A 144,179-nucleotide genomic window follows, 5' to 3' on the forward strand; every position below is an offset into this window, starting at 1 on the left:
GGAGTTGGGTTTCAATCATTAAGGATTGCTAGCATTGCTGCACAAAACAGCAACATGCATAAAATTTTGTAATTGCCCATTTCAATGTAGAGTAAAGCCGAATTTGGCAATTTAACTCCATGATTTTTAAGTCTCTCACGTGACTCTTCTGTATTTGCTGAACAACAGAAAAATTCCAGAGAAGCCCATCTTGAAAAAAAGTACTGAAGAGCAGTAAGGAATGCATTGCCTACATTAAATAGTCAGCCACAAGGGTAGAGGACATATCATAGCAGAACTGCTGGAAACGGCAATATGAGGGTAAAAATGAAAAACATATATATTTGTATATTTTCTTTATAAATAGTTTATTATCAAAAGAACAACCACAAAACATTTAATAGAGTTAATAAATAGCCACTATGAGTGTTGGTTTAAGAGAATTTTCTTGCTGGCAGTTCGGGTGGAACATTAATTTTGGTGTCAACTTTGCTGGTAACCAAATCATCCATTTCCAGTTTCGCTCTTAACATCGGTAGATTTTCTGATTTGCCTGATTCTTTCTCACCTGAAAGAAAAATAAATCTTCATTTTAAGGCTGGTGATCTTATCAATAGTTCAGACTTACAGCCAACCAAGAAAGATTGTGTCACTTAATGCATCTTACTTTTCTATGGTTGAATGTTAGAGCTTCCTAGCTTATAATGTTTTTCTGTTAAAAGAAACATAATTTGAGGAAGATATTTCTGAGGATGTATGTCTGGAGTACAGCATTGTATGGTAGTGAAACATGGACTGTGGGAAACCGGAACAGAAGAGAATCGAAGCATTTGAGATGTGGTGCTATAGACGAATGTTGAAAATTAGGTGGACTGATAAGATAAGGAATGAGGAGGTTCTACGCAGAATCGGAGAGGAAAGGAATATGTGGAAAACACTGATAAGGAGAAGGGACAGGATGATAGGACATCTGCTAAGACATGAGGGAATGACTTCCATGGTACTACAGGGAGCTGTAGAGGGCAAAAATTGTAGAAGAAGACAGAGATTAGAATACGTCAAGCAAATAATTGAGGACGTAGGTTGCAAGTGGTACTCTGCGATGAAGATGTTAGCACAGGAAAGGAATTCGTGGCGGGCCACTGTCATGATCCAATAAATGAGGACAACAAAAGAAATCAAGAGAAAGTAGAAAGCTTCTGGGATTCACTGGAACCTGAACTATCAAAAGTTCCATTGAATAATGTTAAAATTTTACTAGGGGACATCACTGCACAAATTCAAAAAAAGAGAAAGCTCAGCAAAACTGGTGAAGAGTATCCAGTACACAAAAGGGCAAATAAAAATGGGTAATACTAATAGATTTATGCAGAGGCTTCAACCTCAAATTGACGTCCATAAATTTTAAGAAACTGCCAAGAAAACAGAAAACTTGGTAATCACCTAATACAAACCTAGTAGAATTTCAGATTGCCTATGTAGCTATATCTTTTAACAGTCAAAAAGGAATTAAAGTTAGAAAGGGTGCAAATATAGTAACAGATCACTGTCTAACCACAATAAAAATGAAAGTTATTCCACAAACAAGGAGTCCAAGGCAAGGTCATAAGATTCCTAAAACTGATACTGAAGCTTTTAAAACAAAGAAACAACAATTTCAGCAATGACATGATGGAATGGACAGTGTCAAAAAGCATTATTGCTTAGAAAACATGTCTGATATAAATAATACTCTAACAAAAGAAGTGAGGACTGCACCTGCTTTAAACAACAAAAGTGTCAAACATAAAAAATGATAAAGGCAGTCAAAAGGAACTTTGAAGCGAACCAGCTATCACTAATTGAAGAAGACTTGCAAAAGAACAACACCAGCAAGTTCTGTAAAAGTTTTAAACAAATTCTCCAAACTTACCGACCACCTAATTTGGACTTCAAAAATGAAGATGGAAAATTAACCCTGAACAACTGCATAGAACTTTTTTGCATGAAGCTTGTGCAAACTGAGGTTTCTTATTAATTGCTTATTTTCCTCCCGATCTCTTTCCTTTTCAAATTGTTTATCTCTCTCCAGATCTTGTTCCTTTTTTAATTTCAGTTGACCAATCTTGCATGTTGAGCATGTATCTGGATAAGGGGTTTCAGATGGCAAATTAAATCAGTGATATAAAATATGTTTGTACTTCAATAAACAGCAAGTAGGAGGGCCTGATGATTCCCTTTTTTATGTAAATGTTTCCTTACTTTGATTATATTCAGCTTGAACAGTAAATATCCTCTTTTGGAATTTTTCTGTGAGAAGTGGCTCTCTTTACTCCTATGTGTTTCGATATCATTCTTTATAGCTTGAGCAACTTCATTATTTTAGTAGTGCTGCCATCTCCCCCTTGATTTTCATTTGGTGACTTATCTCTTACATGAAATTTTGTGGCCAAATTTGAGAGTCTGTCCTTGGATGTTGATTGAAATGTTGCAGCACATACAAGTACTGTCTGACCATTTTTCTTCCTTATGCTGTACTATATTGAAACAGTACTTTTTCTTTTTGGTTCTTTCCTGATGTTCCTGTATTTTTGTGATGTGATTCCCATGTATTTTAGTAACAATATATCCTGGACCATCATCAGAAGTGAGATCAGCTGCTATCTATTCTTTTCTTCCTGAAACTTTTGGATTCACTGGTATGTCTGGTAACCTATGTGAACAGTCAGTAGCTGGCATTTCCTTGTTCTTGTTGGACTTCCCAGATGCTTTCTGTCTTGTCTTGGGGTTCTTACCACCTCAGAACTCAATTACATGTATGCCATTTTCTGAATCACTTGTGTTAACCCCCATTTTACAGTTTACCAGCCTACTCTTTTACTGCAGGCTTCTCCCTAACAAAGCTGGCTCAAACTGAACAATAATCAGGAGTTAATGTTGTTGTGTAAACCTCTAAATTCCTGGAGGCAAGTGACTGTCTACAGTTTATGTTCCTTTTTTTTCTTTCAGAAAACTCTCTCACATTATCATTGGCAATCATGTTCCACATTGTTACTGAAGTCCTACATTGTAACTGATATCCTACATTGTTATTCTCCCTTCAGGTCTCCCAGAAGCAAAGTACAGTTTGCGTTTATCAATTTTTCTTTTAACCAGCTAAGAGCAAATATCAATTTTTACAAAAACGCATAGTTATCAACACCCTATAACAATGGTATTATTGTATTTTGACCACAGGCCATACATGGCAACAATCTTGATTTGTAACTACAAAAATCTGAATTCTGAAAAATTGAGCATTTATCATCTTTTGAAAAAACACTCCTCATTTTCTTTCTCACAGTCAGTTTAAAATAATATATTTCCTATGACCATCTGAATGTTTGTTAGCAAATGGGTCATGAGCGTTTTGTGATTTTTGGTTAACACATTTCCCATCTGAATGCTCACTAGAGTATCATATAAAAATTAGAAGTACATTTGTCAAGAACTTTCTGAGATTTTTGGTAACAACTTAAAACAACAACTTGTCTTTATATAATACTATTGATTTGTAGACTTTTCAACTAACATTGGAAGATTGGAGCTGACAATAAATCCTGAGAGGAGAAATGCTTGGAGATTGATTAGCTGAAAATAATTAAGACCCACTCTGTTAATGCAGCAGGAATGGTATCAAAGAATCAAGGAGAGTAGAAAGAGTTGAAAGAGCATTCACCACATTAACAACTGGTAGGGATCATGTACAAGTATTAATCAAAAAGCAAGAGAAATTTTTTAATTTTGCATGCTTTATACATCCAATTTTCAAATTTTTATAACTTTTTTAAAATTTTGTTGGTATGTTCACATCTTCAACTTTTTTGAACATTTAGATTATTTTTGACAACTGAAAAGGTTATACATGTTTTTCACTGCTTGGTGAATTATTACTTTCAAAAGATGGATCAAAGAATTTTCATTAAATTTTGATTGAAAACTGGAACAAACTGCAACTTTTGGCAAATCTGATATGATTAAGACAAGAGTTTATGAGATGCATAAACATTTCAAAGGGGGTTGAGTAGATGTTGAAGACAATGACCACCCCAGATGCCCTACCATATCAGTTACTTGCAACAACATGGAAGGAGTAAAGAAAATGGTTCTGGAAAATCACCAGCTCACCATCAGAGAGGTTGCAGATGATGTCAGCATATACTTTGGCTCATGCCAAACAATTTTTTGTATGTTTTGGGCATGAAAAGTGTAGCAGCAAAATTTGTTCCGAAATTGCTGAATCTCGACCAAAAATGATGTTACACAGACATCGCTCAGGAACTGCTGAATGAAGTCGACAACAATCTACAACTTCAAAAGATGGTTAGAAAGAGTTACAAAACATGTGTATATAGGTATGACATCAAAACTGAGGACCAGTGGTCCCAATGGAAACTGCCTGAGGGGTCAAGGCCAAAAAAATCAACAAGTTCGATCACATGTGAAGGTTCTTTTCATTGTTTTCTTCAATTACAATGGGATAGCACATCATGAGCTCCTATCTTATGTTCATATGGTCAATAAGGTATATTACATGAAAGATATGTGCATTTCCATAAATCAGTCCAAAGAAAATGACAAGAACAGTGGCAAAACCATTCATGGAAATTGCATCATGATAATGTCCCTGCTCACACCTCAATGCTTGTTCATGAATTTTAGTAAAAAAAAACAAAATCATTATGTAGTCGCAGCCACTGTATTGGACAAGGCCCCTGAGACTTCTTTCTATTCCCGAGGCTGAAGAGAACCATGAAAGGACATTGTTTTGCCACCATTTATGAGATAAAAACAGAATTGCTGGAGAAGCTGAATACCAAACAAAAAGTGAGTTTCAGAAGTTCTTCCAAGATTGGAAAAAGTGCAAGCATAAGCATATTAGATCTGAAGGGTACTACTTTAAAGGGGACAAAGTCAATGTTGATGAATAAATGAAGATTCTTTCAGGAAAACAAAATTCCCGTTACTTTCTGATCACACCTCATACGGTAGCAGATTAAACAAATATATTACTTACATTGTATATTTCATTCCTATTGTAAAACATAGCCCATGGTGGCTCTGCTATGATGTGGATAATTTCTTCTGGTAAGTTAGGTGTGCTATTTAAATATAATGCTTATGAAGTCTGAAACACATTTAAAACTGGCACTGATGTAGATCTACATCATACTGTAACAAAGCTTTAGTTCATGGTAGTGTGCCTTTGATCAACCTACATTAATAATGTAAAATCAACTAAGACTAATTTTGCTCAGTTATCTGCATTTATTTACTGCTGATGTACGTACCATATAGAAGATCAAAGACTTCTTCCTCATTTTTACAGTGTTTAATTTCTACATTTGCTCCACCAAATGTTAAAAGAACAATGGGCCTTACATTCATAAATACTAAAGGTTGTCGTCTTCTTTCAAAATCAGCAACAAGTATTTTTATTCCCTGTAAAATAAATAATTTAACATTATTTTATTAAACAGGCAATGGCCAGAAACTAATCCCAAAAGTGAAATATGTAAGTCTACCATAGCTGTAGAATAGTCGGTTCCCTTAATGGAGGCAAAATCTACCACAACTGGCAGCAGACTTTCCCCATCACTCATTGCAGCAGTGTTTATCTCAGCTGTCAGATACTCAACAGCAGCATAATACAGACCCATGTCTGGGCTCACCAGCAAGTACTCATCACCATTGGAAAACTGCAACGTAAAAACCTTTTAGTGTACATTTTGTTACAATGAAATTCAGTTAAACAACTTGTCATCTGGGAGATCTACAAAAATACTAAGCAATATGTTATTTATTTTATTTTTTCTTGAGAATGTATGGGCCACTCTTTAAGCACCAGGCTAAAAATCTGTAGTATTGGGTTTCACTCATGGTCATGTAAACCATGAAATCATAGGGGAAAATATGAAATTTTAGCCATATGTATGCCCAACAATCAAACATTTGTGATACGTTAAAAGCCAATTTCTTCCTGCAAACCAATATATTGCAACAAGGTGCAATTAGTCATGTGGGTGGATTTAGATGTATATTACACAGTAAAGTACATAATTATATGTTCGCTAAAAAGAAACTAACTGCCACTTGTGAAATCAAACTAGTAAAATATTCTTCTACTAAGCTTTGTGTGCTTCACTATGCATAATTTTTTACCTTGTGGCGATTTATGTTTATTGTTGGTCTTGCCCACAGAAATAACAAATGTGCCATATCAATAGCAATGCCAGAAATTAATCCAACTTCAACTCCACTCATCAGACTGATGAAGAATGTAGCAACCATCACAAAAAAATCCCATTCTGAAAAATTGCACAAGATATTACATGTAAAAATCATAGTACTTAAGCATGTTTATAAAACTGTCATAAAAATACAAAGCTAATCAATTCTTTTAATAAAATCCATTAACTATTTGATCTAATTATACATAATTATATGATGTAAAAAGAAGCATCAGTAATGGAAATAATTTACATTAATTGTTACTTACTTTTTGATCTCCATAATGGCATAATTGCATGAAATTCTATCATGAACATGACAGCAGCTATAAGAACAGCTGCAATGGTTGCTCTTGGTATATATCGGAAATATGGTGTAAGGAAAGTCAGTGCCAGCAGTATAATAGTACCTGCAACAGAAAAATTTCAGTAGCAAATTAGTATCCCACATTGCAAAGTCTCTCATAACTTGTGTCAGCAGATATGCTGCAAGTACTTAACAGTGCTCTAAATTTCATAATTACTGCATCCTTATCTGAAAAAAATTCTCAAAACAATCTAAAAACTTCCAACATTAAGCTACTATAATTGAAGAACAGTGAGACATACTTCTTCATACTAAGTCCAATGAATCTTGATTCTTTAATGGATTTCTTAATTTGTAATTCTGTTGCCTATAAAATAAATATACATCCATTGTGGAAGTGAGGAAATTTTCAATTTGTCATTGTAACAGAATATTGGCTGAGAAGATTTTATAACGGCCAAATTGCAGTCTTTACTATCTACCTTTTAAATGTCCCATTTTTTGTTTTAATGTTTGTAGTGATTCTAGCTGTTTTATCATTTTGGCATCTATGTATAAGAAATTTTTGCTAACTAATTTTGATAACAAATACCGATCATAGAAATAGGCTGAATTTAGCACCACCAAATTGTTCTGTTGCTACATTGTAACATGCCACTCTTTTCTCCAAGGCTTCTCACTTTGAAAGTGAAGACAGTTAGTGTAATGTTATCATACAAGCATTTTACTTAAAAAAGCTTTAGTGCACTAATTACTGCTTTCCTAACCAAATTATAGTAATCTGTCATAGACTGCACATCCACAAACTTCAAAGTTTTGTAGTATGTGCTCTCGTATGGCAATCATCAAGTGATTTATTTCAGTACAATTTAATTATCCATATCCAGACAGTTTTTGGGATTTTTTAAACTCCAAGTCATTAGAAATAATATGTTTCCTGATTACTATTGTTTTGAACTGGTCTTATACATTCCTTTTGGGAATGGTGACAATACCACCCAAAACTGCAGTGTCACAGAAAAACTCTCCTATAATATGACATAAACTACACTCCTGGAAATGGAAAAAAGAACACATTGACACCGGTGTGTCAGACCCACCATACTTGCTCCAGACACTGCGAGAGGGCTGTACAAGCAATGATCACACGCACGGCACAGCGGACACACCAGGAACCGCGGTGTTGGCCGTCGAATGGCGCTAGTTGCGCAGCATTTGTGCACCGCCGCCGTCAGTGTCAGCCAGTTTGCCGTGGCATACGGAGCTCCATCGCAGTCTTTAACACTGGTAGCATGCCGCGACAGCGTGGACGTGAACCGTATGTGCAGTTGACGGACTTTGAGCGAGGGCGTATAGTGGGCATGCGGGAGGCCGGGTGGACGTACCGCCGAATTGCTCAACACGTGGGGCGTGAGGTCTCCACAGTACATCGATGTTGTCGCCAGTGGTCGGCGGAAGGTGCACGTGCCCGTCGACCTGGGACCAGACCGCAGCGACGCACGGATGCACGCCAAGACCGTAGGATCCTACGCAGTGCCTTAGGGGACCGCACCGCCACTTCCCAGCAAATTAGGGACTCTGTTGCTCCTGGGGTATCGGCGAGGACCATTCGCAACCATCTCCATGAAGCTGGGCTACGGTCCCGCACACCGTTAGGCCGTCTTCCGCTCACGCCCCAACATCGTGCAGCCCGCCTCCAGTGGTGTCGCGACAGGCGTGAATGGAGGGACGAATGGAGACGTGTCGTCTCCAGCGATGAGAGTCGCTTCTGCTTTGGTGCCAATGATGGTCGTATGCGTGTTTGGCGCCGTGCAGGTGAGCGCCACAATCAGGACTGCATACGACCGAGGCACACAGGGCCAACACCCGGCATCATGGTGTGGGGAGCGATCTCCTACACTGGCCGTACACCACTGGTGATCGTCGAGGGGACACTGAATAGTGCACGGTACATCCAAACCGTCATCGAACCCATCGTTCTACCATTCCTAGACCGGCAAGGGAACTTGCTGTTCCAACAGGACAATGCACGTCCGCATGTATCCCGTGCCACCCAACATGCTCTAGAAGGTGTAAGTCAACTACCCTGGCCAGCAAGATCTCCGGATCTGTCCCCCATTGAGCATGTTTGGGACTGGATGAAGCGTCGTCTCACGCGGTCTGCACGTCCAGCACGAACGCTGGTCCAACTGAGGCGCCAGGTGGAAATGGCATGGCAAGCCGTTCCACAGGACTACATCCAGCATCTCTACGATCGTCTCCATGGGAGAATAGCAGCCTGCATTGCTGCGAAAGGTGGATATACACTGTACTAGTGCCGACATTGTGCATGCTCTGTTGCTTGTGTCCATGTGCCTGTGGTTCTGTCAGTGTGATCATGTGATGTATCTGACCCCAGGAATGTGTCAATAAAGTTTCCCCTTCCTGGGACAATGAATTGACGGTGTTCTTATTTCAGTTTCCAGGAGTGTATTTCAAGAAAGAAATCTAGGACTAGGCTAAATTTGCCTAATGTAAAATTTGGCTAGTAGCATTTGTACATAAAATGCAAGTAATTATGCTCTCCATCTTCATCTGTTAATAGAACAAAAAGGATATTTAGCACATGGTGCTGAAAACTATTTCCATTATTCACTGACTCCTAAATTATATGCAGATGATCAGCATTAATAGGTTTCATAACTGAGTGAATTGTTTCATTTTATGCAGGCAAGGAATACTGTACTAAATTTCTCACAAAATTTTATAGATACAATATATTAATATGATAATGCAAAATACCATGTAAAATGCTTTAGGTATAAATCAGTGTTGAAAAAATTTTGAAATCCACCCAATGCAACACTGAGAGAACTTGATAATAATGAAATAAATAATCTGCCCATGTTTTTCAGTACATTAGGCTCAGCTGATCTCCTAAATACCATTAATTCCTTGACGAGTTAATTTTCAGCTGGTGTTGATGATATACTGGATTATATTATCAAGATATCAGCAAGGCACATGCTCTTTCCTTTGCTGCATATCTGCCATTCATCGTTATCAAGTGGGGTCTTTCCAAAGCAGCTAAAAACAACAAAAACAGTTCACCTATATGAAAATGGTGTCAGCCTTATATAGGTAACTATACCCACATCTGTCATCAAGAGTGTGTGTAATAACATTTCATAACAACTGTCAGTTATCATAAACCAATATTTTGAGCAAGGATGTTTTCCAAATGTATTAAAATACGCTGAGATAAAACCACTACTCAAAATGTGATTAACAGAATACATGGGGAATTACTGCCTATCTCTCTCCTGCTGGTACTGTGTTTGAAAAGATTGCAGCAAAACAAATTCAGAAATTACCAACTATAAAAACCATAATTTTTAAAAGCCAATTAAGATTCTGACAAGGAAAAAGCACTGTAAATGCAGTTCAATTTGTTTACTCAAAAGATATGCTCCCCATTAGATAATGGTAGAAAGGTCACAGGAATATTCTGTGATCTGACAAAAGCTTTCAATTTGATAACGCTTCCTTACTTCTATGTGAATTACATATATACAGAATCACCGACACTGTTTTACTTGATAGATAGGAAACAATAGTAATCATAATTTCAAATTGAAAAAATTACACCTCAAACTGGAAAACAACTGGTCAAGGAGTCTCGCAGGGTTTGATGTTTGTTTGTTTATTTATTTTGAAATGTCTGCTTGTGTCTGTGTACGTGCGGATGGATATGCGTGTGTGTGCGAGTGTATACCTGTCCTTTTTTCCCCCTAAGGTAAGTCTTTCCGCTCCCAGGATTGGAATGACTCCTTACACTCTCCCTTAAAACCCACATCCTTTAGTTTTTCCCTCTCCTTCCCTCTTTCCTGATGAAGCAACCGTTGGTTGCGAAAGCTTGAATTTTGTGTGTATGTTTGTGTTTGTTTTTGTGTCTATCAACATGCCAGCGCTTTCGTTTGGTAAGTTACATCATCTTTGTTTTTAGATATGTTTATTTATTTATTTAGATCCCATAAATCCCATACATAAAAAACCCTCTTGCATGAGAAGATATGCGTATAAGACACCTACACTTCATCTGGTATAGACAAAATTACATTTAAGAAAGTTAAAATGAAGGTGGACCTAAATAGCAACATAAAAGACATAGTAATGTTAACAATGATTCTGACTACTGTAATGCATAAGAGTACATCAGATTTAATTAAAAGAAAAAATCAATTAGAGTTAACACAAGCGAAATTTTCATCAACTGAATAAAATTAGATAGTGTTTGAGCTGTTGTTTAAATTTGTGAAGTTCACAGACAAGTGATTTCAGTGATGGTGTGATAGCATTGAACACATTCCAGCTCATGTAATGGACCTCTTTTTGTACAATACTAAGGTTTTTAATTCATAATGGGGGGGTCCATATTCTTCCTGGTATTGTAAGTATGCTATGAATCATTGGTTGCTCATTTTCACCAGTGAAACATAACAAGGAATAGATATATTGACATGTAGTTGTCAGTATCCCTAATTTTCTAAAAAGGTTTCTACAAGAGTGTCTAGGTGGGACTCCGCTCATTATCCTTATAACTCTCTTCTGGGCAATGAACATTTTTTTCATCAGTGGCTGATAACACCAGAAAACTATTCCATACAACAATAGTGGATGGAAGTAACTAAAATAAGCAGAATTTGTGGTGTCTCAGTCACTGACAGTGGAAATAATACAAATAGCAAATGTTGCTGAACTGAGTTTTTTTAGAAGTTGTAAAATATGTTCAGACTGTTTTTGATTGCTGTCAATGTGTACACCCAGGAACTTGAATGACTCAACTTCTAGTAAGTCACTACCATTACATTTAATACTTAACTGACTTCCACTTTTTTACTTACTTGGAAATGAACAATCTGGGTCTTGTTAACATTTAGTGATAACCCATTATTTTGAAACCAATTAAGTATATCATTAAAGACAATAACAAAGCAAAATAAAGGTAAGTTGTAAGGCTGAGGATACACCAGAAGTAAACCACATGAAATTCTTAAAAGTAAGTTTTCATAAAAATTTAAATTAGAAGGTACGGTTTAGCTGCTTTGCAAACAAACTTAACAGCCTAGCTTCTGCACTGTACATTGTGTCAAGTGCCAAAAGCACAGTAATCACAGAGATAGTCTTTCTATTTCGCTTTGAGTCAGTTATTCATTCTGATAATCTTCTGGAGAAATTTGGCAAATGTCACAAGACTTCTAGTATTTAAAAAAAAAAGAAGAAAGAAAAAAAGAAAGAAAGAAAGAAAAACATTAGGAACATGTGTGTTGCAAAATAATGGTCATCATATTGCTCACTGTTAAAAAATCTTACAATACTATCTATACCTTCCTTTTACATATGAAGTATTGTTGTTCTTATATAAAAATAAACATACATTTTGTAGTGCCTGAAGAATTGCAGTGTAAGTTCTAGAGGCACTCAGCTTTCCACCATCTCAAACACTCAATATTTTAAGTAAGAGGGTGAGAGAGTGGAGATGTGTCTACCTCGCCTCTGGTTTTTGTGTATGCAGGATGGATATGTATCAGGAAAGTACTGCAATAGTGACAGTCGACTGGTGTGGACAAGCGTCTGCAGCACGTACCATAGATGCTGTATGTCCAGTTCAAGGAGCAAGCACGCTCTATTCTTCGACTGTATTGTTGTGAACAAATGAATTATGTATTGAACTAAAGACATTTACATTGGATTTTCTGGTGTTGGACTTGCGAGAAGCAAGAACTGGTTTTGTAGTAGTTATGAAAACCACACATATTTTAATTATACCTGCTAGTATCTAATGGTCCAAGACTGGGATGTCTCGTGAGAGTTGAACGCTTATGTGAAACTTGCAAAGTAAAAATACAGGGCGAAATATCCAGAGAAGTGGAAGTGAAGAAGGGACTTAGACAGGGTGAAAATATATCCTCATTGCTATTCAACCTTTGCCTAGAAAAAGTCATAAGTCAGATAGAGTTAAATAAAGGAGGAACCTTCTTTAATCATACACTGCAGTACCTAGCCTATGCCGATGGTGTGGCATTACTCGCACAAAACACTGCTGTGCTAGGTGAAGCCTATCAACAACTAGGGAAAGGTGCAAGGTAACTTGGCCTGACAGTCAATGTCAAAAAGACCAAGTGTATGGCAATGACCAACCAACAAAACCTACCAACTCTCAGGATAGCCGACAGGGAGTTTGAAAAGGTGAGAGACTTCAAGTACCTTGGGTCGAATATCACTGAGACAAATGACATTGGCAGTAAGGCGAAAGCCAGAATAGCAGCAGGTAACAGATGCTACTTTGTCACATTACCCTTGCTCAGGAGTTCGCTGCTATCACGAAAATCCAAAATCCTCATTTACAAAAAAAAAAAAAAAAAAAATTATAAGACCAGTTGTTACGTATGGTGCCGAAACATGGACCATGACTGTAAATGAGGAAAGGATCATTAGCATTTGGGAGAGAAAGGTGCTACATAAAATAAATAGCCCAATATATGATCAAGAAGGATGGCACATTCATACGAATGCAGGACTACGACACCTTTTTGAAGAACCTGACATTGTCACTAGCATTAAAATAAGAAACTGCAGTGGGCAGGGCATATGGTGAAAATGGAAGAAGACAGAGCATGTAAGAGGATTTTTGATGGCCCAGCTGGAGGCAGATGGCGGAGGGGATATCCCAGAAAGAGATGAGTAGATGGAGTTGAAGAAGACATGAAAAAGCTGAGTGTCAGAGGATGGAGGTGGATAGCCATGGATTGGATGGAATGGCAGGATATTGTGATGCAGTCCAAGGCCCTTCAAGTGCTGTAGAGCCAAGGAGTAAGTAAGTAAGTGAGTAAGTATGAAAATATAACACAGTTGAACAAAAGTATTCTGAGAGTACAGAATCATTTCAAGAGTAGAAAAGAAGTCTATTTTGAAATTCCTTTAACCAACTATAGTCTTCATAGAAGAAGAGTTTGTGAAGGTCAATGCAGCTGTCTGACCCGAGAAGAAGATCGGCTGCCACAATACGCAAGTCAACTGTGAGAGACGTGTGAGTCTTGCACCCCAATACCATATTGTCTCCTGTTGTCCAAAAACCATCAGAACGTGGTGACGTAAGTGACAGGACACGAAAAAAACGGGGATTAGAAAACAGAAAACGAAAGAAGATGTTAGACGTTGCCATAGCAACCGAGCATAACAAGATACGAGAACTGTTTCCTGAAATTGTATTGAGTCCAATGAACAAATGGAAGAAAGTTGTGAGTGCAACGCTATAAAAGACATGAGAAAGTAATGGCGGAGAAAACTGGAGAGAAGACCTCATCTTTTTGACTGAGGACATAGGGTGTGGAGGGTAAGCAGTCTTCACACACGTACATCGTGCTGACACTGATGCAGTAACCAGCCAGCAATGCTGACTGCACCAGCTGCAGCTCTCCGGTGCTGACTCCGAGTCCGCTCACCGCCAACGGCGCTGAAACCTACGTCCGATGCCGCCGGCGCCAATGCTGTCCGTCGGTGCTGATTACACATCTGCTCACCAATGCAGCTAGAACTCTACGCTGGGTGAGCAAAAAACAATAAATTTTTGGTAAAGTTATAGTTATTGTACTCAGTGGTGAATTTTCTTTAGATGATTACTAGGTCTAAGATCAATAAAAGTATGGATCAGGAACAACAACATGGAACAACTTCAGAGCCAGGCATGGCTGGCGAAGTTGAGAGGGGACTGCCAGACTGGACACAGTTAGTACAGTTAAGAAGTGCCACTTTACGTGAAAAACTAGAAGCACAAAGTGCAGCTGCAAATGTACAAGCTGCAACTTTGAGTGAAAAATTAAATGCATAGAGTGCAAACTCAACCACTTTAAAACAAGAACTAAATGCTAGATTAGATGACCCAAGTGCTAAGTTAGATGATCAAAGAACAGATTCAAATGCTCAGAATGAACCTCTGTGAAAAGAAATAGGTTTAGTACATTCTAGTTTAAATGCCCAGAGTGAAACCTTGAACAGTCAAGCAGCAAATACTGCTTTGTTAAAGACTAAAGTTGACACTCTTAATGATGAGGTAGAAAATCTGAAGTTAGATTTAAAGAGTGAACTCACTAGTTCTTTGAATACTCACATTAATCAATTATTTACTGAATTTAACCAGAGACAGGATGAACAATTTCAGGACCTAACTAAAAAATTAGACTTTGATATTGAAGATAAATGTAATAATGTAGAATCTGAATTTAGTGGAACATTAAAATTTTGTGAAAATGGATGTAATGTTAAAGCTAATTCTGTAAGACAGGAAATGAAATCTTGAGAGAGAGCACAGATCGATCCAAGGAATTAATATCAATTATGCAATCGAAAACTCCAGATGTTAGTATACAAGCTGTTACTACACAAGATGTCAGTTCGTGAGTAAATAATGTAGAACAAAATTTCAAAGAAAAAATAGTCAACTTTGACATTATAATTGTAAGTAGTCTGGCGGAACCTTTTGAGCTAATTGTAGATCGAAAAATTTCCAAGAGTATAATCTCCAGAAACGTTGCGACTGTTGCTTTTTCCAAACCTAATGATACTAACAAGGTTATAGAAAACTTGGGCGAGGAATTCAGACTTGTCCATGACAAGGTAGAAAACAGAATAACTTTATCTGATGTAGTGTTGTGTAGTAAAGTAGTGATTGTTTTGTTGTGGGTAGACTTTCACACAAAATTTAACAAAAAGTACTGGTTCGCGTTTGCTCAAGTGAGGTTAATATCAAATCCATGGGATCTGGGCAGAATCACATCTGTCCCTCAGGGACATTAACATTCTGTGTTAACAGGTAGAGTCACATCTGTCTCCAAGGGACGTTAATGTTCTGTGTTAACGGGAGGAGTGACAACCGTCGGATCCCTAGTTGTTTTCAGTGTTTCTTCAAACTTAGTTTTCCTGCACCGAATTCCCTTCAAATCTTAAACTATTCTGTAATCTATTCCTGAATTCTTAAACTATCCTATAATTATAGTACGTAGGAAATTGGATGTGACTACAAGATTAAGACCAATTTAAGAGAATCACAGATGAACAGTGATCTCTAGACATGAAATGAAATGAATAAAATTTTATTTGAGTGAAAAGTATAATATCATGGTGTTATTCAAACAAAGTGATATCTGAATGGAATACTTTATGTGTGTATGAAATATAGTGTAAAGTGAATGACCAAACGGCTATGTTATCGTAGTGTATAATTTTCTATTTTTATAGAATATTTTATACCTTTTGTGAGATGTAATGTAAAGGGGAGGGTTTATATCATTTTTGGAAGGGGTGGGTAGTGTAGGTACAAGCACGACTAACACTAATCACACATCCCACCTTTCAGACAACCCTCGCAGACAAGAGCAACTGATTCTTCACCATTTGCCATTCCATAGGTGTTGCTAAGATTTTTCTTCAGGGGCTTCAAAGGTGAAGGTGAGAATGTCCACTGTGTAGGAAATGTTTAACATAATAACTCCTCCAGCTTGTCACTCAAGTACCGGTGAAGTACGGATCCTGGGGAAAGGGGGGGGGGGGGGGGGGGTTCCCTATCTTTGGGGCTATCTTCTTCCTCTTCTTCGATCTTAGCAACCAGTTCTACTTTTTCCTTTCTCACTTCGCATTTGAGTACCGGTCTATCTTTCCCTCTTTCCATATGCATATACTTCTATCACTGAAGTCCTTCTTATTTTCTGTGGTTTCAATAACCTTCAACTTATTTCATAAGTAGGCCGAAGAATCAGGATACACAAACACACATCTACATACATACATACATACAAAGATATACTTAAGCACAGACTGAAGAATTATGAATTAGGAACCTGAACAATGTCATAAATGCCAAGGGATGTAGGGAAATAAAGATATATGTACATCTGAGTAGATGCACATATTGCATTATCGATATGTGACGGTTCTGCATCATTAATTTTTGTCGCTCTCAAATATATGTTTACATGTGCCATGCTAGTCCTTTGACAAAAGACATAGTATCTACTGGGAGTTAGTAAATACAGGTAGACATAGCATCTACTATGTGTGGGCGTGATATCCGTCTATATAATAGGAGTGGGGAGTGAAAGAGGACTCTAGGGTATTAGAGGGAGTATTGAAAAGTGGAGTTAAGGTGTAAAGTAGATTTGTAACTTTACCAGAGGATATTTAAGAATAGTATATGAAGTGTCGGCAGAAGTGCCAACACCATGTTGTTTGAGGAAGCCGAAATGCACACTATAAGCTCGCGCAGGCTGGTGTGAGGTCTGAAACAGGATACATAATGAATGCTATAAAGAAAAGTACGTAGCTGCTGGAATACTTAACTTTAATCCACAATTGGTGAACATTGGTCTTGTTGATACAGTATTATCATCTCAATATAACTTGGTGATGGCACCTTGCCAGGTCGTAGCAATTGACTTAGCTGAAGGCTATGCTAACTATCGTCTCGGCAAATGAGGGCGTAATTCTCAGTGAACCTTTCCTAGCAACGTCGGCTGTACAACTGGGGCGAGTGCCAGTACGTCTCTCTAGACCTGCCGTGTGGCGGCGCTCGGTCTGCAATTACTGACAGTGGCGACACGCGGGTCTGTCGTATACTAGCGGACCGCGGCCGATTTAAAAGGCTACCACCCAGCAAGTGTGGTGTCTGGCAGTGACACCACAGTATACATAAAAATGTATGCTAGGGCGATGAACCAGGAGGCCTATGCAAGAAGGATACGGAGGGCACACTCGACATTTATTGGATGAGAAAAATGGCGGATAGGCAGACCTATGAAAGGCTGACCTATACTGCGCAGACAGGGCAACAAGAACGGGACTGACCTGTACCGTAGCAGGATAGGAATAAGAATGGGGCGTACCTACCAAAATGGAAGGAGAAAGGGTACTCCTAGGATCAACCCTGGGTAAGATATAGGTACTGTTCCTAAAGGGAAAAAGGGCAGTATTGTGACAGAAGTCACACGTTTAAAGGGATGAGTCTGGTAAGTTTGAATTCTATGCATCAATAGCCTCATTAAGTTTCAGGTTTACAAATGTTCCACAACGGAACACTTTTATTCTACCCAGAGTTTCCCCAGATTATAATAAGTAATGAATAAGTATCTACTTTAGAAAAGTAGTACGGGAAGTAAGAACAAAGCAGTAGAGTATTCATGAGCTATGTACACCTGGAATTTATGATTGGAAGAGGAATAGAAAACATAGATTTGGTACTCATGAATTTTTGGAGATTGAAAACAGCTAACTCCAACATGGATTGAGAGGGTCATGTATTATAATTGTGGTAAAATATGCACGGTTATTAGTAGAAAGAGAGGCACTGTTAAAAGATAAAGAATTATTTTGTGTAATTGTACATAATGAATATATATAAAATATCGTGAGTTCGAGCTAAGGGGAGTGATATGTAGTGCCTCGAGAATTTCAGTGTAAGTTCTAGAGACACTCGGCTTTCCAACATCTTGAATACCCAATAATTTAAGTAAGAGGGTGAGAGAGTGGAGATGTGTCTACCTCGCCGCCGGTTTTTGTGTGTGCAGGATGGATGTATATCGGGAAAATACTGCAACAGTGATTGTCAATCGGCACGGACAAGTGTTTGCAGCACATGCCATAGAAGCTGTAAGTCCAGTTCAAGGAGCAAGCATGCGCTATTCTTTGACTGTATTGTTGTGAACAAAAGAATTATGTATTGAACTAAAGACATTTACATTGGATCTTCTGGTGTTGGACTTGCGAGAAGCAAGAACTGGTTTCGTAGTGGTTATTAAACCATACATATTGTAATTGTACCTGTTAGTATCTAATGGTCCAAGACAGGGTTGACTCGTGAGAGTTGAATGCTTATGTGAAACTTGTGAAGTTGTTTTATTGCGGGGATGAAAATATAAGAGTTGAACAAAGTATCCTGAGAGTGCAGAATCATTTCAGGAGTAGAAAAGGAGTCTATTTAGAAATTCCTTTAACCAGCTATAGTCTTTGGAGAAGAAGAGTTTGTGAAGATCGATGCAGCCATCTGACCTGAGAAGAAGATCGGCTGCACACAATACGGGCGTCAACTGCGAGAGACGTGTGAGTCTTGCACCCCAGTACCGTACTGTCTCCTGTCGTCGAGAGACCATTAGAATTTAACTCTTTCCATTTCGACCATAACTGCAGCACTCACCACAGAGATAATTTTAAACTACCAACACACCATTTAAAACACTATGCCCACACACCACAGTATATGGGGTTAAAAATTTACAATAAAATAAAAGGAAGTAACATATTTTACATGGAGTTAGTTACACTTACTCTATACCTGTTAGGTGGAAAAGTGTTACTATTCAATTGAAGAATTCCTTGAGGACAGTTTTACAGTTTAAACAAGGAAATTATACATTTCCTTTTGTATACTGGAAACAACAGTATCTAATTGTGTAGCAATACCTCAGAAATGGGTGAAAAAATAATGTAAAAATCCAGATACATCTCCACTACATCAAATCAACATTGATTTGAAATTGTGTGTTATGAGATAAATAAATTTATCTATGCCTATACCATTATTGCCAGGGTTTCCAAAAATTATTGAAAAAGGGTTCCTTTTGAAACTGACTACAAACTTCAGCCATAACACTCAACTGAAATATCTACCTCCAACCAGATAAGCTGTCTTACATGCAGTGGACAATTACACTAATATCTCAGTATTATTCTTATACCTAATAAGGTATTTGATGCGATTGATCATTCTGTGCTCCTGAGAAGGCTTAAACGATATCGTGTAAGTGGCTTGCCAAATGAGTCAATTACATTGTATTCAGAATATCAGTTTCAGGTAACAGAAATAAAGTACATGGAAGGAAATGAACACCAGGTACACCTCTCTGAGCTATGTGTATCGAGTCATAGTGACCCACAGGGCTCAACATTTGGTCCACTTCTGTCTTGGCACTCATAAATAATTTCCCATTACACGATAGGAATCCAGAGCCACTGCTATTTGCAGGTGATTTCAGTCTAATGACCAAAGGGAATAATGAAGAACATCTTATTGCATCTGCAAAAGATATTACAAAACAAGTGTCTGAGTGGTTTATGAGACACGGACAAATAACAAATCCCGAGAAAACTATATTCATGAATTTCCATAGAAATCAAAACAAAAATGCAGCACAACCAGTATTATGTATGGATAAACAAAACATTAGTACTGCTCCTGAAACTAAAGTTCTTGGGATTCATATTCACAGAAATCTTAAATGGAGTTCTCATATTGCATCCCTAAATTCAAAACTAGCAGAAACAAGCTATGTAAGAATTCTTTGCACTGACACTATTGCTAAAATAATTAGGGCCATATACATTGCTCATGAGCTTTCAGGACTGAGGTGCAATATCATTTTCTGGCAAAATGTACATCAGGCCAAAACAGTTTTTGGGAAACGAAAGGCAATTGTAAGAATATTGAAACAAGCAAGCAGCAGAAAACCACACAATCGTTTCTTTAAAGGTCTCTAAGTCTTACCTCTTTCCTAAATCTAATTATTGAAAGTAGTGCTGCTTGTCAAAAAAGTATAGGCTATTAGGAAAGAAAACTTTTTTACTCAAAACAAAATTGCCCATGATTACAGTACCAGGTAAAACAGTAACATACATACTAGTCTTTGCAACACTATATTATGTGGAAAAGTTGTGTATCATACAGGAACAAAATAATACAACTTATTACACAAACACATAAAATCTCTTTCTGAACTGCAGACATTTAAAAAAAATCGTTGATGTCCTACCTACTGAAAAACTGCCTTCACTAAACTTCTCAGTACCTCATGCATGAAAACACGTAATTCATACTTTCAATTGTAGAAATAAGTGGTAAATATATGGTGTGTATACAACTTTGTAGATATTCATTATATGGATTCAATTATTGTAAAAAATTAAATGATATTTATCTGTAAATTGTAAAACCAACAGGTAAAAAGACCAATACCTAGGGTATGATATATATGTATGAAAAACAGATTTATAAGGTCAAATAAATAATTAGATAAATAAATGCTCACAGTTTTTACTAGTGAACACAGAAGACTGACAAGCTCATCATAAACTTACATTATGCACACATAAGTTTCGAGTCATCAACTTTAGTATATAGGCTACCTCAAAGCAATATAAACTAAACTAAAGCACCAAAAAAATAATTGTAGTGTGTCATTTACTGTCATGAAATATGAGAACTTGGCATGCTATATGATTTACAGACACTGTTCAAGATTGGATGTAGACTTCTTTTCAGTTACGTGTGGAATCAATGCTGGATATCAGTTTTTAGATCCCCAGAACAATTTCCTCTTACCACTATTATATCTCATCTTATGCATTCATTGTTGTGAGCTTCAGTTCAAAAAGTGGTTTGATGCAGCTTTTCTCCTGCATAACTACTGCAACCTACATCCATCTGAACATACCTACAGTTGTCAAGTCTTGGTCTTTACAGTTTTGAAACCCAAACTTTCTTCTGTTGCCAGAATGACAATTCCTCATTGACTCAGGGTGTGTCCTATCAACCGATCCATTTTTTTAGTCAAGCTGTGCCGTAAATTTATTTTCACCCACTATAACTTGGTACTGTCTTATTAGATATTCAATCTAACCATCTTATCTTCAGCATTCTTCTGTAACAACATGCTTCCAAAGCTTCTATTCTGTGTATCATCATTCAAAGCTACACTCTAGACAAATACCTTTAGATAACACTTCTTAACACTGAAATTTATATTAGATATTAACAAAGTCATCTTTTTCAGAAATGTTTTTCTTACTATTGCCAGTCTGCATTTTATATCCTTTCTAACTTCAGCTATTGTCAGTTACTTTGCTACCTGATTAGCAAACATCATCAACTACAGTATTTTTAAAATCTCATTTCTTAATCTAATTTCCTCAGCATTACCTGAATTAATTGTTTTACACTCCATTACTTTCATTTCTCTTCTAGTTATGTATATCTTTTAAACTCTTTTCAAGATATTATCCATTCCATTTGTGACAAAATTTTCCTTGGTTTTCTTTACTGTTTGTTCAGCATATGGATTGAATATATGTTTCACTCCCTCCTCCACTACTACTTCCATTTCACATCCTTCAACTCTTATAACCATACTGTGAAAATTATACATAACATTTTGCTCCTTCTATTTTATTCCTGCAACAATGTCAGAAGCTTTAATTCTTTATAGGATGCATTAAAATACTCTATGTTCCATGAACATCAGAGATATTTGCAAAAGTGCTGGTATAAATCTAGCTGCAGACTAGAACAACTGCTCTAAAGAGAAATGAGCAAGATTTTGACCTGCAGAATAAATGTTTACATTTTTTTGTCATCTTTCTTCTGACTGGTTTGATGTGGCTCTACTGTTGTACATGCCTCTTAAGTCTTGTTGAATTTCTTCTTCTGGCCCCCGTTGTTCTTGATGATTGTTAGAATTTTGTACAACTGTCAAGTGGTTGTACATGACCCAGATTATATTAATTTTCACTTAATTCGTATTTATTGTTGATAAACATTTTAGATGATCAGCCTGCATTGTATGGCCTATTTCAATACATCACCATGGGTGAGTAAGCTAAGTAGGCTGTTATTAGCCTAGCAAACATTAACAAGTTGCTTTGAATGTAACTTTAAATATTTACTCCTGGACACTGACTGACTGATACTGACCATTACATTTTGATTACACAATACTCACTGACTGACAACATAGTGACTGTTCTAGCTGAAAATGACTGACTTAGAAATGTACTTGTTGACCACCTGACACAGACTGACTGTGGCTTATTGCGCAACGCTTATTCATACTTGAAAAATTACAGAAATTACAAAATTTTAAAATATAAACTTATTTCATTTTGGATACTACATTAAAGGACACAAAATTAAATGATACAGTACGAAGATACAACAGCAAGTGAAGATACAATAGCAAGCTTTACTCCTTCGTAACGGTGTAAATGATAGGTGATATTTTATGAGAGGAAAATTTTTATGTACACTGGGATTTCCAGAGCCCACCAAGAGTGTTCTGAAAGCTTAAATTTTATAATTTTTATAATTAACAAACTAACACTGAGTTGTTGACAGGTACATGTAAATGAGAAAGAAAACTTGCTAGCTTTTGGAAGAAATCCTTTGATGATGCAGAGCAGAAATACACACACACACACACACACACACACACACACACACACACACATACACACACAAAACACTGTGTCACCTAGACACACAATGCTGGGATTGTAGTGCGGCAATGACAATGAAATAGATCGAGCACTCCACCCTAGAAGAAAAGCGTCCGAAAATACACAACAACAACAACAACAACCGTCGGCTGGAAAAGTTTTTCTTCCATTTATTCATAACATCACAGATGGGAAAGTTTTGGCCAAGTTTCAAGTGGAGACAATCTTTTGACCTACCAAGAAAATTAGTGAAAGTTTAAGATCGGTGAAAGACGCACAACACCCCTTAGCTGCCCCAGGTGTGTATAAAATTCCGTGTAGCTTTGGCATGGTTTATATTGGAACAACTAAAAGGAGTGTTAATACCCACCTAACGGAATGCAAAAGGAACTGTAGATTGGGACAAATTGACAAATCAGCTGTAGCGGAACATGTTTTCAAAGACAGTGATCACGAAATAAAATTTAGTGAGACAAACGTGATAGCTAGGACCTCATATTATTATACCAGCATGTATAGAGAAGCCATAGAGATCTATAAGCAAGAAAATAATTTTAATAAAAAAGAAGAAGGCTTAAAACAATACTGTACAATACAATGCAATAAAACTAGACAAGATATGGCGGTCGACTTTGTACCAACGAAGTGACAATCAATTACCTGTAATCGAGAGAGATGGCACTAGCCAGAGATTAGTTTTAAAGTCGAAAGCACGTGATGAGTGGTGGCACCATCTAAGCACTCTATATAAACGGGACATCCAGAGCCTAGCAGCCAGTCACTGACTCACCTCAGAAGATGTTGCCCACAGTAGACAATGAAACATTAGGAAGGAAAAGAAGTTTTATATATGGGCCACAGCAATTCAGCCTAGAAGTTTTAATTAATGATGACTAAATGGAAATGTCGCTAAAGTCATCTGTTCAATTTAAATTAAGAATGGGTTCAGTTTTATGTATGAGTATGTATTTTCAGAAAAATGTGTCACAGTGCTGACCTTTACACCGAAGCATAGGGAGTTGAAGTGAAGTAAGGGTTGACTGTGGTGACATGTATTAGGAGAAAAGGCTATCACACTATAGCCCTTCAGGCTCAAGTAAAGAATAATATGTTGTCTGAAGTGAAGTAATATTCAAATTAACAGGTGTTTTATCTGTTATGTGAAGGAAGGTAAAGTTTTGACAGTAATAATGTTGTGGCTTCTCTGGGGTGTAATTCTTAGAGTCATTTTTGTGAACATCTACATCTACATCTCTAATCCACCACTCACACTTAAGTTTTTCAAACCATCGTCAGACTATTTATCTGCTGTTCCATTCTCCAACAGCACATGGGAAAAATGAACACTTAAATCTTTCTGTAAGAGCTCTGATTTCTCTTATTTTACTACAATGATCATACGTAAGTTGGTGACAATAAACTAATTTCACATTCGGAGAAGAAGGCTGATGAATGGAATTTCATTAAAAGATCTCATAGCAATGTAAAATGCCTTTGTTTTAATAATAACCACCCAATTCGCTTACCATATCTATGACACTTCTCCTTTATTTTACAGTAATACAAAATGACCTGTCCTCCTTCGAAATTTTTCAGTGTCCTCTGTCAATGCTACTTGATAAGGAACTCATACTACACAGAAATACTCTAGCAGAGAATGAACAGGCAAAGTATAGACAGTCTCTAGAATGAAATTTTCACTCTACAGTGGAGTGTACGCTGATATGAAACTTCCTGGCAGATTAAAACTGTGTGCTGGACCAAGATTTGAACTCGGGACCTTTGCCTTTCACAGGCAAGTGCTCCACCAACTGAGCTACCCAAGCATGAATCACGCCCCGTCCTCACAGCTTTAATTCCGCCAGTACCTTGTCTCCTACCTTCCAAACTTCACAGAAGCTCTCCTGCAAACCTTGCAGAACCAGCACTCCAGGATATTGCGAAGACATGGCTTAGCCACAGCCTGGGGGATGTTTCTAGATTAAAATTTTCACTCTACAGCAAAGTGCCCACGAAAGCCAAAGGTCCCGAGTTCGAGTCTCGGTCTGACACACAGTTTTAATCTGCCAGGAATTTTTATAGACAGTCTCTTTAGTAGACAACATTGTCTACTTGATTGTTCCAATTTAAGTTGTTCATAATATTGTAATTCACAGTATTTAGTTGAACTGATACCCAAATTTAATTTATTTCTTTTCATATTCATGTGGATGATCTCACATTTTTCCTTACTCAGCTATCATGTATAAGTCATTTTGCAATTGGTTGTGATCTTCTGATAACTTAAGTGGATGGTAAATGACAGCACTACCTGCAAACAACTGAAAAGGGCTGCTGAGATTGTCTCCGAAATCATTCATATAGTTACAGAGCAGCAAAGAGCCTACAACATTTCCTTGGGGAATGCTGGATATCACTTTTGATTTACTCAATGGTTTTCTGTTGTACTGTGACCTTTCTGACAAAAAATCATGAATACAGTCACAAAACTGAATTCTATTGCAAATCGACATCAGTGATACAGGTCTGTAATTCAGTGAATTACTCCTATTTGCTTCCTTGAGTATTTGTGTGACTTGTGCTACTTTCATGTCTTTTGGTATGGATCTTTCATTAAGGATGATTGCTAATTAGGGGCTTTTGTATCAGCTTACTCTTAAAGGAACCTGATTGGTATGCTATCTGGACCAAAAGACTTGCATTTATTAAGTGATTTAAGATGCTTCAGTACACCAATGATATCTAGTTCTAAGCTACTATGTTGACTGTTGCTCTTCATTCAAATTCTGGAATACTGCCTTTGTCTTCTTTGGTGAAGGAATTTTAGAAAACTTTGTTTAATAGCTCCACTTCAGTTGTCAGCATCAGTAACATTACCTCTGGTATCATACAGCGGAAGTGTTGATTGTGTCTTGGCCCTGCTGTACATTACATATGAGCAGAACTTTTTTGGATTTCTTTTTTGGATTTTCTGTCAGGTTTTGAGACAGAGTTTCATTGTGTAAACTGTTAAAAGCATCTCACATTGAAGTCCACACAAAGTTTTGAGTTTCTGTAAAACATTGCCAATCTTGGAGATGTTGCATTCTTTTAAATTTGGCATGCTTTTTCCATACCTTGTGCAAAAGTGTTCTGGCCTATTTTGTGTACCATGGGGGGAGGGGGGGATCAATACCATCTTTTGTTAATTTATTCAGTATGAATCTCGCAGCTGCCTATTTCTCTGAATTCAAACCACATCTGGTGTACACTTACGTGGTTAGTTGGGAGGGGGTGGAGACTGTCTCTTAGTGAGATGTCACGCAAATTTTTATCTGTCTTTTTTTTTAAAAAAAAAAAAAAAATATATTTTGCATTTACTTTTGATAAATTTGTTTGTTACAGTGGTCAATATCGCTGCAATGAACTTTTGATCACTAATCCCCATATCTGTCAAGGCAAAGCAGGGATTTAATAAAGTAATAATATAGTAATGATGAAGTATTTAATGGAATAATAATGAAGTAGTGAAGTGACAAAATATGATGAAGAATATGAGGTAATGAAGTGGTAAAGATGTAATAATGAAGTGAGCAATAAAAAATATGAGAAGAATCTTGTAATGCAGTGATGGTTAGGACACCAGTTAAGGATCCTGTCTTTGTAGTAGTTAATTTTTGTGAATTCACTCCAGTAGTTAACAAATTGTAAGTAAAGAATTAGATGGCACAACAAAATTTCATAAGAAATAAAATATGACTATCTATGAAAAGTATTGATTTTGCTCTATAAAACATCTATGCAGTTTGAGGTAGTACTCTGATAATCCGTGTAAAAGTTTTGGCACTGAGATTAAAAACAATTTAATAGTTTCCAATAATAATTGTAATTAAAGTATAAAATAAAATTATTTTAAATGCTCAGTGAAATCTTAAATTATATGAAAGTTCATTAGAAACATACTGCTGCAGAATTTTTTTTCAAGATACTGATAAGCTTGCCTCTTATAAAATATGTGTAATTAATGTTTTTTGTATTAATGATTTGAAGTAGTAATGAACTAGGAAAACCGTCATGTTGTGAACTTCATTAAATACCAAAACTGGAGAAAAATCCTGACAGAAATCAATAATAGAAATTCAGCAATCTTTAAGTAATGGAAAGTTGAAAATGAAGTACTACTTTGGTCTCAGAATCAGTTGGACCACAGGGGTAGCATCCATCTAATTAATTTGATATTTTTGTTAAAGATTTTAAAATTATGACTACTATTTGTCTGGAGTAGGAACTTTGTATTTCAGGTATATTTTACATTTAGTGTATTGATTACTGATAAATGTTTCTTTGGTCATTGTTTTCCTTATATTCACCAATATGGACATTGAGAAATGTAAGTGCAGTGCTATAAAGAACCATAAAGGATCCTCAAAAAGAACTAATAGAGGCTGGGTGGGAGTTGAAATAAAAATAGGAGCCCCTTTTTCCAGAATTTCAGGATGCAGTGAGTAAACAGGTGGAAAGTGAAATTTTGTTAGATAGTTGTATAAATGGAAATGAGTCAGGAGGCCCCCTGCGGGGCAGGTCCGGCCGCCTTGGTGCAGGTCTTATTACATTCGATGCCACATTGGGCGACCTGCGTGCCAGATGGGGATGAAATGATGGTGAAGACAACACAACCCCCAGTCCCTGAGCAGAGAAAATCTACGACCCAGTCAGGAATCGAACCCGGGCCTGTAGGACTGCAATCTGCCATGCTGACCACTCAGCTATCAGGGTGGACAATAGTTGTATAAAATACATTTTAAGGTTAATGTGGAACACTGTGGAGAATCTAAAAGTTATTTCAAAAATTGGTAAAAATACTTTCCCAAAAAAAAATTTAATTCTTGGTAAAATTTTGTAACTTACATGTTGACATTTGCATTTCTTGAAAATTTGTAATTATGTATTGTTGAACAATGATCAGCTTTACATTTACTATTTAAATTTAGGCATATTGTAAGAAGTTTATTGTATGTCATCATGGTAGTTCATTTTAAAATGTATGTCTTAAACACAGATTGTGAAATGTTGGTGAGTAGCTACTGTTGTTTTTACAATGGATTATCCAGTTAAATATTTTCATTATTTATCCATATAACCCAATGGGGGTGATGTGACAGAATGAGCTGGATCCACCCAGATGTCATTATTCCATTACTGACAATATGGTAATTTTTCTTTTATTTATCTCATTTCTGGAATGGCATACAACAGTTAAAAAAAGTCCCTTTGTTATGCTTGCTGAAATTGATAAAACATTATTGTTTGCAACATACTTTCTGAATTACTGATGCTGATAACATGATTGGTGTGCCTAAACATAATTTTTATGAGTAAATCTTCTTAATTTGAGGAGTTGAACCTCTTGGTTCATCCCTATGAAATCCCCAAACCACCTTCCCTACCCTCCGGCTCCTACCCTTGTAACCACCCCAGGTGTAAAACCTGTCCCATGCACCCTCCCACCACCACCTACTCCAGTCCTGTAATCCTGTACACGATCAAAGGCAGAGCCACATGTGAAAGCACCCATGTGATTTACCAACTGACCTTCCTACACTGTGAAGCCTTCTATGTGGGAATGACCAGCAACAAACTGTCCATTCGCATGAACGGACACAGGCAGACAGTGTTTGTTGGTAATGAGGATCACCCTGTGGCTAAACATGCCTTGGTGCATGGCCAGCACCTCTTGGCACAGTGTTACACTGTCCGGGTAATCTGGATACTTCCCACTGACACTAACCTATCAGAACTCCGGAGACGGGAACTTGTCATTCAACAACATCTTTGCCCCTGTACTCTGCCTTGACTGACATCTCTGCCCAAACTCTTTGCCTTTACATATGTCTGCTTGTGTGTGTGTGTGTGAGTGTATACGTGTCTTTTTTTCCCCCTAAGGTAAGTCTTTCCACTCCCGGGATTGGAATGACTCCTTACCCTCTCCCTTAAACCCACATCCTTTTGTCTTTCCCTCTCCTTCCCTCTTTCCTGATGAAGCAACCTTGGGTTGCGAAAGCTTGAAATTTGTGTGTGTGTTTGTGTGTTTTTTTATTGTGTCTATCTACCAGCACTTTCTCGTGTGGTAAGTCACAGCATCTTTGTTTTTTATATATATTTACCCCGCATGGAATGTTTATTTCTATTGCCCGGGTTCCCGGGTTCGATTCCCGGCGGGGTCAGGGATTTTCTCTGCCTCGTGATGGCTGGGTGTTGTGTGCTGTCCTTAGGTTAGTTAGGTTTAAGTAGTTCTAAGGTCTAGGGGACTGATGACCATAGATGTTAAGTCCCATAGTGCTCAGAGCCATTTATTTCTATTATAAGACAAGCCTGAGTGAAGGTTGCCTTGCCTTGCCTTGCCTAAGCTTACATGACCAGATTGATACCAGGTGCCGTAAGGATACGAATGCAAATGCAAATGATAGCCATATTTACTTTGTGCTATAACTGAAAGGTTGAGACCTTGCAAAATAGCAATAATTTAACATTTGTAACATAATGTAGCCATGTTTAAATCTCAAAATATTTACAGAGAATGTGTAAGTAGCTCACCTGAATATAAACCTACAAGAGGTGTTCGTGCACCACTGGCATTGCTGACAGCACTTCTTGTGAATGCACCACATGCTGGCATAGACTTTACAAATGAGCCAGCAATGTTGCACAATCCCAGTGTAAACATTTCCTGCGTTGCATCAAGTGGTGCACCAGTTGCTGAAATGCAATTAAATACAAAGATGAAGTTCAATAATGAAGTACTCCATCACAACAATACCACAACTTTGACAGAGGCAACAAGTACAGGCTTGTGATGCAAATGACGTCATACAAATACTTAGAGCATAAAGACATCATTATTAACTAAAAACACATAGTCATCATCATAATCATCATCATCAACAACAACGACAACATTTAAGACAGTTTATGCCTTTCAGCGTTCAGTCTGGAGCATAGTCCCCCTTATAAAAGTCCTCCATGATCCCCTATTCAGTGCTAACATTGGTGCCTTTTCTGATGTTAAGCCTATTACTTCAAAATCATTCTTAACTGAATCCATGTACCTTCTCCTTGGTCTACCCTGACTCCTCCTACCATCTACTGCTGAACCCATGAGTCTCTTGGGTAACCTTGCTTCTCCCATGTGTGTAACATGACCCCATCATCTAAGCCTGTTCACCCTGACTGCTACATCTATAGAGTTCATTCCCAGTTTTTCTTTGATTTCCTCATTGTGGACACCCTCCTGCCATTGTTCCCATCTACTAGTACCTGCAATCATCCTAGCTACTTTCATATCCGTAACCTCAACCTTGTTGATAGGGTAACCTGAATCCACCCAGCTTTCGCTCCCATACAACAAAGTTGGTCGGAAGATTGAACGGTGCACAGATAACTTAGTCTTGGTACTGACTCCCTTCTTGCAGAAGAGAGTAGATCGTAGCTGAGCGCTCACTGCATTAGCTTTGCTACACCTCGCTTCCAGTTCTTTCACTATGTTGACATCCTGTGAGAATATGCGTCCTAAGTACTTGAAACCGTCCACCTGTTCTAACTTTGTTCCTCCTATTTGGCACTCAGTCCGTGTATATCTCTTTCCCACTGACATTACTTTCATTTTGGAGATGCTAATCTCCAAACTGAGGAAACTGCAAAAAGGTGGGAATTTAAGGAGATGGGATGTGGATAAACTGAAAGAACCAGAGGTTGTACAGAGTTTCAGGGAGAGCATAAGAGAACAATTGACAGGAATGGGGGAAAGAAGTACAGTAGAAGAAGAATGGGTAGCTCTGAGGGATGAAGTAGTGAAGGCAGCAGAGGATCAAGTAGGTAAAAAGACGAGGGCTAGTAAAAATCCTTGGGTAACAGAAGAAATATTGAACTTAATTGATGAAAGGAGAAAATATAAAAATGCAGTACATGAAGCAGGCAAAAAGGAATACAGACGTCTCAAAAATGAGATCGACAGGAAGTGCAAAATGGCTAAGCAGGGATGGCTAGGGGATAAATGTAAGGATGTAGAGGCTTATCTCACTAGGGGTAAGATAGATACTGCCTACAGGAAAATTAAAGAGACCATTGGAGAAAAGAGAACCGCTTGTATGAATATCAAGAGCTCAGATGGGAACCCAGTTCTAAGCAAAGAAGGGAAAGCAGAAAGGTGGAAGGAGTATATAGAGGGCCTATACAGGGCGATGCACTTGAGGACAATATTATGGAAATGGAAGAGGATGTAGATGAAGATGAAATGGGAGATAGGATACTGCGTGAAGAGTTTCACAGAGCACTGAAAGACCTGAGTCGAAACAAGGCCCTGGGAGTAGACAATATTCCATTAGAACTACTGACAGCCTTGGGAGAGCCAGTCCTGACAAAACTCTACCATCTGGTGAGCAAGATGTATGAGACAGGCAAAATACCCTCAGACTTCAAGAAGAATATAATAATTCCAATCCCAAAGAAAGAAGGTGTTGATAGATGTGAAAATTACTGAACTATCAGCTTAATAAGTCACAGCTGCAAAATACCAACGTGAATTCTTTACAGACGAATGGAAAAACTGGTAGAAGCCAACCTCGGGGAAGATCAGTTTGGATTCCGTAGAAATGTTGGAAAGAGGCAATACTGACCTTACGATTTACCTTAGAAGGAAGATTAAGGAAAGGCAAACCTACATTTCTAGCATTTGTAGACTTAGAGAAAGATTTTGACAATGTTGACTGGAATACTCTCTTTCAAATTCTAAAGGTGGCAGGGGTAAAATACAGAGAGCGAAAGGCTATGTACAATTTGTACAGAAACCAGATGGCAGTTATAAGAGTCGAGGGGCATGAAGGGGAGGCAGTGGTTGGGAAGGGAGTGAGACAGGGTTGTAGCCTCTCCCCGATGTTATTCAATCTGTATATTGAGCAAGCAGTAAAGGTAACAAAATAAAAATTCAGAGTAGGTATTAAAATTCATGGAGAAGAAATAAAAACTTTGAGGTTTGCCGATGACATTGTAATTCTGTCAGAGACAGCAAAAGACTTGGAAGAGCAGTTGAACAGAATGGACAGTGTCTTGAAAGGAGGATATAAGATGAACATCAACAAAAGCAAAACAAGGATAATGGAATGTAGTCGAATTAAGTCGGGTGATGATGAGGGTATTAGATTAGTAAATGAGACATTTAAAGTAGTAAAAGAATTTTGCTGTTTGGGGAGCAAAATAACTGATGATGGTCGAAGTAGAGAGGATATATAATGTAGACTGGCAATGGCAAGGAAAGCGTTTCTGAAGAAGAAAAATTTGGTAACATCGAGTATAGATTTAAATGTCAGGAAGTCGTTCCTGAAAGTATTTGTATGGAGTGTAGCCATGTATGGAAGTGAAACGTGGACAATAAATAGTTTAGACAAGAAGAGAATAGAAGCTTTCGAAATGTGGTGCTACAGAAGAATGCTGAAGATTAGATGGGTAGATCATATAACTAATGAGGAGGTATTGAATAGAATTGGGGAGAAGAGGAGCTTGTGGCACAACTTGACTAGAAGAAAGGATCGGCTGGTAGGACATTTTCTGAGACATCAAGGGATCACCAATTTAGTATTGGAGGGCAGCGTGGAGGGTAAAAATCGTAGAGGGAGACCAAGAGATGAATACACTAAGCAGATTCAGAAGGATGTAGGCTGCAGTAGGTACTGGGAGATGAAGAAGCTTGCACAGGATAGAGTAGCATGGAGAGCTGCATCAAACCATTCTCAGGACTGAAGACCACAACAACAACAACAATCTTCATACCATAGACCTTACATTTCTGATCTAGCTCTGAAATATTACTTTGCAAACTATCAATCGAATCTACCATCACAACTAAATCATCCGCATATGCGAGACTGCTTATTTTGTGTTCACATATCTTAATCTCACCCAGCCAGACTATTGTTTGCAACATATTATCCATAAATAATATGAACAACAGTGGAGACATGTTGCAGCCTTGTCTTACCCCTGAAACTACTCCGAACCATGAACTCAATTTACCGTCAACTCTAGCTGCTGCCTGACTATCTATGTAACGACCTTTAATTGCTTGCAAAAGTTTGCATCCTATTCCATACTCTCGTAGAACAGACAATAACTTCCTAATAGGAAACCGGTCATATGCCTTTTCTAGATCTATAAAGCACAGATGCAATTCCCTGTTCCACTCGTAACACTTCTCCATTATTTGCCGTAAGCTAAAGATCTGGTCCTGACAACCTCTAAGAGGCCTAAACCAACACTGATTTTCATCCAATTTGTCCTCAACTAATACTCGCACTTTCCTTTCAACAATAACTGAGAAGATTTTACCCACAACGCTGATTAAAGAGATACCTCTGTAGTTGTTACAATCTTTTCTGTTTCCATTGTGTGATTACTGCTTTCGTCCAGTCTGATGGAACCTGTCCTGGCTCCCATGCCATTTCAATAATCCTGTGTAGCCATTTAAGACCTGACATTCCAATGTATTTGGTGAGTTCCGACTTAATTTCATCCACCCCAGCCGCTTTATTGCACTGCAATCTGTTGACCATTTTCTCCATTTCCTCAAATGTGATCTTATTTCCATCATCATTCCTATCCCATTGTACATTGAAATCTGAAACATTACTGATTGTATTTTAACCTACATTGAGCAACTCTTCAAAATATTCCCTCCATCTGCCCAAGGCATAAACACATAGTATTAAACAAAAAAGTGGTTGTTAATTACTAGTTTGTTATGAAACGTACTCCACTAACAAATTAATGTGACTGATTGAGATTTAAAATGTAAGGAAAAGATAGACTACTACTCACCACAAAGATAATATGTTGAGTTGCAGACAGGCACAACAAAAAGATGCTTACACATATGCTTTTGGCCATGGCTAATGTGTAAATGTCTTTTCATTGTGCCTGCCTGCAACTCAGTGTGTCATCTTTATGGTGAGTAGATCTATCATTTCCTTATATTGTTAATATTCCAACCTGAATAAATTAGATTTATCTATGTGTCTGGCTTAGTAAATTACATGGTGAAAACCTTGTGATCAGAGTTGTTTTAAAGAAAACTTCTTTATTTTTGAAAAATATTCATGCTTCTGAAACTTGATTCCCATTATGTCATCTAATTCCATTTTTGACAACTGATTCTCCTATCAATGTTCTACGAATTCTACATTGTATAATGTTATCAATACTGGTAAAATAATGCAAACTCTATTAACTGGTAGATAACATTTGAAAACATCCATCTGGTTCCAACCACCATGGTTGTCAGTAATACCAGGAATGCTATTTCTCTTTCTCGCAGTTTTCATTACCTTTATCCCAGTGTTAATCCATAATTTTGCTTTCCCTTTAGTTCCTGTCTTAAATTGTAGCCCTTTTTAGGTTAAACAATTTTTTGTATATAACAGATTAGCTTCTTTATTAACATGTTCTGTGAAAAGTTTATTTATTTAACAAATTAACTGTGCCTACTTCACACAACTATCACTGTGTTTCAGAGGCGTTTTACAGCATGAAATATTTAAGATATTATAAGTATTTACACTTACAGAAAGCTTTAGCTATTGCCACATTTGCAAGAACTGCTACCACAGGAACAAAAATTGTAGCAGAGCCAAGTTCCTTACACATCTCCACAAAGCCTATTGTCTGGTTATTGTACACTGTAGAAAATGGTGGTAGTCCAAATGGAGGAAGACCAGGTGCTACTTTACCTAAAGAAAATTGAAGAATGTGAGTGATAACAGTTACATGTTAGTTTGTTTGTGTTTCTAATTTTAGCTTCCTCATAATACTGAACAATAGCTGAAAAATAAATTTAATATCATGATATTAAGAAGTTGAAAATCTGATGCAAACAGTAAAAATAAAAGTTTTAATTCTGTATAAAGAATAACTATATAAATGAACTAAAAATTTATTATATGAAAGGGCTGGTCAAAACTTACCTTCAGGAGGTGTAAGTCTTAATGTTGCTGACAGATATATATATAAAAGTACAAGAAACTATCATAGCTTTTGGAACTACTAGTTTCTTCCTCAGGGTGGAAACTGGGATAGATTTAGAATGGAAGTGGTTGTCACTCAGACAATAGGATGAGGGCGACTCATCTATAAGGAGGGCAAGGTGAAACAAACCTCCATCTGAAGCTAAGTATTGAAGTGACCAGTTTCACAATTCTATTTGTATGTGAATATATTTGTTTACATTCTTAAGTAATTACAATGGCATGTGAAACATAAAACTCTGAATGTTTATTTACACATCAAGTTACTTGCCATTAAAATTGTTTATGTATATTAATATATTTTTTTGAAAGAATAAATTGCACAACGATTGCTGTCTTTTTCAGTGTCTGATTGTTACTTAATGCCTCCTCTATGTGGTGAGTAGCAATCTATCCTTTCTATACTGTATTATTCTATGCTGGACTTACCATAGTGTAATATATTTTTTAAAATTTTTTTAATGTAATTTTGATCAAGGGTGCTCATACAACAGTTTGTAAGAGGGGGGTGGGGGCTGACCTGGAATTATGGAGAATTTTTAATATTTTGGAAGAAGAATGGTGACTTTTAAGTAGCCATAAAAAGTTCCAGTTCCAACTCTGGTAAAAACCTGTGTAATAGCAATTTTAAAATTACTTTCTTGAAAGAAAACCAGCTGACTAAACCATATTTTTTCCATTCCTTGGGAGCTGGGGAGGGGGGAGGGGTTGGCTTGCTGCCAGGTATGGGTGCCCTTGATTATAATGATATGTGAAGTATAAAATCCATTAATGTGTGTATATACATAAAGTTAGCAGACATAATATGAAAATATAACAATGTAGCACGTAAAACATCTATTACCTTCATCACTTACATAGATTTAATAACAATATATTTGCTTCACATATGCAAAAAACTGCAAACAAAATGAATGTACAGAAAACAGTGTCTTTTTTATGAGTATTTTGCATCAAGTTTACTTTTACAAATAGCAAAAAACAACTAACAAATATATGAGCAAACGGAGAGATTGCTGCTCACCACAAAGATGAAACATTGAGCTACAGAAAGGCACAAAAAAAGACTGTTACACATTTAGCTTTTGGCCAAACTTTTATTCAGAAAAGGAAACACACAAGAAAGCACAATTCACCCACAAATGACCACCACCTCTGGCTGTTTGGATTGGAATGCATTTGTAAATTTGAACAGAAACAGCAACCTGGAGAGGGCGAGCGAGGGGAAGGAATAGCTGGGTATGGGGTGGGGGTTGGGGTGGGGGGGGGGGTGGGGGTGAGGGGGGGAGGAGGAGAAGAGCACTGTCTGGTGGAACGTGCAGGAATCACCAAAGGAAGCATGACAAGACTGCCACCACATGGGAAACTTTTCCACAATTATGTAGTGACTTTTTTCTCTACTGATTTGGGCATTGAAATCAAACAGAAAATTTTTTCTGTCCTATTTGGAGATCTTAGCCATCACTGACTAATGTTATCCAGAATTTCTCTGTTGCTTTGGGGTCTTTTTTATCTACAGTTATGGAGGTGTGTACGTTGATCATAGTCTATTTCTTGTTAGTGCATTGTAAGCGCACTGTTGTTAGCCTGCTGTTGATGGGGTCACTTCTCTGATTGAACTGACTATCTTCTTCTGTACCATGAAGGCCCAGACCAAAAGAGGGGCCCCATCAGCAATTTGTTTTTCTGCCTTTCTCTTGAAAATAAGGTAGTTTTCCTTATCCAGTGTGTCTTCATCTGTTATGCACGCTTCCTGCAGGGCTAGTATCATTATCTTTTGTTTATCATACTGTAATGTTAGGCTGTGTAGTTTTCCTGGTTGGATCAGTGTTTTTATGTCAAAGGTTCCAAGAAATGTAGAAGTTTTGTGTGGAAGTTTGTCACAGAACTGACTTTCTCTGTTATGATGTAGGCCCAGGTTCGTCAGTTCCTGGTTCCCATCTGTTGGTTGGACTGGTTAACACCTGGGGTATTGTTACTATTCCTCACTTGAGTCATCATGAGAGTAAACTGAAAAAAGGCAAAAATAATGAGCAGTAGCAGAAAAGAAATTAGTGCTGATGCAACTTTAAAACTAGGGGCCACAAGTAGATTAAGTGAAGGAATTCTGTTATCTCAGAAGCAAAATAACTCCTGACAGATTGGGGAAGCAGGAATAAAAAGCAGACTAGAACAGGAAATGAGAGCATTCCTGGCCAAAAGATGTCTGCTAGTATCGAACATGAACTGTAATCTCAAGAAGGCATTATTGAGAATGTATATTTGGAGCACAGCATTCTATAAAAGAGAATCATAGGTTGTGGTGAAATTGGAAAATAAGAGATATGAAGCATCTGAAATGTAGTAATACTGAAGGATGTTGAAGGTTAGGTGGCCTGATAAGATAAGAAATGAGGAGATTCTCTGCGGAAATGGTAAGGACATGAACACCTGAAAAATGTTGACTACAAGATAGGATGATAAGGTATGTGTTAGGACATCACGGAATACTGCCCATGTCACTTGAGGGAATCATATAGGGTAAGAACTGTAGGACAGCACAAAGATTAGAAAATATCAAGTAAACAATTGCTGCTCTGAAATGAAGAGGTTGGCACGAGAGAGAAATTCATAGCAGGCCACATTAAAGCAGTTAGAAGACATAAAAAAACAATAATCAAAGGTTTATGGATGAATGCAAGTTGTCTTTTTTTTATATATAGTATCTGTTAGTCACAGAATGGAGATCTTTATTGGGGAGACACAGCTTCTAACTGAATTACAGAGATGAACCACAAATTCCTCAAGAAAATCGTTATCTTATATTATTATCATAATAATTAAAATTAAAATTTTTTTAGGTCTTTATTATTATCGCTTTTCATGTAGTTCATCACCAGTCTTGTGCACCACAACATCACAAATAATCTTCTTTTCTTCCACTTCTCTTTGCCGCAGATCAGTGCAGAATTGTGGAACAAAGGGATGAAATGATGGTGGTACCAGAACAATCCTCTTCCATAGGCTGTAAGGAGGTTTGCTGGATATAGATATAAGTGAGGACATATACAGAAAACAATCCACATTGCGGCTGTCACTATTTGCTTTTATGGGTAATAAACAGGAATTCCTACATTTGGCTTTAAAAATCTCACATCTTATGTCTTGGGTAAAATCTTCAAAATTGGAATATTGGGGCAAATTCAAATAGCTCAAGAACAATTCTCAGGCCTTTTTTTAATGCTATGTGTTGGTTCAGAGAGCAAAATTTCATTTAATCTTTTCCAGTACTTTTGTTGTTATAATAAACAGTTGTCAGTTGAGATGTCAATCGCAAAGTTATTTTAATCAAAGTATAGGCGATTTCTCTCTGCTGTTTCCTTCTGGCACTTATTACAGACACTCTGCCAGTCTGGCTACCACTCTCGTCCCCCTTGCTCTTATTCTGCCCTCTGCCCTTTTGTCTTATTTTTTATCACATATGATTTTCAATTTGAAGCTGTTATATAAGAAGGTACACTGAAGAAAGAGAAACTTACATTATAGCATGTGCAGATAGTTTTTGACAATATTGACTGGAATACTCTCTTTTGCATTCTAAAGGCAGAAGAGATAAAATATCAGGTGCAAAAGGTGTTCTGCACCTTGTGTAAAAACCAGACTGCATTTATAAAAGTTGAAGAATATGAAAGGAAAACAGCAGTTCAGTGGGGAGTGTGACAGGATTGTAGCCTATCACCAATGTTATTCAATCTGTACATAAGCAAGCAGTAAAAGAAACCAAGGAAAAAATTTGGAAGAGAAATTAAATTTCAAGGACAGAAAAAAAAGGTTTGATGATGACACTGTAATTTTTCGGATATAATAAAAGACTTTGAGAAAATTGGGATGGAATGGTTAGCTTCTTGAAAAGAGATTATAGCATTAATATGAACAAAAGTAAAAATATGATGATTCAACGCAGTCAAATTAAATCGGGTGATGTTGAGGGAACTAGATTAAGAAATGGGTCACTAAAAGTAGTGGGTTTGCTAAATGGGCATCAAAATAACTGATGATGGCTGAAGTGGATAGGACATGAAATACAAACTGGTAACAGCAAGAAAAGCATTTATGAAAAAGATAAAACTTTTAAAGTTGAATGTAAATTTAAGTGTTAGGAAGTCCTTTCTGAAAGTATTTGTCTGGAATACAGCATAGTATGGAAGTGAAACTGCTATGATAAACAGTTCAGACAAGAAGAGTATAAAAGCTTTTGAAGTGTGGTAATACAGAAGAATGCTGCAGATTTGATGCTTAAATCACGTAACTAATGAATTTAACTGGGAAGAATAGAAGCAAAAACTTCATGGCAGATTAATTTATGGTATGCCTTAACAAAAAGAAAGAACTGGTTAATAGAACACATCTTGAGGTACCAAGTCGACATCAGTTTGATAATGGAGAAGAGTGTGAGGGGTAAAAACTGTAGAGGGAGGTCAGTGTTTGACTAAGGTAAGGTCAACTACATGTCACATAAGATATCAAGTCAATTAATTTACATTTTTTACATATATAATTTCCATTTAGTCTATAATAAACAGCAGATTAATTCAGAAATACAGGTAAATTTCTAACTCCTCTATGTAAACTATCAGAGTTGGTATGTAATGTTTCTCAAGTTGTAGATATGCCAAATCTTTTGGTGTTGTTGTACTATTAGAATGAAGCAATCATTACATTCATGCTCTGTTAATGCTGTTCACAAAAAAATATTGCACACTGAAAGTTCTCCTCTCCTTGTAAATTGAAAGTGGAACTTACGTGACAATCTGAAAGGTGTTAAACCATGGGCACTGAGACCATATGCTACAAAGGAACAAATAAGAACTGTAATGGCATTTCTTGAGATTGAAATAAACCATAGTAATTTCCTTATTCTTCTCTGAGATGGAGTCTGGTGTTCAACATTATCTGGACCAACTTTCACATCCTTCAGTTTCTGTTTAAAAGAAAGTAAAAGATTTATCAAAGAAAGTTCACTTGCCAAGCTTACAAAATTGTGAAACAGAATTTCTTTGAGAGGCAAAATTTTTGAGAGCTGTCAATGGGCACAAATAAACATACTTGAGACTACCCAACATTTTGGAACTATTAGTTCCTTCCTAACAGAGGAAAGATGTACACATTATGGAAGTTTAGAAAGGAAGGGCAGGTGATTCAGACCTCAAGGCCAAGATGTATGGGACTCACTTGTTTTGAGTCTTCTGTCACCCTCACAATTGGTGCTTTCCTCTCATTCTGGGGTTTGAGTGACCTGCCCTTCATATATAACCTTTCTTAACCTATCCCTCTTTCATCCCCAAGGAATCACTAATGGTTCCAAAACCTAGGATAGCTTCAAGTAGTTTTATATATGTCTACTGGCAGTATTACAAAATTTTGCCTCATGAACAAAAATATTGACAAGTAATTCTGTCTTATATGACACAAGAACAATATATTTTGTCATAGGACACCACTTTAAAATATTTTACATCAGTGGGTAGTAAATGTGTATTATGTTGAAGGTGTCACAATGTTTTTAGACTTATCTTTTGTTGTTGATGATTTACATGTCCCCCAAATGATGGCACGTCAACAATATGGCAATAGAAAGATTGCTACCTACCATAAAGAAGACACATTAAGTTGCTGTTAGGTGCAATTAAAAGACATTCACGTAAAGCTTTTGGCCACAGCCTTCATCATAAAAAAAGAGAAACACTTGCCATTCATGTACACAAGGAAGCACACCTCATATATACATGACTGCCAACTCTGGCAGCTCAGGCTGGAATGCAACTATCATGTGGGATGCAAGCAGCAGTCTGGATGGGGCAGGAGAGGGGAAAGGATAGTAGTGCAAGACTAAGGGAGAGACGAACTCTGTCTGACAGAGTGTGCAGGTACAAGAATCCCAAGAGACACAGTGTCAGGAGGTTGTGGAGCAGAGACGTGGGGAAAAAAGGAGAGGAATGGGACAAGACAGGTGGGTGCATTGTCAGAGGTGGGTAAAAAAAGAGGATGGAGTTGAGAATGGGGAGGAGATGATAGGACAGAGGGGGTGGGAACAGTATGTTACCATAGGTTGAGGCTGGGATAATTACAGGAGCAGAGAATTTGATGTAAGGATAACTCCCATCTTCACAGTTCAGAAAAGCTGGTGGTGAAGGGAAGGACCCAGATGGCACACGTAGTGATGCAGCCATTGAAATCAAACATGTTACGTTCAGCTGCATGTTGCACCACAGGATGGTCTACTTTGCTCACCACAGTTGAGAGGAGTCATTCATCCTGATGTACAACTGGTTGCTAGTCATACCAATATAAAAAGCTGTGCAATGATTGCAGCAGAGATGGTAAATGACATGACTGCTTTCACAAGTGACCGGGACACTAATGAGCTAGGATAAACCTGTGACAGGACTGGAATGGGAAGTGCTGAATGAGTGGACTGGGCAGATCTTACACCTGTGTCTTGCACAGGGATATGATCCTTGTGGCAAAGGGTTGGGATTGGGAGTGGCACAGGGATGGATTAGGATGTGGAGGCCAGGTGGGTGATGGAACGCCACTTTAGGAGGGGTGGAAAGGATCTCGAGTAGGATGTCCCTCATTTCAGAGCACGATGATTGGTAATCAAAGCCCTGGCAAAGGATTTGGTTCAGTTGTTCCAGTCCAGAGTGGTACTGGGTGATGAAGGTGGCACTTCTTTGTGGCTGGTTCTTGGAGGTGGTAGAAGCACTGGAAATGGCATGGGCAATTTGTTTGCTGTGTGTGAAGGCCTTGTTGGATGCGTCACCATACTGAGCAAGGGAGTTCAAGTAATTGCAAATACACCGTACCCAGGTGGCCAGGCCCATATTGGAGGATTTTTTGGTGTGAAATGCAGGTACTGTTGGTGGTTGGCGGATTCAGTGTGGACAGAGGTGCACATGGTGTCATCAGAGAGGAGGAAGTCAACATCTAACAAGGTGGCTCACTAGGTTGAAGAGAACCATGTGAAGTGGATGGGAGAGATGTTGTTGAGGGTATGAAGGAATGAAGATAGGGTGTCCTTGCCATGAGTCCAGATCATGAAGATATCATCAATGAACATGAACCATACTAGGGGTTTGTTGTTATGGGAGTCTAGGAAGATCTCCTGTATATGGACCATGAACAGTTTGTTGTAGGAAAGTGCCATGTGGGTGCCCATGGCTGTCCCACAGATTTGTTTCTATATGTGTGGGTCCTGAAGAGGGGCAACAGCCTTTTCAGTAGTTGCAGGGGCAACAGTCTGGATGATTGACTGATCTGGCCTTGTAACATCAACCACAATGGCCTTGCTGTGCTGATACTGCGAATGGCTGAAAGCAGGGGGAAACTACATCCATAACTTTTTCCGAGGGCATGCAGCTTTATTGTATGATCAAATGATGATGGCGTCCTCTTGGGTAAAATGTTATGGGGGTAAAATGGTCCCCCATTTGGATCTCCAGTAAGGGACTCCTCAGGCGGACGTTGTTATCAGGAGAAACAAAACTGGTGTTCTACGGATTGGAGTGTGGAACGTCACATTGCTTATTCAGGCAGGTAGGTTGGAAAATTTAAAAAGGGAAATGGATAGGTTAAAGTTGATATAGTGGTAATTAATGAAGTTTGGTGGCTGGAGGAACAAGGCTTCTGGTCAGGTGAATATGGGGCTATAAATACAAAATCAAATAACGGTAATGCAGGAGTAAGTTTAATAATGAATAAAAAAATAGGAATGTTGATAAGCTACTATGAACAGCATAGTGAAAAAATTATTGTAACCAACATAGACACGAAGCCCACATCTACCACAGTAGTACAAGTTCATATGCCAACTAGATACACAGATGATGAAGACATTAAAGAAATGTATGATGTGATAAAAGAAATTATTCAGACTGTTAAGGGAGATGAAAATTTAATAGTCATGGGGGATTGAAATTCAATTGTAGGAAAAGGAAAAGAAGGATAAATAGTTGGTGAATTTGGAATGGGGGTAAGGAATGAAAGAGGAAATCACCTGGTAGAATTTTCTGCAGAGCGCAACTTAATCATAGCTAACACTTGGTTTAAGAATCATGAAAGAAGGCTGCCTACATGGAAGAGCCCTAGAGACACTGGTAGGTTTCATATACATTATATAATGGTAAGACAGAGATTTAGGGACCAGGTTTTAAATTGTAAGACATTTCCAGGGGCAGATGTGGACTCTGGCCACAATTTATTGTTTATGAACTGTGGAGTAAAAGTGAAGAAACTGCAAACAGGTATAAACTTAAGGAGATGGGATCTGGATAAACTGAAAGAATCAGAGGTTATAGAAAGTTTCAGAAACAGCATAAGAGAAGGGTGGCAAGGACGGGGAAAAGAAATACACTAGAAGAAGAATGGGTAGCTTTGAGAGATGAAATATTGAAGGCAGCAGAGGATCAAGTAGGTAAAATGGAATACAAACGTCTCAAAAATGAGATTGACAGGAAGTGCAAAATGACTAAGCAGGGATGGCTAGAGGACAAATGTAAGGATGTAGAAGCATACACCACTAGGGGTAGGATAGATACTGCCTACAGGAAAATTAAAGAGACCTTTAGAGAAAAGAGAACCACCTGTATGAATATCAAGAGCTCAGATGGAAAACCAGTCCTAAGCAAAGAAGGGAAAGCAGAAAGGTGGAAAGAGTGTATAGAGGGTCTTTACAAGGGTGATGTACTTGAGGGCAATATTATGGAAATAAAAGAGGACGTAGATGAAAATGAAATAGGAGATATGATACTGCCTGAGGAATTTGACAGATCATTGAAAGACCTAAGTCAAAACAAGGCCTGGGAGTAGACAACAACCCTTGGGAGAGGCAGCCATGACAAAATAACCCTCAGACTTTAAGAAAAATATAACAATTCCAATCCCAAAGAAAGCAGGTGTTGATAGGTGTTGTAATGTTCCCTGGCAGCACACACACTATTAATAAACTAAAATTTAATTCTACTATATACGCCGCTATGAAGCAATTCGTATATACTGTAATTGTTTAACAAAAAATATTATTTAATTTTGTATAAAGGACGTTGGTTGTTATTGTAATATTTTCTGTAATAATATTCTCGATGTATTTATGATTGTAATATTTCTATACTCATAATGTAATTACGAAATATGTTAATATCTGCGATGAAAAAAATGTAAAATACAGCCACAGAGGAAAATAATGTTGTAAGATTACAAAGAGACATTCACAATCAGCAATAGTATAAATAGGAATACATAATGTGCATTCTTTGTCGTCTTCCTCAAGAGCTGAGAGAGAGAGGAACCTGTGACGTAGCATTACACGAATGAGTAGACTTCTTTTGTCTCTATCTATCTTTAGCCGCCATTAGAGGAGAAATTATAAAGGTGTGTAATTTTAATTATTGTTGTGGTCTAAATACATTATAATTTATCAAAATTGTGTATTACTAATGTAAATTAGCTTGCCCATGTCATCTATAATATTTTTTAAAAGAATTTTCAGCACTTTTAGCGATTATCGTTGGTGTTGCTGGGCTGTGCCGCGACCGAACGATTTGCAGCGGCGGCACATTTAAAAAATTGTTCCGCTATAAAATTAACCAAACCCGTAAATCGGGACCAGGTAAAATTAGCAGTGAATTATGAAATATTTTTCTTTTACAGCGATCCTGAGGTTGACTGAATTTATTACTGGTTTTACATTTGTGCATTCATAGGCGGATAATTAACGTTGAAGTTGTTAATCTGTTGGTTCTTTCAGTTTCTAAAACAGATAACTTAAACGTAGAGTGAAGTGTGTTTTGTCAGTGATAATTAAACGTTCAGGTCGGCTTGGCAATATTTAACCGTTTTATGCTAACAGAGACAGTCTTGTGTTCCATAGCTAACGCCGGGAAAGAATTCAGTAAATATTTAAAAACCCAGTGCATTTAGAAAATGTGTGCCAAGGGCAAAATACGTAAAAAATTTAATTTAAATAATTTTCAAAGTCATAAATGTTATTAATCAGTTAGTTTGAATTTATCAGCGGGAGAGGGTTGCTAAAGTTCACGTAATTTTAAATGTGCTTAATTCTGTCTAAATGAATTTTTATTACCACACGTAAATAAGGGGTTCTACAACAAAGTTCGTACTGAGAGAGCAAATAACAAAAATATTTAAAGCCATTTCTTCCCCATTTTTCATACATTCATTTTTTGCATCATAATAATAATAATATATATTTTTTTTCTCATTAAAGTGCGAAAATTACCAAACTATCAGTTTAACAAGTCATGGTTGCAAAATACTAAAACGAATTCTTTACAAACGAATGGAAAAACTGGTAGAAGCCAACCTTGGGGAAGATCAGTTTGGATTCCATAGAAATGTTGGAACCCATGAGGCGCTGATACACACACAAATAAGCAACTTCTTTGAAAAACACAATATCCCATGTAACAATCAGTTTGGCTTTCGAAAGGGGAAGAACACAACAGGGGCCATCTTGGAAATCATTGACCAAACCTTAACAGCTTTTGAAAATAATAACATGGTATCACTGGTATTATGTGACCTAAGCAAAGCTTTCGATTGCATTCCTGTTGACATACTACTGGGGAAACTAGAGTTTTATGGGGTGAGAGGGAGCACTTTATCTGTGATAAATTCTTATTTAAGTAACCGAAAACAATTCGTTTCAGTCAGAAATTTAAATTCTCCCATCATGGAAATCAGCACAGGTGTACCACAAGGGTCTATCCTTGGGCCCTTCTTCTTCATTGTCGCTATTAATGATTTACCTAAAAATATAGCTCACCCTGTTGTGTGTTATGCTGACGATACAACACTACTTACCACACATCAGAACATTTCAGATCTGAATAACCTAACAAAAGAAACACTAGATAAGGCCCTGGACTGGTTTGCAGCCAATAAGCTCCTATGCAACCCTGACAAAACACAACAACTTTTAATGGGAACATCAAATGAAGTAGGCAATAAGTCGGTAAAACTCTTAGGTATTCACATTGACTCAAAACTATATTGGGAGGAACATGTCAATCACGTATGTGAAAAAATATCTCGGGTGGCATGCCTTCTCTTGAAACTAAGGGAGGTAGTGAGCTTGGAGTACCTCAGGGTGACATACTTGGGGCTATTCCAGTCACATATTTCATATGGTCTTATTATATGGGGGCACTCCCGTCACATCAAAAACGTATTGAAATTACAAAAAAAAGTCATACGTATAATATGTAAAAGAGGTCATAGGGAGCACTGTCGTCCTCTTTTCTCCAGACTCAGAATACTTACAATTATAAATTTATACATCTATGTGTCTGTACTTTATATTAAAAATAATATTTCAGAATTTATTGCCAGAAAGGAAATACACGAACACAACACCAGGGCGAACGGTAATTTAGACATACCGCGCCACAGATTAGCAAGAACAGGAAATTCCCACAAAGTTAACCCACTCAGAATGTTCAATAAACTGCCAATTCATGTTCAGTCTATGGATACAAATTCTTTTAAAATTAAGTGGTACAGCTGGCTGTCAGATCATCCATTCTATGACATTAAAGAATTCTTTGAGATGCCTGAGGAGAATATAAGCATTTAAAAGTTGTCTGTAGTTAAACATATTATTTTGTGCTGTGGTTAATCGTGTGTAATTACAAAGTTTATACTATAAACAATAAAATACCTTATTATATTAGATTATAAGATAACTTGTTGCGTTAGCTTTTAAAAGCTATCCTTTGTAATTTGGTACATTGCCATGCTTCAAATGTATTTATAATGTATTGACAGAAGTTTATTTTGTTATTCTGTATGTACTAGTACATCTTATATGACGAAGCCAATATCATTGTAAAAGGATCTAGGGTGAATAAAATTCTTGAAATTCTTGATACTGACCCTATGACTCATCTTAGAAGGTAGGTTAAGGAAAGGCAGACCTAAGTTTCTAGCATTTGTACGCTTAGAAGGAGCTTTTGACAATGTTGACTGGAATACTCTCTTTCAAATTCTGAAGGTGGCAGGTGTAAAACACAGGGAGCAAAAGGCTATTTGCAATTTGTACAGAAACCAGATGGCAGTTATAAGAGTCAAGGGGCATGAAAGGGAAGCAGTGATTGAGAAGGATGTGAGACAGGGTTGTAGCCTATCATCAATGTTATTCAGTCTGCATATTGAGCAAGCAGTAAAGGAAACAAAAGAAACATTTGGAGTAGGAATTAAAATCCACGGATAAGAAATAAAAACTTTGAAGTTTGCCAACAATATTGAAATTCTGTCAGAGACAGCAAAGGACCTGGAAGAGCAGCTTAATGGAATGGACAGTGTCTTGAAAGGAGGATATAAGATGAAAATCAACAAAAGCAAAACGATTGTAATGGCATGTAGTCGAATTAAATCAGGAGATGCTGAGGGATTTAGATTACGAAATGAGACACTTAAGGTAGTAAATGAGTTTTATTATGTGGGGAGCAAAATAACTGATGATGGTCAAAGTACAGAGAATATAAAATGTAGACTGGCTATGGCAAGAAAAGCATTTCTGAAGAAGGGAAATTTGTTAACATTGAATACAGATTTAAATGTGAGGAAGTCTATTCTGAAAGTATTTGTATGGAGTGTAGCCATGTACGGAAGTAAAACAGGGATGATAAACAGTGTAGACAAGAAGAGAATAGAAGCTTTCAAAATGTGGTGCAACATAAGAATGCTGATGATGAGGTGGGTAGATCATGTAACTAATGAAGAAGTACTGAATAGAATTGGTGAGAAGAGAAATTTGTGGCACAACTTGACTAGAAGATTGGATCGGTTGGTAGGACACATTCTGAGGTATCAAGATATCATCAATTTAGTATCGGAGGGAAGCGTGGACGGTAAAAATCATAGAGGGAGACCAATAGATGAATACATTAAGCAGATTCAGAAGGAGGTAGGTTGCAGCAGTTATTCAGGGATGAAGGTGCTTGCAAAGGATGGAGTAGCGTGGAGCACTGCATCAAACCATTTTCTGGACTGAAGACCACAACAACAATAAAATAACGTTCCCTTCAAAGGAGAAGCAGTTGTGGGTTAGGATAAAATTAGTAAGGTGTATGAGGAATGAGGTAGTGGGTTTGGAGTCTGAAAGACATTGGGAAAGGTAGTGTACAACAGTGGTAAGACCACGTGTGTGAGTGATGTTGATGTATAGGATGAGGGCATCAACAGTGGTGAATAGGGATCCGAGAGGTAAAGGGGTGGCAATGGTGGACAGTCAATGAAGGAAGTGGTTGGTGTCTTTGACATGAGAGTCTAGATTACAGGCAAATGGTTGTAGGTGTTGGAATTCTTTAAGTGTGGGCACAATAATCAGCCACAGTGCAATATCCAGGACTGTTGGGTGTGTGGATTTTGGGAAGCACGTAGGAAGTGGGTGTGCAGAGTGTCATAGGGGTGAGGAGGGAAATGGATCCAGGGGAGAGATTCTGGGAAGGGCCTAAGACATTAAGCAGGCATTGGAGGTTGTGGTGGACTCCTGGTATGGGATCACACTGGCAGTGTTAATGGGTGGAGGAGCCAGATAATTGGAACAGACTTTATGCCAGGTAGTCATTGCGATTCATAACAACAGTGGTGGGACCTTTGTCTACAGGTAGGATGATTAGGTCACGATTTGTTTTGAGGTTGTGTATGACTATTCTTTCTTCTATTGAAATTAGTGTTCTGAAGAAGGAACCTGTGGAAGGATGTTGAGGCTAAGTTGAAAGCAAGGAATTCTTGGAAGGTGACCAGCAGGTGGTTAAGTGGGGGAAGGGGGGGGGGAGTTGGAGGGACTAGCTACAAAGAAGTGCTTCCATTGCAGGTATCAGAAGAAGGAAACTAGATCTTTGACAAGACCACCATGGTTGAATTTGGATGTAGGGCTAACACTGAGACCTTTGGAGAGGGCTGAAACTTCTGTGGAGCTGAGGGTTTTGGTGGAAAGGTTAACAATGGTGTTATGGGAATGTTATGCGGTGGAGAGTTGGTAAGGAGTTTTTGGGGATGCGGAAAGTTGAAAAGATCAGCTAGGCAGGGTTTATGTGCTATGGAGGGTGGACAAGGCTTTGTCAACTATTCTTCTAGACTTGAGTAACAGTTCCTGTACAAACTGTTGTCTAGAGCTAAATGTTTCAAGTACTCATTGAAGCATTACAATGACGCAATTTTATCTATTTTTCTAAACATGTAAATGTTTGTATTTCTTTTAGCTCCACTTTATACTTTGGTAACCATTGTTGCAGCAACTGTCTCATAGGAACTGATAGTATTTTCAGTGTTGATATTCTCGAAAAGAACAGACCTACTTGGTTTCATTATATCTAACATGTTTCTGCCATGAGTAGGCTCCCAAACTAACTGTTGTAAGTAGCTTTCATAAAAGCATTTAATTTTGTTTTGCAGGATGTCTTCTCATGCCCACCTCTTACAAAACTGTAAGCATCCTAATCAGTTCCTCCAATTACAACAGCATGATGGAGGAATACTTGTATTAGCGAGCTGGGGGTTTCTAAAGTTTTTGGTTACACCTGGGAGTGAATTTGTGGTTGGTAGAAGGACTCAGTTGTAAGGTATGCTCAATAAGATCTTATACTATTAATAGAGACTGAACACTTTTCCAAACCACAACCTATGTCTGTAGGTCATATTCTCAAGCCATAAAATATGCCCAGAACTTTCCTAATAGATCCAGATTATGTTCTAGACTGGAACTCAACTCCAGGGAAGGAAACTACAATCTGCAGTGAAGTGCAAAACTGTGATTCAGGGTAAAACTTTGAAACATTATGTGAGCTCAATAATTGTGACTTGGCTGATAGTAGTTGGTGTGAAGAAACTGTTAACCCTTAACATATTTTTGAGAAGTTTATGATTATTAACTGTAGAAACTGAGAGCAAAATGGTGAAAGTCCTGGACCTTCAAAATCATACAACCACATGGCAGTTAGTTACATAAATGTGATGTTTGGGTCAATTTTGTGAAAGACAAATTATGCATTTAATGCAGCCAGAATTAATTAATGGAATTTGGATTAATATCTTGCGGAACAAACACTGGTAGCAGTTGCTTCTGTAAAGTGTCTGGGAGTATGGGTACGGAACGATTTGAAGTGGAATGATCATATAAAACTAATTGTTGGTAAGGCGGGTACCAGGTTGAGATTCATTGGGAGAGTGCTTAGAAAATGTAGTCCATCAACAAAGGAGGTGGCTTACAAAACACTCGTTCGACCTATACTTGAGTATTGCTCATCAGTGTGGGATCCGTACCAGGTCGGGTTGACGGAGGAGATAGAGAAGATCCAAAGAAGAGCGGCGCGTTTCGTCACTGGGTTATTTGGTAACCGTGATAGCGTTACGGAGATGTTTAATAAACTCAAGTGGCAGACTCTGCAAGAGAGGCGCTCTGCATCGCGGTGTAGCTTGCTCGCCAGGTTTCGAGAGGGTGCGTTTCTGGATGAGGTATCGAATATATTGCTTCCCCCTACTTATACTTCCCGAGGAGATCACGAATGTAAAATTAGAGAGATTAGAGCGCGCACGGAGGCTTTCAGACAGTCGTTCTTCCCGCGAACCATACGCGACTGGAACAGGAAAGGGAGGTAATGACAGTGGCACGTAAAGTGCCCTCCGCCACACACCGTTGGGTGGCTTGCGGAGTATCGATGTAGATGTAGATGTAGATGTAGATGATTTAAGACTGAGAGAAACGTTTCACTCATGCTAGCAAAGTAACATCTGTCCCTTAGTGTATCCATGTAACTGTTTCCTTTCGAATGACAGAAAATCCAGGATGGAAAGTTACAATAATAGAGAAGTGGCCAAACCAAGCAAGCTGTCTGTCCACATGGATGGCCACTGACAAACTGTGGCCAAAAGCAAGTCGACCACCCTGTTGCTGGACATGCTGCCAAACATGATATCCCTCATCTCAATGACTGCTTCACAGCCTGTGCCACATAGATCCTTCCAACCAACACCAGCTTTTCTGAATTGCACAGGTGGGGACTTTCTCTGCAATACATCCTATGTTCCCATAACCCTCCTGGCCTCAACCTTCATTAGATGCTGTGCTCACCCTTCCAGCTCCCTCCCTGTTCCAATTCCAGCATTACACAGCCATCATTTCATTGCCACACCCAGTCTTTTAATTTCTTTTTACTTCTCTCCTTTCTGCTACTTACCCCCCACCTCCCCACCTTCTCTCCTGCCATCTGTCTAAACTGCAGCACTTACTGTCCACCACTCCCACCATACGATCCCTCACCTAACCCACCCCAGCCTCCTCCTTACCCCACCCATTCGCCACTCCCATCATGCACTGGTGCTGCTGCTCACAGTGCGGTTTCAGTTGTCTGAGACTGCAGATGTGTGTAAAAGTTGTGTTTGTGTGAGTATGTGTGTGCATGTGTATGTGTGTCTATTTCTGACAAGGCCTTAAAGCCCGAAAGCTATAATTGTATGAATCTTTTTGTTGTGCCTATTGTGACTCAGCATCTCCACTATATGGTAAGCAACAACTTTCCTTCTCTAATATTGTAACTGTTTCCTTTCTGACTCTGCCGCCTGGGATTAGCTGAGTGGTCTAAGGCGCTGCAGTCATGGACTGTGCGGCTGGTCCCGGCAGAGGTTCGAGTCCTCCCTCGGGCATGGGTGTGTGTGTTTGCCCCAAGGATAATTTAGATTAAGTAGTGTGTAAGTTTAGTGACTGATGACCTTAGCAGTTAAGTCCCATAAGATTTCACACACATATGAACCTTTCTGACTCTTGCGCCTAATACATACATTTTTCCCATATTTTCAGAAAGATACGCAACATGTTGTTGTTGTTGTGGTCTTCAGTCCAGAAAATGGTTTGATGCAGCTCTCCACACTACTCTATCCTGTGCAAGCTTCTTCATCTCTCAGTACCTACTGCAACCTACATCCTTCTGAATCTGCTTAGTGTATTCATCTCTTGGTCTCCCTCTACGATTTTTACCCTCCACACTGCCCTCCAATACTAAATTGGTGATCCCTTGATGCCTCAGAACATGTCCTGCCAACCAAATCCTTCTAATAGTCAAGTTGTGCCACAAACTCCTCTTCTCCCCAATTCTATTCAATACCTCTTCATTAATTATGTGATCTACCCATCTAATCTTCAGCATTCTTCTGTAGCACCACATTTCAAAAGCTTCTATTCTATTCTTGTCCAAACTATTTATCATCCATGTTTCACTTGCATACATGGCTACACTCCAAACAAATACTTTCAGGAACGACTTCCTGACACTTAAATCTATACTCGATATTAACAAATTTCTCTTCTTCAGAAACGCTTTCCTTGCCATTGCCAGTGTACATGTTATATCCTCTCTACTTCAACCATCATCAGTTATATTGCTCCCCAAATAGCAAAACTCATTTACTACTTTAAGTGTCTCATTTCCTAATCTAATTCCCTCAGCATCACCCGACTTAATTCGACCACATTCCATTATCCTTGTTTTGCTTTTGTTGATGTTCATCTTATATCTTCCTTTCAAGACACTGTCCATTCCATTCAACTGCTCTTCCAAGTTCTTTGCTGTCTCTGACAGAATTACAATGTCATCGGCAAACCTCAAAGTTTTTATTTCTTCTCCATGGATTTTAATACCTATTCTAAATTTTTCTTTTGTTTCCTTTACTGCTTGCTCAATATGCAGATTAAATAACTTCAGGGATAGGCTACAACCCTGTCTCACTCCCTTCCCAACCACTGCTTCTCTTTCATGTCCCTCAACTCTTGTAACTGCCATCTGGTTTCTCTGCAAATTGTAAATAGCTTTCACTCCCTGTATTATACCCCCGCCACCTTCAGAATTTGAAAGAGAGTATTCCACTCAAGATTGTTAAAAGCTTTCTCTAAGTCTATAAATGCTAGAAATGTAGGTTTGCCTTTCCTTAATCTATCTTCCAAGATAAGTCATAGGGTCAGTATTGCGACCCCTGTTCCAATATTTCCACAAAATCCAAACTGATCTTCCTAGAGGTCAGCTTCTGCCACTTTTTCCATTCGTCTGTAAAGAATTTGCGTTAGTATTTTGCAGTTGTGACTTATTAAACTGATAGTTCAGTAATTTTCACATCTGTCAACACCTGCTTTCTTTGGGATTGTAATTGTATTCTTCTTGAAGTCTGAGGGTATTTCGCCTGTCTCATACATCTTGCTCACCAGATGGTAGAGTTTTGTCAGGACTGGCTCTCCCAAGGCTGTCAGTAGTTCTAATGGAATGTTGTCTACTCCCAGGGCCTTGTTTTGACTCAGGACTTTCAGTGATCTGTCAAACTCTTCACACAGTATCATATCTCCCATTTCATCTCCATCTACATCATCTTCCTTTTCCATAATATTGTCCTCAAGTACATTGCGCTTGTATAGACCCTCTATATACTCCTTCCACCTTTCTACTTTTACTTCTTTGCTCAGAACTGGGTTTCCATCTGAGCTCTTGATATTCATATATGTGGCTCTCTTTTCTCCAATGGTCTCTTTAATTTTCCTATAGGAAGTATCTATCTTACCCCTAGTGAGATAAGCCTCTACATCCTTACAATTGTCCTCTAGCCATCCCTGATTAGCCATTTAGCACTTTTCTGTCGACCTCATTTTTGAGACGTTTGTATTCCTTTTTGCCTGCTTCATTTACTGCATTTTTATATTTTCTCCTTTCATCAATTAAATTCAGTACTTCTTCTGTTACCCAAGGATTTCTACTAGCCCTCGTCTTTTTACCTACTTGATCCTCTGCTGCCTTCTCTACTTCATCCCTCAGAGCTACCCATTCTTCTTCTACTGTATTTCTTTCCCCCATTCCTGTCAATTTTTCCCTTATGCTCTCCCTGAAACTCTGTACAACATCTGGTTTAGTCAGTTTATCCAGGTCCCATCTCCTTAAATTGCCACCTTTTTGCAATTTCCTCAGTTTTAATCTACAGTTCATAACCAATAGATTGTGGTCAGAGTCCACTTCTGCCCCTGGAAATGTCTTACAATTTAAAACCTTGTTCCTAAATCTCTCTCTTACCATTATATAATGTATCTGATACCTACTAGTATCTCCAGGATTCTTCCATGTATACAACCTTCTTTTATGATTCTTGAACCAAGTGTTAGCTATGATTAAGTTACGCTCTGTGCAAAATTCTACCAGGCGCCTTCCTCTTTCATTTCTTACCCCCAATCCATATTCACCTACAACGTTTCCTTCTCTCCTTTTTCCTACTATCGAATTCCATTCACCCATGAGTATTAAATTTTCATCTCCCTTCACTATCTGAATAATTTCTTTTTTCTCATCATACATTTCATCAATTTCTTCATCATCTGCAGAGCTAATCGGCATAAAAACTTGTACTACTGTAGTAGGCGTGGGCTTCATGTCTATCTTGGCCACAATAATGCGTTCACTATGCTGTTCGTAGTAGTTTACCCACACTCCCATTTTTTTATTCATTATTAAACCTGCTCCCACATTACCCCTATTTGATTTTGTATTTATAACCCTGTATTCACTTGACCAAAAGTCCTGTTCCTCCTGCCACCAAACTTCACTAATTCCCACTATATCCAGCTTTAACCTATCCATTTCCCTTTTTAAATTTTCTAACCTACCTGCCCGATTAAGGGATCTGACATTCCACGTTCCGATCTGTAGAACACCAGTTTTCTTTCTCCTGAAAATGACGTCCTCTTGAGTAGTCCCTGCCCGGATATCCAAATGGGGGACTATTTTACCTCCAGAGTATTTTACCCAAGATGATGCCATCATCATTTAACCATACAGTAAAGCTGCATGCCCTCTGGAGAAATTACGGCTGTAGTTTCCCCCTTGTTTCAGCCATTCGCAGTACCAGCACAGCAAGGCCATTTTGGTTAGTGTTACAAGGCCAGATCAGTCAATCATCCAGACTGTTGCCCTTGCAACTACTGAAAAGGCTGCGCTGCTGCCCCTCTTCAGAAACCACATGTTTGTCTGGCCTCTCAACAGATACCCCTCAGTTGTGGTTGCACCTACGGTACGGCTATCTGTATATCGCTGAGGTACGCAAGCCTCCCCACCAACGGCAAGGTCCATGGTTCATGGGGAGAGGATACGCAACATATGTAATCAAAATATCACTTTCTGGCTTTCCCGTTCAGCTTTACCTATTATCTTTAAAACACTTGTATAATTCAAGAGTGATAATTTCATTTACTTGTGATGCAATTCATGGCAATTGTGACACACAAGAAGATGACAAAAACTAAACTGGAAAATTAGTGTAATGTTAAATATTTATTCAACCACAAACAATTAGTGAAAAATTACTTGCCAAAGTAATTAGATGCAGCTGAAAGAGAGTTTAATACTCCATTAATTACAAAACAATCATGGGCTTGCCTCCAATTGTAATAAGATCTAAACCAAAATTGGAAAATGAAACAGTAGACCTTTATGAATTGTTCTTACCCTTAATAAAAGAAGAAATATGATGCATGATATTCCAACCAGACAGTCATAAGGATTCGTTTGTGGCAGGTGTAAATACAGCTGCCTAAGGTTGTCAATAAAGTTTTGTGATTTGAATCTCACTCCCATGATACCTTTTATCTGTGCAACAATTATTATTACAGATGTTGCTGATGTGAATCCAGACATAACAGGTGCTGAAATGAATCCCACAAGGAAACCTGAAACACATCATAAGAAGGTATATACCAACAGACTAAACTTAGCAAAGCTTGTGGTGTCAATAGGTCATATCAACCATGAAAAACATAATCTTTGATTTAAGATTGCTAATCCGAGCTGCCATATTAATTCATTCAGTCTGCATTTGTATCTTGTGTCATGTATACGTGTCCGATTACTGTAAATATATACACTTATGCGAAGATATTTGTGAGACAGTTTGTTCAGTATACCTCTACATGGATCTCGATCTCATAAGCTTATGTATTCGAGAATTTTGAAACATCTAAATAAATATAACATTCTCAGCAAAAGTCAATTTGGATTCCATAAGGGACGGTCAACTATACAAGCAATTTATGCTTTCACAAATATAGTTCTGGAATCAATTAATGACAAAATGGTAAAAATTGGATTATTTTGTGACTTGTCAAAAGTGTTTGACACTAAACCACCAAATCCTATTACAGAAAACAGACCTATTAGGAATAAGTGGCTTAGCAAATAAGTGGTTAGAATCATACCTCAAAGATAGGAAGCAGAAAGTAGTAGCAGATAGTACCAATGAGATCCACAGTGGCCTGATTTTATTTGAATAAAAGAACCATTAAATGTGGAGTGCTCCAAGGATCCATTCTTGGTCCTCTACTATTCCTCATATTTATAAATGACCTACTTCAATGTACAATGTTACAGTGCTTTTTACCATTTTTGCAGGTGACACCAACATTGTGATTGATGGTCATACATGTGAAGATCATCAGGGATCTGTTAAGAATATTCGTACTGATTTAGTGAAATGGTTTAGCTTCAATGGACTCTCGTTGAGCTTTAATAAGACTAATTATATTCAGTTAACTGCAACTACTAAAATGGAGAAGGAATTAAATGTGAAATGTGGAACAGAGTCAATAGAAAGAGTTGAATCAAAAAAGTAAACAGTAAACTGGTCTCATCATATAATAAATCTTCAGAAGAGACTCAGCTCATCGAGTTTTGCCCTACGTGTTCTCTCCGAGAGCAGAAACATATGCACAATGAAAGTAGCTTACTATGGATATTTCCACTCTCTTATAACATATGGTATTATATTTTGGGGAAACCAAATACTAGCATAGAAAATACTGTTGGCCCAGAAATGTGTTATAAGAATAATGAGTGGCGTAGACTACAGATGTAGTTGTAGAAACCTTTTCCAGAAACTAAAAATTCTTACTGTCATGTCCCTGTACATATTTTCTCTTATGGGGTTCATCAGCAAAAATACTGAGTTTCATTAAAGAAATAGTGAATACCATGGATATGATATGAGGAGAAAGCATGATTTCCACAATGAATGTAAAAACCGGACCATGGTGCAAAAGGGTGTGCAGTTCTCTGGTGCAAAAGTTTTTAATGCTCTCCCTCCAGATATTAAAAACAAATTTACTAACCGTTCCTCCTTTAGGGGGCATCTGAAGCAACTTCTACTGGAAAGGTCATTTTACAGTTTAGAAGAGTATTTTAGCCACAATGAAAAAACCACCTAGGGCTGTGGACCAGATATTTTGAGTGTGATATACCATAGTTTAAGATTGAGCAATGATGTAGGTGACACCATACCCATGTAACATTCATAATCATTTTCACTGGTTTTTTACTTGTTTTCACTTTCTATGTGTAATGCTTGGTGTAATATGTCACTCTTACCTCATATGTGTATAGCAAACATGTAGTATTACTTTTGTGTTATTGACTGCTTTACTACTACCTTTGTATTGATTGTTTACTGACACACTCTATATCCTCATGAGTTTATCACAGTTGAATCAATGGAGTAAGAAATAAATAAATAAAAATAAATAAATAAATGAGCACACTGTGTACATGTGCTCCAAGCTCTCCCATTTGGTATGCTTTCTGAGGAGATTAAAGAGTGCAGTAAATACCAGTTCCTATTGCACAGCTACATCAATTATGGCCTACAGTTGTGGGGACACACTGCAAATTGGACATATTAAAAAAATGCTGTTGTGGTCATCCTGCAAGCCTACATTCATCCAGTAAAGAATAACAACCTTTTTCAGTCAGTATGTGTTTTATGCCTCATCAAGTCAAAATAAAATCAAGGGATTTTCAGCATTAAACACAATACATATAACTATGACACCCACAGGATATGTAACAGACCAGTTTGACAGGATATGTAACAGATCAGTTTGGAAGATGCACAGTCCAGTACCACAGCTCTTGGTTCATTAAGAGCAAGTGATTAACTAGATTCCAACTAACAAGATAATTATAATGTCAGAATCAGTAATCTCTGCTTTGTGATTAATATGTAAATTATTATGAAATACCAACATATCAAACCTATAAACCTCTGTCAATTGGTAGAAAGATCTGAAATTATTGCATTCTGTTCTAATTAGTATATAATAAAATTGTGTTATACCATATTACACATTTTCATTTGTGAGCCAAAATACTTCAAAGTTTGGAATAACCTATATACTGCTATTATTACACCTGTAACTAAAGTCAATAATTTTCAGTATAATTATGAGACTTTGTGAAATAATAAAACCCAAAATATACAAACAAATCACCAAAAGAAACTTTCAGTATAAAAAACAGAACTTCTGTTAGTGCTAATAAAAAGTATCATATTTGTATCATAAATATGGTGGGAACACTGCACTTAATTTTTTCATTGAGTAATTAATGAAATTTTTAAAATCATTGATGTAAACGTAAGTGATAACATTTTTCTTCTAGCCAAATTGTATGTACGAAACAAATAATAGCACATGTAACATTTCTGTACATATGTCACATTAACTTGATGTAATAATTTCAATTGTAATTTCTAAACATTGTAATACTAACAATTAGATAATTGTTTGAAAAAGTATTAAGTGCAAGAAGTTGTGGCACTGACGGCTCACTGTTGATCTAATTTTTATGACAGACCACCTGCTTTGAGTAATAAAATGTTATGAAAAGTATAAAGGTATATCTGTCACTCAATTCATTTAGCATGAATGGATTATTCATCCCAATCCTGTTCTTATGAAGGATTACAGGAAACCAAGGAACAAAAAGTTAAATACTTGAATTGCATAACCCATCTCAGCTGTTTATATTTCATTGAGTTTAAACTGCAGCAAACTTACATAAATCATTTTCATTTTTCAAAAAGAGATTATGTCTCATTCAACAACAGGACCATACAGATACGAAGCTGTGGACTGTTTGTACTGCAAGACAATTTTACAATAGTTGCTCTTAAAATGGTCAAAACACTACTGCCTTGTGAAGTGCAATGTCTGCCATTAGCGTTATTCAAAAGGAAAGTGCACAGGACTTGAAACAGGGTAATTTTTCAGTAATGACTCAAGTGACGGACAAAATAACATTTTTTTTCATTTGTGTTATATGTTCTTGCTGATAATAATTTCTTCTATGTGTTATATGATAAAAATTGTTGAAAGTAACTTCATCACGTGTAGCTTGATAAAGACAGTAATTTCCAAAGCAGTCTGTCTAGTCATAACTCGTAAACAATGCAAATTTAGTCATGAAATGATGATGCTGTTTTGTTGAAATCTGACATTTTGTACTGTATACAAAATACAACTTGATACTTGCAAAGAAGAAAACAGTGACCAGTCACTGTTAATAATACTATTTATGTATATAAATAACATTGTTATGGTTCATTTTCAGATGCTTGTTCACATTTAGATCACGTTTTTTGTTGTTTACATTACTTGCTGGCTGATTTTTCCCTATGGTGGCGAAATTTCCTTGGGCTAGTGGAGTGATACAGCAAAAAATGATATATTTAACTGTGACTGTAGTGAATAATTATTTGTGATTTATTTACTACAGCAGTTTTTCTAACTAACACATTGTGTTACATCTAGTTTTCCCTTAAGGAGGAGTAGCCCTGTATATTATCTACATTTATTGTAAATTTATTCTGTTTTTGAGTTTTCTAACAACTATACTTAACCTCAAAATATTTTAGGAAACTAATAGTTTTTACCAAAGGTTTTTATGTCGCATTAATAGAAATCTCGTTTTGTGTATTTGCTTCAATTCTTGTAGGGGATTAGCAACTTTTTGGCTTAACAGATTGAAAGACAATCAGCAGGCTTAATTTGAAGTTATTAGTTCACTGCCTTACAGTAAATTGCACCAGTCAAAATGCAGCCCCAATACAAATGCTGTTTTCAGGCACAAGATGAGTTGGTTGGCATTTGTAAGCAACTGGAAATCACCTTGACTATTGTCAAATGACGGGCATCTACTGTGAATGGAAGTATTGGAAGAGCTTCCAAGATTCGTATACCTGTAATACCTGTACCTTAAGTACTATCTTCCCCCATGGGTCCTGTCTCCTCTGCAGAAAGCAGAGGATCTGTTATTACTCCTCCACTTGACTGTTATTTGCATGTCAATGGTAGATCTAGACATCCTGTTCAAGTTGGATGGGGACCTGGCAGGACTCAGGGTGCTTTATCGATTCCCCTAACCAATAAGTTTGAGGTGCTGTCTTTCACTGAACCTGAAACTGAGCCAGTGGGACTCACTTCATCTGTTTTGGAGAAATCTGTTTTGTTCAGTGTCAGAAGGTGGCAAATGCAAAAGGGTAGGGGTCTATTAATTGTCAGCAGATCAAACATACAGCAAATGATGGCAGCCCTTAGGGAAATGGCAGCTAGAGACAGTAAAGGACACTGGGTGTACTCAGTGTGTACGCCTTGGTGCTTCATCATGTTGAAGAGGCTATTCTAGCAGCCACTTAGAGAACAGGTTATAACCAACTGCAGACTGTGGTGCACATTGGAACAAATGACGCCTGTCATCTGGGCTCCAAGCTCATTCTTGGGTCATTCTAGCGATGGGAAGAGAAGGTTGAGAAGACCAGCCTTGTACATGCAGTTTCAACAAAGTTCACAATTTGCAGCATTGCCCCAGAACTGAACATGGCCCTTTGGTTCTGAGTCACATGAAAGGACTGAACTAGAGACTTCACAAGTTCTGTGACAAGCTAGGTTGCAACTTCCTGGGCTTGCACCATAGGACTGAAATTGCAGGGTCTCCGTAAATGGATCATGTGTGCACTACACATTAGAGGCTGTTACTCAGGTAGCTGACTGTGTGTGGGTGCACACAAGGACTTTTTAGATTAGGCAACTCTCATCCAATCCAGATAACAATAGCTGGAGGAAGCCCAGAAGTATCAGTGTAAGATCAAAAGAAATACCTCCCACAAATCCTAATGGTAAACTGCCAAAGAATTTGCGACAATGTGCCAGAGTTTGAAGTGCTCATGAAAAACAGTGAAGCTCACATAATACTAGATACAGAAAGCTGGTTGAAACCTGAAATAGATAGCAGTGAGATTTTTGGGGAAAATCTAAGTGTATAATGAAAGGATAGGCAAATGGGAAATGGAGGTGGTTGCAATAGACAAGAAACTCAAATCCACCTTGAAGCTGCATGTGAGATTGTTTGGGCAAGAATCAGTAGCAGGGGTGAAAATGATAAGTGGAGCCTTCTGTCACCCACCAGACTCATTTCCTGATGTAACATCAGTTCAGTGGTATGTAAGTTCCCCACTCTTACTGTAATCATCAGTGGAGGATTTAACCATCCAACAATTAATTGGGAAATTACGGTTTTGTTAGTGGTGGGCATGATAAGACAAACTGTGAAACTACACAGTAGAACAGTGCATAATGGGAGGTAACCTCCATGATATACAGTTACGTAATGAAACTTTTAATGAAACGGAGCTCAGTGCATAATGTGTGTAAAACAATGCATAGGGCTACAAATAGAGAGATGCTGAATGAAACGTGTTTGGCTGTCAAGAGGGCAATACATGATACCTTCTGTTACTACCCTAGCAGAATATTGTCATGTGATCTTTCACAGAACCCAAAGAAATTCTGGTCGTATGTAAAGCCTGTTAGTGGCACCAAAGTTAAGTTAGTGAACAGCCATACTGAATGAGACAGGAACTGAAATTGAAGGTAGCAAAGAAAAAACTGCAATGCTTAACTCCATTTTCAAATGTTCCTTTGCAAAGGAAAATTCAGGGGAATTACCCCAGTTTAATCCTCATACCACTGAAAAGATGAATGAAATAAACATTAGTGTCAGTGGTGTTGAGAAACAGCTGAAATCGTTAAAACTGAACAAAGCTCCAGGGTCTGATGGAATCTCTGTTCAGATTCTATACTGAATTTGCCACTGAGTTATTCCCTCTTCTAATCATAACCTATCATAGATCCCTCAAACAAAAAACATGCTTTGTTCTTGAAAAAAGGCACGGGTCTCACCAGTCTACAAGAAGGGTAGTAGAAGTGATCCACAAAACTGCCATCCAACATCCTTGACATCAATTTGTTGTAGAATCTTATAAGGTTCTGAGCTCAAGCATAATGAGGTATGTCAACGAGCATGGATTTTGAAAACATCAATCATGTGAAACCCAACCCACGCTTTTCTCTCATAACATACTGAAAGCTTTGGTTCAAGGCAATCAGGAAGATGCTATATTTCTTGATTTCTGAAAAGCATTTGACTCAGTAGCACACCTACGCTTATTGTCAAAAGTATGATGCTATATGGCATTAACTGAAATTTGTGACTGGATTGAGGACTTTTTGCTATGGAGGACATGTCATATTATCTTGAATGGAGACACATTGTCAGATGTAGAAGTAACTTTGAGTGTGATCCAGGGAAGTGTGATGGCACCCTTGCATTTTATGTTATATATTAATGGTCTTGCAGCCAATATTAATAGTAAAATCAGGCTTTTTGCAGGTGATGCAGTTATCTTTAATGGAGTACTGTATGAAAGAAGCTGCATACATATTCAGTCAGATCTTGATAAGATTTCAGAGTGATGTGGAGATTGGCAACTTACTTTAAATATTCAGAAATGTAAAATTATGCACTTCACAAAAGGAAAAAAATATAGAATCCTATGACTATAATATCAATGAGTCACTGTTGGAATCAGCCAACTCATACAAATACCTGGGTGTAACACTTTGTATGGATGTGAAATGGAATAATCACTTAGATTCACTCATGGGTAAAGCAGGTGGTAGACTTTGGTTTATTGGTAGAAAACTGGGGAATTGCAGTCAATCTACAAAGCAGATTGCTTAAAAAGCACTGATGCAACTGGTTCTAGAGTATTGTTCAAGTCTGTGGGACCCATACAACATAGGAGTAAGAGAGTTTATTGAACATAGACAACTAACAGGGGTTATTGAACATATACAGAGAAGAGCAGCACGAATGATCACAGGTTTGTTTAATCTGCGGGAGAGAGTCACAGAACACTGAAGGAACTGAACTGGAAGATTCTTGAAGACAGACATAAGCTATTCCAAGAAAGTCTATTAACAAAATTTCAAGAAACAGCTTAAAATGATTACTCTACAAATATACTACAACCCCATATGTTTTGTTCACAGAGGGATCATGAAGATAAAGTTAGAATAATTACTGCACACACAGAGGCATTCAAACAATCATTCTTTCCATGCTCTGTATGTGAATGAAGCAGGAGGAAACCCTAATAACTGGTACAATGGAATGTACCTTCTGCCATGCATCTCACGGTGGTTTGCAGAGTACATATGTATAGAAACAATGTAAACAAATCACTAAGGGAGAACTGCAGTGGTCAGAGGTGAAAACTGTGATTTGCTGTTGACTTTAGTATCTTTGTTCAGACATGGGATGAACACCCTCCTAATAGTGTCAGGTATGTTATATTTACTATTTCTGCACTATATCCATGAATCATCTGTTGCTTTTTGTAAATAATTCTGTCCAATGTGTAACATGACCTGTTCAATGAGCATTTCTTAAAATTGCATCACAGTTTCTGAGTTGTTTTAATTATTATTAGCTTTATTCCACTGTATACAATAATAGTTAATGCTGGCTGTGACAAATACTTGAAGCTTTTGTATTACCTTTGTGGAACATGCCTGTACAATTTATTTGTTACTCATCAGACTAGGAAAAAAAATCTATACTTTTCGACTTACTCGCTGGGCTAAGAGAATTCATTTATTATTATTATTATTATTATTATTATTATTATTATTATTTATCCTGGGTATCAAATGCCAACTGTAATTCCAAATCTTTTATACACTTCATCAATGCTTCACTGTTTCCATCATTAATGTAGTGGCCACAGCCAATAAAGTAGCTGTTTCAGTCTTTCAGCTGCTACATTTACTGTCTGAGGCTGGCGGTTAAGTCTATTAGGCAGGACAGAGATTTCTAATATCATATTTGAATAAAATTTCTGTAGTTATTATTTTTGTTTTGTTCTGACTATCACTTTTTACTGCTAATATTGTATATCACAGAAGATATAGTGCTATTGCAGCAGAAAAAAATGTGAAGAAATTAAAAAAGAAATTGCTGTTGAGAAGACAAACTTCAAGTATACACAAAAGTGAAAGTAACTTTTGGAGAAATGGAAGTTTGGGCCACTCCTGGAAGCGTCATCAGGTAGCCAAAATGGTTAAGGCACCTGCTTGCAATAAGTGGCAAATCTGGGATCAAGTCCCAATCCAGTACAAATTTTCGTTTGTTCTGAAATATTCTACAGCTGTTGAAGAATCATAATCACAATTTGTGAATTATTTCTTAATGTTTCTTAAGATAAGTTCCTGTGCTTGACAAGCAATTTGCGGGTCCAGATTTGATTCGCTGTTGATCCCTAAGTACTTTTATTTGCCTAAATAGCACACTTTAATCATGTCTGAAAAAATGTGACTTACAGCATAAGAGGTTAACCTTAAGTTGCCCACATCTTCTTAACAATATGGCACAAGAGCATCTGAAAAGGAACAGAGCATCCTCTGTGCCTTGAAACTGTCCCTAAAGGAAGAAGAATCAATGCTGATCAATGGCAAAGGCAAGATAAAACAGTCTGGACAGATGGATGTAGGATAATATCAACAGCATCAGAAAATAGTATAGTACAGCAATATCATGTCCTACAGCATATGTACAAACAATGTACTAAAATTACTTACTGAACCAAATAAATAAATAATATTATTTTTATCAGAATTGAAATTAAACCAATGCCAAAATAGTTCAGACAAACATGGACTCTCACAAGTAAATATTGATGAAACAGACCATCTATGAGAGAATGAAGTGGTAATTCAGTACTATATTACCTCACTAATCTAACCTCAGATGGTCCAACATCCTGCTTAGTTCAACCATCCAATTTCCAGTATTTGTTTGGACTTGTTAATGACTCATCATCTGCAATATGGTTGAGTAGGATGATAGGTCCCTTAGGGGGCAGATTATCAAGGTTCTACTCTATGTAAAGACACATGAAAATGTAAAAATCACAGGAGGCTGAAATGTTATAATATGGGAAAGGAACAGAAGTAGAGCTGAGGCAGAATACAGGTCCACAAATATGAATGACAGACGAGAAGACCCCTTGATATCTGAAATAAATTTTGGTTAGTAATAGCAAATGCATGTTTTAAAATCATAAGTGAGGAGATCTAGTTGGAAAAGGCCAAGAGCTACATAAAGATACTTGTTGGACACCACCATGGTGCCAACGAGATTCTGAAATCACTTAATGGATTGTAGTATATACCCACAACAAGGATAGACACAGATCACAGTTTAGTAATGATGAGAACTGGGTTGAAATTTAAAATAATGGTCAGGAATAATTAATGTACAAGGAAATGAGATACGCCAGCCCTGATGAATTGTAATGTAAAATAAAATTCTCCGAGACTGTAGAAACTGATAAAATCCACAGTAGGTAGTGCTATTGAGAAGGAATGAATAACTTTAGACTTGGTGATCACAGAAGTTGGAGAGGAAAATAAAGGCAAGAAAGGTAACTGGGAAAAAATTGTGGGTAACAGAATAAAATACTTTAGTTATCTGTCAGTACGTTCATAATAAGTGAAGAATATAACAAAATGTAAGTTATAAATGAAATAAACAGAAACATCACAGAAGATAAAGTGTTCCTGCAGCAGAAAAAATTTAAAGAAATTGAAAAAGAAATTGTTGTCAAGAAGACAGATTTGGCATAAGGTTTGGAGAACTGAAAAAGTCAACAAGAAAAGATAATTCCTTTGTTAAATACTGAAGAGAGCACAGACTGGTGAAAAGAGTACCTTGAGGGCTACAAAACTGAGGACAGTCTCTCTGCCAACAAGATCAACAAGATAGAAGAAGAACAGATGTCGCACTGATTTGGAGGACACAGGGGATCAAGTTTTAGAGTCAGAATTTGACACGAGAGGTGAAAACATGTGGTCAAAGAAGACAGAAAAGCTATATAATATTTCTTTAGAACAGATAGAAGCATGAGGGGAAGTAGAAACCAAACTATTAGTATGCAGAATCTATGAAATTGTAGACATACCAACAAACTTCTGTTGTAATACCATCCACATAGTACCAAAGACAGAATGAACTGATAATTGGAGATAACATTATCAGCTTGAAAGCTAAAGCATCCATGTTGCTGACTATAATACTTTACAAAATAATGGTAAAAAAATGAGTATCTGTGAGATAACTATCAGTTTCGCTTTAGTAAATGTTAAAATGCCAGATATGCAATGTTAGTATTGTGATTGGTGATGGAAACAAGTCTTAAGAAAAATCAAAATAGCGTCATTGGATTGTTGACCTAGAAAATATATTCATCGGTGCAAGGCAGTGCAACATGCTAGGACCCTCAGAAAAATGTTGTTGTTGTTGTTGTTGTTGTTGTGGTCTTCAGTCCAGAGACTGGTTTGATGCAGCTCTCTATGCTACTCTATCCTGTGCAAGCTTCTTCATCTCCAAGTAACTATTGCCCCTACACCCATCTGAATCTGCTTAGTGTATTCTTCTCTTGGTCTCCCTCTATGATTTTTACTCTTCCACACTGCCCTCCAATACTAAACTAGAGATCCCTTGATGCCTCAGAACATGTCCTACCAATCGATCCCTTCTTCTGGTCAAGTAGTGCCACAAATTCCTCTTCTCCTCAATTCTATTCAGTACCTCCTCATTAGTTACATGATCTACCCATCTAATCTTCAGTATTCTTCTGTAGCGCCAGATTTTGAAAGCGTCTATTCTCTTCTTGCTAAACTATTTATCGTCCACGTTTCACATCCATACATAGCTACACTCCATACAAATGCTTTCAGAACCGACTTCCTGACACTTAAATCTATACTCAATGTTAACAAATTTCTCTTCTTCAGAAATGCTTCCCTTGCCATTGCCAGTCTACATTTCATATCCTCTCTTCTTTGACCATCATCAGTTATTTGGCTCCCCCAATAGTAAAACTCATTTACTACTTTAAGTGTCTCATTTCCTAATCTAATTCCCTCAGCATCACCTGATTTAATTCTACTACATTCCACTATCCTTGTTTTGCTTTTGTTGATGTTCAATATACAGATTGAATAACATTGGGGACAGGCTACAACCCTGTCTCACGCCCTTCCCAACTGCTGCTTCGTTTTCATAAGTACAGCCTATAAGTGAAGACATGAAGCATACAACATGTGCAAGAATCAAGAAGGAACAACAGGAATGGAAAACCAAGACATAAATGTCTGAATTAGAAAGGTTAGAAAGCATTAAAACATCTTTGATCCTCTACTGTTCATCTGTTCATAAAAGAAGGCATGATCTGATTTATAGTTCATGTGTAAACAAAGAAATTCGGAAAACAAACATTAAAATAAGGAAACTGTGTTCTCAATATGCTAAGTGCGATGTGCTGGACATAAGCAAGCTGCATCGAAATCTGCACACGAAGCATGGAATACACTTGAACTAAGAAGGGAAAAGGTTTGTTTGTGATCGTGTTAGTAAAATAATTAAAGACAGACTTGTAAGGGATAGAACAATCTATCAGCTTCCTGAACATCCTTCCAACAACAGCGAGGAAAACAAAATAAACAAGAAAGAAGAACGAAAATACAACACTCCTGACGTTCCTAATTTAAACTAGAGGTATGTGATGCCGTAAATATGATTCCCAATTACTAAATCGTGAATACGCTCGAACTAAAAATTTATCACCATAATGTGCAATCCCTGCATAATAAGATCGATGAAATTAACATACTATTAACACATGAACTTAATGATATCTCAGTGTTATGCATTTCTGAACACTGGCTTAACCCAGAATTAATCCAGAATACGAAAATAAACAAATTTGTCTTGGCTGCTTACTACTGCAGGAAAAACAGCAAGCAGGGTGGGGTAGCAATCTACACAAAGGATAATGTAGATTATATTACACTATCTGACTTAACTAGGGCAAATGTCAAAAAGGATTATGAAATTGCAGCTATAAAAATTACTCAGTTCAACCTGGTTATTGCTATAGTTTACCGATCACCATCCGGGAATTTTGAACTTTTCTTAAACAAAATGGAGTCATTGCTAAATAAAGTAAATAAAATGGATTGTGAATTGATAATCTGTGGTGACTTCAATATTGACTTCCTCACGAATAGTGGAAATAGGCAGACCATTTTGAACCTTGCAACGTCCTACAACTTAAAAGCTGAAGTAAAAGCTGCTACCCGAGTATCAGAAACTTGCCAAACAGCTCTTGACCAGTTTCTAGTCAAGAAGAGTTTACACAACACCTCACTAAAAATTTTCAATGCAGGTTTTAGTGATCATCTTGCTCAAATATTAAGCATAAAAGTACAAGGCAGTGTTACTAACAACATGTCTTTCAGAACAGCATATCGAAGTTATAATCAGCATAATGTAAACTACTTCAACAACTTATTACAGAAAGAAAAATGGCTAGGAGTGTACAAAATGAATGATATAAATGAAAAATTCAACAGTTGCATTGATACATTAACCCATTTCTTTGAACTTGCATTCCCACTGAAAACATTAACCGTACGGGGGAACTCTAGAACAAACAGCTGGATCACAAAGAGAATAAGGGTTTCATGCCAGAAGAAAAGACTACTTCATGAAATATGTAACTCGAAAAATTCCTCACCTGTAGTACATGCATACTATAAAAAATACTCCAAAATATTAAGAAAAGTAATAAAAGCAGCAAAAATAATGCATAATGATGAAATCATTTATAATTCAGCTAATAAATCAAAGGCTATGTGGAATGTAAAAAAAAAAGGAATGTGGAGAATACAGATAACCTTGCAAAAATATAACACTATCACATAAAAATAAAAAAGTAACAAACCCCTTAGAAGTAGCCGACACATTTAACAACTTTTTCACAGGTGTTGCTGATAATATGTTACAATCAAACTTTAAGAGCACCCAGGCAAATGAGTACAAAATAAGTCCATGTAGAGGATCAATGTACATCAGTTCTGTTTCACAAGATGAAGTAGCTAAAGCAATAAAAGGACTAAAAAATTCCAAATCGGCAGGTATTGATGGTATACCTGCAACAATGTTAAAGAAGAGCGCATCAAACCTAATTGAAGTACTCACACACTTATGCGACTGCTCACTTCAGGCAGGCACTTTCCCCGATGTGTTGAAAACATCAAAAGGTATTCCTGTATATAAAAAAGGGGATAAAGACAATGTAAATAACTACAGACCCATCACAATTTCCTCCTGCATCTCTAAAGTACTGGAAAAAGTTATGTATGATAAACTTACAAAATTTATAAATAAAAACAGCATCCTATGTAATGAGCAACATGGATTCAGAAACAAGAGGTCAACGACAACTGCTGTCTATGAATGCATCAGTTCCATCCTAAACCTGATGGACAAAAAACAGGAAACAATAGGAGTCTTTATTGACTTGTCAAAAGCTTTTGACATGGTGGATTATAAAATTCGGCTATCAAAGCTAGAAAGATATGGTATTCGAGGTCTGTCCAACAAGTGGATCAGTTCCTTCCTGACTAATTGTATGCAGGCACTGTGTATCAAGCACACAAATATTGAGCTAAAAACTGTATCTAATCACTTATCTGACTATAAACAAATTAAATGTGGTGTACCCCAAGGATCAGTACTGGGACCCCTTCTGTTTCTTCTGTACATAAATGATCTAAGTTTAAATCTTGATGCACACAAAACAATCATATTTGCAGATGACACCACGATTCTACTAAAAGGAGATGACAATGAACAGTTACAGCAGACAGTAAACACGGTCACGAAACAACTTAGCAGCTGGGCACAGAGTAATCAGCTTGAAATAAACAGTAAGAAAACCATTGCTCTAAAATTCCACAATGTTCCTAACAAGGACATGTTTATCCAATCAGTCTCTATCAATGACGAACCAGTTGGTAACAATACTGAAACCATATTTTTAGGACTTTGGCTGCAGAGTAACATCAGATGGAATAAGCATATTGAATATCTCAATGCAGAACTGAGCAAAACATGTTACCTTCTTTGTTCATTAAAATCATGCTGTAATGAGAAAACAGTATTGAATGCATATCATGCGTACTTTCATTCTCATCTTAGATATGGGGTCACCTTCTGGGGAAACTCTAAAACAGCTAATAGCACTTTTAAACTACAAAAAAGGGCCATTAGAATCTTGTTTGGGTGCAAGCCTAGAGGCTCTTGTAAACCCCTGTTTAAGAAATCTGGTATTCCTCCATTACCATGTGTATACATTACGGAAACCCTTTTGTTCTTTAAATAAAGTGTAACAGGCAAGGACCGAAGACTGCAAAAAAACTGTGATATACATGAGCACTTTACCAGACAAAATAGAAACTTACATATGACTCAAATCAGCACAGCACTGTGCCAAAAAGGTACTTTTCACATGGGAGTTAAGCTTTATAACAAACTTCCTGAAAACATAAAAACTATCACTGAGGTCAATACATTTGGAAAATCTCTTAAGTCATATTTAAAGCATCACTGCTTTTACTCCATTGAACAATATTTAAATTTATGAAATGTGTTATATAAATACTTACGTGTAAAATGTATTATTGTAACCTTAAATATGTATGTCTTGTAATGACTTTCAGCCTGTATATTTATAACTTTACTTGTCCAATGTCTTACGCATAATCTGCTATGTAGACAACAGGACCAATAAAAAATACAATACAATACAATACAATGTAGGAAACAATTGAATATTCAGATGTGACATTAAAATTTAAGGTGAAGTGATATTAATGAGAAGATTTCTTGATGGCTATGATTGCTGTTCTCTGTGAAAGTTAGGAAGAATTACAGAACCAGTTAAATGGAATGAATGATCTACTGGAAACAGAAAATGAAATATGATACATTGCACTTCACCAAGCTACTTGTAAGCTACCAGAAAGAGTACTTCTACAAAAACAGAAAGACACACACACACACACACACACACACACACACACACACACACACACACACACAGATGAATGTGTATGTATGTCTTTTTCTACAGCTGAAGAACGACTCTGTCAAGTAGCTTATAAATTCTAACAGACTTCTTTCAAAGTGACTGTGTGCTGCACAACACCTCCTGTTTGTGGTAAATCCTATTTCATTTTTTGTTATTACATCTGGGATTTTCCATTGTTTGAAAATAGAATGTGGATTAAATGTAAACAAAACAAAACAAAAAATGAAAGTGTGGAGGAAAAGCAGTAATGAGATTAGCGACAAACTTAACATCCAAAGTGAGGATCACATAGAAGACAAAATGAAGGACTTCTGCTTCCTTGGAAGCATAATAACGCACAATGGATGAAGCAAGGATGACATAAGAACCAACATAACACAGGCAAAGAGAGCACTACTTGTCAAAAGAAGTCTTTAACTTGAAAAAGAAGTTTCTAAGGATATATATGTGGAGCACTGCACTGTTTAGAAGTGAACCTTGAATAGTAACAAGACCAGAAAAGAAGAGATTCAAAGTGTTTGTGATGTGATGTTATGGAAGAAAGCTAAAAATTAAGTGCTCTTAGAGGTAAGTGCGTCATCCACAGAACTGGCGAGGAAAAGTGTAAGTGGAAAACACAAACTGTAAAATGAGACAGAATTATAGGACATGTGTTAAGACATCGAAAAATAACTTCCATGGAACTAGACAGAATCAGAGATGGACAAAACTGTAAGGGAAGATAGTAACTGGTATCTGTTCAAGAAATAACATCGAACACTGGGTGAGGGAGGAAACCGTGACAGGCCACAAAAACCAGTGAGAAAGTTGATAAAAAATAATAAAATGAAAATTTCTTAATAAAGATGTTTTCCATACGCTCATATGGTAGTTTCATTATTTTTACATTTACAGGTGCATTTTCAAGAGTTATAAGGCATCTATGTTGCCATTTCTTATAAGTCTGCCTACTTGTTTACATTTGACTTCAGACATGTCTTTTTTGTACAGTTACATCTATAAGTACATACATACTTTGCTAACCACTGTACGGTGCCTGGTGGGGAGGTGCCCCATACTACTACTAATCATTTATTTTCCTATTCTATCCTCAAACAAAGCAAGGGAAAAACAACTGCCTATATGCTTCCATATGAGCCCTAATTCCTTTTATCTTATCTTCATAGTCCTTATACAAAATGTGTGTTAGTAGCAATAGAATCATTCTATAGCCAGCTTCAAAGTACTGGTTTTCTAAATTTTCTCAGTAGTGTTCCTCAAAAAGAATGTCACCTTCCCTCCAGGGATTTCCATTTGAGTTCCCAAAGCATCTCCATAACACCTGAATGTTGTTTGAACCTACCAGTAACAAATCTGGTAGCCCACCCCTGAATTGCTTTGATGTCTTTGATGTCTTCCTTTAATCCAATCAAGTACGGATCCAAAACACTCAAGCAGTATTTAAGAATATGTTGCACTAACATCATATAGGCTATCTCCTTTACAGATGAACCACACTTTCCCAGAATTCTCCCAAAACTGAAGTCGACCATTCACCTCCCCTACTGCAATCCTCACATACTCATTCTATTCATATAACTTTGCAACATGTGCTTTGCAAAGTAACTGTGTCTAGTAAGACACTACTAATCCTGTATCAAAGCATTACAGGTTTGTTTTTCCTGTTCACCCACATTAACTTCCACATTTCTGCATTAGTCTAAGTCATCTTGTATCCTCCTTCAGTTAATCAACTTCAACATCTACCTGTACACCATATCATCATCAGCAAGCAACTGGAGACTGCTGCCAATCCTGTGTATCAAATCATTTGCGTATATGGAAAAAAAACATCCTATCAAACTTTTCTGGGGTACTCCTGATATACTCCTTGCCTCCGATGAACATTCACCATTGAGGACAATGTACTGAGTTCTATTACTTAAGAAGTCTTCGAGCCAGTCACATATCAAGGAACCTATTCCATATGCTTGTACCTTCATTAACAGTCTGCAGTGGAGCACCATGTCAAATGCTTTCCAGAAATCTATAAATATGGCATCTGCCTGTTGCCCTTCATCCACAGTTCAGAGTATACCATGTGAGAAAGAACAAGCTGAGTTTCACATGAGCAATGCTCTCTAAAACCATGCTGATTCATGGACATGTTCAAGAATTCTGCAGCAAAGCGATGTTAGGGATATTGGTTTGTAATTTTGCGGGTCCATTCTTTTACCCTTCTTATATACAGGAGTTGACTGCAGCTCTGTCCAGTCACTTGGGACTCTGTGCATGGTGAAATATCCACAATAAATGCAAGCTAAGTAAGGGGTCAATTCCATAGAGTATTCTTTGTAAAACTGAACTGGGATTCCATCCAGACCTGGCAACTCATTTGATTTTAACTTTTTCACTTTTTTCTCTGTGCCAGGGATGCTTATTACTATTTCATCCATACGGGAGTCTGTTCATTGGTCAAATGATGGCATGTTCGTGTCTTATGTGAATGATTTTTTAAACACAAAATTCACAACATCTGCTTTTGTTTTGTTATCTTCAATTGCCGCACAGACTGGTCAATGAGTGACTAGATGGGAGCCTTTGACCTGCCTTACGATTTTACTTAAGACCAGAATCTCCTTGCATTTTCTGCAAGATGGTTTGCTATGGTATGACTGTGGTAGCTGTTGTGTGCTTCACACATAGAACTCTTCACAAACACACAAACAAGCTTTGCCTGTCATCATTTGCATGTTCTATTTTGAAATGAGAGTGCAACAGTCTCTGTTTTATCAGGATTACCTAGATATTGTTGTTAAACCATGGTGGGTCTTTTCCATTCTTAATCCACTTACTAGGCACATAGTTCTCCAGACTATGAGTTCAATCTGTTTAACTCTCAAGTGGGCGCACTAATTTTCATATAACATGTGGGCAAGCAGCACACTTAGTACAGAAGTAAAGAATTGCTGTCATATGTTACCAAAGTAAATCTGTAAGAATAAATTCACAGCTTAATCCTAGATTAATTAAACAATGACAAAATAAATTTACGTAATATGTGCTAAATCATTGTTTCATTAAACAATAATGAAATAAATTTCATTATATCACTCTGTTGTCATGGACAGGTGTCACCCCAAGTAATGATCCACTTAAAGCATTAAAAAGTGCAGTTTCATCAGATCTCAGCCAATCACTTGTTCAATTACTAATTATCTCATAGACTCCTGCCTTATTGTGGGACTGGTGCAGCTAGCTCATAATCTATGTCATTTTCTTGGGGACCGTAAATTTTTTCTCACCTAGTTCACTGTTTATTTTACATTACTGCTGCTCACTTGGATGTATGACAACACAGTTTATCACCATGTTAGCTGAAGCAGTTATGAAGAAATAGCCATGGGCTCACAATTGTCAGACAACAATGCAACAGCACAAAACAGTTTTAGTTTTGATTGGTGAACTTCATACATTGGTGTGCCAACTGGAGTGTTAAACTTTGCCCATAATTCTCTATGTCCATCTTACTGGAATTAAATGACATCAGTTTACAGTCTAAGTGAGATACTTTCAGTTTACTGTCTATGTGAGATGCTGAAAACTACTTGCCTGCTCTTTCTAGCAGAAATACTCTCCTAGCCTTCTTGGTAGATTAATCAGCTTTCGTAACCATAGTAGCTATAATGACATCATGATCACTGATCCATGTCTCTATTCTGATGCTATTGATAAGGTCCAACCTGTTTGAAGCTAAAACATCTAAGATATTTCCATTGCGTGTGGTCTGCCAAACTAGCTACTCAAGACGGGTTTCACAAAATGTGTCCAAAAGTACTTCAAATGACTGTCTGTCTGTATCTCCTACAATGAATAAACAGACATCCCAGTCTATACTTGGTAAATTAAAGTCACCTCCAGCTGGTATTGTATGATTGGGGTATTTATGTTCTACTGACTGAAGACTTATTTTAATGACTAGAACTGTCACAGTGAAATCAGATGGCTGTTAAAAACATCCAACTATTAACTTGGTTTCACCATGAAGATTTTCTACTCATTTTTCCGACAATGGGGTGTGGTATGTATTGCAACCCAGACTTAGGACCAACAATGTTTGCTGAAAAACTTCAAGTTTTGTAACACCAAATTAAAATTGTCTGTTCGTTCACAAACCAAAAAGTGTAGTAACTTCCTGGCAGATTAAAACTGTGTGACGAACCGAGACTCAAACTTGGGACCTCTGCCTTTCGTGGGCAAGTGCTCTACTATTTGTGCTACCCAAGCATCACTCACAACCCTTTCTCACAGCTTCAATTCCACCAGTACCTTGCCTGCACCTTCCAAACTCCACTGCTTTCACAATGCTCCCAGAAGAAAGGATATTGTGGGGACATGGCTTAGCCGCAGCCTGGGTGATGTTTCCAGAAAGAAATTTACACACTGCAGTGGAGTTTGACCTGATATGAAACTTCATGGCAGACTAAAGCAGTGTGTTAGACTGAGACTCAAAATTAGGACCTTAGCTTTTCGTGGGCAAGTGCTCTACCATGTGAGCTACTCATGCACAACTCACGACCTGTCCTCACAGCTTCAGTTCCAGCAGTACCTCATCTCCTACCTTCCAAACTTCACAGAAGCTCTCCTACAGCCTTATAGAACTAGCACTTCTGAAAGAAAGGATACTGTGAAGAAATGGCTTAGCCACAGCCTGGGGGATGTTTTCAGAATAAAATTTTCACTCTGCAGTGGAGTTTGTGCTGATACGAACTTCCTTGCAGATTAAAACGGTGTGCTGGACCAGGACTTGAACTCAGGCACTAAAGGTGTGAAACTGATCGTGTGTCATACTTGGGTAGTTCAGATGGTAGAGCACTTGCCTGTGAAAGGAAAGGGTCCTGATTTTGAGTCTCAGTCTGGCACACAGTTTTCATCTGCCATCATATCAGTGGACACTGCTGCAGAGTGAAAATTCCATTCTTATATGTTCTGTGTTTTTATGTCCTGTGATTATGTCTATCACTCTGAGATAAAGAGGCAGTGACCATTTATCTGACTCTCTTCTTCTTTAGTTATATCCACATTCAGGACATTTCACCTGCAAGTTAAACATTTGGATTCACACTAGACTTATGGAGTAACAGTTTGCACAATCTGTTCAGCAGACATTGTTATTACAATAAAGAACTTGTTCTGTTGAAACCTTCAGACTCAGTTTTGTCCGCACTAAGCAAAGACCATTTACCCCAAATTGTGCAAATCCCAACAAGTGGTGAGCCTGATGTGATCTGGGCTGAAGAAGAAGGTTGCATGACTACTATGGAATTTAAATATTACACAAGAAACAGATGTGCCAATAGTGTCTAGACTAGCGGTCCATTTACCTCTCTTCTGGCCAAACAATCCGATTCTATGGTTTGCTCAAGTCAAAGCCAGTTTTAGCTATTCAAGAATTATGGCTGACTCAACAAAATTCACTCTCGTTTGAGCAAACTTGACTGTCGCTACGCTGCAGTGGTACAAGATGTGACCACTGTGTCACCACAAAAATATTTATATGGGGAGTTTAAATCAGAATTAAACCAGAGAGTCACTGCATCACACAAAGAGTGAATCAGACAGGTACTGTTGCAAGAAGACAAAGGACATCATCATCCACAGAGCAATTTTGATACAATTACCAACCCTGACAAACTACTGTGCACCCAGTGGAGCAGCTGACTACCACTACAAGTCAAAGTGATCATGGTGCTGCACAGAACATTATTGGACATGGTGGCGGAGCCTGTGGATCAGATTCGAGAGGCTAGAGCACTCACACAGGTTTGCGCAGTGACAGTGCCAGACAGTAGTACAATAGTGATATTAACAGTTGCATGCATGGAATTCGGGCTGCTGGCAACGAAAGTAGACTGGTTATGCAGACAGATAGCCAGGCTACTGCCTCAGGGTGGTGCTTGGAACAGTAGGGTACATGATCACCATAGATAGAGAAGCTGATCACCAACCAGTTCTACATTGTCAAACACGGAACACTCTATATGCTGGTACTACAATACTTTTGAAAAACATGTGTGTAAATATACAGCACCATGTTCATACCAAAATACCAATGGCAGCAGGTGGTAGATGCAACCAACTGCACAACAAAGTCACGTTGCCTGTTTGTTAGCGATAGGAGATCCGGTCACATGTATTTGACAGACATCAGTTCAGACTTAAGCATGCTGCTGAGAACCTCAGTCCACCACTGTAGACCTCTGACTGCATGCTGCTTATCATTTATGTACCATGAACAACTCTCCCATCTCTACATATGGAATGCAGTGGACAGAGCTAAATTTGGGACTGCACCATCTGTTTACATGGGACTTTACCATTGCAGACCTTACAGAGTTGATAATAGGAGTTGATCTTCTGGCACATTACCATCTTTTAGCAGATGTAGCCAATGCCAAACTGGTCGACAGCATTACAGAACTGATGGCAGCAGGTTTTCACTGTGACACATTGGTGCAAAGTTCCAAGCTAATACAGGCATGTGACAAGGAGTGCACTGCACTGCTGGGGCAATAACTGATATTGACCAGACCATGTACACATGTGGCACACAACACAGTACACTATATAGAAACCACAGATAGTCCATCAGTATCTTGTAGACCCATGAGACTGGCACCTGATCATTTGGCCATCACTAAGGCGGAATTCTAAGCAGTGCTTAAAGAAGACCATCAAGTAGCCTGTGGTCATCCACACTGCGCCTTGTCCCAAAGAAAGTAAGAGCCTGATGCCCGTACAATGACTATCACGCACTCAATGCAAGAACCATGCCTGATTGGTACCCCATACCGTTGATACACGCTTACAATTATACACTACACGGCATGACAGTATTCTGTGGGTTGGACTGCGCCAAAGTATATATGCATCTAAAAACAAAGATGATGTGACTTACCAAATGAAAGTGCTGGCAGGTCGACAGACACACAAACAAACACAAACATACACACAAAATTCAAGCTTTCGCAACAAACTGTTGCCTCATCAGGAAAGAGGGAAGGAGAGGGAAAAGACGAAAGGATGTGGGTTTTAAGGGAGAGGGTAAGGAGTCATTCCAATCCCGGGAGCGGAAAGACTTACCTTAGGGGAAAAAAAGGACGGGTATACACTCGCACACACACACATATCCATCCACACATATGTGTGGATGGATATGTGTGTGTGTGTGTGTGGGGGGGAGGGTAAGGAGTCATTCCAATCCCGGGAGCGGAAAGACTTACCTTAGGGGAAAAAAAGGACGGGTATACACTCGCACACACACACATATCCATCCACACATATGTGTGGATGGATATGTGTGTGTGTGTGTGTGGGGGAGGGTAAGGAGTCATTCCAATCCCGGGAGCGGAAAGACTTACCTTAGGGGAAAAAAAGGACGGGTATACACTCGCACACACACACATATCCATCCACACATATGTGTGGATGGATATGTGTGTGTGTGTGCGAGTGTATACCCGTCCTTTTTTTCCTCTAAGGTAAGTCTTTCTGCTCCCGGGATTGGAATGACTCCTTACCCTCTCCCTTAAAACCCACATCCTTTCGTCTTTTCCCTCTCCTTCCCTCTTTCCTGATGAGGCAACAGTTTGTTGTGAAAGCTTGAATTTTGTGTGTATGTTTGTGTTTGTTTGTGTGTCTGTCGACCTGCCAGCACTTTCATTTGGTAAGTCACATCATCTTTGTTTTTAGATATATATTTCCTACGTGGAATATTTCCCTCTATTATATCCAAAGTATATATGCAGATACCTATGACAGAAGAGTACATTGCTAAGACAGTGATAATCACTCCATTTGGACTATTTTAGAGAAAAATTATGATGTCTGGGTCACAGAACACTGCACAAACCTGGCAGAGATTTATCAACTCCATTAAACAAGGACAACCATTTTGCTTACCTACCTGGATGACATATTTGTGTTTTTTGCCACTTAGGAGCAACATTATCAGCACCTACAAGAAGTATTTAAGCATCTAGAGCAGTTTGGTGAGGTGTTGAATGTGGCCAAGTGTGTGGTTAGATTAGATTAGATTAGTTTTTCATTCCATAGATCCGCGCTGAGGAGATCCTCATGGATGTGGAACATCTCATTTTTTTTTTTTTTAAGCTGAAATAACAATACTAATAGTATGAATATATACAATACATCATTTGTTTCTATTAAAAAATTCGTCAATGCAGTAGAAGGAGTTGGTCACTAGTAAGTCTTTCAGGCTCCTTTTAAACTGATCTTTATTTGTAACTAAATTTTTTATGTTTGCTGGCAAATTATTGAAGATGAGTGTTCCTGAGTAGTGGACCCCTTTTTGAACTAAAGTAAATGCTTTTAAGTCCTTGTGCAGATCATTTTTGTTCCTGGTATTGTATGTATGAACTGAGCTGTTTGTTGGAAAAAGATATATATTATTTAGGACAAATTTCATTAAGGAGTAAATATACTGAGAGGCAGTAGTTAGTATACCCAGCTCTTTGAAGAGGTTTCTACAGGACGTCCGTGAATTTACTCCACAAATAATACGTATTACACGCTTTTGGACTCTGAAAACTTTTGTTTGACTTGAAGAGTTACCCCAAAATATTATACCATATGACATTACGGAATGAAAGTAGGCAAAGTATGCAAGCTTTTTCATTTTTATGTCGCCTATGTCTGCTAACACTCGAATTGCAAATACAGATTTGTTAAGGCGTTTCTGCAGTTCTGTGGTATGCTCCTCCCAACTGAATTTATTATCAAGTTGTAATCCCAGGAATTTAAATCTGTCAACCTCTTCTATCTGCTCTTCTTCTTGTGTTTGGACACCATATGGTGACATTCCTACAGGCTCCCTTCCACTGATGGATAAGGTCGAAGTGATGACAGTCAAGGAGTTAAGCCAGTTTTCAGGCATATCAAACTTTTATCATTTACAGTTAACCTGCGTAGTGGAACTACAAGAGCCATTTGATCCACCACTTTCCAGCACCAAGGTTCGATGTGGCTCTCTAGTGCAGTGGAATGAAACAATGTGCCCTGCTTTTGAGGTGGCAAAAAACAGCATAGCAAATGTAGCACTGCTTGCACACTCCAAGCTTGATATGCCTTTGGCATTAGTCATGGATGCAAGCCAAACTATTGTTGGTGTGGAACTCCAACAATTGTCAGAAGATTCATGGCAGTCACTCACATATTTCTCCTGCAAATTATTGCCCCCTCAGTGCAAGTGGAGTGCAAATGACAGTGAACCCTTGGCTGTATGCAAGACAGTCAAATACTTCCATCCATAAATAGAAGTGAGGATATTCACCATCTACATTGATCACAAACGACTGATCGGCACATTCAAAATGAATAGCATCAGCTGTTCTCCTTACCAGTACATGAACATCCATAGTGGGCCAAATTTATGTTCATCTGTTGACTATCTTTGCCTCAGTTGCTGTTTACTGACTCACGTCTACAAGTGCTCTTTGCTGCACTAACTGTTTACTATGTGTTTACTGCCAGGGATCACGAACTTGTGGTTTCCTCCACCTATTGCCTACATGGAACTTTGATTGAGAAATAGAGGCTATATTTTTATTCTCCTATTCTGGAATGATCTCCAAACAATTTCTGTGGTAGTTGTGACAGATATTTTGCCATTAACTGTTTCTGTTCAGTTCATGTAGTAATTGACTACATTTTATTCGTTTTTTTATTGCAGAAAATTTACTCATGTTCAGTAGATGCTGTGGCTAGAAGTAAAGGTTACAAAGCTATTCCCAGGAAAATTACACCAATTCTTTTAAAATATAGTGTTGTACACAACTCATTGCTGCTGTTGACATTCATTTTAAACATCTTTTACTGAAACTATCGTGATTATATATAAGGTTTATACTATTGGTTACTTTAGTTCTCCCTATTGATGACTAAAGAGTCTTCATATTAATTTGGACCACCTACAACTTTTACTCTGCTCCAATTGGAATGATTTATCAGTCTGTCCTAACTGTAGCACCCATTTCTGTCCTCACTCACGGGGTACATTATTGTGTTACTTAATCTGTTAAATCACTCAGTGAAAATTTGAAAAAAGATTATGTCTATAGTCACCTAGCTGTGACTTCGACCACTATCTCCCAACAGCAAAAAGTTAAAAAGAAGAATCAAGAGTAATCATAACAAGAGTAATCATATATCTGAAAACAAAGATGATGTGACTTACCATACGAAAGCGCTGGCAGGTCGATAGACACACAAACAAACACAATCATACACACAAAATTCTAGCTTTCGCAACCAACGGTTGCTTCATCAGGAAAGAGGGAAGGAGAGGGAAAGACGAAAGGATGTGGGTTTTAAGGGAGAGGGTAAGGAGTCATTCCAATCCCGGGAGCAGAAAGACTTACCTTAGGGGGAAAAGAGGACAGGTATACACTCGCACACACACCCATATCCAACCACACTTACACAGACACATCATAAGAAGACAACATTCCCACTCAACAACATAGTGTTACCTGTTTACTATGCATTAAGCCTTTCTTTGGGTTGCTAATTTCTATCACTTGCACAAAATTTTCTTGGTCACTTTAAGTAAAGTCAATTATTTTGTAGATATACACCTGCTTCAGTTTCTAGACACAAAATTTGAATATAATATTTGTTTCTTTCCTTATTTCAATGAAATAATGTTTACATACCCAAATTCAAAAGTCCCATGAGCAGCTCCACACAGCCTGCTAAGAAAGCAAGAAGAGTGACAAATTCTATGGGAAGATCCTGAGTGTAGGAAAAAGTCAGCAGTGCCATGAGTGATGTTGGACCAATGGAAACTTCTCTCACAGTTCCAAACATGACATAGACGAAACTTCCCATGAAGGCAGAGTACAGGCCATACTAGAAAAGCAAAATCAGTAAAATATTTATACCAGAATTAATATTAAAATGTGTTATTTTGTTTTTATGCTATTATGCCATACTTTGGATACATCAGTTAAACATCTACGTAGAAACATTACATTTTGCAAGAAAGGAAAGGGCAAGTGAATGATATACTCTGTAAAGCCACTGTGAAAAATAGTATCTACATATGTGATGAATTTAATACAGGTAACACTGTATGAAATAAAAATAAAATAAATTTGCTGACAAAAAAGGAAAAGAGCATCGAAATTGCTTTAACTGGTTACCATTCATCAAAAGTATAATAACAAGGAAAAGAAGCTATTATACAGATCTGTATACTTCATAAACTATCAACTATAATTAATGTCAGTTTGATAATGTGATATTAATAATGGGAATCAGTTATTAATCATTTCTCTTTCAGTTAGTAGAAAATTATTTAAATGACAGAAAGTGGCATTCTGTTTCTAAAATATAGCTGTTGTTTACCTATTAGACTAAATTTTGCATTTACCTCAGCATTAGGACAATTCTGTATATTTTATATAACTTGGAAAAGGAATTTGAAGTCCCAGAATCAGTGTATCCAGATGATTTACAGAGTGTGTCTAATGGGAATTTAATTTTTTAATTTCTGGATAATGTCAGTTTCCTTGACTTTTGTTCAGAATCAACAAACAAAACGCTTTTACATCATAAAACAGAAATTTACACTGAAACATCGGCAAGAATACATTAATAAATTATTGTTTTGCATCGTCTGTTGTTTATATACAATGCAATCTGACTGAAACATGTCTTTATTATTGCCCAAAGATATCCTTAAGTAATAAATATGTTGATAAACTATATGATCAAAAGTATCGGACACCCCCAAAAACATGCATTTTTCACATTAGGTGCATTGTGCTGACACCTACAGCCAGGTACTTCATATCAGCGGCCTCAGTAGTCATTAGACATCGTGAGAGAGCAGAATGGGGCGCTCCCTAGAACTCACGAACTTCGAACGTGGTCAGGTGATTGGGTGTCACTTGCATCATACATCTGTATGCAAGATTTCCACACTCCTAAACATCCCTAGGTCCACTGTTTCTGATGTGATAGTGAAGTGGAAACATGAAGGGACATGTATAGCACAAAAGCGCACAGGCCGACCTCGTCTGTTGACTGACAGAGACCGCCAACAGTTGAAGAGGGTTGTAAAGTTTAATAGGCAGACATCTATCCAGACCATCACACAGGAATTCCAAACTGCATCAGGATCCACTGAAAATACTATGACAGTTAGGTGGGAGGTGAGAAAACTTGGATTTCACGGTCAAGCGGCTGCTCTTAAGCCACACATCACTCCAGTAAATGCCAAACAACGCCTTGCTTGTTGTGAGGATTGTAAACACTGGACAATCGAATAGTGGAAAAGCATTGTGTGGAGTGACGAATCATGGTACACAATGTGGTGATCCAATGGCAGGGTGTGGGTATGACAAATGCCCAGTGAACATCATCTGCCAGTGTGTGTAGCGCCAACAGTAAAATTCGGAGGTGTTGGTGTTACAGTGTGGCCATGTTTTTCATGCAGGGGGCTTGCACCCCTTCTTGTTTTGCACGGCACTGTCATGGCAAATGCCTACATTGATGTTTTAAGCACTGCTGAAGAGCAATTCGGGGATGGTGACTGCATCTTTCAACACGATCAAGCACTTGTTTATAATGCACGACCTGTTGCAGAGTGGTTACACAACAGTAACATCCGTGTAATGGATTGGCCTGCGCAGAATCCTGACCTGAATCCTGTAGAATACCTTTGGGATGTCTTGGAACACCGACTTCATGCAAGGTCTCACCGACCGACATCAATACCTCTCCTCAGTGCAGCACTCCATGAAGAATGGGCAGCCATTCCCCAAGAAACCTTCCAGTACCTGACTGAACGTATGCCTGGAAGAGTGGAAGCTGTCATCAAGGCTAAGGGTGGATCAACACCATATTAAATTCCAGCATTACCGATGGAAGGCGTCACAGACTTGTAAATCATTTTCAGCCAGGTGTCTGGACACTTTTAATCATATAGTGTAGGTGAGGGAGAGATTGTAAGAATATAATATTCTAGTCAATGTGGGACTTCAGAACTTACAAAAATTGAAAAAAATTTAAAGCATTTCTTATTAGCCATATCTTGTACAAATTTAATGGTCTTAGGACAGAAAATCACAAGTGGTTGTATGAGGGATCATGTATCTAAGTGAAATAAAGCTCTCTAGTTACAGGAGAAACTTGCCATGAGGTAGTAGAAACATGTTGTATCAACCAGTGAGAAAACATAGTAAATGTTAAGCCAATGTCTTGAAGAGTAGTTGAGGTATTATATATTGATGACTCTTTGGTGTTTTAAATAAAATGCTGATTGAAAGAATAAACGAAGTAATATCCTTTGCTAATGCCACAATCACAAACAAACATTAAAAACAGTTAGTAATTAGTGTAATGAAAATGTTTTATAACAGTTATTTTTCTCTACAAGTACAGCCCTGATTTGAGACATCTGAAATGGTATAGTACACTTCCAATTTCTCCATATATACAGGGTGATATAATATGATATTACAGGAAGAGGGTGCTCTGAAGCTTAGGGTGGAATTTAGATTAGATTTACTTTCATTCCAATTGATCCTTAGTGAGAATGTCCTCCAGGATGTAGAACATGTCAGAAAAACAACAATACATGACAATATTTACAACTCAAACAAATAAGCTAATGTAACATTCCACAGGTCCCAAGTGGAATGATCGTCATTTATTAATGAACACTATATGAAAGAATGATTTTACAAATACTAATGCACTGAATTTAAAATAAAAAAAAGTTTTTTATTTATTTATAAGGTAATAAATGTATAATATAACTACTATAATACTTACTTACAATGCACACACACACACACACACGCACACACACTTATTTACAATGAACACATTACTGCACTGAAATTGTACAGAAGCTATACTGCACTTATGCAAATCACTTGGTTCTACTGAGAAATTCATCAATGGAGTAGAAGGAGTTGGCCACCAATAAATCCTTTAGGCTTGTCTTAAACTGAATTTCATTGGTTGTTACGCTTTTTATGGCTGCTGGCAAGTTGTTGAAAATGTGTGTTCCTGAATATTGCACACCTTTTTGTACAAGAGTAAGTGACTTTAGATCCTTGAGAAGATTATTCTTATTTCTAGTATTGATTCCACGAATTGAGCTGTTGGCTTGAAAAAGTGATATGTTTTTAATGACAAATTTCATTAAGGAATAAATATATTGGGAAGCAGAAGTTAGTACCCCTAGTTCCATAAACAGGCTTCTGGAGGATGTTCTTGAGTTCACACAACATATAACTCTTACTGCACATTTCTGTGCCCAAAAAACTTTAGCTTGGCTTGATGAATTACGCCAAAAAAAAATCCCATATGACATTATGGAATGAAAGTAAGAATAGTATGCCACCTTTTCATTTTTATATCTCCTATGTCTGACACAATTTGCATTGCAAATAGAAATTTGTTAAGATGCTTCAGCAGTTCTGTGGTGTGCTCCTCCCAGTTGAATTTATTATCAAGCTGTAATTCCAAGAATTTAACACTGTCCACTTCTTCGATCTTCTTGTCATCATATATTAGGAATACACTTGTTGGACACACCTTACAAGTTCTGAATTGCATGTAGTGTGTTTCTTCAAAGTTTAGTGACAAAGAATTTGCTAGTGACCAGTGATTAATGTCCACAAATATTTTAGTAGCCGATCTTTTTAAGACTACACTTGATTTGCTTTTTATTGAAATGTTTGTATCATCGGCAAACAAAACGAACTTGCCATCTGGTAACATTACTGATGAAAGGTCATTCATATACACAAGAAAAAGTAACGGCCCTAAAACGGAACCTTGTGGGACCCCACATATAATTAGTTCGCAATTGGATGATGCCTGATAGCTTAATACATGTCTCTTTCCTAATAACACCCTTTGTTTCCTGCCAGAGATATAAGATTTGAACCATTTTGCAGTATTTCCTGTTACACCATAATAGGAATCCATAGTAGGAATCTGTGACTGTCCGCCTCCCTATCGTAGCAGTAGCATTACCGCCTACCACGCAGGGGGCCCAGGTTCGATTCCCGGCATGGGATTGGGTGTTGGGTGTCCTTCATCATCATTTTCATCATCATTGACTAGCAAGTTGCCGATGTGGCGTCACCTGAAAAGAACTTGCAATACGGCGGCCAAACTCCCCCCAATGGGACCTCCCGGCCAACAATGCCATACAATCATTTCCACGTGACTGTTTGCTCATGACACTGAAGTGAACGGGGAAGTGTCATCGTTGACTGACTGTAAGAGGATACTTGATCACTTAGACCGAACCGCTGTTTGTCATGGTAAATGGAAGCTCACTCTGGACATAGAGAAATGCAAGTTAATGCAGATGAGTGCAGAAAACATTCCCATAGTGAAACTTCCTGACAAATTAAAACTAGGTGCCAGACCGCAATTCAAACTCAGAAAAATGGTTCAAATGGCTCTGAGCACTATAGGATTTAACATCTGTGGTCATCAGTCCCCTAGAACTTAGAACTACTTAAACCTAACTAACCTAAGGGCATCACACACATCCATGCCCGAGGCAGGTTTCGAACCTGCGACCGTAGTGGTCACGCAGTTCCAGACTAAAGCGCCTAGAACCGCACCGCCACAACGACCGGCCAAACTCAGAACATTTGCCTTTCGTGGACAAGTGTTCTACCGACTAAGCTACCCAATAATGATTCACGACGCACCCTCACAGCTTTACATCTGCCAGTACCTCATCTCCTACCTTCCAGACTACACAGAAACTCTCCTAAGAAATAGCACTCCTGGAAGAAAGTATATTGCAGAGATATGACTCAGCCACAGCCTGGGGGATGTTTCCGGACTGAAATTTTCACTTTGCAGTGGAGTGTGTGCTGCTGATATGAAACTTTAGTCTTGCCATTTTAGTAGGAGAGCTTCTGTGAAATTTGGAAGGTAGGAGATGGCGTACTAGCAGCTGTAAGGAGGGGTCGTAAGTCTACTTCGGTAGCTCATTTGATAGAGCTCTTGCTCACAAATGGCAAAGGGACGGAATTCGTGTCTCGGCCTGGCATATAGTTCTGATTTGCCATGAAATTTCATATCAGCATACATTCCGATGCAAAGTGAAAATGTCATTCTGGAAGCAGTCGCATGTTGTTCAAATACAGTATCTTAGGTGTGCTACTGGACACAATAGTGTCGATTAAATAATTGAGCGTAACACTGCAGAGTGATACGAAATGGAACGGCACGTAAGGTAGTAGAGAAGGTGATAGGCTGACTTCTGTTTATTGTGACAATTCTAGGAAAGTGTAGCTCATCTATAAAAAACGTCGCGTATAGAACACTACTGTGATCCATTCTTGAGTTCCACTCGAGTGTTTGGGATACCCAGCAGGTTGGATTAAAAGAAGACCTCGAAGCAATTCAGAGATGTGCTGCTAGATTTGCTACCAGTAGATTGGATGAAGACGTGATATTACGCATATGGTCTGTGAACTGAAATGGAAATTCTCTGGAGGGAAGACAACGTCCTTTTCGGAAAAGTTTATTGAGAAAATTTAAAGCACCGGTATTTGCAGCTGACTGCAGAACGACACGACTGCCTCTAATGTACGTTTTGTGTAAGGGCTACAAAGACAAGATTTTTAAAAATTTGGGCTCGAACGGAAGCATATAGACATTAATTTTTCCCTTTGCTCCATTAGCGTTTGTAACAGGAAAGCGAATGGTTAGTAGTGGTACCAGGTGCCCGCTGCCATGCACTATGTGGTGTCTTGTAGAGTAGGTACTCGTCAGTGAAGAAAGCCTGACGTCACTGATGGTGGTTCCTTTTCATCCGTTCCCTTACCCACCTTCTTCACGCCCCATGGTGCTGGGTAGTTTGTACCGTTGTTCATAACAGATGCCTAGAGGCAACAATAATCGAGTTGAGACCGTCGCATACTGTTTGGTTGACTCCAAATACCCAACTGCCTTCTCACCGGGCTGCCTAGGGGTCATAACCGGCAGGTAGCGATCATCAGCTGGTATTGTTGATCGCAGGCGACCACTACAAGGCAGGTCAACCTTGATTTGTGTCTCACGACAGTGGATGAATGTAATGAGGACGTCGCTGTGGTGTCTCCCAATACGGTGGGGAACTTTTCGTGCTGATAACTCTTCTTGCAATAATGAGACAGCTTGCGTAGGGTCTGCGCAAGTAGTGAACCTTCAAGGCTAGGTGCTACACTGAAAAGAGCACAAAAGCTGCATCGTCCCGTTCGCGATTGGAGACACTGCGTGCTCCACTGAACTGCATTGAGGAGGTAGGCTCACTTTTCTCTGTTACACAGGCGGCTGTACCTAACGATATCCTAAGGTCAAAAGAGTATTGAGGAAGAGTTTTACGATCAAATAGCGCTAATGATACAAGTAATGAGGAAAGCATCATATTCTGACCACAGACGGGCCACTTGGAATCGACCGACCGCCATTCCATCCTCAGACAATGGCGTAATTTCGATGCTGCATGAAAGGATGTGGGGTCACAGCACACTGCTCTCCCGACCTTTCTCAACTTAGGAGACCTGGTGCCACTACTTCTCACTCAAGTAGCTTCTCAACTGACATCATGAGGCTGCGTGGATCTCATTCCACTCCTCCCAAATAGGAAAATCCCTGGGAGAATTGCGAATCGAATCTGGATCCTCCGCATGGCAGCCACTTGCACTGAGCACTCGGCAACAGAGGCGGACGCAAGTTATGAGAGTGGGAGAATTGCGAATCGAATCTGGATCCTGAGCATGATAGCCATTTGCAATGAGCGTTCGGCAACAGAGACGGACGCAATTTATGAGAGTGATGCAAAACTTTTTCCCAGCCCAGAATTTTATATACATGGTAAAACAAACTCGTATAGACTATTACAACCAGGAGATAATAAAGATCCTGCAAGAAAACTAACCTCACTGGAGAGACCAGCTAGAGATGCATAGGCGATGCTCTGCGGCATCATAGTAAGTCCAACTGTGATGCCGGCCACTGCATCCGACACAGCCGTCATCTTGGAGTAGCGCGGCAGCCATCGTACAATTGGTATTCTTCTCCTGACAACTGTCTTTATTCGCCTCACCAGCGTCACTGGAATGAGAGAAATTTGGATAAAGCATCACACACAAACTTTAAACTAAATTGCTTTCATAAAAGTAATATAAAAATATTCAGAGAGTATTCTGTAGTGTTGAGAAAAATGCCTGAAGTACAGACATTAGGGAAAAGTAAAGGGAAGGCACTGGGAGAGGTGATGTTCATCGGCAGCTAAGGCTATCGTCTCTGCGATACTGATGTTCCACTGCAGTCACTAATATCCTCTCAGACCTAAATTCTTCCATAATCTCCTATACGCTATGACTAGAGCTGCCATATTTAGCAAATTAAAACTCAGCAACTGTCACCTTTGGCAAGCCAAAAGTCAGAACACTTCAAACGAAAGGTACCACATAATACAGGGTGTATCAAAAAGAGTGACATGATTTTGGACTGTAATAATTACGAAACATGGGACGTGTTGAGTTCCAGAAAATCGCCATTAGATACGTCAATGCGTCTTCTCCGCTTGCATTGAATCAGAAGTAACATAGCTTCCGCTCAACAGAAGGCGTTTTGTGTGCTGCAGTTTGCAAAGAGTGAGTCAGTGATTTAGGCCCAACGTGCTTTTCGCCGGTGTTTTTGGATTCATTTGCCTGCACCCCAAAACATTTGTCTTTGGTGTCGCCAGTTTGAAGAGACAGGATGCTTGTGCAAGGGTAAGAGTCCAGGTTGAACTCGCACTTCCGACGACACAGTGGAGAAAGTTCGGCAAACGTTTCAGCGAAGTGGCTGGCTGGCTCTGAGCACTAGGGGACTTAACAGCTGAGGTCATCAGTCCCCTAGAACTTAGAACCACTTAAACCTAACTAACCTAAGGACATTACACACATCCATGCCCGAGGTAGGATTCGAACCTGCGACCGTAGCGGTCACGCGGTTCCAGACTGTAGCGCCTAGAACCGCACGGCCACCCGGTCGTTCAGCGAAGTCCACGGAAGTCTACTCGCAGCGCAAGCAAAGAACTGCCAATGCCTCATACGAATGTCTGGCGAGTGTTAGGACGTCGTTTGGTCTATAAACCATACAGACCGCAACTAGTGCAAGCTCTTCCGGTTGCTGATAAAAGGAAACGGGTTTACTTCAGCAATGCTCTGCTAGAAGACATGGAAGACGATACATTTTGACCACGGTTAATTTTCAGTGATGAAGCAACATTTCATGTTAGCGATAAAGTACACTGAAATAATGTGTGCATATCGGAACCCCAGAACTGTCATTACTAAGCACGAAAAAGACTCCCCTACAGTGAATGTTTTTTATGCCAATTCTCGTGAAAAACGGTTTGGTCCCTTCCTTTTTGAGGGAAACATAGTGACTGGAATGAGCTATCTTCAAATACTTCATAATTGGCATTTTCCACAACTTCAGGAGGATTCCGATGACTTTATTTTCCAACAGGATGGAGCTCCACTACAATGGCATATAACAACGTATGTCAATTTCTCAATGACAATCTGCTTCAACGCTGAATACGGCGCAAAGGATCTTGACACACTGCCCTGCTATCTTGGCCTCCAAGATCGCTAGACGTGACCCTATGCTATTACACTCCTGGAAATGGAAAAAAGAACACATTGACACCGGTGTGTCAGACCCACCATACTTGCTCCGGACACTGCGAGATGGCTGTACAAGCAATGATCACACGCACGGCACAGCGGACACACCAGGAACCGCGGTGTTGGCCGTCGAATGGCGCTAGCTGCGCAGCATTTGTGCACCGCCGCAGTCAGTGTCAGCCAGTTTGCCGTGGCATACGGAGCTCCATCGCAGTCTTTAACACTGGTAGCATGCCGCGACAGCGTGGACGTGAACCGGATGTGCAGTTGACGGACTTTGAGCGAGGGCGTATAGTGGGCATGCGGGAGGCCGGGTGGACGTACCGCCGAATTGCTCAACACGTGGGGCGTGAGGTCTCCACAGTGCATCGATGTTGTCGCCAGTGGTCGGCGGAAGGTGCACGTGCCCGTCGACCTGGGACCGGACCGCAGCGACGCACGGATGCACGCTAAGACCGTAGGATCCTACGCAGTGCCGTAGGGGACCGCACCGCCACTTCCCAGCAAATTAGGGACACTGTTGCTCCTGGGGTATCGGCGAGGACCATTCGCAACCATCTCCATGAAGATGGGCTACGGTCCCGCACACCGTTAGGCCGTCTTCCGCTCACGCCCCAACATCGTGCAGCCCGCCTCCAGTGGTGTCGCGACAGGCGTGAATGGAGGGACGAATGGAGACGTGTCGTCTTCAGCGATGAGAGTCGCTTCTGCCTTGGTGCCAATGATGGTCGTATGCGTGTTTGGCGCCGTGCAGGTGAGCGCCACAATCAGGACTGCATACGACCGAGGCACACAGGGCCAACACCCGGCATCATGGTGTGGGGAGCGATCTCCTATACTGGCCGTACACCACTGGTGATCGTCGAGGGGACACTGAATAGTGCACGGTACATCCAAACCGTCATCGAACCCATCGTTCTACCATTCCTAGACCGGCAAGGGAACTTGCTGTTCCAACAGGACAATGCACGTCCGCATGTATCCCGTGCCACCCAACGTGCTCTAGAAGGTGTAAGTCAACTACCCTGGCCAGCAAGATCTCCGGATCTGTCCCCCATTGAGCATGTTTGGGACTGGATGAAGCGTCGTCTCACGCGGTCTGCACGTCCAGCACGAACGCTGGTCCAACTGAGGCGCCAGGTGGAAATGGCATGGCAAGCCGTTCCACAGGACTACATCCAGCATCTCTACGATCGTCTCCATGGGAGAATAGCAGCCTGCATTGCTGCGAAAGGTGGATATACACTGTACTAGTGCCGACATTGTGCACGCTCTGTTGCCTGTGTCTATGTGCCTGTGGTTCTGTCAGTGTGATCATGTGATGTATCTGACCCCAGGAATGTGTCAATAAAGTTTCCCCTTCCTGGGACAATGAATTCACGGTGTTCTTATTTCAATTTCCAGGAGTGTATTTCCTGTGGGGATAGCCGCGTGGGATTAGCCGAGCGGTCTATGGCGCTGCAGTCATGGACTGTGCGGCTGGTCTCGGCGGAGGTTCGAGTCCTCCCTCGGGCATGGTTGTGTGTGTTTGTCCTTAGGATAATTTAGGTTAAGTAGTGTGTAAGCTTAGGGACTGATGACCTTAGCAGTTAAGTCACATAAGATTTCACAGACCTGTGGGAATATATGAAGGAAAGTGTGTTCATCTCCCATTTACCTCATGACGTAGAAAAAGTGAAGAATAGAATAACAGCTGTTATACCTTCTGCAAAAGCAGATACGTTGAATACAGTTTACGAGGAATTTAGCTATCGAGAGGATGTTGTTCGTGCTACTGCTGACGGACACGCAGAGCATTTGTAATAGCATAGCTAAAACTTTAAGATTTTGTGAGTATTTTCCAATCAATCCCATGTTTTTAATATATTTTTATCAATAAATATGAAGTTTTGAAATCATTCCTTTTGTCTATTAAACGTGCAGTTCTCACCAACGTTAGTCACTTTTTATCCTAACACCAAAACTAGAAATACACGGTCCAGTTACATTAATGTGACTACCGCCTTTGTCGACGTCAACAGGAAATAACCACTCACAGAAAGCAACTGACAACACTTGAAGTGGAGGGTATAAAAAGCGTGTCCAGGACTACGCAGAAAACAGTGCAGTCATTGTCGTAATGGAGCGATTTATCTGAAGTCGAAAAGGGCGTGATCATTGGCTTTTCGGGCCAATGTTAGAAGCATTTCCGAAACGGCGAAGTCTGTAAATTGCTCGCATACCGCCGTGGTCAAAGTATACCGTGCAAGGCAAAATGGTGCTATCCAAGACCAGCGCCGAGGCAACAGTGGTGAACCTGGGGCCTTAGACGACGTGGATGAACGACGGCTGTGGAGATGTGAACGGGCGAATAGAGATGTAACTCAACGCCCAGATCAATGAACCAAGGGGTTGTCAACAGTGTCTCGTCAAAGATCATACAGCAACGCTTGATAGCATGAGCCTCAGCAGCAGGTGTCTGGCTCATGCACCCATGCTGACTGATGTTCATGCGAGGCAAAGGCTGAAATTTGCTCGCTAATACCAAAACTGGACGTCCACCGAGTGCCGACAGGTGGCCTATTCAGATGAATCAGATTTTATGTTTCGTGTAAGAGATGGCCGTTGGATCGCCGGAAAGGTCCAGGCCAGAGGAGGGAGCGTTGTGGTCTGGGGAATGTTTTCGTGGTATTCTTGGGGACCGTGTCCACCCTTACATGCAGCACAATGGCATTTACCAGCAGGACGACGCAAAATGTCACAAGCTCGCAATGTACGAGTGTGGCTCAAACAACACCAGGATCAATTAGAGTACTCCTTTGGCCACCAAACTCTCTGGATTTAAACCCAATGGAAAAACTATAGGACCACCCCGATTGGGCTGTTGACGCCATGGATCCTCAACCGAGAAATCTAGCGCAGTTGCTGGAGTTGCCATGGTTCTACATCCTTGTCAGTACCTCCTAGAACCTCCGTGACTCTCTTCCTGCACAACTCGCAGTGCAAAAGGTGGTTATACTCAGCTTGGCTGAAGTATTTTACTCTACCAGATGTCTGATTTTTACTGTACCGGAAGTCTGATTTGCGATTTACTTCGCGTTCCACAAGTACACACGCTAGGAAGCGCCACTTGACAATAGCCGATTTATTTACTGTTAATATTTTGCACTGTTGGTAATACAGATTCATGTTCACTGTTTCTGCATGCCGAAACGAAAGTGTAATTTTAACAGTAATGTAAAAAGTGAGTTTACTGTTACCAGTGGCAGTGGAGAAATTGTGAACGTACGTTGTGCCTATTAAACTCTGCTATTGGACATTGTGGGAAGTCTGACATTGCATACCATGTTAAGACGAAGAAACATCGTGCGTATGTTCAATCGAAAATGCACTGCTCGATAAAATGCATAAAAGTGAAAAGTACGGTGACAGTGCAGCAGAGTACTTGCCAAAAGTAATTTGGGATCATCCGAGTGCATGATGAGAAAGTTAACTTCTCTGTCCATTACATTTTGTCAGTACAATTGTCCCGCTTTTTCTCACTTAATTGCCCAAGGATTTTCTCAGAACTTCTAGAATGCCCGATTTTATAATAATAATTAAGTGGACATCCTAATGTAGCGGCCATTATAAGTTTCTTTTCGTTTAGAAGAAGCTGACAGAACTTTGAACAGCTCACATTACAGCCAACTCATCATTATTATGAAAACGAGGCGGCGACAGAACTGACTTTAAAACTCATTGTTTTATTATTCTCTCGAGAGTTTTACACTTGGGGGACCATCCATAAATTACGTAACACGTTAAAGAGGAGAGAGGGTGTCACCAAAAATTGACTTCTTGAGTCAAGGGGAGTCAAGCGATAAGCTTCGTGATGTAACAAGTATAAAGTTTGTTTTGTTTTGTACTACAACTCTAAACTTCAACTCTAATGAAAAACTTTAAAATATTACCGATTCTATCATTATTATTTACTAAGGTTTAAATTTGTTCGTATCACGTTTTCGCACGTGGCTGCCGCTGTACCTATGGTGCCGCTCGTCGGCCGCCTTTTGACGTACGCCGAAAGACCATTACTGCCTTTGAGGCTTTGACAAAAACCGCCACCGCTCCGAATTCGTCTACGTTGAATTGTTTATATCACTCAGTCGAAACTTGACTTTTGCTGAATGATGGATTTTATTTTTGGTTCTACTATTTTGTGATTTTCCAAATTATGTAATAAATTTCAAATGAGTTAAAAGAGTGATTTCTCTATTCCTTTCCGCAAACTATATGAAGTATATAGTGCACTTATACAGATAAAAAGAAACAAAATATACAAGACGAAGTTAACACCTTATGGCGATGCTCCAAAAGTAATGGCAATGTTAAAGATGAAGTAGATTCGAAAATCAAAGAATAGCATATAAAAATGTCGGAAAAGAAAGCGACACTCAATAGATTTTTTCAAAAATTTCTTCGTCATCAAAATTGCTAAAACAACTGGTGCCCGTGGAAGTAAAAGTAAGTTTGAGTTTTATATTATATTAACATTTCATGCTCCATCTCTAAGAACACATTTGGTATTCTGTAGCAAATTGAAAAACACAACAACCCAGTCAATTACGTTCAGTTGGTGTTCACCACTTATTACAAAGCAAAATCGGCAAGCTCATCTTTCTGTCTGTCTGTTGGAAGTAATCTCGGAAGATACATGGTCGATTTCAATGCAGTTCTCTAGCTGGATTCTTCAGAGTGAAGTAGTATACATATTGTGTGAAATGCCCGTTTTCAGCATTTTACATGATTACTTTTAATTGCGGGAAGGAATCAACCAGGACATACCAGAAGCACTAAACATATTAGTATGCAAGCAAGTTGAAGTCAATCACCTCAAACAATGTCTTAATCAACGCCTTGTCAGAATACTTCTAGGAATAAAATTGTAGTACTACAATCTGAGCTCAATGGCTTGCTGTTATTACTCAATGCTGGTATGACGACAGATGAAGCAACGAAAAGAATAACAGCATTAAGGAAAGGCATTCAACTGGAAAGAAACGTGCCGAAGAAAAAGATCAGCGCAGCTGAAGGACAGGAAAGAATGTGATTCTAAAAAACAAAAAATTAGTAGCTCTTCATCTACATCTACATCTACATGGCATGGTTACTCCGAAATTCACACGTAAGTGCCTGGCAGAGGGTTCATTGAACCATTTTCATATTACTTCTCTACCATTCCACTCTCGAATGGCGCGTGGGAAAAAGGAACACCTCAATCTTTCCGTTCGAGCTCTGATTTCTCTTATTTTATTATGATGATCATTTCTCCCTACGTAGGTGGGTGTCAACAAAATATTTACATTCGGAAGAGAAAATTGGTGATTGAAATTTCGTAAATAGATCTCGCCGCAAAGAAAACCGTCTTTGTTTCAGTGACTGCCACCCCAACTCGCGTATCATATCAGTGACACTCTCACCCCTATTGGGTAATGACACGAAACGAGCTGCCCTTCTTTGCACATCTTCGATGTCTTCCGTCAATCCTACCTGGTAAGGATCCCATACCGCGCAGCAATATTCCAGCAGAGGACGGACAAGTGTAAAATTCTAACTACTGTTAGTCCGCCTAGAGTAGAAAATCTGGTTTATTTGAAGCCATAAAGGAGGAGGCAGTCTTTGGCGGTGCAATTGATGATCGACGTCACACTGAAATTATAAGGTGCTGCAAAACATTGGACTACTTGGAAACCGAATTATGTAAACAAGCTACACTATCAGTCGATCCGGAAAAAAAACGCATGGTAACTATTCCTCTTAAATAGTACAAAACAGAGTCTACACTTCAAGTAAAGCATAAATATGGCACATCCTGGAGAGTTACTGTAAGGAACCTTGAATTTTTAGGTTCAGTTTTTGGGCTTTGGTCTAGTATTCTTCTTATCAATGGATGACAAAGCAGATGTGCCATTATGTATTACAGCAGCAAGTGCCCAAGCGTCAATATTAATGCACCTTGACTCCCGTGTAAAATTACGGGCTCATGATTTCGTGTTCGCAGAAAAACATAAACTTATTCCCTCTGTTTATGCAGGTATTGTAATAAAGAAAGAAGGTGAAGGAGTTGTGACACTCTGAACCTACATTCGTAGCGATTCGTAGTGAAAACTGTCTTCCTCTAACGCAGAGACTCGTGTCACAGACGTACATAGACTTTCTGAATTACCAGCTTTCGAAAAATTAATGAGAACACGAGAAAGTTTTGTGAGACCCGCGTTTCTTTTCACTTGGGATTGTAGTCTCGTCAAAAATCCACGATAAGAGCGAGTTATACTGTCAGCTGTACAACAGTTTAAAGATTTTGACTTTGACGCTACTTACATTGGCACAAATGCTCCAGGAAGAAATGCTTTAACAGAGTGGAGCGACGAATAGCACCTCTCAGTTGTGAACTTACTGCTTTGTGTTAAAACATGACAGTTTCGGTCCACATCTTGATCCCAGTAACCGAACTACTAACTTAGAGCTAGAAAAACGGAACTCTGAGAGTGCCGGCATCGTGCTGGCTAATATTTGGAGCCATCTGGCCACTGGCGATTTTCCTCTGGTTGCCGAATACATTGTGCCAACAAATACCAGAATGGACATCGTACAGGCTGTGACATTGAAAAATAATGCCACTTGGCATGGAAATCACGTACGTAAATCACAATATTTTTTAGAAACTGTAAAATGCGAGGTTGTCGAGCGTTGCGGTGTGCGACGAACTAGCCTCTAGCGATTATTACGAGAGCGGTTTTTAATCACCATCTGTTTTGATTAAACAGACTTTATGCGGATATGTACCGGAAGGTAAATTTGCTCCGCTGTTACTATCGCTATCTTTGGATCTTCGAGCGTCATCACATTTGAAGCAAATTCCTTAGATGGCTATTGCCCCATCGTCAAGGCATACTTATTTAAACGATCGTGTGGCATCTGTAGCCCATATTTTTCATCATACAAAGCCACTGATCAAAACATGCAATCACGTAAAGAGCCAACAAGAGGTTTCGCCCATCAAAGATTCGTCCTCAAAGAATTGCAGCTAGACGTGCAAGAGAAGTTCTTCGATAAACGATGACGATGCTCTGAAGTTGAATTGACGATGTGTACACGCCGATTGTTCCTAACATTACCCAAATCGAAAACGAAGTGACAGCTATGCCAATCACGAATAATATGAAGGGATGGGTTCAAAGTCTTTGGACACAAAAATGATTAAATTTTGTACTGTTTTTTTATGTGTTTTGTTTTGTAAATTTTCTAAAACGTTTGATTTATTCTTGATTTTATGAGAAAAAAGATTTTATACGGCAATATATAAATAAGTTTTGAAGCAATGTTTTAATTTAATAATTTCCAAACTTAGAACTGTAAAATATGTTACGTCACACCAGGAAAGGGGGGTCACACAAATGTGACTACCAGCGACAAGGGGGGGGGGGGGGGGGGGATTCTCAAAATCATGAAATTCGTGTGACAATTTATGGATGGCCCTTTGTTGGTTTTTCATAACAAGAATAAGATGATAAACTTAAGAATATGAAATTAAAAATCACACAGTGTGATATAAAAAAGTAAAACATTATTTAGTAAAAAAAAATGGGACTTGAGTGTGTCCGTTATATTCATCCACGGACTCGGAAAAATCATAGAAAATTAGGGACGACCTCTAGGGAATCGAGGCAGATGGCAGCCCTAGCTATGACCGATGCGTTTTGGTTTGTTTCCACAGAGTTAACTCGCGGCGTGCTGCATGTGTCACTACTCACTTGTATGCAACAGACCTATCAGATGTGTGTGTACAGTCGCGCCGTACGCCTCACCCAGCCGCAAAATTTGGGCTTCATGCACGGCACATCTTCAAATGGGACAGCCCTTCCCGTGAGCTTTGGCGCCCCAGTTTAATAGGATACTATTTCAGATTATTAATACCAACGGTTATAATCACTCCAATAGTTACTCACTCCTCTGCCAGTAGTTCGTTATAACGATCATCTGGTGACTATTGACATTATATTCTCTTGTCTTACTTAGTCTTTTATAGCTCGCTGAAAAATAGTGCTTCCACACAACGCCAAAGAGAATGGAACTCTTGTTTATAAATTTGGAAGCGAATTAGCATTAACCGATTCTTGACTCGACGTCCACTTTTCTTCAGATCTAATTTTCTACTATTATTAACTGCATTTATTTCATGGCATCGTATTGTTACACTCCTGGAAATTGAAATAAGAACACCGTGAATTCATTGTCCCAGGAAGGGGAAACTTTATTGACACATTCCTGGGGTCAGATACATCACATGATCACACTGACAGAACCACAGGCACATAGACACAGGCAACAGAGCATGCACAATGTCGGCACTAGTACAGTGTATATCCACCTTTCGCAGCAATGCAGGCTGCTATTCTCCCATGGAGACGATCGTAGAGATGCTGGATGTAGTCCTGTGGAACGGCTTGCCATGCCATTTCCACCTGGCGCCTCAGTTGGACCAGCGTTCGTGCTGGACGTGCAGACCGCGTGAGACGACGCTTCATCCAGTCCCAAACATGCTCAATGGGGGACAGATCCGGAGATCTTGCTGGCCAGGGTAGTTGACTTACACCTTCTAGAGCACGTTGGGTGGCACGGGATACATGTGGACGTGCATTGTCCTGTTGGAACAGCAAGTTCCCTTGCCGGTCTAGGAATGGTAGAACGATGGGTTCGATGACGGTTTGGATGTACCGTGCACTATTCAGTGTCCCCTCGACGATCACCAGTGGTGTACGGCCAGTGTAGGAGATCGCTCCCCACACCATGATGCCGGGTGTTGGCCCTGTGTGCCTCGGTCGTATGCAGTCCTGATTGTGGCGCTCACCTGCACGGCGCCAAACACGCATACGACCATCATTGGCACCAAGGCAGAAGCGACTCTCATCGCTGAAGACGACACGTCTCCATTCGTCCCTCCATTCACGCCTGTCGCGACACCACTGGAGGTGGGCTGCACGATGTTGGGGCGTGAGCGGAAGACGGCCTAACTGTGTGCGGGACCGTAGCCCATCTTCATGGAGACGGTTGCGAATGGTCCTCGCCGATACCCCAGGAGCAACAGTGTCCCTAATTTGCTGGGAAGTGGCGGTGCGGTCCCCTACGGCACTGCGTAGGATCCTACGGTCTTGGCGTGCATCCGTGCGTCGCTGCGGTCCGGTCCCAGGTCGACGGGCACGTGCACCTTCCGCCGACCACTGGCGACAACATCGATGTACTGTGGAGACCTCACGCCCCACGTGTTGAGCAATTCGGCGGTACGTCCACCCGGCCTCCCGCATGCCCACTATACGCCCTCGCTCAAAGTCCGTCAACTGCACATACGGTTCACGTCCACGCTGTCGCGGCATGCTACCAGTGTTAAAGACTGCGATGGAGCTCCGTATGCCACGGCAAACAGGCTGACACTGACGGCGGCGGTGCACAAATGCTGCGCAGCTAGCGCCATTCGACGGCCAACACCGCGGTTCCTGGTGTGTCCGCTGTGCCGTGCGTGTGATCATTGCTTGTACAGCCCTCTCGCAGTGTCCGGAGTAAGTATGGTGGGTCTGATACACCGGTGTCAACGTGTTCTTTTTTCCATTTCCAGGAGTGTATTATAATTTAATAAAGGCTGTGTCAAAGGCTGTGCAAAAAGGCAATCAAACTTTTTGGTGCTACACTATGTAGTACTCAATGGGGGGCATAGGAGAGCGCCTGTACAACTATCACGCAAGGGGGCCCGGGTTCGATTCCCGGCAGTGTACTGGGTGGTGTGTGTCCTTCATCATCATTTTCATCATCATTGACACGCAAGTCACCGACGTGGCGTCAACTAAAAAGACTTGCAATACGGCGGCCGGACCCCGCCGGGGGTATCCTGGCCAATAAATGCCATACGATCATTTCATTTCATTTTTGTACAACACCACCTACCTCCCCTCCCCCTGCCACGCCGGCCAGAAAAAACTGATCTTTGCAAACTGAACTCACAACCTGCTCCACCAAACACGCAGACGTATCAGTTCAGTTTCATTTTGAAGAAGCCTGAACAGGTAATAGGTACTGACTAGTGGCAATTGTACCAAGACCTTTTTGTTCTGAAATCTCAAGACCATTTCGAAGTTCAATAGAAAGTACTGTATGACTCTGGGTTCTGAAAGTTTCGAGTGGCTTTGTTGCCTTCTATTCGGGATGTTTTTTCCCACCGATTTCAAAGCTGCTAAAATATGTACATTTATAGAAAATATTCATGACTGGCTGACAAAGGTCTTTATTTTGCCTATTTTCCGTCATGACTAGCTCACAAACGCTGCATTGCCTAGGTCTTTAGCCGGCCGCGGTGGCCTGGCGGTTCTAGGCGCGCAGTCCGGAACCGCGCGACTACTACGGTCGCAGGTTCGAATCCTGTCTCGGGCATGGATGTGTGTGATGTCATTAGGTTAGTTAGGTTTAAGTAGTTCTAAGTTCTAGGGGACTGATGACCACAGATGTTAAGTCCCATAGTGCTCAGAGCCATTTTGAACCTAGGTCTTTAACTTGTCAATTTTCTGTCGGAGACGGTAACAAAAAATTAGCTGTGTTTGCGGTTTAATGTCGAAAACATCTCATTTCTACGCATTCGTGATAGCACCTTTGGAAGTAAGAAACAATCGTGAAAAGAAAGGTTCATAACGTACGTGGGTGAGTTAAATGAAAACCTTAAATTTATAATAACTAATCGAAATTTCGCGCCGTTATCCTGTAAGTTGGTAAGCGTGCTACAAACAGCGTGCAGAATGGCCTGGCGGTGGCAGCATGGTAAAGATGCACACATACCGTCGCAGCATCAGTATAAAGATGGCCGCCCCACTTGCGACTTGCCCACCAGGGAAGAACAGCGTTCTGTTATTCGGTTTTTGCGTAGTGAAGGTGTGAAACCTATAGAAATTCATCGACGAATGAAGGTTCAGAACGGTGATGCATGTTTTGTCACAGCAGCAAGCCTACGAATGGAGTAGGAAGTTCGCAAATAGTGTGACTTCAGTGGAAGATGCACCTCGTCCAGGTCAGGTACAACGAGTTGTGACTCCACAGAACATTGCAGCAGTTGAAGCCATAGTGAAGGAAAACCGCCGAGTGACACTGAATGACGTTGCAGCATGTTTACAGATTAGTCATGGGTCAGCACACCACATTGTGCACGATATGCTCCAGTTTCACAAAGTGTCTGCAAGATAGGTGCCACGGCAGCTGACTCCTGAATTGAGAGAATGACGTGTTGATGCTTGTGTGGAACTTCTTCAGCGCTTTGAACGAGGTGATGACTTCCTTGAAAGAATCGTTGGGACGAAACCTGGGTTCACTTCCACCAACTGGAAACGAAGAGTTCGAGCAAGGAATGGCGCCATTCCTCATCACCAAAACCAAAGAAGTTTCGAACAGAGCCATCAGCATGGAAGGTTATGCTGACTCTCTTTTGGGACGAAAAAGGCGTCATTTTGGAGAATTACATGCCTAGAGGGACCACTATCACCAGTGCATCACACACAGGTCTCCTAAAAAATCATTTGCGGCCTGCAAATAAATCAAAGCGACGTGGATTGCTGTCAGCAGGTGTCCTTTTGCAACATGACAATGCAAGGCCCCACACTGCCCGTACAACAGTTACAACAATCACAGACCTGCATTCTGATTGTCTTCCTCATCCACCGTAGTCACCAGACCTTGCCCCAAGTGATTTCCATATGTCTGGACCGCTCAAAGACGCAATGGGAGGAAAGAAGTTCCGTTCTGATGAAGAGGTTTGCCACGCGCTGCATGAATGGTTGCGCGGACTACCAAAAGAATTTTTTTCTAAAGCAATTTATGCACTTTGTAAGCGCTGGAGGACTTGCATTGAGCGTAGGGGAGATTATGTTGAAAAGTGATACAGCTTTGTACCACTTCTGCGCAATAAATAATAACTAAAAAAATTTAAGGTTTTCGTTTGACTCACCCTCGTATAAATGTGTAAGTACAGAATCCAAATTCAGAAACACAATCTGCAAAATACAAATTCTCTGTAATGTTTCTCTAACTCCGAACTTGTTTGTAAACAATATTTCTAGTTAGATGTCCAGGAGCTACGATGACCAAATTCTTGTGTGAACCTACCCTTCAGCAAGCGATATAAATCTGTTCATGAGAAATACATGGAGATATCAAATCCACCCCGCACTGTTTAATGGATTTCCCCTTTGACTTGGTAATTGTAATGGCTGAAAGTCTCACTGGACACTGCAGTCTCTTGAAGTGAATAGGGCGCAGCTCCTTCGCTTGTCTATAACAGGATCTTGTAAACCATTCTATGGCAACGTCTCCATAGCTTTATAGACGGCTATGTTTACGCCTACAGCCGTTTGTGCTTTGCAGTTGAAAGCTATGAAAAGCGCTGCCAGCTGTCAGGGATTTCCTTTAAGTTGCCTCGACTGTAGGTGTGTCTTAGTAGAAAACAAAAAATGTATAAAAACTTCGTGCATGATGCGGCATTTTTTCACTTTTGTGGCGGCGTTCGTAGCGACAAACAATTCGCTGTAGAAACGGCTTACGAAGTCACCGCCACACACTTAATAGCGGGCCGACCGGTCCGCTGGAACAGTGAACAGAAAGGTGAAAACCCAAACACTCTGATTAAATAAAAGTCGGTACTTATCTTTATTAACGAAGATACAGAAACACAGTGGTGAACTCCGTGTCTACAGAAATCTGTCTAGTTCGAGTCGGAGCGGCTAGGTCAGCGTCGGCTGACGACAAACAACAACTCTGCTGCGATGAACACACAACTGACTAGCAAGTACACAATTCGGTGGCGAGTTTACAACTGAGCGGCGAATACAGAACTGTCCTAGCGCTCGCGACTCCAGCGCTTAAGAAGCCAGAAGCCAGCGGTGGCGCGCGCAGACTTGCGGCGATTTTCTGTCTCGCTGGCGCTGCTTATGCGGACGGCGTCCGGACTTTGATGCTGCCAACCTTTTGGCAGCGGGCTCGGGTGGCATTACTGGCTAGGATATAACATTCACGCTTCTCAGTTTTTACGACGACATATCTCTTGAATTGTGTGCCGTCCAATGATATATTTTTGTAGGCACTTTCAGCGGCATATGCGAATACTGTCTCCGAAATTCGTTGCGAATGGTATTCGTGGTAAAGAAATAATAAATTTAAACGTTATGCATGCTGCGGCAGTTTTTCACGCATCTCAGTGTCTATGACATTTTATCTCCTGATCTATGTGTCGTACAATGATATAATTTTGTAGGTACATTCAGCAGCATTTGTGGATAGTATCTGCAAAATGTATTGCGAACTGAGCTAGTAGCAAAGTAGTGTACATTAGTGTTTGTTGTGTGTTAGCTGCAGCAGAAATATTTTTCCTCAATGGAAACCTCATATAGACGTTTGTGAATGTTCTAATATTTTCACCATGCACAAGTGCTGCCTTCTGTTGAGCATAATTATCAAAATATCAGCAAGTGAATGTAGCAATACGCAGCTCCTTGTGGCCGCCAGAATCAACGGAAGTGTTTGATTAGTTATAATTGAATATTATTACTTTTATTTTGCATGGTTATTATTGAATGATCAGTTTATTTATTACAACTGCGAGTATTTCAAAATTAATTACTTTGGTCTATCACCTAAGAGCATTGGGAAAATGTTTCTTCCTCCAGACCTAAATGGGTTAAACGTAACGCACACTCCGACTGGTCTTCACACATCTCAGCGTTTATGACGCCATATCTCCTTAAATATGTGTGGTGCCAAGATATATAATATAGAAGGTGCATTTAGCGGCTTATGTGGATACTGTCTGAGAAATTTCTTGCGAATAGAGTTAGCAGTACTAATAAATTTAAACCTCATGCACAATGCGACAGTTTTTGACGCATATCGTTGTTTATGACGTCATATCTCTTGACCTGTGGTGGGTAGGTGGTTCGTATTACACAGCAGTTGTTACCTGACAGTGAGGGATAAGTGTACCAAGGTTGGTCGTAATCGATGCTGTGTTAATAAGGAGATATGGAACGTAAGCACATACCTACATTCATTTGTATAATGTGTATGGATTTAAATAAAGAGATGTCCGCAGCTCGTGGTCGTGCGGTAGCGTTCTCGCTTCCCACGCCCGGGTTCTCGGGTTCGATTCCCGGCGGTGTCAGGGATTTTCTCTGCCTCGTGATGACTGGGTGTTGTGTGATGTCCTTAGGTTAGTTAGGTTTAAGTAGTTCTAAGTTCTAGGGGACTGATGACCATAGATGTTAAGTCCCATAGTGCTCAAAGCCATTTGAACCATTTAAATAAAGAGAGGCAGAACAATACACATGCAGAATTCTCATAAAATAGCTATGTAATTATCTGCAGTTGATAACTTCTGCCAACACATCATACTAACCACGAAAAAATACGTTAACTGGTGCACGGTTTCATTATTTAAATAATAAATGACACAGATGCAGGCTTTCGAAATAACATCGATTGTGATGGATGCAATCAGGGAAATACTCGCCTGTAATTGAATATTGCCTCTCTAAAATCAAAATAATTTGTACAAATCACAGTTAAGTACATTGTAAGTAGTAGGTACCTATTCTTAAGTGCTGACACTAGTATGTTTGGTGATTAAAAAACAGTTTTTTTCAGTTTTTTGAGTTTTATTTTGTAAGAAATTGTCTGCGTTTCTTCCATTCAAATCCCTTCCATGAAACTACAAGACTTGTCCCCTTTTCCTCTCTTCTACTGGGCATGATCTTATTTACATCCTGGATGTTACCCGTGGCTGCATTCGCATATCAGTATTTCTGTTCTCATAAGTGATGGTAAGTAAGTAAGCTACTGTACTTGCAATAACATCAGCTCCCCTCGTGTCTGGCTGTTCAAGGAACCATAGTTCCTGACGTTGTCCCCAACCGTCCAGAGTCTGAGCTGTCTCAATGCACGGTGATCGGCGTGCGCAGTATCGCTGCCAAGGGTAATTTCCAAGAATGATTGCCTCTAAGACATATCTCACACCCGCAGAAATCCCTCCCACGCATATCTGAAGTAGCTCTAAAGTCCCTTCATTTCCACGGACAGAATAGTGGCGAACACGTAACATGGACTAAAATAGAAGTATAGCTTACGCCAGCCTAAAGATATCTCCATGTTGACACATCTCACAGAAAGAATTTTTATTCGAATGTCACGATAAGGAAAACGGTTTCAGGCCTAAGTACTGCGGCGACCACAGCCGTTACGAAACACGTTAAATGAATCCGCAACCGCAATTGCGAATAAAGCCTATCAAATGGTTCAAATGGCTCTGAGCACTATGGGACTTAACTTCTGAGGTCATCAGTCCCCTAGAACTTAGAACTACTTAAACCTAACTAACCTAAGGACATCACACACATCTATGCCCGAGGCAGGATTCGAACCCGCGACTGTAGCGGTCGCGCGGTTCCAGACTGAAGCGCCTAGAACCGCTCGGCCACCCTGGCCGGCTAAGGCCTATCAACCTGAAGAAAATATTACAATGCCTTTTTAGAGATAATCATATCTGAGGCAATATAACATTTCCTTCCGTGGTCAGTCCACCCTGGCATCTGAAACACTTTCTCATTTTCCAAGCGCACAAGATGGATAATATTACAGTCCAGAGCGAACTGAAGAAATAAATTAACTGGTCTCAGTATTTTTTTCACGGGAGAGTAGAAGTACATCGCTATTCGGTGTAAAAGATACGAAACTGCACAAAGTTACTTCTCTTTTCATGTTGTTCCATGAACATGGCTTCGTTTTGGCGTTACTCGGTAACAACTGTTATTTCGGGCTTCAACCGTATGGTCGGTTTCCTATACAGTGTGATCGAGAAGGCGCGTACGTCAAAAGTAATCAAGCATAGATACATATGATTTTCATATGTGTTTTATTTTATAACTTCACATGCATTGCGTATATAATACTAGTAGGCTCAAAATGGTTGTCCGGTGCTATAATGCGGGCATGAACTAGTTTTATCTTGGGGATACAAATGTTGTTAATTTCCGGTATTATATTAAATCTTTAGTTCTGGGAGAATGGGCAGCCTGTTTCATACATCGAGTGACCCACAGGAAGAGGTCAGAAAACGTTAAATCGAGAGAACATGGGGACCATAATACTATAGAAATGATTTGATCATCATAAAAGTCGCTTGAGAAATGAACTGCTTCATCAGATGTGTGACAAGTGGCACCATCTTGGTGCAACTAACAATAACAACGTTCATATTCATTAAGAAACGAAATAAACATTGTAATGATGTGTTCGTAGAACACAATTCTGCGTAATCTCAAGATTTATATTTTGCGATTACCCTGTAAGCTCAGAAAGAGACTACAGTGCAAGAGAGGCAGAAAAACACACGTGCAAACATCACACAAAAAATGTAAATATTTTTACTTGATAATGAGAATAAATTCTAGATGCGAGTCAGGGTACGTACGAAAAAATACGTAACTGGTACAGTGTTTCATTATTTAAATCACAAGAAGACTGTTCATTATAGTTTCAAAGAAAATATGGCTCTCTATTCGACGACACTATAAGGCCCACAACACTCCCATTTTCTGACAGTGAAGGATGTTTTCTTGAAACGTATATTGATTTTCGGTCGACTAAATTTCTGTGTTTTAACGACTCAGGTAAGCACTGAGACTCCATGGAGTGTTCTGTGCACCACGACCAAATAGTAGATAGAATTGGAAGGAGAATCAGCATTGGCCGTATTATTTTGTTTTATTATCCGCAAAATCGATTTTCGGTCACTTAGTGACCATCCTCAGTTCTGTAATATACAATTACAATTGGTAGGCACTGGTATCAACAAGCTTAGAGCGATCACATAAACTCAACATAACTCAATCATTATGTGATCGCTCTAAGCTTGTTGATACCAGTGCCTACCAATTGTAATTGTATATTACAGCACTGAAGATGGTCACTAAGTGACCGAAAATCGATTTTGCGGATAATAAAACAAAAAAATAAGGCCAATGCTGATTCTCCTTCCATGCACTGAGACCTTGCCTCATCAGTGAGGGAAATACGGTCCAGTTCTGCGATCCCATGGATGTCAAACAAGTCAAATCAAATGGTTCTAAGCACTATGGGACTTAACATCTGAGGTCATCAATCCCCTAGACTTAGAACTACTCACACCTAACTAACCTAAGGACATCACACACATCCATGCCCGAGGCAGGATTCGAACCTGCGACCGAAGCAGCAGCGCGGTTCCGGACAGAAGCGCCTAGAACCGCTCGGCTGCCGCAGCAGGCTGTCAACAAGTGACGAAACCATATATAGTACGCTAGACGCTTTTCTTCACCCGGCGCATTCAATTTCTGCACGTTACGAAAATGATACGTATGCAATTTTGACTTCTGCGTCGATTTCTGAACACTACTGATACATATGCAATTTTGACTTCTGCATCGATTTCTGAACACTACCGTATAGAATCTAAGATGGGGCAGATAGTCTCCGCGAACTTTCTGAAGGTGAACACAGTGTTATATCCCTCACCTGAGCCAGTCCCATCACCTGAATCCCCCAAAATGGCTGGTCCCTGGCTTACTTCTTACCAGCAAATGATCCGCATTCCCGGATACTGGCGATTCGTCTTCTTGCTGTTGAATTGTTCAACACTGCACATTTGGGTATATTCCACGAAATGCTTCACCAATGCGGGTATAGGTACGACTGCAACGTATTGTCGAGAGCTCATTGCTTTGAGGAAAACGACATGTTTATCAAACAACGAACTGCGCAATGCTACAGACGCCATGTGACCTGTAACTTACCCGTTACAATGGCAACTTCGTTTCTCGTTGGTAATACTTGCACTGCTATCGTTTGGTGGCTGATCGAACGAATGCAGTGCAACTCCGATTTAAAGACATACTAATTTTCATGTGGGCGACTCTTCGATAGTACTGCAGTCATCTTTATTCCAGCAGAGCAGCTGCTCCATACTTCATCGACGACCTGTCTGTCATACGCACTCCTTTCTAATCTGTCTCTTGTAATCCTTTATTTCCTCCCGCCCATCAGCAAGAACTTAAATCAACAACTCATGTCGAAAATATAACCACAAGCCTTCTATATTTCCGATTTATTTTATTCTTTAGTAAGACTTTTTTTCTCGATGAGTCGTTGCAGAACATTCTTCAATCTAACCCTCAATGTTCACCTGCAACACATTCTAAAGGATTTTAATCATTTTATTTCTGTTCATTCCTATTGTCCAAGTTTCGTTAGCATGCACATCTCTGCTACAGTCACAGTTTTACATAAATGTTTTGCTGCTTTCAAGCCAGGATCTTTTTTTTAGGACATAAGCAGCTTGTTCTTTTTGTAAAAAAAAAACCTTTTTAGTTATCGCAGTTAAATTTACTAACGATGGAACTGAACGAATGGGTAAGAAAACTGCATTATTTCATGCTACCAACCATACACAGCAAAGACCTATGTTAGTGAACATTAGTAAAAATGCAGGTATTTCAGGTAAAACCGATTGTACTGTTCAGTTTTGTGAAGAACGTGCAGTAAATAACAAAAATGGCATTACTAAGAGTCTTTCCACCGACACTAACGTGCGGATGGCGGAAAGTGATTACTTACTTGCTGAAGCCGTTCAACGGTGGCAGACAACTGAGGACCCACTGGTCTCGCAGGTGTGGGGCAATGTGGACGTCTTGCAGCCTCGACGAACAGTACTCGTACGGACCCTTATCTCTCCCACCACTTCGGTTATAAATCTGCAGCAAATATTGTAAATATTCCGATAGTGGCCCGGACAGTCCGTGAATGAAGAAGCATTAGATCTGAACTCCGTTTCATTCATAAACGTGTTTTTCTCTGTCTATTGCATAACCACTGAGAATAATACCCAGCAACAAGATTTTCAGCCTCGGCTACTGTTATCTCTTCAATTGTTTAACGATGGATTTGCCACCCTCTCCGCTCATTCTACTGACGTAGGTTAGCATTAAGCATCAAACCACACAGCTGAATGGATTTTAAAAGCGTAAATTTTCAAATACACAGAATAACTTACGCATGTCATGTGGTACGGGAGAGACGGCAAGTTGCAGGGGAATAGAAACAGAAAACGAAATTAATTCCTTCTGACGAGTAATTTCTGGATAAACTCGGCAACACAGGCACATCGCCGGCCGGAGTGGCCGAGCGGTTGTAGGCGCTACAGTCTGGAACCGCGCGACCGCTGCGGTCGCAGGTTCGAATCCTGCCTCGGGCATGGATGTGTGTTACGTTAGTTAGGTTTAAGTAGTTCTAAGTCCTAGGGGACTGATGACCTCAGAAGTTAAGTCCCATAGTGCTCAGAGCCATTTTGAACAGGCGCATCCTGTTTGTCCGTAAAAATCGAACCATGTCTATTTTTTTTATAGGCATTTACAGTTCACATTTGTTACGTTCCTGAACCAACAATGTGAAGACCGTAAACGAATACACAAAATGTCGAACTCAAGAAATTTATAAGCCACTATTACAAAAAAACTCGTGCATCGTGACAGGAACGTGCCATTGGCTTATACAGTAGAACCACACAAAACTGCGAACGATAAGGACGAATCTACCTTTGTGCCTCGTTTATCGCTATCGCATCATGTTCAAAAACACTAAATGCGATTTTTGGCAGAGTAAGCAATATTTGCTTCTTTTTGTGAACAAAATTAAAAATATGTCTGTTTCCTTTTTTTAAGATTCAAGATACGCAACCTTTAGAAAAGTATAAATAAACGACATAAATTTAACGACTTGCGTCCATTTATGATCATTTTTATCTAGATCTCTAGAAAAACGATTACATTAAATGCATCACAATGCACGCAAGTATTCGATTTAGACGTCAGGCAAGAAAGTGACAAGGCGAAACATAAGGCCATACTGTCCTCCACTAAAAAGACGACCCTATTTCTACTAGTGGCACATAAAACTGTTACTTTGGACTTTTAGTGGCTAGTCTGGGCTTGTGTTTCACGCCGTCAACGTATTGCCTAATATATGAATCAAGTACTTTTCTGCATTCTGTAATTCTGATGAAGTTAATGTATGACTTTGATTTAGATAAAAATGATCGTAACTGGATGCATGTCCTGCATTTAACGTCGTTTCTTTATACCTGCGGATAGTGTGTAATTTGACCAAAACAGTTTTAGTAAAGAGATATACAGCCACTGTGTCACATCATAATTTTTCGAAAATATTTAAAAACTGTGAAATGTCACGTCCTGAATATAATTTTTCCTCGGCTCCGCTGTGCTTACGTAGTGTCAGATCAAAATAATATTTCCATAATCAGATCTTAAAGTGAACTACTGTAGAATAAGAATAATTTTTTTCTTCTGCCCTACACATTACGTTTGTTAATTTTTTCCTTCAGGCTGGAATAATAAGTTATTTAATAGGACACACAAATTCCCTATTAAAGCATATGCTTATTAGTGTTGGTTTCTTCCTTCTTAAATAAAATTATACTTTAAAATCATTCAATGTAATTCTTTCGCTAAAACAGCTGTATATGCTCTATTTTAAGCAGATTACTAAGAATGATACTACCGGAACAAAAAAGTTGCTGAATTTGAACTTCTTCTTCATTCAAAACCTCAAAAATACGGAGCTGAAAACGTTTCTACCATGCGGCTAGTGGGTTACCAACCTCTTCGCTAGAGAACGTGTGAGGGATTGTCGGGAGCAGTGTCTTTGCAACTACTGCAATTTTCGTATTTCTCTCGTTATTGAAGGAAAGTGGTATGCGTTAAGAGCGTCTGGCGTCGGAGGTGTACTAGTACCAACAGACAGCATTCAGTGTATTCACTTACTCTGACGTCTCTCTCGGACATTCTACCATCGAATATCCTGTTGCCTTGCAACTGACCCACTATTTTCTAGTCACGGTCTCTTGTTGGCAGAACGGACTGGGTGTGGAAGACAAAAAATTGAAAAAATTTGTTAATAAATCCAGATCAACCATATGATAATGAATGGTTAAAATCATCCCGAAATGTTTAATGTAAAATTTTTCCCGACTGTAATCAGTAACATCGCTCAGTTTGAAATTCCAATTCATCAGGAACATACTTGAAATATTTTGTAAAAAAAGAGAATATCGTAAAGAAATTCCCAACGTAAGTGATAGACATTAGCTCAAATATGTACACTGCGCAACACAATTAAAGAGGTCAGTTTTTGAAACACCATAATTGTCACATACGGCGGCGTAGATGTTCGAAATTTGACTCAAAGGCGCCCACAACCTTCCTTCGTTTTATAGTTATATGGATATGGTGTCTGTACTTTCGGACATGTCCGAAAGAACAGACACCATATCCACGTAAGTATATAGTTCTGGCAACACTGGCTATGACCGTCTTCTTCTGTGCGGATGCACACATATTCCCCGAACTCTTACGGGACTTGGTATGAACGTCTTCCACGAATAATGAGTGTGTTGGGGTGGGACTCTACGAATGTAGTGTGTGGACATACACTCCTGGAAACTGAAATAAGAACACCGTGAATTCATTGTCCCAGGAAGGGGAAACTTTATTGACACATTCCTGGGGTCAGATACATCACATGATCACACTGACAGAACCACAGGCACATAGACACAGGCAACAGAGCATGCACAATATCGGCACTAGTACAGTGTATATCCACCTTTCGCAGCAATGCAGGCTGCTATTCTCCCATGGAGACGATCGTAGAGATGCTGGATGTAGTCCTGTGGAACGGCATCCCATGCCATTTCCACCTGGCGCCTCAGTTGGACCAGCGTTCGTGCTGGACGTGCAGACCGCGTGAGACGACGCTTCATCCAGTCCAAAACATGCTCAATGGGGGACAGATCCGGAGATCTTGCTGGCCAGGGTAGTTGACTTACACCTTCTAGAGCACGTTGGGTGGCACGGGATACATGCGGACGTGCATTGTCCTGTTGGAACAGCAAGTTCCCTTGCCGGTCTAGGAATGGTGGAACGATGGGTTCGATGACGGTTTGGATGGACCTGTGTGCCTCGGTCGTATGCAGTCCTGATTGTGGCGCTCACCTGCACGGCGCCAAACACGCATACGACCATCATTGGCACCAAGGCAGAAGCGACTCTCATCGCTGAAGACGACACGTCTCCATTCGTCCCTCCATTCACGCCTGTCGCGACACCACTGGAGGCGGGCTGCACGATGTTGGGGCGTGAGCGGAAGATGGCCTAACGGTGTGCGGGACCGTAGCCCAGCTTCATGGAGACGGTTGCGAATGGTCCTCGCCGATACCCCAGGAGCAATAGCGTCCCTAATTTGCTGGGAAGTGGCGGTGCGGTCCCCTACGGCACTGCGTAGGATCCTACGGTCTTGGCGTGCATCCGTGCGTCGCTGCGGTCCGGTCCCAGGTCGACGGGCATGTGCACCTTCCGCCGACCTCTGGCGACAACATCGGTGTACTGTGGAGACCTCACGCCCCACGTGTTGAGCAATTCGGCGGTACGTCCACCCGGCCTCCCGCATGCCCACTATACGCCCTCGCTCAAAGTCCGTCAACTGCACATACGGTTCACGTCCACGCTGTCGCGGCATGCTACCAGTGTTAAAGACTGCGGTGGAGCTCCGTATGCCACGGCGAACTGGCTGACACTGACGGCGGCGGTGCACAAATGCTGCGCAGCTAGCGCCATTCGACGGCCAACACCGCGGTTCCTGGTGTGTCCGCTGTGCCGTGCGTGTGATCATTGCTTGTACAGCCCTCTCGCAGTGTCCGGAGCAAGTATGGTGGGTCTGACACACCGGTGTCAATGTGTTCTTTTTTCCATTTCCAGGAGTGTACAAGGTGAGAATGTGGGTCTCGCGGAAGGCGTGCTTGAGATAGTCTCTGCAGTCGCGCCATGTCTGTGCCCTCGGTGGCTCAGATGGGCACATGGGCACATTTCAGACATATGCCGGCACGGTAGCTCAGCGTGTTCGGCCAGAGGGTTAGTAGCCCTCTGTAAAAAAAAAAAAAAAAAAAAAAAAAAAAAAAAAAAAAAAAAAAAAAAAAAAAAAAAAAAAGAAAACTGAGCTTATCGATCAACAACGAACTTAAACGGATATCTTACGACGTCCGCCCCTAGGAGATGCAACGAACAAAATGAGATTAAAATAAAAAAAGATGGATACAGCGTCTGCCATGTAAGCAGGAGATCCCGGGTTCAAGTCCCGGTCGGGGCACACATTTTCACCTGTCCCCGTTGATATAGGTGTATCAACGCCCGTTAACAGCTGAAGGTATTGATATAATTCTAATTTCGTTCCTTTGTTTTGTTGCAACAGCGGGATGCAGTGCAACATCAATCTCGGCCCGGCGACGTTTCAAACAACAAGGTGTGGAAACATACGAAAAAAAAAGTCCAGAGCTGTGAAGTTCGTATGAAGTCTAAGGTGCTTAATGATGTCACATTGACAGCAAATTTCACGTCGATTCTGCCCAAGGCCACCGTGGACGTATCACGCGATGGTAAGGTGGTCGCACACTCTCTTACCCAGATTTCACCCTTTCTTTTGACACCTCTGCGATGATGGTCAGAACCGCAACACCCAGCGCTGAATCTACGCGGCTTTCTTATGGGTTACTGAGGAAAACATTTCAGACACATTGTCGCCCACAATCGATACGAAAAGGTCTTATGGGGTATTATTAAGGGCGCCAAAGGAACCATCCCTTTCGTTGGGCGTTGATTCTGTAGTGGACTGGCAAGACAGCCAGTCCACAGTGACGGGTAACCGAAAGGCACGCGCTTAAACTCACGCAAGCTGGCGTGAGGTCTGAAACAGGATACGTAATGAATGCTATAAAGAAAAGGACGTAGCTGCTGGAATACTTAACTTTAATCCACCATTGGTGAACATTGGTCTTGTTACTGTACATGCTTCATTAGACACATAGCAAAGGATATGTGGCGCATTGCTAGGTCGTAGCAATTGACGTAGCTGAAGGCTATGCTAACTATCGTCGCGGCAATTGAGAGCGTAATTCTCAGTGAACCTTTCCTAGCAACGTCGGCTATACAACTGGGGCGAGTGCTAGTAAGTCTCTCTAGACCTGCCGTGTGGTGGCGCTCGGTCTGCAATCACTGATAGTGGCGACACGCGGGTCCGACGTATACTAATGGGCCGCGGCCGATTTAAAGGCTACCACCTAGCAAGTGTGGTGTCTGGCGGTGACACCACAGATTCCCACACATTTCGCAGTCGAAAACGACAGTTCGCAGTGCGACGAGCCACAGAACGATGTTCTTGACATATTATGCCGCTGCTGAAACCCCTCCCCCCTCCTTCCCCTCCCCTCCCGAAGGAATCAACCCTTCTCTAAGGACATTGCGTGACTGCAACTCCATCGAAGCAGTGCAGCGTGACAGCCACTTTCGCTGTGGCATTCAGTGTGGATCCGCTAGGCACATTTGAATCCCAATCGACAGAATGTGAACGTGACCCTAAGCAGAGAAGCGTTTTTACGCATTTTCATTCTTCCGTCTTTGCGCCCTCCTGTAGATGACAAGGGGATATGCGACATTGCCGCATGCGAGTAAAACGGCAAGAGTCTCTGTGAGACCACAGGGTTCAGCAACACCCCCGATGCCACCCACCGATCTTTGTTGAGCACTTGTATCTGTACAGAGACAACTCGTGATGGAGTTGTAGACGCCTGCAAGCAGGCTACGCTAACCCCTGCTTAGCGGGCGTACGGAATCGGAGGGGAGCCTATTTTAAAAGTTTCAGGAACTGTTATTAAGACAGGAATCGGTACGCATGCGACGATAATCGCTACCTAATATGTTCCAACTGAATGTTTTCGGGGCTCGTACCTCGGGTTCTATTGGTGACAGAAAGATAGAGTCAAGTGTTTTGGATAGCCCTTGGTTTAGGAACCATTTGAATAACCAACGGACGCATCGTCTTACTCTAACACTCAGTGGAGAGTCAAAGTTTGAATATTACACACTTCCTCCATCCTAGACAAATGGAGCAAATCGGTTGGTTCTTTTTGCAGTATATGTGACGTACGATCGCCCTAGGGGCGAGCTGGTGGAGGCACCATTTAGTTCACGAGTGGCTCTGGGAATACCCTAAAAACATCGTTTTCGGGTACCAAAACTGAGTCGCGGATTCCAAGCAAATGGCCGAACTTTCTCAGACATATTCCTAAGATCCCGGCCTCGAACCGCTTTCAAAATTCTCTTGATTTCTTTATCTGTTTTCGAGATACAGAAGTTCAAAGCTACCCTACTTCTACACAAAAAATACGCACGTAATATCCGTTGTGAGGTGAGAATGTAGTTTATAAAATGACGTAGCGCGGAGAAATGTGCAGTAAATTATCTCCATTATCATCAGAATGGCTCTGGGAACTGAAGCACGTCCAAAAATTTTGTGCACATAAAATCCTGTCTGCGGTGTAAAATTAGGCCGGCCGACGTGGCCGAGCGGTTCTAGGCGCTTCTGTACGGAACCGCGTGACCGTTACGGTCGCAGGTTCGAATCCTGCCTCGGGCATGGATGTGTGTGATGTCCTTAGGTTAGTTAGGTTTAAGTAGTTCTAAGTCTAGAGGACTGATGACCTCAGATGTTAAGTCCCACAATGCTCAGAGCCATTTGAACCATTTTTTTGTAAAATTAGTTTTGCGTTATTTCAATTTCACGTAAGTAAATTATCACATCTTTACTGACCCACAGGTTAGTGTTCATCACGAACGTGGTTTTGCACTCAGTGCAATGTTTACAAATGCGGAGTTGGCAGATGCCCATTTGATGTATAGATTAGCACGGGGCAATAGCCGTGGTGCGGTACGTTTGTATCGAGACAGATTTCCAGAACGAAAGTGTCCCGACAGGAAGACGTTCGAAGCAATTGATCGGCGTCTTACAGAGCACGAAACATTCCAGCCTATGACTCGCGACTGGGGAAGACCTAGAATGACGAGGACACCTGCAATGGACGAGGCAATTCTTCGTGCAGTTGACGATAAACCTAATGTCAGCGTCAGAGAAGTTGCTGCTGTACAAGGTAACGTTGACCACGTCACTGTATGGAGAGTGCTAGGGGAGAACCAGTTGTTTCCATACCATGTACAGCGTGTGCAGGCACTATCAGCAGCTGATTGGCCTCCACGGGTACACTTCTGCGAATGATTCATCCAACAATGTGTCAATCCTCATTTCAGTGCAAATGTTCTCTTTACGGATGAGGCTTCATTCCAACGTGATCAAATTGTAAATTTTCACAATCAACATGTGTGGGCTGACGAGAATCCGCACGCAATTGTGCAATCACGTCATCAACACAGATTTTCTGTGAACGTTTGGGCAGGCGTTGTTGGTGATGTCTTGATTGGACCCCATTTTCTTCCACCTACGCTCAATGGAGCACGTTATCATGATTTCACACGGGATACTCTACCCGTGCTGCTAGAACATGTGCCTTCACATGTACGACACAACATGTGCTTCATGCACGATGGAGCTCCTCCACATTTCACTCGAAGTGTTCGTACGCTTCTCAACAACAGATTCGGTGACCGATGGATTGGCAGAGGCGGACCAATTCCATGGTCTCCACGCTCTCCTGACCTCAACCCCCTTGACTTTCATTTATGGGGGCATTTGAAAGCTCTTGTCTACGCAACCCCGGTACCAAATATAGAGACTCTTCGTGCTCCTATTGTGGACGGCCGTGATACAATACGCCATTCTCCAGGGCTGCATCAGCGCATCAGGGATTCCATGCGACGGAGGGTGGATGCATGTATCCTCGCTAACGGAGGACATTTTGAACATTTCCTGTAACAAAGTGTTTGAAGTCACGCTGGTACGTTCTGTTGCTGTGTGTTTCCATTCCATGATTAATGTGATTGGAAGAGAAGTAATAAAATGAGCTCTAACATGGAAAGTAAGCGTTTCCGGACACATTTCCACATAACATATTTTCTTTCTTTGTGTGTGAGGAATGTTTCCTGAAAGTTTGGCCGTACCTTTTTGTAACACCCTGCATAATTCAGTCTATTCGTCGTGTCACTAGGTGACTCCTCGGACACGGCGATATTCTTTTTCGCGCTTAAGTCCAAGAATTACATACTCTCGTGTAGTGTAGTCTTGCACGGGATTACTTGAGGCCACAGTTGTTTCGTTGGAATCAATGTATTTCCAACTACTGTCGTCCATCGATTACTTAGGGAAAGAATGCCATTCTTTCAGTATAATATCCTGTACCTACAAATCTTCATTTTCGTCTTCTGACATATGGGAAATCTTTCTTTCTTTCTTAAACAAATCTCCTGTCCTGATAATAAAATATTTGTGGACATTAATCACTGGTTCCTAGCCAATTCTTTGTCACTAAACTTTGAAAAAACACACTACATGCAGATCAGAACTTGTAAGGGGTGTCCCACGGGTATATGCCTAACATACGATGGCAAGCAGATAGAAGAAGTGGACAGTGTTAAATTCTTGGGATAACAGCTTGATAATAAATTCAACTAGGAGGAGCACACCACAGAACTTCTGAAGCGTCTTAACAAATCTCTGTTTGCAATGCGAATTGTGTCATACATAGGATATATAAAGATAAAAAAGCTGGCACGTTATGCTTACTTTCATTCCATAATGTCATACGGGATTTTTTTTGGGGTAACTCATCAAGCCAAGCTAAAGTTTTTTGGGCACAGAAATGTGCAGTAAGAGTTATATGTTGTGTGAACTCAAGAACATCCTCCAGAAGCCTGTTTAGGGAACTAGGGGTACTAACTTCTGCTTCCCAATATATTTATTCCTTAATGAAATTTGTCATTAAAAACATATCACTTTTTCAAGCCAACAGCTGAATTCATGGAATCATTACTAGAAATAAGAATAATCTTCACAAGGATTTAAAGTCACTTACTCTTGTACAAAAAGGTGTGCATTATTCAGGAAGACACATTTTCAATAACTTGCCAGCAGCCATAAAAAGCTTAACAACCAATGAAATTCAGTTTAAGAGTAGCCTAAAGGATTTATTGGTGGCCAACTCCTTCTCCTCCATTGATGTATTTCTCAGTAGAACCAACTGATTTTTGTGTGTGTGTGTGTGTGTGTGTGTGTGTATAAGTACAATAACTTCTGCACAATTTCAGTGCAGTAATGTGTTCATTGCAGGTGTATGTGTGTGTGTGTAAATACAATCTAACTTCTGCACCATTTCAGTGCAGTAATGTGTTAATTGTAAATAAGTATTATAGTAGTTCTATTACATGTTTATTACCTTATAAATAAATAAAACTTTTTTATTTTAAATTCAGTGCATTAGTGTTTGTAAAATGATTCTTTCATATCATGTTCACTAAAAAAATGACGATAATTCCACTTGGGACCTGTGTAAGGTACATTAGCTTATTTGTTTCAGTTGTAAATATTTGTCATGTATTATTGTTTTTCTGACGTGTTCTACATAATGGAGGTCCTCCTCACTACGGGTCAATTGGAATGAAAGTAAATCTAATCTAATCTAAGATGCTTCCTTCCATTACGTTATGTGAATTTCTAGGAATTTTGCTATTGTGCTTCCTTCTCTAATTTCATTCCTCCCGCTTCTTGCATTTATAACCTCGTTCGTATCACTGTTTTCGTAAACTGCGTAGCGTTTTCAACTTCTATGGAATTCAGTTATGCCACCCGCATGGGCACTGTCATTACTTGTGCGTATCAAGCTACATGTGGCAGTTTACTAAGATTACAGGGGATAGGCAAAATAATGTGAACAGTGGTAGTACTTGGATGGTTGTGTTTGGCGGTCAACAACGCAGGTAAGGCACGTGTCGCGCTGTATTATGCGTGTTCAGTACGTACTAGGCATCAGTGCAGGTTGTTTACGAATAGTTCACGCTTCGTATCTGCACTTACATGCCGAGGCCGACGTGCAATGGATGACCTAACAGAGCTCCAAAGAGGGCAGATTGTGGGCGCCCGATTAGCTGGAGCATCAGTAATCAAGACATCGAACTTGCTGAATGTTTCAAGCGCAACTGTTTCAACAGTCACGACAACCTACACAAAACATGGAAGGACGTCATCGTGTAAACATAATAACGGGCGCAAATCAAAACTAAATGATTGTCGTAGGCTAACACGAATTGTATCAAAACAACACAAAACTATGGCCGGTAAAAAGACTACAGAGCTCAATAGCCATCTTCGAGACCCCATATCTATCGTCGCTGTCCGCCAAGAGCTCCATAAAGCGAATATTCATGGATGAGCTGCTGTGCCGAAGCCACTAGTGACGACAACCAAAGCGAGGATGCGTAAAACGTGGTGTCAGGAGCATAAATCCCGGACGGCTGATCAGAGGAAACACCTCATATGGCCCGACAAGTCTACGTTTTCGATATTTCCAACATCGGGCCGGGTTTACCTTTGCAGAACACCTAATGACGCCTACAATCCTGATTACTTGATTCCAACGGTTAAGCATGGAGCTGGAAGTGTGATCCTATGGGCAGCCATATCATGGTACTCTGCTGGTCCCATCATTACTCTCAAAGGCCATGTTACACCCAACGACTATGTGACCATTTTAGGCGATCAGGTGTACCTCATGTTGTTCCCCATCAGTGATGCCATATTTCAGGACGATAATGCACCCATCCAGACAGCCAGGACAGTACAATCGTGGTATGAGGAGCATGGAACTGAGCTGCAGCGCCTTCCCTGGCCAGTACAGTCTCCGGACTTGAACATTATCCAACCTTTGTGGGTGGTATTGGGTTCAGAGCAGGTTTCCGCCTCCCCAGACACTATAGGAGTTAGAAGAGGTTCTGATCGAAGAGTGGCATATCGTTCCACTGGAGACTATACCATCATTGTATACCAGTATTCCAAGAAGATTCGCAGCTGTATTACGGGCAAATGGGTGTCCAACTCCTTATTAATAAACCATTGCCAAGTAAGTACATGTGTTCACATTATTTTGCCCATCCCCTGTATATTTGATTTATGCTGGAAATCCCAGAGGTGCCAGTACTACCTGGATGGAGAACTCTGCTCTTAGGAATACAGTTTCCGTGGCTGCTGGTTCCAGTTGTCTCCACTGTACGCCATATTATAGTAAGGCCAAAAGTTTCGATCAGTCTTCATGTGATTGAGAATTATTTGTTTCTAGGTAGAAACCTTATGTTGTTGACTTCAGTAGTATCTGAAGTACGGAAGTATCACATCAGCATAAGGTCGCAGTTATTCATCAGATGACCCCTTCGTGGAACCGCGCGACCGCTACGGTCGCAGGTTCGAATCCTGCCTCGTGCATGGATGTGTGTGATGTCCTTAGGTTAGCTAGTTTTAAGTAGTTCTAAGTTCTAGGGGACTGATGACCACAGCAGTTAAGTCCCATAGTGCTCAGAGCCATTTTGACCCCTTCGTAACAAGAATAATTCGTTGCTTCTCATAAGCTAAGAATTTTATAACCGTTTTGGTATTTTTGTTTCATCTACATCTACATGTACATGACTACTCTGCAATTCATATTTAAGTGCTTGGCAGAGGGTTCATCGAACCACAATCGTACTATCTCTCTACCATTTGCACTCCCGAACAGCGCGCGGGAAAAACGAACACCTAACCCTTTCTGTTCGAGCTCTGATTTCTCTTATTTTATTTTGATGATCATTCCTACCTATGTAGGTAGGTTGGGCTCAACAAAATATTTTCGCGTTCGGAAGAGAAAGTTGGTGACTGAAATTTCGTAAATAGATCTCGCCGCGACGAAAAACGTCTTTGCTTTAATGAGTTCCATGCCAACTCGTGTATCATATCTGCCACACTCTCTCCCCTATTACGTGATAATACAAAACGAGCTGCCTTTTTTGCACCCTTTCGATGTCCTCCGTCAATCCCACCTGGTAAGGATCCCACACCGCGCAGCAATATTCTAACAGAGGACGAACGAGTGTAGCGTAAGCTGTCTCTTAGTGAACTTGTTGCATCTTCTAAGTGTCCTGCCAATGACAAAAGAAATTTATGACTAATATATTATATTAAAACATGAAAGCCGCATTTACTATATATCGTTTATCCTAGACAGTACATCCTGCAGGAGTCTGCAACCCGTTCTCTAGTAATTAGCTTCAGTGCTTCTGGATCGCGGGCTCTTATGTTCGATTCCCGGCCGGATAAGAGATTTTCTTCGGTCGGAGACAGGGTGTTTGTGTTGTCCTAACCATTTCATCTCATCTTCGTCGACGCACAAGCCACCGAAGAGCCGTCAAATAGACTTTACCAGGCTGCCGGATGGCGCCTCCTGGCCAATGATGCCATATCATCATTTCATTTCCTGCAGGAAATGGAAAAGCATTGGCGATACTTTTACCGAATCCTTCAGACCTAGCTGTTAACTTGGGCGCGAATATCTGCTGCTAAAACAGACCACATGTAACACCCAGATGTTCAAAGAATCTTCCTAAAATAACTCGACAGTTACCGAACTGCTGAGAGAAGTGCGTTGTCACATTTGCAGTAGACGCCTCAATGAGACCGAATGGCATCTTATCGTTGGTATAAATGCATCACCGAGTATTTAAAAAATGAATTTCATTGTAGGATGACTAGCAAATGCCTCACAAATATTCAAATCAGTTACTTTTTAAGTGAGTGTCGGTACTTATATAGTTCACTCAAACTTTTTATGATCAGTAGTGGCATAGTGGTTTCACAAATTACTCGTATTTAATTATTTGGCTAGTATAAAAACTGGATCACACTCGGATTCTGAAATGAAGCAGCAGAAATTGAACCGATTTTTTTATTAGTTTTAAAACAGTTCATTTTATTCTTCTCCTTAAATCTGGAATAGCCAGTGTAATAGACTGATGTGGAAATAAAATTTGAATGAATTGCCTTTTTCATTCTAGTGATACTTCGCAGCTGGAATGTCATATTGGCCGATACGATCACACAGCTGTATTTCGACATCAATTTTAGACAGATGTCCCCAGGAGATCTTCATACACCCACACTGCAACGATTTTGTCGAGCGATCTCGAAATATTCATTGTGTTATTCCTTGGAAATCTTAAGTGCAAGGTAAACAGCAAATTCTGTCACCCTTATTGTTCACTAAAAGGCAGAATGAGAACAGCAAATGTACGTTTGTGATTTGATATCCAGGGCTGTACCCGAAGGAAAATCCACATAACAGCTCATGTGACATCAAACATAAAGAAGTTCTTCCAATCCATCTGTGGCATACAGCAAACCAGTGCTTAACAGTATTGGTTGAAAATAGTCTTGGTTGCAATTTTAGCTTTGATGTTACGCAGAGATGAAGCCACGCTTTTTTCGGCACGACTAGACAGCATACTACAGAACTTCTTCCAATCCATCTGTGGCAAAATTGCAACCAAGACTGTTTTCAATCAATACCATCAAACAAAAAGTTGCTCTCCAAAATGAACGTTCCACAACGAAGGTTCGTGGTTGATTATTGATCGAAACATCAGCAGACATGGAAAATATATTGCATCACAATAAGATACATGCATTCCGCAGTATGATGCACAGCTAGAATCAAAATTTTAAGTATTTGTTGCGCACCACTCCTGCTCTTTTCATAAAAAGAGAACAGTCCTTTCTGTCTTGGCTGCGCAGTTTAACTTTCTCAGACTGTTCCTGCTCTTCCTTAGTGTGTGTTTTTTTATTTCCTTATAGTTTGGTATGGCCTTTCTGTGCTGCGAGCTTGTGACGCGTTGTTTTGAACACCTAACTTACTTCGGGAGCAGATAGAGCCACGTAGTGGTCTTGCGTCTGCGGCGCTGGTCTCCCAGACTCGAAAGTTGCCTGTTTTCAGATTGTTGTGACGTCTCGTAGAACTGTCGGAGAGTCTGTTTTATACGGTGCTAATCATGGGGATGCCCGTTTCTTCATGGAAGGTCATAGTCTCGTGGAACGTTCAAGGTTAATCGCAAGATTCCACCTTGCACGTCATGGAGCCAACGTATTCTACAGCGTGTACAGAAAGAGTGTTCATAGCAAATGATGTATCTGGTAAAGTGAATGAAATGACCAAAACTAGAAACTGTAAAACTTTGTTAATAATAATTTTTTTAAAAAAATTTATCTTCTATGAATTTCTACAATTTGATGTTCAGTAAAAGAAATCATCTACAGAGAAGATATTAATAAAATTTCAGTGAACTTTAAAAAGTGTAGAATGTGCGTTTGTATCTAGGCTACATACGCAACAATGTTATTAAACTCCTGTGAGTACTATGATATACAACTATATTCGGAGTATTCTTCTATGAATGAAAATTCTACGATTTTCTTATTGTTACTCTTTTGTCCAGGATTTTTATATAATATTTAAAAAATAAAAAAATCAGTTATTCGAAACTAAACGTAAGCCTTTAATGAATTCTTTCACCTTTCTTGTCTTTGCTCTCAATTAACTTCGTCTATTACAAACGCGATGTCAATGTGCTCTTGGAAATGGGTATGGTGTTACTCAATGTTTATCCTCAACGTTCAAGCAGAGAATTCTGTGTGACAGAAGCCTCCTGCATCCCAACGATCTGATGATGTTCACAAAATTGGAACTGTAGCTGAATGAGCATATACTGGTACCACAGATAGCAGTGAAGGTGCGCGTGTAGGTATACCTCCATGGTGTTACGGATATGAAGTACGTAATCAGACTATCAGCATACCGGTACTAGAAGATATCGTTGACTGCAAATATCAATTATTGTAGTTTGTTTATTAAGCTTCCGAAAGATATGTAGGCGAAAGAAAAAAAATGGTTCTTCGAGAAGCATAATATGTCTTCAGAATATATGATAAGCAAGTTTGTTACCGGATGTTGCAATTTCGTTGTTAAACTGCTACAGCCATTAAAGCACCAACTGTCCTTACAAATTTTAGATAATCGCTGGGTAAACATTTGAAGCGTCACAGCCTTCAAATAATCGATTCTGTTCCATAAGACATGAATAATTACGTGTACTTTCAAGGCGATTATCGAGGGAAGATGTGTTAAGCCACAACTTTGAATATTCGGAAAACGTAGGCCCTCGTTCAGATATTTAGATACATTGATAGTATACACGCACTTCTTCCATCTAAATGTAGTTTAAAATGCATTACTCAGATTAACATAGGAAACCATAGGAAACATTTACATACCTCTGGTCATAGAGAAAAGAGGAGCCGATTTTTAAATGTGACAGTGCCTATATCACGTGCCTCGTTTTTAAATTCAATGATTCACGTCACATATAGTTCACATTAGCAATCAGAGGAGGTCTGTGGCAGTTGGTCGACATCATCTGACTTTTCAGACATTTTTAGCAGAGTTTTCGGTAAGTTCTCCATTTTCTCATCAGCCGCAAACGTTAACATCAACTTGAATCACACATACGGAAATATCACGTTTCACACTATGGCAAGTATATAGCGTAATTTAAACTAGGAGTATCTAACGGCAGGTACTCACCTGTCAGAGCTAGAAATGGTACTCTTCTGCTGCTAACGATCATGAAAGAATGTCTGCATTATGTAAGCAGACGGGTGAATGTGCAGTAGCCTACCATCGGTTTGCTGTTTACTGGCAAATCATCGTTGCTTGCTGTAGTGGAAAGTTACTCCCAAAGACGATAAAATGCAGCTCACCTCACCAGACTAAAGGTAGCAAAACAAGGTCGCAAACTTCCTGCTCAAGTCGACGACCCCCACGTCTTGCAGAAACACGCTGTATAGAACGCGCAATTCGCATAGAGCCGGGAGTGCTTTGCTTGGAATATATTTCGAGAAAAAATATTTCACATCATATTTAATTAATTTTCTCTGCCTTTCGCTTCTTACTGCTTGCGCTCCACACAAATGACATCAATCATCATTATAAAAATAGTTACAACAGGAATGACGAAATGGGACAGCTACAATGCTTGGATGAGCTGGATGACGCAGTGTTGAGCACAAGGGACTCGCATTCGTAAGGACAACGATTCAAATCTGTGTCCGACCATGCAGTAGCCTACCAGCTGCAAACAGCTGAAAGCAATACTCGATGGGAAACTGAGTTATTGCATGCAACACGTAGTAAGTGATGTGCTTAAGTGCTATTTCTTCAACGTTCCACGATAATCCGAGGGATAGCAGCTACATCTCGAAATTCCAATTTTAGCTAGTGGAGATCTGGGAAGGATGTAAGCAGTGGTGAGTGCAACAAAAATGGCTGCCTGTAGTCGTAACGAGTGCAGTGGTCGTGCGAAAAAAATGCTTTCCAAGAAAGAGCTGTACGAATTGGAGGATGACGTAGGTACATATAACTCCGGTAAAGATCCGGCATATGTTCCTGAACGGAAATGCGCATCAAAAAGTGTTACGGATCAGGTAAAAGAGCATATTTCGTAAAGCAAGCGATGATAAGATGCGTCGCTTGCCATAGTTTACGCGCATTCACGTGATAATGCGGTGGCAGGCATATTAAGCGCCACCATTAACATTGTTGACGTGCTGTGGTACGGTGGTTGCATTGGTTTCTTATAAAGCATAATCTACAGCTGTGCCCATTCACTAAAAACTGTGCGAACAAAAGTCAGTTATGTATTTACATGCTAACGAACATTATGACTGCATTTATATATGCTATAAGGCCTGTGTTGCGCGCATATTTATGTTTGACGTATACTACAAATCATCTATGGCTGTATTTTACTTTTAAGCATGAAATTATTCTGAGATACGTGTTGGGTGTTAAGCCTATAGCTCTGAATTTTTATAGATTTGGAGGATCATACTTCCGAAGATGCACCATGTCCTGACACACTGCAAATAGATGAGTTGATGTGAATAATCAGCGGAGTTTCGAGTCCTCCCTCGGGCATGGGTGTGTGTGTTTGTCCTTAGGATAATTTAGGTCAAGTAGTGTGTAAGCTTAGGGGCTGATGACCTTAGCAGTTGAGTCCCATAAGATTTCACACACATTTGAATATTCAGCGGTGCCGACATTGGTCGAAAGAGGACAAAATATGGAAGTATCCTTGAACAAATGAAGAAAGGGAGAAATAGGAAAGGAATATGGAACATACAGTATGAAACCGCATAGCCTTCCCTGTGAAAGCTGTAAAAGGGGTTTCGAGCACATAAGTTAAGAAGACAAGCGACGCGCATTCAGGACTTCCTGGCAGCAGTACTGTTATGATATACAAAATGCGTACCCACAAGGGTCTTTACGGTCAAAACGTGTTATCTATAAACGGACTTTTTAAATTTATGTTTCTGAGAGGTTTCGCAATAGTATTTTGTTAACTTGCCCCGAAAGTAAACAATGGTACTTCTATGGTAACTGATGTTAAATAAGCCCACTGACAAAATTTTAGGAATAGAACTGTGGGCAGAATTTACCAGTTTAAAAATATGTCGTTAAGGTAGTTATATGTGAAAACGAAGACGTATCTGGATAAAAAAGATAACATTGGATGTGCATGCAATTTGTTTACAGTCGAGGTCTTCATTCAGGTTCTCCGTGATTTTCCTGAATCGCCCCTGGCAAATGCCGGGATATTTTCCTGGAAATGGCAAGGCCGATTTCCTTGCCCATCCTTGAAACAATCCGAGCTTGGCCCCGTCTTTAATGACCTCGAAGTCAAGAGAACGTTAAAAACTAATCATCCTCCCTTCATAATACTGTATACACTGGTAAACGGCACCACGTACAATAAATGATGCAATTTGACGTTTGTATGGACAGTAGTTATTGCGTAACGTAGATAAATTATAGTGTGTCAGATAGCTCAACAACACAGACCGTTTATTATCATAATATGAAGTCATTGAATCGTTCTCCTCGGTAGCTGCGGTGTCGGCGCAACAGATTACTAACCGACGGGACTCGCGTTTGATTCCAGGCCGGGTCGAGGATGTTCTCGGCTCGGGAAGTGGGTGTTGTGTTACAATCGTATCGTTACTACCGACACGAAGGTCGCCTCAAACACAGTATTGTATCGTCTTTTCACTGCATGGATATGAACCGAAAGCCAATAAACTGAAATAAAAAAGTTTTAAAATTCTCTAGTGGTAAATTGCGATAAAATAGCTCATGGAATTTGAAGTTTCTCGCGCAGTTTCCACAGATTTCTAGAATGGCACGGACGTTGATGGCAATCTACGACCATGGGCGTTCGTATGGATGGTAAGAGTAAACGGGAGGGGGCACTTGCCACCCTTCATGGTTCAAATGGCTCTGAGCACTATGGGACTCAACTGCTGAGGTCATTAGTCCCCTAGAACTTAGAACTAGTTAAACCTAGCTAACTTAAGGACATCACAAACATCCATGCCCGAGGCAGGATTCGAACTTGCGACCGTAGCGGTCTTGCGGTTCCAGACTGCAGCGCCTTTAACCGCACGACCACTTCGGCCGGCGCCACCCTTCATCCCCACCACTGTAATATGGAGTGCAGACTTCTTATTCATTACAGAATTCTCATACACTTTTACAATTGATTAACTTTGACTGCGCTGAAGTACAGATTCATGACATTCTAGAGTAATGCGGGTAGTAAGGAGATGGGGGCATCAGCGCAATGTTGATATCAAATTGATACGCAAATTAATTAAATTGATCGTTTAATCCCCACCCGCCCCCGACCACGCCCATCCCCGTCCCCGTGCACGCCAGCTCCCACCCCCGGATGACGTCACATGTTTTTCTCAGCCTGCACGAGGGCCCCAGCCCCCTCCCCCCTCTCCACCCTCCTCCTTCCCCAACCCACCCTATTGGCCAGAATTTCGAATTTTTGCGGAAAATTTCGAATTTTGGCGAGAATTTCTTCGTCCCACGGCGGTGCTGACATCCCACCCCCCCACCTAGGAATCGGTGGGAAATTAAAATTGGTGCTGTCCTTTCCAGGACTCGAACCCTGTTCCTCCTGGACGTAAAGTCCAAGTGCACCCCCCTAACACAATTACACCGCCAGGGGCAAAGGAGGTGAAGAGAAATTAAAAATGCCAGTGCCCTTTCTGGGATTAGAACCATGGTCCTCTTGGACGGAAAGCCCAAGTGCACCCCCCCTAAATAATCATACCTCCAGAGGCGCTTGGAACTGATGGGAAATTAAACATGGCCGTGCCCTTTCCATGACTCGAACCCTGGTTCTACTGGATGGAAAGCGCAAGTGCAACCCCCAACGCATGGAAACTGTCCAGATGCAGGGGAGGAAGGTTAAGTTAGTGTACTTTATTTTTTCATAAATATGCAGGAGAGGAAGGTTAAGTTAATGTACTTTATTTATTTCATAAATTTTATAAATAAAAAAATCCATAAATTGTATTTTATAAATTTTATTTATTTTACTTTATTTTTTTTACGTGTCGATTCTGAGATGCGATACGTCTGAAACGTTTTTCTCACCCACACTTTAGAAAACTGTATGAGTTCAACGCTGAGAGTCGAGTTCAAACTCATCGCGGAGGCGTCAAATGAAGGGATGAAATATGAGTAAGAAAGGGGGCGACGACCATCCCTTTCGTGTGACACGTCCACAGTAGCATTGGGCAGAATTTTGGTGCCAATGTGACAACAGTAACCTACCTTACAGCCCAGATGAACCGCAGAGCTGCGACCCTTTCTCGCAAGTGTCGAAACCCTACTGTCTGAAGCGCCGCCGAGCCGGAGGGTGACCTCGCAGGGTGTCACGCTTTTGTACCCTTACAGACGGAAGTTATGGGCATCTATGAGCCACTTTTTAGACTTATACGCCGCAATAGGAAATAATAATTGTGAGGTTTCGAAAAAATGAACCTTTAATTGTGTTGCGCACAGTAGATTGCGCGTCATCATCAACTATACTGAAAGTTGGACGTTAATATTTCTTTGGAATGTTGGCCACTGATTGTGCTGTGGTGTGCACACGCAAACTCTGGGTCTGAGATGTTATTCCGAGTGGTAGCGAGCGAACAGTTATTAAGAGAAGTCTGAAGCAGCCTGCGGTGGAGAAAAGGCGCGCGACAGATGAGGTCGCAGCGTGCCGTGACCCTCCTTGTGGCGCCGGAGGAGAGTTTTGTATTAATTGTGAATTTTTGGTAATTTGCCTTTTTGCTGTACGTAGTTGTTGCTTTCTTGCGCAGTGGAGGGGTCTGGTCAGATTTGTGTAAGCATACATTGAAGAGTAACATTCGTATCTTTGTTGTGTCCAGATGCGTGATTATTGGCTATAAATGTTGTGGAATAATTAAAGTTGTTGCTAATAAATCTGTCGAAGAAAAGTGCGAGTAAAGTCTGTCAATATATAAATTGTCAATTTTCAGAATGAAGTAAATTAAAAGTCCTTATTGCTTTCTTTCATTTTTACGCAGCTTAAGTCTTGTTGACCAAACCCCTGGTGATCATTCAATTTCTAAAAAGTTCTGGATCATAGTATTTTTATCTTGAAGTGTTTTAGCATGTAGAATATTCCGGCAGTTGCAGCGGCAAGACGAGTTAACTTGTCCGTTGCGTGCAGGAGTGTTACTGAATTAGTTGTTAGGAGATGTTAGAAAATTGTTTTTCTAATGGCAGGCAAATACAAGAGAATTTAATTTTTCATGATTTATGTGAAGAGTAATACATTTCTGTTTTTTTTTTTTTTTATTCTCAATCAGAATACTAGATAATATTGTCAGAGATTGAGCTTTACATATCTCCGTATGCCTTTCACAAGATATATATATATATATATATATATTGTGAAAGATATATATATATATATATATATATATATATATATATATATATATATATATATATATATATATATATATATATATATATATTTGAACTAAGCAGCTTTCAACACTTATTGCTTGTCCATTAATTATATTCTTCATACCTAGAACCAATAGGGACCAAACACCATTATATTGACATGGATCTCCACTCAATGGACAGGTACGCTAACACTGGTCTGCTAGCCAATTTTCAAAAGCAGAGACAAAGCGCTGGCGAATTCAGAAAGAGAAGTAAGGAACTTGACATAGATATAAAAATCGCAAAATTGGCTGGAAGACAGACACACAGATTATTTATTTATTTATTTACGCCTTGAATCTTTGAGGTACATATACTGTGCCCTAGATGTTGGACAAAATGACATTACATTAATATACTGTTACATTGATTGTATACATTACATTTATAAATTGTTACATTGTTATAATGCTATATTGTTACATTACATTTTTATATTGTTACAACAGAAATTAACTTATTTTTCAAGATACTCTGTTACTAAGTAAAAAAAGTTTTCCAAGAGGCATGAAGTTACAGATTTTTTTAAACCTATGGATTTTTTTTATTTTTAGAATGGCGTGATTCTGTAATCACGTAACTTACCACAACCTTTGAAAAAGATAAAGATATTCCTTTCAGACGTGGATTTGTTCACCCACATTCAATGAAAAGCGGAAGAAGAAAGATTTCACGAGACACATAAAATGTTTGCAAAAGTTTTATCAAATCGATAATTTAGTCGCGGAAACCATATTATGGTACAAGGTCTGGACAAATAAGGAGTGTTTGGAAAAAAACAAAGCTCTGTGAGATACTTGCAGAAACTATGTTTTACCTAGCAGTAAGGAGACTACTTATATTCAGCCAAACCATGCTCCCCCTTCCTCCTCCAGACACACACAAACTGTTCCTTCGGCACACTGCACAGAGTGAAGTGACCGAGAAATACTACCGGGGAAGACCGTCTGTCAAGCTTGTGTCTTCTTAGTGTCCACAGGAAAATAGCCAAAAACCCTATTTCGAGAACAAAGTAACTGACTTGTTCAGAAAGAAGGAAATAAATTTACAGTTTTCATTTTTCAGGTCAATGTTACTGTCCAAATCCATAAACTACCCTATGCGTACTCATTTACTTTTCAGTTTCCTTTTTATATTAGTACCAGTGTAAGATCTTACGGGTTGCGCATTTTCATTTTGTTTGCTGTATTAAAGGAAAAGGACTCGCCTCCTGCATTTGTGTAGCTAAATATTCACTGATTTCAAAAAAGACGTTAAAATAACATCTTATCCTTTTTGTAGAGCACGAACACAGTCGCCTAGTATTAGTAACAGGACAAAATTTTTAACAGGGTTGGAACTTAAACTTTTTATGGCTACTTGCAAGTCGCCATTCATCTTCCAAAATATAAAAACTACTGAATACCCCAGTTCTAGTTCACCCCCCCCCCCCTTACAAATCATCCTATGGGCGGCGAACATTGTGTTCTCAGTAGAGAAGTAATAACAACAGAGTAGCTCGGTCTAAGCTCAGTGACCTCCAATGTGGACTAACCTTCAAGGATGTCACATGAGTAAAGATCGATCAGGAAAATTTCAATCCGTCTAAAGCTTCCTAAGTCGGCTGTTGGTGAAGTGATCGTGAAGTGAAGCCACAGTTATATCAAGACCAAGCAGACAAGACCAAGCAGTCCTCAACTGCTGACAGGCCGGGAACATAGAGCACTGCGGAGGGTGATTGTAACAAGTTGCATGAAATCAGCGAAAGGAATGGCTCGTGAGTTCCGAACTATTACCAGAGGTCCAGCTAGCACAACAACTGTGCTTAAGAAACTAAAAATAATCTGGTAATATGTGCGAGCAGCTCCTCATACGCCACACATTTCTGTGGTCAACGTTAAGAGACGATTGAGTGGTGTAAAGAGTGACGTCACTGGATGTTGGATACTGGAAATGAGGGACTTGCAGTGATTACCTTTTGGTAATCCGATGGAACGCCCTGGGTCTGGCAAATGTCTGGAGGCCGTTACCTGACATCATGTCTAGAGTCAACAGTGAAGGATGGAGGAGGTGGGGTTACTGTACGAGAGTGTTTTCCGTGGTTGGGGTGTAGTTCCCTTATTAAGCTTAAGAAAACTCTAAATCTGGAGTGACAGAAACACATTTTACAACATTGTTTATTGCGTACAGTAAATAGTTCGAAAACAGTGATAGCCGTAAAGCAATATACAGGGTGGTCGATTCACAGTGACCGGGCCAAATATCTCACGAAATAAGCATCAAACGAAAAAACTACAAAGAACGAAACTCGTCTAGCTTGAAGGAAGAAACCCGATCACGCTATGATTGGCCCGTTAGATGGCGCTGCCATAGGTCAAACGGATATCAACTGCGTTTTTTAAAATAGGAACCTCCACTTTTAATACATATTCGTGTAATACGTAAACAATTATGAATGTTTTAGTTGGACCACTTTTTTCGCTTTGTGATAGATGGCGCTGTAATAGTCACAAACGTATAAGTACGTGGTATCACGTAACATTCTGCCAGTGCGGACGGTATTTGCTTCGTGATACATTACCCGTGTTAAAATGGACCGTTTACCAATTGCGGGTAAGGTCGATATCGTGTTGATGTATGGCTATTGTGATCAAAATGCCCAACTGGCGTGTGCTATGTATGCTGTTCGGTATCCTGGACGACATCATCCAAGTGTCCGGACCGTTCGCCGGATAGTTACGTTATTTAAGGAAACAGGAAGTGTTCAGCCGCATGTGAAACGTCAACCACGACCTGCAACATATGATGATGCCCAAGTAGGTGGTTTAGCTGCTGTCGCGGCTAATGCGCACATCACTAGCAGACAAATTGCGCGAGAATCGGGGGTTAAGAATGCTCCATCAACATCGATTGCACCCGTACCATATTTCTATGCACCAGGAATTGCATGGCGACGACTTTGAACGTCGTGTACAGTTCTGCCACTGGGCACAAGAGAAATTACGGGACGATGACAGATTTTTTGCACGCGTTCTATTTAGCGACGAAGCGTCATTCACCAACAGCGGTAACGTAAACCGGCATAATATGCACTATTGGGCAACGGAAAAACCACGATGGCTGCGACAAGTGGAACATCAGCGAGCTTGGCGGGTTAATGTATGGTGCGACATTATGGGGGGAAGAATAATTGGCCCCCATTTTATCGATGACAATCTAAATGGTGCAATGTATGCTGATTTCCTACGTAATGTTCTACCGATGTTACTACAAGATGTTTCACCGCATGACAGAATGGCGATGGACTTCCAACGTGATGGATGTCCGGCACATACACTCCTGGAAATTGAAATAAGAACACCGTGAATTCATTGTCCCAGGAAGGGGAAACTTTATTGACACATTCCTGGGGTCAGATACATCACATGATCACACTGACAGAACCACAGGCACATAGACACAGGCAACAGAGCATGCACGATGTCGGCACTAGTACAGTGTATATCCACCTTTCGCAGCAATGCAGGCTGCTATTCTCCCATGTAGACGATTGTAGAGATGCTGGATGTAGTCCTGTGGAACGGCTTGCCGTGCCATTTCCACCTGGCGCCTCAGTTGGACCAGCGTTCGTGCTGGACGTGCAGACCGCGTGAGACGCCGCTTCATCCAGTCCCAAACATGCTCAATGGGGGACAGATCCGGAGATCTTGCTGGCCAGGGTAGTTGACTTACACCTTCTAGAGCACGTTGGGTGGCACGGGATACATGCGGACGTGCATTGTCCTGTTGGAACAGCAAGTTCCCTTGCCGGTCTAGGAATGGTAGAACGATGGGTTCGATGACGGTTTGGATGTACCGTGCACTATTCAGTGTCCCCTCGACGATCACCAGTGGTGTACGGCCAGTGTAGGAGATCGCTCCCCACACCATGATGCCGGGCGTTGGCCCTGTGTGCCTCGGTCGTTTGCAGTCCTGATTGTGGCGCTCACCTGCACGGCGCCAAACACGCATACGACCATCATTGGCACCAAGGCAGAAGCGACTCTCATCGCTGAAGACGACACGTCTCCATTCGTCCCTCCATTCACGCCTGTCGCGACACCACTGGAGGCGGGCTGCACGATGTTGGGGCGTGAGCGGAAGACGGCCTAACGGTGTGCGGGACCGTAGCCCAGCTTCATGGAGACGGTTGCGAATGGTCCTCGCCGATACCCCAGGAGCAACAGTGTCCCTAATTTGCTGGGAAGTGGCGGTGCGTTCCCCTACGGCACTGCGTAGGATCCTACGGTCTTGGCGTGCATCCGTGCGTCGCTGCGGTCCGGTCCCAGGTCGACGGGCACGTGCACCTTCCGCCGACCACTGGCGACAACATCGATGTACTGTGGAGACCTCACGCCCCACGTGTTGAGCAATTCGGCGGTACGTCCACCCGGCCTCCCGCATGCCCACTATACGCCCTCGCTCAAAGTCCGTCAACTGCACATACGGTTCACGTCCACGCTGTCGCGGCATGCTACCAGTGTTAAAGACTGCGATGGAGCTCCGTATGCCACGGCAAACTGGCTGACACTGACGGCGGCGGTGCACAAATGCTGCGCAGCTAGCGCCATTCGACGGCCAACACTTCGGTTCCTGGTGTGTCCGCTGTGCCGTGCGTGTGATCATTGCTTGTACAGCCCTCTCGCGGTGTCCGGAGCAAGTATGGTGGGTCTGACACACCGGTGTCAATGTGTTCTTTTTTCCATTTCCAGGAGTGTAGCTCGCGTGCGGTTGAAGCGGTATTGAATAGCATATTTCATGACAGGGGGACAGTTGAAGGATATTCGCTATCGTGATCCACCGACAACACCTGACAACATACGTCAGCGCATTGTCGATGCATGTGCGAACATTACGGAAGGCGAACTACTCGCTGTTGAGAGGAATGTCGTTACACGTATTGCCAAATGCATTGAGGTTGACGGACATCATTTTGAGCATTTATTGCATTAATGTGGTATTTACAGGTAATCTCGCTGTAACAGCATGCGTTCTCAGAAATGATAAGCTCACAAAGGTACATGTATCACATTGGAACAACCGAAATAAAATGTTCAAACGACCCAACGTTCTGTATTTTAATTTAAAAAACCTACCTGTTACCAACTGTTCGTCTAAAATTGTGAGCCATATGTTTGTGACTATTACAGCGCCATCTATCATAAATCGAAAAAAGTGGTCTAACTAAAACATTCATATTACTTTACGTACTACATGAATATGTAATAAAAATGGGGTTTCCTATTTAAAAAAAACGCAGTTGATATCCGTTTGACCTATGGCAGCGCCATCTAGCGGGCCAACCACAGCGCCATCTGGTTTCCCCCTTCAAGCTAGACAAGTTTCATTCTTTGTAGTTTTTTCGTTTGACGCTTATTTCGATAGATATTAGGCCCGGTCACGATCAATGGACCACCCTGTATATGAGCCAGTGGCTTGTGGACAGTAATATTCCCGAAATGGATTGGGCGGTCCGGAGTCCCGATCTGAGCCCAACGGTACATCTTTTGGATGAGTTAAAACGTCGACTTAGCTCCAGACCCAACATAGCTACCTTCTCTGGAGTCGACTCTTGAGGAAGAATGGACTGCTGTTCTTCCACAGACATTCAGACCTCACTGAAAGTGTCCCAGCAGTTCAAGCTGTCATAAAGACGAAGGGTGGACAGACTCCATATCAACGTCCACTAACAGGTGTCCGGATATTTTATATCAGATAAAGTACATCATCAACTGCCACTTCACTTCCACTGCCGGATATGGGCCTTCTCTAGACTTTCCCGTGTATTATGGTCTTCATTTCTATCATCATTACTCCTCCTGCGTGTTTTATAATATCATCTCCACCTTTCAGTCGGTCATTGTATTGGTCTTACATTGCTCCTTGACCCACCTACTATGAAATCAACTATCTCCCACATTCCTCTTTGTCATTTTCATAACAGCCATAATTACGTCTTTACTGAACTTTCTTATCAGTTTAATGTGTTTATTACCGTGCCTCCCTTAATAATTTCAAACAAAAAGTCCATGTCTCAGTGCCATAAGGCAAAACTGATAACGCAGTACTTATAGTGAACTTTCTCTGTCAGACACAACAGCATATTTCTGTAAAGCATGCTTGGCTTACTAAAAGCACTCCAATCTATTTTTATTTTTTCTTTATTTCTCTCCCCGTCCATCCACTTATTGTGTCCAATTGACCTTCATACAAAAAGTAATCAGCTGTTTCTATATCTTCATTTTTGGTAAGTACTATTTTTTTAGATATTTTAATTTAGAAAACGTTGAGAGCTGCATCAATTTAGTCTTCACACTGAATGTCACAACAACAACAAGTTAATTAAACAGTGAATGATGAATTCTCCTCGGTTTATCAGCCGAGTGATGGCGTCGTCTTCCTACGCTATCTCAGAGGCATACATGACAGCATCAAATTCACCGTGGAAATAGAAGAGAATGGCTGCCTTCCCTTCTTGGATATTTTGATCAAGAAAAATCCGGGCGGTACGCTGGGACACTCTGTCTACAGGAAGAAGACGCTCACGGACTTACATCTCAATACTCGGAGCTGCCTCCATCCAGCACAACGTAAGTCAGTACTGAATACCTTAGTACAAACAGCCAGGTCGATCTGTGACAGCGAGAGTTTGCCGCGTGAGTTAGCACATCTGCGGGAAACCTTCCGTAAGAATGGCTACACCTAGACACAAATAAGACATGCCTTGCGTGCAGACAAGAGGCGGGAAGAGAAACCAGAAGAAGACGAAGCAGAACTTGTGGCGCTTCTGCCGTTTGCTGGACCGCCAATAGCCAAGATCGAAAGGATACTAAAGCAGCACGAAATAACGACCATCTTCCGCCCACCGAAAACAGTCAAAGATATACTTGGCTCAACAAAAGACCAACTGGGGCTGCAGGAGCCGGGCATTTACAGCATTGAGAGCGAATGTGGCATGGAATGTATCGGGCAGACACAACGATGTATCTCCCAGCGCTGTACTGGACATCTACATCTACATTTATACTCCTCAAGCCACCCAACGGTGTGTGGCGGAGGGCTCTTTACGTGCTACTGTCATTACCTCCCTTTTCTGTTCCAGTCGCGTATGGTTCGCGGGAAGAACGACTGTCTGAAAGCCTCCGTGCGCCATCGAATCTCTCTAATTTTACATTCGTGATCTCCTCGGGAGGTATAAGTAGGGGGAAGCAATATATTCGATACCTCATCCAGAAACGCACCCTCTCGAAACCTGACGAGCAAGCTACACCGCGATGCAGAGCGCCTCTCTTGCAGAGTCTGCCACTTGAGTTTGCTAAACATCTCCGTAACGCTATCGCAGTTACCAAATAACCCTGTGACGAAACGCGCCGCTCTTCTTTGGATCTTCTCTATCTCCTCCGTCAACCCGATCTGGTACGGATCCCACACTGATGAGCAATACTCAAGTATAGGTCGAACGAGTGTTTTGTAAGCCCCTCCTTTGTTGCTGGACTACATTTTCTAAGGACTCTCCCAATGAATCTCAACCTGGTACCCGCCTTACCAACAATTAATTTTATAAGATCATTCCACTTCAAATCGCTCCATACACATACTCCCAGATATTTTACAGAAGTAATTGCTGCCAGTGTTTGTTCCGCTATCATATAATCATACAATAAAGGATCCTTCTTTCTATGTATTCGCAATACATTACATTTGTCTATGTTAAGGGTCAGTTGCCACTCCCCGCACGAAGTGCCTATCCGCTGCAGATCTTCCTGCATTTCGCTACAATTTTATAATGCTGCAACTTCTCTGTATGCTACAGCATCATCCGTGAAAAGCCGCATGGAACTTCCGACACTATCTACTAGGTCATTTATATATATATTGTGAAAAGCAATGGTCCCATAACACTCCCCTGTGGCACGCCAGAGGTTACTTTAACGTCTGTAGACGTCTCTCCATTGATAACAACGTGGTGTGTTCTGTTTGCTAAAAACTCTTCAATCCAGCCACACAGCTGGTCTGATAATCCATAGGCTCTTACTTTGTTTATCAGGTGACAGTGCGGAACTGTATCGAACGCCTTCCGGAAGTCAAGGAAAATAGCATCTACCTGGGAGCCTGTATCTAATATTTTCTGGGTTTCATGAATAAATAAAGCGAGTTGGGTCTCACACGATCGCTGTTTCCGGAATCCATGTTGATTCCTACAGAGTAGATTCTGGGTTTTCAAAAAACGACATGATACTCGAGCAAAAAACATGTTCTAAAATTCTACAACAGATCGACGTCAGAGATATACGTCTATAGTTTTGCGCATCTGCTCGACGATCCTTCTTGAAGACTGGGACTACCTGTGCTCTTTTCCAATCATTTGGAACCTTCCGTTCCTCTAGAGACTAGCGGTACACGGCTGTTAGAAGGGGGGCAAGTTCTTTCGCGTACGACTAGGACAAGCAAACAAGTCCGCTGTAGCAGAAAATAGCATTCTCGAGGGACACACCTTCGAATCCGAAAAAACGAAGAAGCTCTGCAGCTCCAACGGTTTCTGGGACTCGATCTTCAAAGAGGCAGTGGAGATACGTCTGCGCAACAATTTAGTAAACAGAGATAGCGGGTTTCAGCTCAGTGCAGCGTGGAATCCCACAATTGACAAAATACGTAGGGAACGCTCCGATCTGAAGGCAGCGGCGCCCGCAGACAGATTGGATAGCCACCGGGTCTCGACGCCGGTCCGTACAGTAGCGGACGACGACCAAGCAGCTATATAGATGCAGAACACAGCATCCCGACACTTCGCCAGAAGATGGGTACGAAACTCAATGAAACGTTGCGACAAGACAACGCTACCACTCGGCTGATAACCCGAGAAGAATTCATCAATGGAATACGCAGAGAAAGACTGAAATCGCATATAAACAGTGAATGACTGAGTGTCGCACGGTGTCGTTGGATGTTAGACCCTGAGAGAAGGTTCACCGACTAATGAAACAGGTTCTCTTTGTCCACATACAATGGTTACTTTCCTCTCGATGTCTGAAAGTTGTGTCTTAATAGTACTGTTTGAGTGTTGTGTCAGGGAGTGGCACATATGTGATGGCCAGTGGCTTTCACGCTTGGCGGTAGCGCCATCCTGGGCCGGAAACCGGAGCTAGAGCTGCAGAGTGGCAGCCGGGGTGAGTTGGCACAAGGAGACGGCTGGTTGCTCTTTGGTACGCTGAATACGGATTGCGTGTGAATTTGTCTTGCTAAAGGCCCTCAGCGGACCTTGGGAGAGCTCAGTATTTATCCAGATTTCACAGTCGGTTATGGGGATGTCGTGCAGCTGTGACCTGAGGCTGAGATCGCTGGATTTTGATTTTGTACGACAGTAGCATGCTGCAGGATTAACAGCATGCATGCAGAGAATTAGAAAGATATATCTAATCATGTGTTCTACGTTCTCTGTATAACAGGTGCCTACATTTCTAGTTACGCAGCCAGTTGTGGATACTTGTGGTGACAAATCAGTATTTTGTTGAAATTTTGCTGCTAACGGTTGTGATTACATCACACGATCGAGCCGTTTCTCACTTGCCCATAACCTTTCTAGTTAAACATTGAAGCGCCAAAGAAACTGGTATAGGCATGCGTATTCAAATACAGAGATATGTAAACAGGCATAATACGGCGCTGCGGTCCGCAACGCCTATGTTACGCAACAAGTGTCTGGCGCAGTTGTCAGATGGGTTACTGCTGCAACAATGGGAGATTATCAAGATTTAAGTGAGTCGGAACGTGGCATTATAGTCTGCGCATGAGCGATGGAACACAGCATCTCCGAGGTAGCGATGAAGTGGAGATTTTCCCGTACGACCATTTCCTGAGTGTACTGTGAATATCAGCAATCGGGTAAAACATCAAATCTCCGACATCGCTGCGGCCGGAAAAAGATCCTACAAGAACGGGACCAACGATGATTGAAGAGAGTCTTTCAACGTGACTGAGGTGCAACCCTTCCGCAAACTGCTGCAGACTTCAATGCTGGGCCATCAGCAATTGTCAGCATGCGAACCATTCAACGGAACATCATCGATATGGGCGTGTACCCTTGATGACTGCACGACACAAACCTTTACGTCTCGGCCGGCCGCTGTGGCCGAGCGGTTCTAGGCGCCTCAGTCCGGAACCGCGCTGCTGCTACTGTTACAGGTTCGAATCCTGCCTCGGGCATGGATGTGTGTGACTTAGGTTAGTTAGGTTTAAGTAGTTCTAAGTCTAGGGGACTGATGACCTCAGATGTTAAGTCCCATAGTGCTTAGAGCCATTTTTACATCTCGCCTGAGCCCGTCAACACCGACATTGGACTGTTGATGACTGGAAACGTGTTGTCTGGTCGGACGAGTCTCGTTTCAAATTGTATGGAGTGGATGGACGTGTACGGATATGGAGACAATCTCATGAATCCATGGACCCCGCATGTCAGCAGGGGACTGTTAAAGCTGGTGGAGACACTGTAATGGTGTGGGACGTGTGCAGTTGGAGTGATTTGGAACCCCTGATACGTCTAGATACGACTCTGACAGGTGACACGTATGTAAGCATCCTGTCTGATCACCTGCATCCATTCATGTCCATTGTGCATTCCGACGGACTTGGGCAATTCAAGAAGGGCAATTTGACACCCCACACGTCCAGAATTGCAACAGAGTGGCCGCAGGATCACTCTTATAAAGTTAAACACTTCCGCTGGATACGAAACTCTCCAGATGTGACCATTATTGAGCATATCTGGGATGTCTTCCAGCGTGTTGTTCAGAAGAGTTTTCCTCCCCCTTGTACTCTCGCGGATTTATGGGCACCCTTGCACGATTCATGGTGTCAGTTTCCTAGAGCACTAATTCAGACATCAGTCGAATCCATGCCACGTCGTGTTGCGGCACTTCTGAGTGCTCGCGGAGGCCCTACACGGTACTAGGCAGGTGTACTAATTTCTTTGGCTCTGTATGTCTGTCATACGCTACACCTGGGCAAACGAATGTGGAATGAGGTATTACTGTGTGATGTAAGCAGAGTGATTTTAAAGGTTCGCTTTACAGTGACAAACATTCAAATATAGATGTATGTAGAAACTGGTATTTAAGTGTCCCTCTATTTAAGAAAAAAAAGGTCGTTGGTTGTTTTAGTCATTGCGTCCAGTGGTATCTGACACATGTGTAAAGGTCTAGTGCTATATGGTTGATTAAATTATAACGTGTGTTACCGTTAAAAAATTATCTGGAGGAGCTTAGTCTCTCAGTGCTATCCCTGTAATTTTCTCGTAATTTGGTAAAATCCCGTGTGTATCTGCCGTTAGTGATATTGGTTTTCAGGAGCCAATTATGATATTTTTCAAATTACCTGATGAAATGTCTGATATAACGTAACATTCGTCGATCACCAGTGAATATGGTCGGTAGTATTAATGCGGTGCCATTTGCTACTGTATGCTGCGTGGTGGTTGTGTACGTAACGGGTCTGATATTGTTGGGGCGCCTGGGTTATCAACCAACCTGTAGACACAAGAAATTTGCTAATCCTTGTGAAATGTTGGCGGTTTAATGTAAACATAGGGGTGGTTAATGCTGCCTCTTTGCAACAGTGAGTGCCTGGTGTGCGAGGCGTGTACATAAATTTTAAAACATTCTTTAATTACTATTTCATGGTTAGTAGAAAACAGTGCCTGTTGTACTGAGTTGAGTAAATAGCTATTAAGATTTTGCGGTTGTTTGGTCAAGCAGTTTCAAGTACATTTTAACTGTGTAGATGGTCATTTCGCATTTATTGTTTTTTGTGTTAAGTATTTTCGAGTAAATTAAAATTTTAAAAGGAAGTAGTTCTTTTTAGTTGCATGTTTCTGTGAATTATTTAACTGAAAGTTAATTCCTAAGTACCTACTGGGACATATAATCCATAGAAGGTGCACCCAAAAATCGAAATTGTGATTAATGATTTAATAGTCTGTAATCACTGGTGAATGTTTAGTTTTCATAAAAATTTGAAAGTGCCAGTCCGCCTTTCTGACAGCCAGTCTTCGCTCCATATTACCCTTTGGTACAGTCTGGGTGACTGTAATCGATGTTTGTATGACGTCGCCTCATGTCTGTGTTGTATGATGGAAAGTGGAGTGTCTCTAATGACACCAAGGGGAGGAGGAGGAGGAGATTAGTGTTTAACGTCCCGTCGACAACGAGGTCATTAGAGACGGAGCGCAAGCTCGGATGAGAGAAGGATGGGGAAGGAAATCGGCCGTGCCCTTTCAAAGGAACCATCCCGGCATTTGCCTGAAGCGATTTAGGGAAATCACGGAAAACCTAAATCAGGATGGCCGGAGACGGGATTGAACCGTCGTCTGACACCAAGGGGACTGCCAAGCTAAACGTGCCAATCAGACAGACGAATCATCATCAGTACTTCAACAATGTCTCATCCCCTCACTTCATAAGAGACGTGAAGAGCACAATAGCTGAAAGTGATTGAGTGTCTTATGCTACCGTCTCTCCTCTTCTTGCCCGCCAGTCACCATCCATGAAAATTTCTGCTATAACCACGAATCGAACCTACAATCTCTAAGTACAGCGCCACCGCACGATCATGCATTAGCGATCTCGGCCACGGAGGCGGATGATTATACACTACCTTAATTTTCAAACCTACTATCAGACTTACTCAATTAGCATATTCGATTTATTGTTGAAGCTTATCTGGTAAGCACGAATTTGCTTGTCTGACTCTTCTCTCATTTCTATATTTCTTACCATCCCGAAGAAACCAACAAAAGCTGTAGCACTGACACATATTTTTCAATACACAAAACATTGCTTGAATCAATGCTTTGTTTCTCAAGGGGCTTTTAGCAAAGATTTTGTTGAAACTGCGCCCGAAGGTTTTGGAAGATGCGACCCAGTTCTCGATCAGATTCGAGGAGCGTTAAGTGCAATGCTCGTAGTAAAACAAATAATCAATCACACGGGACGAGCTAGTGCAATGCTCGAATTCTTAAAATAACTGGTCGTTGAGTTTGACCACTGTGCGCATTGTTAACGCCGTCCAGTGGGAACAACATGCTTAGGGGGAGAACCATGTTAAATTAATTATTAGTGGGTTGTCTAACCACAGAAAAGTTGTAGAACAATGTAAACGATATTTAAATCTGAATCGGTACAGAGATTAACAAATATTTGTTTGCTCTAATGACTGACCAAATTCACAATAGAAATTGACAGACAACAAAGTTCTCTAAAGCTCAAATGAAATTACATAATGACGCCTAACTTTATGAGGAGTTTTGGGCGGCTCTGTAGAGAACGTGTGGAGGCTTTATGGAGAAAGCGTAACAAGACCTGTTCATATGGGCAGGACGCGAAATGTAAGTTAACGATACTGCTAAATGCCACAAATTATAAACAACTTAAGCAGCACAAATTGCGTAGTAAAGTAAGCAAGTAGCGAGCTGTTCAGAATACGGATCGTGCTACCACAATTGCGACACATTTTCCCAAAGTC

At 40.2% G+C, this 144,179-nt stretch overlaps 1 protein-coding gene across 2 annotated transcripts; it reads right to left on the reverse strand.

The window, feature by feature from the left end:
* Positions 1–373: 373 nt before the first annotated feature.
* LOC124596020 (sodium-independent sulfate anion transporter) lies at positions 374–109,528 on the reverse strand. 2 transcript variants are annotated; one of them, XM_047134977.1, is made up of 12 exons: positions 109,463–109,528; positions 89,029–89,204; positions 81,773–81,968; positions 55,406–55,626; positions 39,657–39,834; positions 34,416–34,580; positions 29,401–29,562; positions 6,497–6,637; positions 6,160–6,305; positions 5,523–5,696; positions 5,289–5,439; positions 374–547 (listed from the first exon to the last, which is right to left on the reverse strand). In XM_047134977.1, coding segments are annotated over exons 1-12 (1,845 nt in total). In that variant the 5' UTR covers positions 109,464–109,528; the 3' UTR covers positions 374–413. The 2 variants fall into 2 exon arrangements, with proteins under 2 accessions (XP_046990933.1, XP_046990934.1); XM_047134978.1 differs by lacking the exon at positions 109,463–109,528 and adding an exon at positions 105,659–105,791.
* Positions 109,529–144,179: the final 34,651 nt, after the last annotated feature.

This window comes from Schistocerca americana, chromosome 2 (genome assembly GCF_021461395.2).
Source record: "Schistocerca americana isolate TAMUIC-IGC-003095 chromosome 2, iqSchAmer2.1, whole genome shotgun sequence".
NCBI classification, from domain to species: domain Eukaryota; kingdom Metazoa; phylum Arthropoda; class Insecta; order Orthoptera; family Acrididae; genus Schistocerca; species Schistocerca americana.

Bases quoted from the DNA above. Each gene is read 5' to 3' on its own strand.
- LOC124596020 (XM_047134977.1), bottom strand. The intron at 39,835-55,405 runs GTAAGAACAATT...TCTTTTAAACAG, and splicing joins TATTTCTTCTTTTATTAAGG to AAACTGAAGGATGTGAAAGT. The intron at 6,638-29,400 runs GTGAGCTACTTA...TTTCTGTTGCAG, and splicing joins TCTTGTAGGTTTATATTCAG to GTACTATTATACTGCTGGCA.